This window comes from Microcaecilia unicolor, chromosome 12, assembly GCF_901765095.1.
Source record: "Microcaecilia unicolor chromosome 12, aMicUni1.1, whole genome shotgun sequence".
In the NCBI taxonomy this organism is placed as follows: domain Eukaryota; kingdom Metazoa; phylum Chordata; class Amphibia; order Gymnophiona; family Siphonopidae; genus Microcaecilia; species Microcaecilia unicolor.
The window spans coordinates 33,030,006-33,151,901 of record NC_044042.1 but is presented as its reverse complement, the minus strand read 5'-3'; the positions used below and the strand labels follow the sequence as shown (position 1 = coordinate 33,151,901).

The following is a 121,896-nucleotide window of genomic DNA, read 5'->3' as shown; positions in this document are numbered from 1 at the left end:
CTTGTTATAGTCAGTGACGCCCACTGGTTTAAATGCTGAACTGGAATGGGCGTCACTTATGTAGTAATGAACAGCTGGGGCCAACCAGGACTTGGGACGTAGGTAGGGGGCATCACCCATAGTATACTATTAAAGATAGCTAGAAACACGCCATGGCCATCTTTACGAGGGAATAACCCTTAAATCAGTTGCTTATTTAAGTAGAGCTGGCGCTAAGACGGCAAAAGGTAAGAAAGTGGGGAATTGTTTAATGGAGGGTCTGTATGAGGGAATAAATAACAACTCTATAGACGTTTCATTTAATGCAGGGAGGTATTTTTACATATTTCTATTTTTTGTAGGGGTCAGTCCGTGAGACAGTCCTGGGGAAGGGCGAAACGTGCATGTTGGACGTTAACAACAACCCCTGGGTCCGATTTTTTGAAATGAGTATTCAAGTATAGAGTTAAAAGAATTTATATAAAAGAAGAAAAATATATATAAAAAGTGGCATCATGGTGAGCCGATGAAGAGTTGTGTGCAAGTTCTATTGCCATAAAGTTGAGTTGGCAATATGCACAGCTGAGGTTCCTAAGCTATCAAACATATAAATGGCAAGAGGCGTACTCACTCGCAAATGCGCAGTAGAGACCCTCTCTGTCCCGCCCCCGCGTCAATATGTGATGACGGGGGCGTGACAGAGAGGGAACCTGCGCACCTGCGAGTGAGGGAACCACCGTCGCCACCGCTCCCCCCCCCAGGGTTGCCACTACCGCTCCCCCCACCCACCCGGAGTCGCCGCCGCCACCCACCCTCCACCCGGCCCGGGTACCTGACTTCACTATTCAAACCACCGGAACGCAGCACACAGCTCATCTGAGCTGCCGTTGGCCTTCCTTACCTGCCTGTGTCCCGCCCTCGCCGATGTTACGTCACACGAGGGTGGAACACACGCAGAGAAGAAGGAAGGCCGACGGCGGCTCAGATGAGCTGTGTGCTGCGTTCCGGCAGTTTGAATAGTGAAGCCAGGTACCCGGCCCGGGTGGAGGGGTGGCGGAGGGGACTCCGGGGGGGAAGGGCGGCGGCGACCTATACGGGGGGGGGGGGGGCTTTCAAACCCCCCCATCCTTTACTAGCCCGTTTTTACGTGCTCAACAGCTAGTTACAAGAATATTCTAACGATTGGATGAGTGAATGTGGTGGATAGATGAACAGAGGAGAGGGAGTCATTGATAATATGTAAGGATATACTTAGTTCTCAGCATGCAGCATCATTAAGGACAGACTTTAGCTGCCCAGCTGGGTGTATATGGTAATATCATCTTTGTTAAATGTTTCAGACATATGCATCTACTTGCTCCCATGATGTGATGTTACTAAATTTTATTATTTTGTCTCACTGTATTTTCAAATGTAAGCCACATTGAACCCAAGTTTGTTTGGGATAATGTGGGATATAAATGTCAATTAAAAAAGAAATCCTTTATCCTTCACCTGGACTGCATTAGGGGCTTATAGCCCATCTAGTTATGTTTCAACAAATGAGAGATCTGCATGAAACCAAGGACCCTGTTTACTAAGCTGCACTAAAAACACTAGTGCACCTTAATAAACAGGGCCCCAAATATTTATTTTTATTATTTTGACTTATAAAACCACTTGTCCCTGGAACATGCTTGCAACAGAGTAATTCCATGCATGTATCTAAAATTTAAACTTCTACAAAAGTCAGGAGATGAAGATGTGATTCCATGTACCCCAATGAAAGGAGAGTTTAATTTTATTTCCATTTAATTTCAATATATTCCATCGTTATAGCACCAGGCTTCCCAAGGCAGATTACAACAACAGTTAAGATGAACTCATCAGGAAACAGGGTATCTTCACTGAGATTTAGCCATGTATTATTGTATTGGATAGAACAGAGTAGGAAAATGAGCACAAAATACAGAGTTTATTACCGCTGTTTCTATCAGCTACAATAATATTTTAAAGCTGTTTTAATGATATTCAATTTTATTTCATGATATTTATATCTAGATATGGGAATCTTTCAAATAAATAAATAAATAAGCTTTCAAATTAAAAAAAAGATCCCTTATCTTCCACTTTTTAAGGAATAAAATGGTCCCTGCTGCAGATAACTCTAATCTTTAGTAAAAGACCCTCTAGGTTACTCATGGTCTTTGTCACAATGCAGGCAGTTTGAATATTCTCCCATATTGACTAGTACATTTCAAGCCAAGCAGATGTTGCTAAGTATGTCATACAGTGGTGTTCAGATGTAGAATATGATTTTTATAGCATTCTTAGACCTATTATAGTCCAGTCTTCTTGTCTACATTAGTATACAACTGTTCACATTTAGGGCCTGAGAAACTAATACCGATCTCCATTTCTGGGTACAATTTTCAAAGCAGCCCATCCAGGTGCAAAGTCTGTGGGTACTTTGTACAGATTTTCAGGGGAAAAGTGTGTGCATACATTTTGAAAATTGCTTTTTCTACAGGTTTTCTTCTGCCATTGGAAATTGTGCTTTCAACTCTACATGTTGCTGTCTACAATCATTGCTTTCTTCTCTCAACCTAAACAGACCCCTGGGAATGTTTTCTAATGTGGGAGACACTGCCTGCACTTTTAGCTGGGTTAAGGAAGTGCGATTTTTAGACAGCCTTGTTACTGTAGATGACTTTTGAAAATTGAAATCTGTCTGTGAGGAAAAATCTAGAGTGAATCAGACCTTTATTCATTTTACTAATTAAGTCTTGAAAAACTACATTCAAATCAAATCTTTTATTTAATCTTACAGTTTATGTGGGCATTGTTTTAGTCTTGGCTTTTCAAAACAATTCATTTTGGTCTGATAGATCCACCAATGTCTCTTCATCCTTACAGAAATCTCTCACCTAGCTTTATACATCTCTGAAGTACTACAGCGATGTTAGTTATGAAAATCCTTCTCATGAGTGACAAATACTCATTATGTGTGCTTTTGGTGTGGGAGGGGGGATTATTTTCCCCTCATTTATTTTCTTGATAGAATGCTCTGATGGCTTAGGTGCCCACTGCACTGTGGGGACTGGAAGGGTGGCACCCTCTAAGGCACACAATTGATGCTGCTCACTGGCTGGTAGCTAGCACATACCTGCAGAGGTTCCTGTCTTCCCTTTCTCTCTCCTGGGTCAGACATACTTCCCCATGGTGTGCCCAGGTCTGACTAGCCCTGACATGGAGAATCCAATCCCAGATCTCCTGCATCACAGCTGTCAGAGCAGATTTGGGATGTCATGGATCGCTCTGACAACAGCTGCTGAAAGTCACATCTTATTAGTAAGAAGTGATTTTTTTTGGAGTTATTATACTTACAAAGTAGTAATTAGAAGTTATGAAGATTGCAGAGAAATATATTTAATGCTCCTTGGAAGTTAATAAATAAAACATTAAGGGACTCCTTAACCCGACTTCTGTAAAAAGTGTCCTTAGCACCCCCTTACATGGGTCTTTCCTGCACACTAAGGCCATTTTTATCACAGCAGTAAAATGGCCACATTTCCTATTTTTTGTATTAATGGTCACACGTTAATATTCCCATTAGCGTGTGGCCATTAAAAAAGATTATGGCTAATCAGTTAGCATTCGGTAATGTAGCTGCGCTAGCTGATTAGTGCAGACTGACCCACTCTCTGCCCCAGACACTCCCCCTCCATAAATATATTTAAAAATATTTTAGCGTGCTGTTTCCACATGGATATTCAAAAATTACCACGGGATGCGTCTGTGCTTACCACAGCTTAGTAAAAGGATCCCTAAGGCATCCATTAAACTATTGAGCCACATTGAGATTACGTGGAGGGGCATAATTGAATGAAAACGTCTATCTCCATGGGCGTTTCTCTCCGAGAACGGGCCCGTGAAGGGGCGGACCGAACCGTATTTTGGAAAAAAATAGACGTCCATGTTTTATTTGACAATTTGTGAGCTGGGTGTTTTTGTTTTTCAGCGATAATGGAAAATGAAAGCGCCCAGCTCAAAAACGAATAAATCCAAGGCATTTGTTCGTGGGAGGGGCCAGGATTCGTAGTGCACTGTCCCCCCTCACATGCCAGGACATCAACCAGGCACCCTAGGGGGCACTTTTACAAAAAAAAAAAAAAAAAAAAGTAAAACAGCTCCCAGGTGCATAACACCCTTCCCTTGTGTGTTGAGCCCCCCCAAATCCCCCTCAAAACCCACTGCCTACAAGTCTACACCATTACTATAGCCCTACGGGGTGAAGGGGGGCACCTACATGTGGGTACAGTGGGTTTGGGGGGTTGGACGACTAATAAGCATTAAGCAGCACAATTGTAACAGATAGGGGAGGGATGGGCCTGGGTCCACCTGCCTGAAGTCCACTGCACCCCCTAATTACTGCTCCAGTGACCTGCATACTGCTGCCAGGGAGGTGGGTATGACATTTGAGGGTGAAAATAAACAGTTGTGAAACGGCATATTTTGTGGTGGGAGGGGGTTTGTGACCACTGGGGGAGTCAGGGGAGGTCATCCCCGATTCCCTCCAGTGGTTATCTGGTCATTTAGGGCACTTTTTGGGGCCTTATTCGTGGACAAACAGGGTCCAGGAAAAGTGCCCTAAATTCTCGCTAAAAACGCATATTTTTTTCCATTATCGGCGAAAGGCGCCCATCTCTGATTGGCCGATAACCACGCCCCAGTTCTGCCTTCACCACGCCTTTGACACGCCCCCATCAACTTTGTACGCTTCCGCGATGGAGTGCAGTTGAAAACGTCCAAGTTCAGCTTTCGATTTTACCTTGTTATTCGTTTTAGGGAGATAAACGCCTATCTCTCGATTTAGGTCGCAATATAGGCGTTTTTGTCTTTCGATTATAAGCGTAATAGTGAAAGACCAGTTGGTCCATTCTGTCTGCTCAGCTATTATTACACTCTGCCGTACTAAGGATATATTCCAACTGCCACCTGGAAGCGTGATTGATAGTAGGATGTGGTTCCTCACCTTGCTTGTTGGTTCTCTACCATTCTAGATAGATGGGCATTCAGTAGGTATCCTCAACTCAGTTTTGGAGACGCATGAAGGTCTATCAGGTTTTCAAGGTATCCACAATGAATATGTATGCTCTGAAGCCAAACATTTTATTTTTCTATTGCTTTTCAGCACCCTGAGCTATAATAGATTCAACTGGTTGCATCTCTGTAGCACTGAGAGCTGTTGAACCTCCCTCTTGATTTACCCTTACCTACCTTTCCTGAGATATTATTGTAATCCAGGGGTCCTCAAATTCAGTCCTCGAGGTCCACTACTCAGCCTGGTTTTCAGGATTTCCACAATGAATATGCATGAGATCTATTTGCATGCAACGGAAGACGTGAATGCAAATAGATCTCATACATATTCATAGTCCTCAAGGTCCACAACCAAGTCTGGTTTTCAGGATTTCCACAATGAATATGCATGAGATCTATTTGCATGCAATGGAAGAAGTGAATGCAAATAGATCTCACACATATTCATTGTGAAAATCCCGAAAACCAGGCTGGGTTGTGGACCTCGAGGACTGGATTTGAGGATCCCTGTTGTAATACATCCCCTTTTCCTCTGTGTATGTCTGTGTTAAGTACATAAGCACATAAGTATTGACATACCGGGACTGACTGAAGGTTCATCAAGCCCAGCATCTTGTTTCCAACAATGGCCAATCCAGGTCACAAGTATCTGGTAAGATCCCAGAACAGTACAATACATTTTATGCTGCTTATTCTAGAAATAAGCAGTGGATTTTCCCCAAGTCCATTTTAATAATGGTCTATGGACTTTTCTTTTAGGAATCCATCCAAACCTTTTTTAAACCCCGCTAAGCTAACCGCTTTTACTACATTCTTTGGCAACAAATTCCAGAGTTTAATTACACGTTGAGTGAAGAAATATTTTGTACTAGTTCTAGTTTTTTTTGTAGATGTTTGTACTTGTGTATGAACACCCTACCCTTTATTTTATTAGACTACCTTGGATAGAGAGGCAGTATACCAAATTAAACTTGAATATGGGATAAATTTGCATGCTCTGCCTCCATTGTCTGCAAATCTATCTCATGCATATTCATTGTGTGTATCTTGAAAATCTCATTGCTTGGCCATGCCCTGAAGACTGGGCTAAGAACCCCTGGCACACAAATTCCCATAATTCACCCAGTAACTGGCTTCCCTGTGTTTTACCACCAACTCCACTGGCTCCCAATGAAGGAAAGCATCACGTTCAAGATTTGCACAATTGTACACAAAATCATTCACGGAGACGCCCTGGCCTACATGCTAGATCTTGTAGACCTGCCCCCCAGAAATGCGAAAAGATCATCCCGCCAATTTCTGAACCTATACTTCCCCAGCTGTAAGGGACTAAGATACAAGCTAACTCATGCGACTACCTTCTCTTACATGAGCACGCAAATGTGGAACGCCCTACCAATGGACCTGAAAACGAATAACGGAATATCAAACTTCCGTAAATCTCTGAAGACGTATCTCTTCAACAAGGCTTACAAAGAGATCCCATAGCCTAACAATACCACCTTATCAAACTACCCTGCTCTGAAAGTCATCCTTTGATAACTATCTACTTAGATCTCTTTTCCTAACTTTATTCTTTTTGCATTACCAATTGTATTTGATATCCTGGAATGGTGTCACCATAACAGGTCTCTGTAAACCACATTGAGCCTGCAAATAGGTGGGATAATGTGGGATACAAATGCAACAAATAAATAAATAAACTTTGGTAATAATAATAATATCAATGAAAACTAATGAGACCTGTTGCTGAAATACCTGGCTGCATAGGTTTCTGTGGCCTGCTAGATGGTACACAACCAACCTGGTTGCGTTCTGAGGAGCTGTAGTCTGCTAGTTCCACCCGAGTTATTCTGCGGTTTCTTTAGATGTCCTTTTTTTTATCTTCCTCTTTTATTTACTTCTTCAATTTTATGTTTAGGTCTCTATTATACAGAGCAATGAGATATAGGCAGGAGGTAGCTACCTGAAATGAGGTTTGCATTGGGCCTTACATTTTTGAGATATTCTTTTAAAGAAACATTCATTTTAATGAAATGTGATTGATGATCAGTCATCACAAAACAACATAAATGCTGTGATAATTCAACTTTACAACCAACATAATGGGCTTTGAAATGTAAGCCCTAAGTTTATTCAAGAAAAGGAACTTTAAATGAAAATTTTTTTTAATAATAGGATGATCATAAAATCTGTACAGGGCAAACAGGGATGAACCAGGTAATAAAATACTGTTCTTTAAATAATTCACTGGAGACAAAATAATTGTAAATATACAATGATATATCATATTCGATGTTGACAGATAAGGATTAATAGACCTATCCAGTCTGCCTGGTTGTCCTCATCTATACTGTGCTAGCTAAAGTTATCTCTTAGCTGTCAACTTTCAGGCCTGACCATATACCCTGTTCCAGCTCTGGTCATCCACCATTCTTATTATTTCACAGTGTACTAAGGATACTTTCCAGGTGTCAGCAGTACAAGCTTGACTGCCTACTGGATATCTCTCCTTCCTCGTCAGTTTAGGTCCATTGCAAATGCTGGGCGGATGAGCCTACTACAAGATTTATATATAAACAAATACTTATCTTCCCCCTCCATTTCTTTTACCCAACCAGGGATGTAGCCAGACACTCGATTTTGGGTGGGCCTGGGCCCAAGATGGGTGGGTAGAACTCCACCCTGTCCCACAAGTGTTTTCGTCTCTCCCTCTTTTGCCTGCATGCCATATGGTCTCTCAAACATCCCCCTCCCCCGCATACCTTTTAAATAGCCTATTTTCACCAGCAGCGAGCAGCAGTGGCATTCCTAGGGGGGCTGACACCCGGGGTGGATCGCCGATGCGCCCCACCCCCCGGGTGCAGTGCCCCCCCCGGAACAGCGCGACGCCCCCCCCCCACCGGCGAAACCTCCCCAATCCCCCGGCGAAAGAACCCCCCCGGGTGCACGCCACTTGGGGGGGGGGGGTGCCGCAAGCCTGCCGGCTCTTTGTTTTCATGCTCCCTCTGCCCTGGAACAGGAAGTAACCTGTTCTGGGGCAAAGGGAGCATGAAAACGAAGAGTCGACAGGTGCGCGGCACCCCCCCCAGCGGCGTGCACCCGGGGTGGACCGCCCCCACCGCCCCTCCTTGGTACGCCACTGGCGAGCAGCAACTAGTACACACTGTTCAAGTTGGTCCCACAGACTTCCCTCTGATGCAACTTCCTGTTTCCGCATAAGCAGGAATAGATCAGATGATTTCTTCAAGAGAGGGAGGATCATTGCATGCTTCTAGCAGGAGGGAACAATGCCTTGAAAGAGGCTAGCTACAATGATGGGCAGGAGATGAGGAATAAGGGAGGTGGAGGGACACTTGATAAGGAAATCTGGCCAAGGGTCAAGGACAGAAGAGGGGTGAAGTGAGGCAATAATCTGAGAAAAGGAGGACACAGTAAGAAGTCTGAAGGAAAATCAAGAAGCCAAAGGGAAGGAAAAGGAGGGAGGAGAGACATCAGATACCTACTAGCCTCTCAGTAAAGGAATCTCTCCTAGTTCATCCGTTTTCCTCTTTTCCTCCAGCTTCGATCATAAACCCTTGAGCTTGAGTTTTTAAACATGTACAACTGCACCTTCTTGTACTTTATTGAAAAGTGTTCTATGTATCTATCTTATGCTAAGAAATGCCAATTCCATGTTTATCTTTTCTTTTACTATTCAAATGTACATTTTCATCTTCAGTCTTCTTGAATGTCTAGATTAGTTTTGGTTTGTACTAACTGATTGAATATCCAGATGTTCTTCAGTAATTGTGCCCATGTTGTCATTTGGACTATACAACACAAAAATGGATGGAATTATAGCCATTTATTTTGATTTAGACAACCTTTAATTTTCTGTGTACTTGAAATGTTGAATGAATTAGAATGTATTGTAGTTTTTCATCATTGGCTATTATCACCATTTTGGATTTTGATAAAACTGCAGAAGATTTCAATGATTGTTTTCTCAAAATTCACTGAAAAAAATACAAAATGAACTGTGGCAAACAGATGAAAATCTTGTACTCATTATGGATTTGTGCCTGATTCATAAATAAAAACCAAGAGCAATATTTGGTTTAGAATTAACAGAACCATCCAGACTTGAGATTCACTTGAAGAACTAGACACTGTGAAGAAAAAAAGAAAAGTAAATGCATTATTCTTTTGTATAGACACCTCTGCATATATATTTTGCAATCCAACTCTCTTGTCCTTTGTATCTTTCCTTCCTTACCAAGCCCCTTGTGTCTCACATACTGTAAGTTCCTTTCTGCCTATCTTCTATTTGTTTCTAATTTTCCTCATTTTCTGGGACCATCTGCCATTGTTCTTTCTGCTCCTTCTTCACACTCTTTCAAATTGATGGTACTGTCCACCTTAGCTTCTTCATTTTATTTCTGTGCTTTTCTGCTGTCCATCAAGTTTGAAACCATCATTATTTACTGTCTTTTTAAATCAAGTCATTGTTGTCTTCAGCACCTTTGAAAATATAGAAGAATAAGAAGGGAAGGTACATGCCCAAAAAGGATGTTGAGGTATCAGTATGAGGGTGATCTAAAAGATTTGAGAGCAGCAGGGCACCCAAAAACATTTGAGGGCAGGAGTATGTCCAAGAGACTTGAATGAGGAATGTATCTGAAAGGACTTGGAAAGGGGCCCCTCCCCAAATTTATTTGGGAGTAACAGCATGTCTGAGAAGGCCAAGGGACTGGCATAGAGCATAGTTTTACATGTATGTCACCCATTTACATAGGATATCCAGGTCAAGGCATGTTCAATTCTTCCTATATTTTACAAAAGACTCTGCCTAGAAGGACATGCATGAGTGCACATTCATTGGCCGGCAAATCCAGTGAGAACTGATTTTAAAAATGGAGATGCTCAAGATGAGAGCCTCCATTTCACAATTTTGGGTTGCTGCAGCCTGGAACATTGTCAGTTCCTGACTACATTAACCCAGATAACAGCCTCTAAATCAGGCCCACTATCTGGGAAAATGACCTGTGTGGGATCAAGGTACCCCCGTCCCCCACAACATCATCAGACCCACTGGCTTTTACAAGGGACTGGGCCTGCTAGGCTAGCAGAGAGTAGGAGTGATTCTCAGTTGCTGCTACTCTGTTGAACACCCCCATGTTCAAAATGGCACCTCTGACCCCTAGTGGGATTTGGCAAAGGATAGGGGTTCTATCAGAATTTGCACTTGCTCCTTCAAGCTAGCAAATGTACACGTGCATCAGGGCCCATGCAAAGCCACCTGGGATTTTTATTGTAGACATGTCTTCCCTTTGTAAAATAGGAACTGCACATCTGTATGTTAGACATGCCATCTGTGCAACCTGGGGTCCCTACAAGTGCAAATAGTGGTTTTCCAAAATCACTGTTTCCATGTGTATTCAATCCAATGTGTAAGTGGTGCCTTTTCCACATCTAGATGCTTTTACAATAAGGTCTTAATTACAGTGATGTGAAAAAAGTTTTTCTCCCTCCTGACTGCCCCTATTATTGCATATATGCCACACTGAATGGTTTCTGATCTTTAAACAAAATGTAATATTAGACAAAGGGAACCTGAGTAAACACACAATTTTGAAAATTATTACCTCATTTATCAAAGAAACAAAGTTATCCAACACCCATATCACCCATGTGAAAAAGTAACTGCCCGTTTGTTACTCAATCAACTAACTGACCAAATGTAAATGATGATTGGATTCAGCTGATTGAACACAGCCAGACTTGATTACAGCCAGCCCTGTTGAATCTAAACCTATTGACCCTTACCATGAAAGAAACATAGCCATCACATCATTTCTACAAGAATGGTATGTTATGATCAAAGGAAACTCCAGAAGAGATGAGAAAAACAAATTGTTGAAATATATCAGTCTGGAAAAAGTTACAAACCCATTTCTAAAGCTGTGTGACTCCATTGAACCACAGTGAGAGCTATTGGTACCCATTTTCAAAGCACATGGACTTATAAAGTTACATACCATAACATATGTAACTTCTTTGAAAATGAGCCTCATTATGTCCAAATGGAAAAGACTTACTGTAAGAATAGTGATGAATCTTCCCAGGAGTGGCTGGCCTGCCAAAGTTACTCCAGGATTGCAGTGACAACTCATCCAGGAAGTCACAAAACATCCCAGAAGAACATCCAAAGAATTTCAGGCCGCTCTAGCCTCAGGTAAGGTCAGTGTTCATGACTCCACAATAAGAGAGATGTAAGGCATCAGAAACAGCTGATCACAGCAGGAACTTCCTTGAACGAAGGCGCTACTCCAGCGCTGAACTAAAGAAGACGCTTTTCGGCTGCAGCAAACGAGGTATCTGATGTGGCGGCAGCGGGGCAGGGTTGGTGGCGGGAGGGAGGTTCAAAGGGATCATCGCCGGGGGACCAGGGCCAAATCTACAGGGGCCCAGGCCCCCTCAGGCCCCACGTAGCTACGCCACTGCTTGTGCCATGGCAATTATAATAGCACTAAAAAAATTAATGGATATGGTTGATAGCATTGAAATCCCCATAAGTGCTGAAAGGGGAAGTTAACAACATGGGTTACTGTTAAGTTGGGTTATTTTAACACAGGGGACGGGAGGAGGTGGAGGAGATTTCTTGTGGGAACGGGTAAAGATGGAGAAGATTACTTCCAGGGACGGGGGATAGGTCAATTCCTGTGAGAAATTGGAGAAAGGCCACACAAGGGTGGAGGTGCACTTGATCCCCACGAAAAAAACAGTCCAATGTAGAGCAGAGAAGGAGTAGGGAAGATAGGCTCTTTCCAATCAGTAAGAGAGACGTATAGATGATAAAGACTTTATTGCATAACATCAAAAATGACTCAACACAGCTGCTGTGTTTCGGCGCCGAGGCACCTTCCTCAGGAGTTTACAAAAATAAATATAAATAACAATAAAAATAAATAAAAACCATAAACTAAACACACATAAAAGTGGTGAATCAATAAAAAACTATATATATATATAATAAAATATCATATGAAAAAACAGATCTAAATATACATATTTACATGATAAAACTTCATGTGGATAAAATGCATATTTGTATTTTAAGAGAAAATTCGTATATTTGTATTTATATTTATTTTTGTAGACTCCTGAGGAAGGTGCCTCGGTGCCGAAACACAGCAACTGTGTAGAGACATTTTTGATGCTATCCAATAAAGTCTTTATCATCTATACGTCTCTCTCACTGATTTGAAAGAGCCTATCTTCCCTACTCCTTCTCTGCTCTTAATTCCTGTGAGGATAGGCAGAGACAGGTGAAATTTCTGTCCCCATGCAATTCGCTAGTGCTAACACTTACTGCAGCTTAGTAAAAGGATCCCTATATTCGTTAAATTAAGTAATAATTTAATACTGTGGAATGTGTTTACTTTTGGGTAATATTACATTTGAGAAACCATTCAGTGTGACATACATGCAATAATAGGGAAATTCAGGAGGCAGGAAAACCTTTCACTTCAGTGTAAGAAAGGGGGGGGGGGATTCATTAAGCTGCGTTATGACCTTAACGTACATTTACGGAATTAGCGTGCACTAAATGCTAAAAGTGCATGCTATACCTATGACCTTTTAGTATTTAGTGCATGCTAATTCCCTTAACGTGCATTAAGGCCATAATGCTGCTTGATGAATTCTCCCCTAAATGTCCCCACCTGAGAGGGGGGAAGCGGTTTCTTCTTCATAACTGCAAAGGTCTGAAATACAAACTAACACGCCTCAAACTTCACCTACTTGAGCACACAGATATGGAACGCATTGCTGCGTAACTTAAAAACGACTTATGAATTAATGAACTTCTGCAAACTACTGAAGACCCATCTCTTCAACAAGGCATACCACAAAGATCTACCAATGTGACTATACATAACTCCTCCACATATATTCAGAACTATCTCATAATATCTGCTTGTTCTCTACTATTGTGCTTTATCTTTTTCATGTTCCCAAGATCCTTCTGTAACACTAATTGTATATTTTCTAATATATGTCCACTATTCATAACTATTGTAAGCCACATTGAGCCTGCAAAGAGGTGGTAAAATGTGGGATACAAATGCAATAAATAAATAAATACTTCTTCAGGCTTTCATCTCAGTAAGAACTGACTTCTATTGGGATATGATGCATGAGCTTTATACCTATCTATCAAAAGTGTTTCCCATTTTACAAGTTCCAATATCCTTTCCCCCATTAAGCTCAGCTATCAAAGTGATATTCTTGATCAAGGACCACAGATTCTTTTTCAGGAATCTGAACTCTGAATTTTGCCACTGGGTGTCACCATTGTGCTGAGATTCCTTCCTTCCTGTGACTATGAATGCTGCCTCTACATGTCCTGTGATCTAGCCACCATAAATAGCAGAAACCAGGTTCTGGAATCAAATTCATGTTTTCTACATGGAAGGTAAGGCATTCAAAATGTGCCTTCTCACATGCAAGAAATGTCAAACGCACAGTTTAATTTGAAATCACGCACAAAATAAGATAGGAACTCATAACTAAAACAATTTGTTTTTGCTGAAACAATTCAAAATCACATCGCAAAATAAAAAACTGAAGCATTGCAGATTTGGCCCTGTTCTGCTGGATTCAGTGTAATTGGAATTTACTAAGTATGACTATATAGGTAAAAAATAAAGTCACACAATTGTTTTCCACTGTACAATATTTTAATATAATAAAAGGCAACCAGTAGCGATGACCAAAATTATAAATTATTCTCCATGTCTAACAATAGCAGGACCTGTTGAAACTCAGTGGAGGGGCCTATTCAGAAGTCTTGGCATTGAGACATCACTACACTCTATTTTGAATTAAATGCCAAACAGTGCAAATACCTTGTCCCCCTATCTCTCATCTCCAACCCCCAGCATTATATCCTCTGCCTCTCCTTCTTCATCTCAGTTTTTTGCTATTCTTGCCCAGCTTGATTTTAGCATCCTTGCTTCGTCTTCCCAATCTCATATTCCCAGCCTGTCCCCAGCCTTCTCCCTCATCAACATAGCTGGATTTTATCTCTGCAGCAGGGTGATTTGGCTGTGATTATAGGAGCTGGTAAAAGCCGGGTTGGGACTGATTTTAGCTGTGCATGAACTTGGAAGCATTTATTTATTTAGATTTTGCTCACACCTTTTTCAGTAGTAGCTCAATGCATTGCCTGCAGACCAAGGAAGAGATGGAGAGATGAGAAAAGTGGGTCTGGGAAGTAAGTGGAGTATGCAACTAAGGCCTGAGAAGATGACCTGGGACCAGTGGTGTAACCACAGGGAGGCCTTGGGGGCCTGGGTCCCCCAAATTGGATTCGGGGGCCCCCTAAGGTCAAGCCCTGCCAGCAAAAGCCTTCGTCCAACGCTGTTCGCCACTGTGCTACCTGCCCTGCTTCCCTACTCCCCCACGCACATGCTCTGCTTTAGTCAAATTGAGCATGTGCGAGGCTTCGCACATGCTCAAGTTCATTAAAACTGAGCATGTGTGTCACGGGGAGAAACAGGGTAAGAAGCAGCATGGCAGCAAACAGTGCTTGAGGAAGGCTTCTGCTGGTGGGGCTTGGTGACCCCCGCCAGCCATACCAGCAAATCTAGGGGAGAGGCTTGAATCCAATTTGAGGGACCCAGGCCTCCAAGGCCTCCCAGTGGCTATGTCACTGGTCACAGGTCATCTTCTCAGGCCTCTAATAGCTTCCTTCACCTCACTTTTTAACCAGCTGTTGTTTGGCCCTTCCTTCCTTCTTTTTTAATACATGGAGTATGTCTGATCTGGTCTTCCAGGATGGTATTTTTGAACAGCACTCTAAATTCCAATACATAATAATGCTCCTAAAATTGAGAAAACAAGCACTATAAAGGAGTTTCTAAATTTGAAATAACTTGAGCCTCAGCTGCCTGGGATAAGTCTTAGGCTTTTACTGCACACAACCCCATAGGGCTCCTTCTCATTGGCTGAAATGGTAAACCGAAAAACTATAGTGGGAAACAACTCCTATAATTAGGAGAAAAAACCACTACAGAAAAAACAGATGCCAATGATAAACTCCAAAACCAAGTGCTGATTTTTACTCAGTTTTACTCAAAATGTATTTGAATTAAAAATATATGTTTCTAGGGCTAGAGCTCTACCAAAACAAAATCTATTGCTTATCTGAAGAACTTCTCATTGGTGCACTTTTACTTCCTTGATGCACATCCATAAGAACCAGACCATCACAGTGGCAGCCTGCTCAAAGACCCAAACCTCAACAAAAGCCCCCTTGTTTCGCAAAGCTGTGTCAGGAGGAAAAACGTTCCACAAAATGATGTAAATTTTTGACCTTTACAGCTGTTCCTCTTAATTTATTTTTGACTGTTCTTCTCATTTTATTATAGTCTCCTTTCTGAAAGTTAATGCTAATGTATTGGATTTTTTTTGTGAGTACTTACTCCAGAGCTGATATCAAATCCAATCATATTCGGCCCCAGCACCATTATCTCCTGCACCAGATCATGTACTTCACTAAGGACTAGGTCTAGAATTTTTTCTCTCTCTTGTTGGTTCCTGAACCAGCTGCTCCATTTACCTCCCTAGCATGCACTGATGTTACATTTACCCAGTCAATATCAGGGTAATTGTTAGCCTCCCTAATGTCTGATAACATTTCTACATCAGTCTGTTCATCCTGGCCAGGTGGATGGTAGTGCACTCCTATCACTATCCTTTTCCCTTTTACACATGGTCTATCTATCAATAGAGTTTCTAAGATGTGTTTTGTATCCTGCAGAATTTTTAGTCTACTTGATTCAAGGTCATCCTTAACATACAATGCTACCCCCCTCCACCAGTTCAATCCACCGATCACTGCAATATAATTTGTACCCTGGTATGACAGTGTCCCACTGGTTATCTTCCTTCAACCAAGTCTCAGAGATGCCTATTATATCTATATTTTCATTTAGTGCAATATATTTTAACTCTCCCATCTTATTTCTTAGGTTCTGGCATTTGCATATAAACATTTCAAACAACGTTTGTTGGTCCTATTCACAACTTGCTCATCAGTTGACAGTGTTAATTTTCAATCTTGAAAATCTGTCTGTTCTTTATTTAAAGACACCTGATCTACTATGGTTTCTATTGCAACCTCGCTATCGGGATGCCCTACCTTCCCTGTTTTGATGATATCTTTAAAGATACCTTGTTCCAAACCATGCATTTTTGAGTGACTGTTGGCCTTCCCCCAATTTCTAGTTTAAAAGCTGCTCTATCTCCTTTTGTTGATGCCAGCAGCCTGGTTCCATCCCGGTCAAGGTGGAGCCCATCTTTTCGGAACAGGCTCCCCCTTTCTCAGAATGTTGCCCAGTTCCTAACAAATCTAAATCCCTAATCCCTGCACCATCATCTCAACCACGCATTGATAATTCTGAGCTCTGCCTGCCTCTTGGGTCCTGTGCATTGAATTGGAAGCATTTCTGAAAATGCTACCCTGGAGGATCTGGATTTCAGCTTTCTACCTAGGAGCCTAAATTTGGCTTCCAGAACTTCCCTACCACATTTTCCTGTGTTATTGGTACCCACATGTACCAAGACAGCTGACTCCTCCCCAGCACTATCTAAAATCCTATCTAGGTGATGCATAAAGTCTGCCATCTTTGCACCAGGCAGTCAAGTAACCAGGCGATTCTCACATTCACCAGCCACCAAGTTAGCTTAGCAAGGTTTAAAAAAGGTTTGGATAATGTTCTAAAAGAAAAAGTCCATAAGCCATTATTAGGATGGACTTGGGTAAGCAGCATAAAATCTGTTTTGCTGTTCTGGGATCTTGCCAGGTACTTTTGACCTGGATTGGTCACTGTTGGAAACAGGATTCTGGGCTTGATTGACCTTTGGTCTGTCCCAGTATGCCAAAGCTTATGTTCTTATTTATAATTACTTCTGCACTGTGATTCCAATTCACATTTGATTCTTTTATGCTTCTCTTTTACAAAAATCATTTGGCTGTATTCCCTATGTAAACTCCGCTTACCTGTACAGCTCCTTCCATCATCCTGTAGGGTTCCTGTTACACAGCTGCACAAAGGGCCATCGATTCTGCTTGTACAGATCTGCTCACAGCCTCCATTGTCCTCACACCAGTCTAACCCTATAGATAAACATTCAAGATTTATGTAACTTTAAAGGCGATAAGCACATTAACATACAAGATTGGGGGATTTCTAAAAAATATATTTTATTGCAAGTTGTGTGCTATTGTCATTAGTGTGCGGTTGTTACTGCTTCCTATTTAGGAGGTGTTAAGTGCTCCCATGTTAACTCTGCACTAGTCAGAGCATGCTATGTATAACACGCTGGTTAACGCTTCCACACCCACTCTCCACCCATGAGACGTCCTCTCCCAAAAATATTGTAAAAAAATTAGCAATGGGCGGGTTAGCCTGTGCAAATAGGCAAAATAATACAAAGCACTGTAATGCATTTCTGTGGTAGCCTATTTGCATGCGCTAACCGTGTATTAAGAGTGTAGGGTTAGATTCTATATACGGTGCCTGAAAATTCCGCATGAAAAAAATATGCCTAGGCATATTCTCCAAAGTACACCTATATTTTATAGAATAGGCTTAAATTTCTGCACAGTATATAGAATACACTGAGCACCTTGCTGTGTGACCAAATTTAGTCGTGGCCATTTATGCCCATGTTTTCCTTGGCGTAAATCCCGACACCTAAATTAGGCACAGAGTGGGTGTATTCTATAACAACAACGTGCATAGATTTTAGAAATGCACATGCCCTGCCTATGGCCACACCCCTTTCAACTATGCAACTTAGAATTTAAGTGCACCGTGTTACAGAATACGCTTTAGTGAGTTGTATGTGTAAATCTTGAAACCAATTAGTACTGATAATGCTTGTTGACTTCTAATTGACAGCGCTGATTAGCTAGTTAACCAATTAAGTTACGCACATTGTTATAGAATGCGCTTCAATTTCCGCATGATATATAGAATCTCAATCTCGGGACTAATGTCCTTTAGGGATCCTTTTACTAAGCTGCAGTAAGCACTACTGCATGCTTAATACAGCTTAAAAGGGGCTTTACTGTGATATGTGCTGAGGCGCTCTGTGGTAAATCCCAATGAGCATATGCAATCCATGCGCTAAAAGAATCCAGACTTTTTCCTCAAAGGGGACATGTATGGGGGGGGGGGGGGGGGCAGAGAGTGGGAGTGACAGCATGAATCAGTGCAGCCACATTACCATGTGCTGATTAGCATAGGATTAGCAGGTGAGCCCTTACTGCCTATGAAATGGGTAGTGGTAAGGGCTCACATGCTAATTTTTGTTAAATGATCATGAGCTAATGGCAATATTAGCACATAGCCATTTTCTGGCTATGGTAAAAATGGCCATAGCATACGGGAAAGACCCGCGTAAGGGCATGGTAAGGCTACATTTTACTGCTACTTAGTAAAAGGACACTTTACTAAAAAGACCCCTTAGCAAATCAAGCAAATAAAAATAATTACATCAGAAACTGCTTTTAACTAGTCCCATTATATCCATGTGAAAATAAATGATCAACTTCACTTTATAGGTTCAGTTTTGGGAAGAAAAACGTTTATGGATCTCTGACTCGAGTGGCGATTAGGAGCCTATATAAGGTGTTAAAATATAAATTTGTGAGAAATTAATTTCCAATGGATGAACATTTATACTTGTTTGTATGTTTTTCATTTGATGCTTGTAATCAGAAGATTGTTTTATGGAGTTTAGGATTTCTTTTGAATAGAAACTTTAGGATATTTGTCTTATTTCATTAGTATCAGATTTTGTGTGTGTGTGGGAGGGAGGGATAGCCATTTTAGGGAGGAGTGGTTATTAATTATATTTGTATTTTGAGTTTTTACAGTTTTTTTTATGCCTTAATTGTTATACATCACATTGAGTTGCTTTTAATGTATGCAATTCATAAATGGAATAAATGAAATGATATGCTAAGTCACTTTTCTGATGTCATCAACATCTGGAACAGGGCAGAGGAACTTTTACAGTGCGTGCTCAAGCTGATTTCAGAGCAAAAATAAAGGCAAGAGATTAAAAATGTTTGCTCATACTTCAGTCATAAAACTGCCTTATTTAAATACAGTTGACCCTTTGATTCAATGGACCCCAATTTAACAGATTTCAGAAACATTGGCCCAAAAATTAGTGGAACCCAAAATATGTGTCACGGTTCTGAGAAGGGTTAGTGCTGTCTTGATGTGTGGCTGTTTTCACCAGTTTTTAACCAGTTTCTGTCATTTATTACCAGCATGAGTCACAGCATCCCTCCCTGCTCTGTACCCATCTTCCTCTTCCCCCAAGTCTTGCCCTTGCTGTCACTGGACTTGCAAGTACGCTCCGTTCTTCAATGGTATCTGTGCATTCATTTTTATTTCCCAATAAGTCTCATGCACATGAATGCATTGATACTCTCATCACTTACATTGATGTATCTGAGAATTGTGAGGCTAAGCTTTATTATGAACATTTGAGAGGGCGACAAGAAATTGTGATCTAGGAGCAGTGTAAGAACAGGAAGCAGCTCAAGCTTGACACGTTCTTTCATTCTGTAATGTCTGCTCCTCTTCCTGTGTAAGCACAGTTAAGTGAGCCTAAGGAGCTGAACAGCTCTTCTAGCTCAGAATAATTAATTAATTAATTATTCTGTCCTGTTGTATGATCACAACAGTACGCTCTCTTCGCTCCATCATTCAAAGTAAATACAGCATTTTAACATTTATTTTAAAGTTTTAGATAATGTACACACAGTAATTTTATCATTTCTATACTTATTTATTGTTTTGTCTTGTTATTTTTTGTATTAATATTATTTAGCATCCCTCGGAAACTATGGACAATCAACAATCACAGATATCCTCTCCCCCCACCCTATTGGTCCATTGTATCTAGGGTCGACTGTAAGTTCAAACACTTATTTACTCTTCTTCTATTAGAAACAATGTCTAACTAATAGACATTGAAAGGAATAGGTAAAGATTCTTTGGCCTGGTCCTTGGTCCTTAGGTGTTGTTACTGTCAGAGGGAGGGGTGAAGAATTGGCAGAGCCCAGTGGGCAGAGATGGCATGGCCCAGGGAGAGAAGTGTGATGACCCTCCTCCGTTTGGGACTAAAGTGCTGCCAGAGCACTTTGCCTGACTTCTCTGCCACATGGACTCTTTGACCCCCATCCCCTGGTGACATCAGTGCTGGGGCATGAAGAACCAGTAGAGTATTACAGATGGGTTACCCTGGGAAGCATGCCCCTTTGGGCAGGGGGTAAAAGAGGAGTCACACAGGCTCTGTGTTTGGCACAGGCCTGAATTTTGGCATAAGCAATTGCCAGCAGGTCTGCATTGCCCATGCCTGTATGTGGGTCTGCTGGTGCTCACAGCAGCACAAACCTCAAGAAAAATCACTTTGGGGTCTTTGAGAAGGCTTAGTCCTTGCATAGGTTTCCTTGGAATCATGCTGGAGAAGGGCGTGGGAGAGCTAGAGGCTGAGCACAAACCTGCCGAATCACAGGCCCTGTAGTGTCTTTCCCTGGAATTGCTACTGTCCTTGCCTGAGGACCATCTCAGGAAACAGTCAGGGTAGGGGCAATGGCAATGTTCACACGCTGCTGCTGTTTTCTGGCGGTATAGGTGATGACTCCTCTCACCACTGCCCCTAACTCCCCAGTGACTATGGACATGCAGTTATCAAATCCAGACCTGGAGTGGGAGGGAGTTTATTTTTGTTTAGCAGCCTGCTGCTTTCCCTAGTGATAGTAACTTGAGGTTAGGTTGTCTGTATTTATTTGATGTGGTTTGGTTTTTTTTTATGCTGTAAACCATTTTGGTATTGTATTCTATTATATAAACGTCTCTGGGTCCCTTTTGGGAAAAGGGTGGTGGAGGAGCAGCTTAATGGTTGGCGCAGTAACCTGAGAACCTGGAGAACTGGGTTCAATTCCCGTTACAGCTCCTTGTGACTCTAGGCAAGTCACTTAATTCTCCATTGCCCCAGGTACAAATAAATACCTGCATATAATATGTAAACCGCCTTCATTGTAAAGACAGTACATCAAATTCCATCCCCTATAAGTGTAAATACAAAAATGTCTGGATAATCAACTTCACAAGAAGGTTATATATAAAAATCTGGGACAGGCGCATATATAACATCATCATTTGCTCTGTCAATTTCAACCTCTCACTTTGTCCTCATTGCTGCTAAGTCATATTTGAAGCAGGGGAAAGGACAAGAACTAACATATTTTTCGGACTATAAGACGCACTTTTTTCCCCCCAAATTTGGGAGGAAAATGGGGGTGCGTCTTATAGTCCGAAGGTAGACTTCTTCCTACTCACGCGATCTGCCCTGGTGGTCTAGTGACGTCGGGGCAGGAAAGAGCCCCCTCTTTCCTGCCCAGCGCGCTGCTCTCCATCCTCCTGTAATGCATGCTGCCTGACGGTCTTGGCGGCCATTTTGAATCTCGCCGAGACCGTCAGGCAGCATGCATTACAGGAGGATGGAGAGCAGCGCGCTGGGCAGGAAAGAGGGGGCTCTTTCCTGCCCCGACGTCACTAGACCACCAGGGAAGATCGCGTGAGTAGGAAGAAGTGCTGACAGGGCCGGGGGGAGGGCGGGATTCGGACAAGACGCACCGGAGCACCTAGGTTTAGAGTTGGGAAAAATGGAAATTTTTTTTTCCTATTTCCCTCCTGTAAAACCTAGGTGCGTCTTATGGTCCGGTGCGTCTTATAGTCCGAAAAATACGGTAATCATGCCACTGGCTATCCTCTGCCAATTACACAAATCTCAGCCAGCATACAAGACATTAAAGGCACAGGGGCCCAGTAGTCTGCACACGTTCAAAATGCAAACCAGCTGGACAGAAAGCAGTTGGTGGTCCAAACACACCTCAGATGGAACATATATAGCAGCCCTGTGGTAATAAGGATTTTGTCTGTTTTATGCTTTGCAGGAGATTGAGGTGTTTCAATGTGTGATTCCCTTTTTTGGTTACAGACCAGAGTTTTAGGGTAACATTTTAAAAAATACTTTATATCAGTTGCACTCATCTTACTTTTTTGTTGTTGTTGTTGTTAACAGTTTCCGCCTCCCGTCAATCATACTGTTTACTTACAGAGAACCACGGAAAAGTTAAGATGATTATTTTGTGATGGGTTAAACACTTGTTGGATAACAATATTGTATGTTCTTTTTCAGTTACACAACAGTATGCATTTGCTACATTCCTGGAGGAGGGGAAAGTGGCCATGTTAATTTGTATTTTTTAATTAAAAAGAACAAAACGTTGATTTCATTTAGTTTGAACTCTGGCGTCTCATTTCATGCATGAACTGTTCTGTACATGTCGTGTAAATGCTAGCTAAGATATGAGTGAGCAGCTGTGATGGAGATGTACCTATACATAGATATGAAAGACAGAGAGGGAGATAAAGAACAACTAGAAGTGAAAAATCACGTATTACAGCCTATAACACTGGCCCATGAGAAGACAGTCCGACCATCACCCCGCAAAGTATTCCTGTAATATTGAGTTAGACTCAGTTGAGATGGTGTCCAGACTCTCTCAGGAGAAGCTGGCCAGCTTAAGGGGCTAGTTGCAGTCCTGATATAAAAATCTAAATTTTGCATGCAGGGTTATAGTGATGGGGAGGGCGTTTATTCACAGGCTGGCCGCCGCTACGGCAGGCATTAAGAGGCCATCCTATTTCATAAGAATCACACAGACAATCCACAGGACCTGTGCTATGGGACTCCTTTCTGGGCTCATGGTCTAGTGCTTCTTCAGGGTCAGGAAAGAATCCACGCTTTCTTGCCCGGTGCCAGCTACTCTGCCTGGTGCCGCTGTGTTTTCAAAATGGCTGCCAGACTTCTCATGGTAGTCTCGCGAGTCTCGGCAGCCGTTTTGTAAACTTGGTGGCGCCAGGAAGAGTAGTGACAGTGGGCAGGAAAAAGGGGATTCTTTCCTGCCCCCGCAAAGGCCACTAGACCACCAGGGTCTCCACAAGGTGAGACCGAGGAGGGACTACTGAAGCTTGGGGGGGGAGGGGGGGGGGGGGGAAGAGCATCTGGGCCCTCAGACACTGCCCGGTTGCCCGAAGGATCAGTCCACCCATGCTTCTGACACTCAGGACCTTTGCAGCAATTATTTTAAAAATTGTCAAGAGATGAGGATATGGGAACTGACATGTATTCAATCATTAGATTAAAAAACTGTGAACTTGACTAATACATTGAATTCAGAAACACATTTCCCTGAATTCTATAACTTGGACAGAATTTTGTGACTAGTGCTCAAATTACACAAGCAAATTGTAGAATAGCGCCTAACTTAATTGCTTAAGTGGGTGTTAATTGGTTTTAACTGCCAATAATGACCCTTAATTGGCACCAATCTGCAGTTGCACTAAGGCACTATTCTAGAGACTTCAGGGCCCAATTTTCAGACCGCAGGAGGCAGCCCACATAAGTGCCTTGATTGCGCTGACCCTAGATATTCAATGCTGGGTTGTTTCCAGTGACCGGCGTTGAATATCCATTTTTTCTTGGCTGGCTCAAACTTAACCGACTATGTCAATATTCAGCACTGGCTGGTTAAGTTTATAGTGGCCAAAGGTAGGACTTGCTATTCAGGAGGTCCGATTTGGCTGCTAAAACTTATCCGGCTAGCGCTCGAATATTCGCGATATAGCTGTTAGTCGCTATGAGCTAACCGTGAATATTCAGCACAGATAACCAGCTTTCTCTTGCTGAATATTAGCGGTTAGCTGACAATATGCTATTTAACTGGCCAGGAGCCGTTCCTCATTGGTTAAATACTGCGGAATATCGGCTGGTTAGAGCCTAAGTTCTATAGTGCGTAACTGAAAAAGGGGCACTAACATGGGGAGGCATGGGGGGCAGGGTGCGGTCAGAGACATGTCAGGCAGTTATACACTAATCTCATAGAATATTGTCAATTATGTGCACAAGATTTGGTGTAAATCAGTGTTTCCCAAGTCCAGTCATGGAATACCCCTTGCCAGTCAGGTTTTCAGGATATCCACAATGAATATGCATGAAAGAGATTTGTATATATTGGAGGTAGTGCATGCAAATAAAGTCCATGCATATTCATTGTGGATATACTGAAAACCAGGGCCGGACTTAGGAAACACTGCTGTAAATACTCGCATTTATAGTTAGGCGCTCAAATACTGACTTACGCTAGTATACCATAACGGCTTCAGCACCCAAATTTGCCACCCTAGAATACTTGCTTAGCATTCAATTTTTTTTGCACCTAACTTCTGGTGTCCTTTCTTGAATCTACCCCACTGTGGACATCTTTAATACCTCCTGCTCTTAGTTCAGACGAGTAGCTTCTTTAACGCCTTTTTTTACAATACGGTTCCTATTACATTGCCACTGAGCAGCAGGAGTTAACCAGGGGGTCCTTTTACTAAGGTGTGCTGAAAAATGGCCTGCAGTAGTGTAGATGCATGTTTTGGGCGTGCACAGAATTATTTTTTAGCGCACCTACAAAAAAAATGCCTTTTAAAACTTTTTGCCGAAAACGGACGTGCAACAAAATGAAAATTGCCACACATCCATTTAGGGTCTGAGACCCTTACCGCAAGTCATTGACCTAGCGGTAAGGTCTCATGCGGTAACCGGGCAATAATGGTCTACGCGCGCCAGAAAATAAAAAATATTTTTCAGATGCATGCAGTGGACGCGTGCCAAAATTGAAATTACCCCACAAGGGCCACGCAGTAACCAGGTGGTAACTCCAATTTGGTGTGCATTGGGCGCACGTAGGCGCCTACGCGGCTTAGTAAAAGTGCCCCCAGGTAATTTTCAACCACAACTGGCAGTTGTAGCTGAAAATGCTCCTTACTTTGTTGACCATCATGATGAAATGATGATTCAACCTGCAATGGGCTTAAGTAAAAATCCACATATGCTTCATCCTTCTCCTTCATCACCTCACAATTATGGAACTCCTTACCAAAAGCTATAAAAACAATTCACAATCACCTAAATTTCAGGAATCTCTTAAGACTTTGCTTATTTGGAAAAGCCTACCCAAGACTCAGCATGTGTCTCCACCTCTTGATTCACATCAGTATAATGACAATTTTGGACTCATCCACCCTTCCCTTCTCTCCCCTGGTTTCCTGTTCCTTTCTTTCCTTCTCCATCCTCTCCTTTATTTCTTATGCAGGTTTAATGATGTATTAGCTTAATTTACTGTATTGGTGGCTGCCTTTGCGGTGCAATGTAAGCCACATTGGGCCTGACACAGTTGGGAAAATGTGGGGTGTAAATGAGATAATAAATAAATAAAGAAATAAATCAGCCATACAAGCAGGTGATGTCATTTTTTCACAAAGTTTTGCCGAAAGTGGTTTCAGTTTTTAGATACGGTTCTTCTTTTCCCCAAAGCCTCATGCACACGAAGGCGAGCAAGGTGTACACACGCTGGATGATAGCCTACTACAGTAAAAGAACAGAGCCCACTGCCCAGTCAGGGGCGTATCTGGACTCCGGCGGTAGAGGGAGGCCAGAGCCAGAGGGAGGGAGGGGCACATTTTAGCCCCCCCCAACGACCCCTCCCCCCCCGCCGCTGCCGCCATTGCCAGATCCCCCCCCCCACCGATTCTCCCCCCTCCCCCCCCGCTGTCAACCCTCCCCCGCTGCCTTTGCTTACCTTTGCTGGTGGGGGACCCCAACCCCCTGCCAGCCGAGGTCCGCTTGCCGCCTTTAAAGATATTCCTTCAGCTGGCGGGGAACCCCAACCCCCGCCAGCCGACCCGACGTCTTTAAAGTTCTTCTTCAGCCTCCGTGGCCCTTGCTGTAGTTGATAGCTGTTCAATCCAGTTCGGAGTTTGACGTCCCAGCACGTTGTCCTGCACGTACAATGTGCTGGGACGGCAGACTCCGAACTCCGAACTGCGCACGCCCAAAACAAGTAGTACTGTAACATCTTTTTAACCATTAGTCAACTTTCTTGATGGTCAAGTCTTTTGGGTTACCTAACATGTCTGAAATACTACCAGAGATAATTATAGCAATCCTTAGTTTGAGATTCTTCACTTGTGTGTCAATTCACTCTGATTGTTGACAGAGAAATCAATAGTTTGCCTGTAATGGAAGTTCCCCACAGGGAGCAGGATAAATCAACACATGCCTTCCTGTTCCCTGAGGAGTTGGTATCTAAGGGGACGTGTAAGCTAATGGCTGCAAGGGAACCACCTATTTATTTAGATTTGCTCACACCCTTTTTTCAGTAGTAGCTCAAGTGCGTTACATTCAGGTACTCTGGATATTTCTGCCCCATGAGGGCTCACAATCTAAGTTTGTACCTGAAGCAATGGAGGGTTAAGCAGTGGCGTAGCAGGGGGGCTGCCACCCGGGGCGGGGCGGTTCGCCGTTGCACCCCCCCCGGGTGCAGCACGATGACATCCCCCCCTCGGCGCATCGACACCCTCCCGACCAGCTCCTGCACCCTACCTTTAAAAGAATGTCGGAATACGAGGCGAGGCGCAGCCCCTTGCGCCTGCCCTGCACGTAAAAGAAATGTGGACCGTTGGGCCTTCTCTCGCTGTCTGTCCTGCCCTTGCGGAAATAGGAAGTTGCGTCAGCGGAGGGCGGGACAGATAGAGCGAGGGAAGAGACCCAACGGTCCACATTTCTTTTACGTGCAGGGCAGGCGCGAGGTGCTGTGCCTTGCCTCGGATTCCGATATTCTTTTTAAAGGTAGGGTGCGGGAGCTGGTCGGGGAGTGTCGTGCCGAGGGGGGGGGAGGAGCTGGCAGGGAGCACCCCCCCCCCTGAGCTGACACCCGGGGTGAACCGCCCCCCCCCTTGCTACGCCACTGGGGTTAAGTGATTTGCCCAAGATCACAAGGAGCAGCAGAGGGATTTGAAGCGGCCACCTCTGGATTGCAAGACCAGTGCTCTAACCACTAGGCCACTCCTCAGCTTTTATGAGTTCTGAGACAGATGTTTTTGTGTCCATATTGTCAGCTATTTGTTTTACTTATCCTCTTTATAAAGAAACCCTACTGCACTATCATCTAGCCAGCCAAATTATGGTCAGCTAGGCTTAAGCCTGCTGTTTGGAAAGCCAAACCTAGCTGGCTATCCCTGAATGTTACACTACTTGATTAAAATGTAATTTTAGCCCTAGCTAGGTTCTGACCCAGCCCCTCTTTCTCCAGGTAAATTTTGTCTGCACAGTGAGTTTGTAAAGACAAAAGTTAATGGAACAGGGAACATATTTTTAAACAGGAACCTTTCTTTATTCTGTCTACATTCCTAGGTGGTTACAAGTTAAATCTGATTTTAACCAGAGCAATATTTTGACACTGAACCCCAATTCTAAGATTCTAGTGGCTAAGCTTTTGGATAAGTGATAGCTGATGATGCCATTTTTGCTGATCCTTGTAAGTTATAGGAAGTTACATCCAGGTACTGCAGGGTGAAAGGTTAGATTCTTAAACAATGGGAAAATAGGTCCTGTTCCTATATTTTGGTGCAAGAAAAACATACTTTTCCTTCTAATTGGTCCCACTGAAATTATCTGCTCCTTGGTTTCTTGGAAATAATCTGAAGCAATCCTGGAATTCTGGGGGCAGGTCTTAAAAAAAAGAAAAGAAAAAGAAAGGACTCTTACACATGTTACTAAAACACTTAAGAAATGCTACTTTTATCATGAATAATATTTTTCACACAGGATGAGGGGGTAGTTATTAAAGTGTGTTAAGGTAATGGCCACCTTATTTGCATGTTAAACATCAATCATATGTATTATATTACTGTAACACATGTTAGTTTAGGTTGCCATGAGAAACATGAGATGCAAATACATGCACACAACTTCATTATTATGTAAATTGACTAACACTTGCATCAAAGCTAGTGTTATTTTTCCTGCCCAGGAGTACTGGGTCACTAAATGGTGACCCAATGATCCCGGGTGGTATCTTAAAGAAGTTGAGAAGGTCTACTCCCCCTCACCCCCCGAACACATCTCCCCTTGAAGTGCCCCTGAACACCACCCCCACAAAGAGCCCTCCTCCCCATTGATTCACCCTCCCGAAGACCCCCAAACTCCTATAGATTCCTCCCCCAACCTACCATTCCTAGCGGTTTCCGGGGGAGGAGCGATCCCCAGACACACCTGCCTCTGCTGGTGCAAGGTTCAAAATGTTGCTGGGAACCCTTAGTGGTAGTCTTGTGGTACTACTACTAAGGGTGAAGCTGCCAGATAAGAGCAAAAGACCCTTATATGGTAGCTTGCGTCCTATCAGTAGTACAGAGAGACTACTGCAAGGGGTCGTATCATTTTGAATGTGGTGTTGGCAGAGGCAGGAATGACTGGGGATCTCTTCTGCCCTGGAATCCCCTAGTCACCTGGGATTAGGAGAGGTAAGTATGGGGGAGGGGCTATAGGAGGGTGAGTGTGTTCAGGAGGCACTATTAGGAGCGGGGCTTATTGGCCAGGATTGTGTTCTGGGGTGGGGTGTATTTAGGGATCGGATGGAAATATATCTTTTCATCCCCTTCAAGATACTGCCTGGGAGCATGGGGTAATGGCCCGTGGCTGTCAGGCAGGATAAATAATGCAGCTTACAAGGTTGATCACAAGTTGTGTTATTCATGCATTGTGGGAATCACTAACCTACAGTACTGAGACATTGCATGCTAATGATTCCCATGGTAAACTAAGGTGTGGTAAAAGGCCAACTTTTATCATACTAGTAAGTACCCTTCTAAATGATCATACCAGCACATGTCTTACATCAGAAGCCAACCAGGGAGGGATCATCTGTGTTGAGTTTAGCACTCCCTAATCATTTTGAAAATTTGTTCCTGTGCACGGAAGCCATGAATATTTCTTTTTAGCAACCAGCAGTGGTATGGGCACTGTTTATAAGCATTTTCTCTCATTGTGTACTTATGGAGAAAATCTAATAAGGTAGCCTCTCTGTATTTATATTCCTGTAGGAAGTGGTTTTGTTTTTTAAAAGTACTTACTATTTTGCAGGAGTATCTTTCTGAATCACACAGTGAGACTGCACAGTGAAGATGTACCTCATCATAATCACCAATAAACTTAAACACTGTGACATGGAAGCGACAAGTCAGGGATATTCCATTCTCTTCAATTCCAATAGTGTTATCTTTAATATTTGGGCATCTGGAAGAGAAAGAAAAATCAAATCCATGAATCATTCTACTATTCTCCTTATATTGATAGACATTATGGAAGTTAAAAGTTGGAGAACAGCATGGCTGACCATCTACTGAAGACTTGGGGTTGGGGTTACAACCTGAGTTGGATTGAGGGTGAAGTTAAGTTCCAATTCAGTTGACAAACTTTTCATCCTTCCATACATAAATTCAAAATGCAAACCAAAGAAAAGAGTCTTCGTCGTGCTACTAACCCGCCTTCAATGATGAAGTATCTGAGTTTATCATTGCTGTCTCGAGATGGCGTTGCGTAGCATTTGTTCAGAATTAAAATCAAATGTGTTGAATCTGCACCTACAACAAAGACCCCAACAAAAAGTACATCCCGTGTGGTCAGTACAACCTCCCCCTGACGATAAGGGTGCTTATAGGATGAATTCTTGTACAATGCCATCTTGGTAGTGAAACTGCCACCTTGTGTTGGAACCGTCAAGTTAATTACACTATAAAGAGGAGAAAAAGCAGTGATTAACATAAATCGGATCATTAATTAACTACTAAAGAAAGCACACCCATTATTCTGCAGCTGAATACGGGAGATTTACATTCCAATTTTCAATTCAGTGGGTCAGAGCAGGGGTGGACTGACAGTGCTCTGGGTCCCCGGGCAATAAGGGTCATGGGCTCCTCACCACCTCTCACAAGTGATTAAACCAGTGGCATAGCCAGACCTAGTATTCTGGATGGGCCCAGACTTAACTTGAATGAACTCTTCCATGTCCCTCCCAATCTTCCTACAGATATTTAAAAAAATTACATATATATATATATTCTTTTACCTACCCCACATCCAACATTTCTCCCCTCTCTCCTCTGTGGTGTCCTGGCATCTGCCCTCCTGCCTCTGAACCCTGTCCCTCTCCCCAGTGTACCTTACAAGGTGTCCCTGGTGCCTCCAGCAATTCATTTGCTCCGGACCCGCAGGCTTCCATGTGCTGCGTTCTGCCCTTGCTGATGTCATTGCCTGTTTCCTGTCTAGTAGGATACAGCAGATGGAAGCCTGTGGTGCCAGCAAAAGCAGCAAAAATGAATCGCTGCAGGCGCCGGAGACGCCTGTAGGGGGACACCTGTACAGATACACCGGGAAGGGATGGAGTTCAGAGACAGGAGGGCAAATAACAGGATGCCACAGGGAAAGCAGTGTGGTGCCAAGCTGGGTGGACCTGAGCCAAGAATGGGTAGACCTTTGCCCACCCAGGCCCACCCAAACTACAGCATTGGATTAAACTAAATGGAAGTTAGGGGAGGGTGGGTCCTCTACTGCTGTGGGCCCTCAGGCAGTACCCTATTGCCCCAATGGTCAGTCCACCCCTGGATCAAAGATACTATGAAAACTACTAGTTGGGTCTAAAGAGGAGGACAAATGTCTTTGTCCTAGACACATATCTCCAACTGATACCATAGGACATTTGTAGAGGCCAGGATTAAGTTTGTTTTCTTGCTTAATTTACAAGATTTTAAATGGGGAATGTCCTTGATATATGCTATCTCATTTTAAATTTCAGTCAAATAATTAAGTCAGAAGATCTTGTTGTAATTCACTTTTTGTTTCACCTTCCATTAAGGGTATAAAAAGATTCCGAGTATTCAACACTTGTTTGGCCATGCAAGCACCAAAATTATAGGAGGAGTTGCATCCTTACGTTAACTTTTTATTGGATTTTCATCTTTTAAAGAAAAATCTAAAAACTATTTTTTAGTAAATTTGTCCCAAGCTTCTTATGAATATGTTTTAGTCTGTTTGATGTAAACCGCTGTGGTATAGAAGTACAGGGTGTAATGTAGTATAATTGAAAAAGACTGCTTTTACGGCCGTCTACAGATACAACATAAGGAAGCACTCACAGAGTTATCACTGGCTGTTAGAGGCCAAACAACATAAACCTTTACCTTAACACCCTGATGCAGCCTTGCCTTGTACCTCCCATCTCCAAATGTTGATCTACTTACTTTGCTGTGTCATGGGGTCTTTCTAAAGGAAGGAGAGTTTCCATAGAGATGAGTAGCAGAGGTTATATAAGGTTGAGAATATTGCATGAAGCAGATGCAAAAAAAACCCCAAAATTTTTAAAAAGAAAGTTGATTAGATGTAAATGCTATGGGGTCCTTTTTTTTTTTTAAAGTGCATTAGATTTTGCAGTTACTGCACCTTAATGCAATAAATTAATGCGTGGTAAGTGCAAAATTAACGTGGCAACTAACTGACAGCATTAGGCGTGAGCATTTACACCAGCTATTGAGCTAGCCTAAGTGCTCGCAGCTAAAGTTAGGCGTGTAACTGCAGACTTAAACTATAATTCTATAACAGCAATTACGCACGCAATTATTATTACAGAATCCACGCTTAGAATATATACTTTAGAGGCTGAATTCTATATAAGGCATAGCGAGTAGCGCATGTTAAATGGTGCGTGCAGACAATTTATGCATGCTGCTCAATTGAGTAATGAGCCAATTAGTCATGATAATTGGCTGAAAGCAGTGGCATACCAAGGGCGGGGCGGTGGGGGCGGTCCGCCCCGGGTGCACGCTGCTGGAGGGGTGCAGAGAGCAGCCGCGCGCCTGTCGGCTCCGCTGGGTCCCAGTTCCCTCTGCCCTGGAACAGGTTACTTCCTGTTCCGGGGCAGAGGGAGCCAGCGGAGCTGACAGCCGCGCAGCTGCTCCCAACACCCCTCCAGCAGCGTGTGTTGATGCAGGGTATGTTGATGCGCCGGGGGGGGGGGGTGTCGTGCTGCACCTGGGGGTGTGTGTGCAGCGGCGATCCGCCCAGGGTGGCAGTCGTCCTAGGAATGCCACTGGTCAATAGCAATCACTTATCATCACTAATTAGCAATAATTAGAATTTATGTGTGCTTCTTTTTAGGTGTATTCTAAAAAGAGGCATGTGTAAATTCCAATGCGTGTAGCTGAAAATGGGGCGCAGCCATGGGAGGAGTGTAGGCGTGAAGGGGGTGTCAATCAGATTTACGCACATTATAGAATTCGGGGGAATGCATGTATACCAGTGGCGTAAATGGCCACTCCTCAATGTACGTGGAGTCCCTCCAGCCTACGTGCTATTCTATACACTGCACCTTACTGTAGATGAGGTTTATAGAACAGCACTACGTGAATCATTCCGACGCGTCTACATTTAAAACGCCTCACTTTAGGAAAACCTTTTGAGAATTACCCTCTTAGTGCTTTCTGTGTCAGTGGGCGTAGTTTGGCAGTTAACACGTGGCACTTACTGTATGCTGACTAATGTGGAGTTAACGCGGGACCAGGTACTGCTTCCTAAAAAGGAGGTGGTAAGTGCTTCCACGTTAACCAGGACAAGGTGCCGGGAGATACATGAATATTAATGCAACACCTGCAATAGAAAATACTGGGAATGTCTCCAATAGGTGCCACTTTAAATGTGCAGCTACTGGTTAGTAAGGTCCAGCATTAAGCTGTGGTAACTGCAAATTGTACCACAGTGTAGTAAAAGGGCCACTTAAATTGTACGTCCTCTAAGGAACAAGGAAATACCTGCTACATCTGAGTGAACGACAGCAGAAAGATTGGGAAAAATAAATGAGGCACAGGTTCAGGAGCTGCACCCAGCAAGACCATAAACGTGATACAAGCAATTTTCAAAATTACACGATTCTTCAAGAGGAAGCCAGTGCAATTTCCGCAAATGGCTGGTAACACTATCAAACTCACTAATTCAAAAAAATCAGCCGAACGGCTGTATTCTGGATTAATTGCATCCGGTGTAATGCACACTTACCTGAGCATTGGCTTTATAACAGAATCTAAAGAAATCTTAATGTCCAGTTCATATGCACAGGAAAATTCCACATTAATGGTTCTGTCTCGGGTGATAATGTTTCCTGTGTTGTTTGCACTCTCGATCCATACCGTGTTTTTGTACATAATGTGAGTGCCATTGGACTGTGGAGTAAAGTAACAAGATAATCACATTTTATTGGGCAAGGTATAAGGCAGGAGTGTCCAGCATTGGCCTTCGCCAGGTCAGGTTTTCAGCATTTCCACAATGAATATGCATGAGTTCTATTTACATACAATGGAGGCAGTTCATGTAAATAGATCTCATGCATATTCATTGGGGAAATCCTGAAAACGCAACTGGATTGCAGCCCTTGAGGAATGAGGATGAAACACCCCTGGTATAAGGTTTTTATTGAAATATATATAGGCAACATTATCAAAATGCATCTGATAGAAACAAGGAAAACCACAACAGAGTATATACCTGGCAAACAGGAGAGTCACAAGGCACAAACGCATCCTGTGGGACACAACTGCAAGTACCCCTGTTGCACTCCTGACCCACCCACTTTTGAGACATCAGCAAGGAAAGCCAATGGATGGGGTGCAATTTTGGTGCCACGGCTTCTCTTGCACCCTTGTGTGGTTGCAGCAGATGCACATAGCTAGCTATGGCCCTGCTGGCAAAGTTCACCTAGCATAAAGGCAGTCCTGGGGTACCTCCTAGCCAATTTGGTTTCCAGGATAACCACTATGAATACAGTGGGGAAACAGCCTAGTGGTTAGAGAACCAGGCTGATAGCCAGCAAAGCCAGGTTCAAACCCCACTGCTGCTCCTTGTGATCTTAGACAAGTCACTCAACCCTCAATTGTTTTAGAGCCCAACTTAGATTATAAGCCCTCTAGAGACAGTGAAATACTTATTGTACCTGAATGTAACTTACCTTGAGCTACTGCTTCTGAAAACGTGCAAGCTAAATAAAAACGTGCATGAGATAGACGTGAAGGTAGTGCATGTAAATCTATCTGATGCGTATTCATTGTGGGTAGTTAGGTTATAAAATTACTGCCATAATATGGAAAAATGAATCACGTTGCAATGTCTCCCATCTCCTCCACTCCCAACCCGTCCTTGGCACGATTTTGCATCTTTCACCCACCCACAATTCAACAAAACCCCGACCCAGTCTATCTTAAAGGGGATCTTTTGTTCATCCCTGGCAGTGGCAGCATTGCACATACATTGCCTGCGGCCTGGTCCAAAGCTTTTCCTCTGACCTGTCCTCCCATGCAGAAACAGGAAGTGATGTCAGAGGAGGCAGGACAGACCAAAGGAAAAGCTTTGGATCAGACCGCAGGCAGTGTACATGCAATGAAGCCACTGCTGGGAACCAACAGAAGATCACCTTTAAAGTAGATTGGCAGTGGAGGATGGGATCAAGGGGGGGGGGGCAGATGCTGAACCCTGGGTAGGGAGAGGGGAGTAAGCTGCAAACCTAGAAGCAGAATGGAGGGGCCACTGATGGAAGCTATGGCTGAGGCGGTGAGCTCCAGCAGCCATGAGAAGAGCTTGGTGCTTGTAATGGAAGATTTTAAAGATTGTTTTTCAGGTCTGCCTTGACCGACAGTGCACTTGGGGTCTGTATTTTTGATCAGAAGTAATTCTGTTTGTGTGAAATGTGGAAGAAGATAGGACACAGCTCTAATTAATTTGGTATGTGAAGGGAGAGGTGGAGCCTGTTCCGAATTCAGACTGGTCACCTGGACTGGGAAACATGTGACCACATTCCCACATGTCTCAAGCATTCTGTAATTTTCCTTAGGTCTGAACATGAGTTCTAAGCCTAATAAAAGGGGAATTTCTGTCAGTGAAGTTGGGAGCTCATCTGTGAGTAATGTATGTACTGTGCAGAGAACTATATTTCCTGGTTAAAGAAACTCCTGGCTTTTGCTGTGAACAGGGCCCCCCCCAGCTGATAAGAGCCTGGATGTAGAGATTAAGGACCAGTGATGTATGTATAGTTATGATGTATGTATAGTGTATTATTGCTTCTTTTCCTGGTCTAGAAACTCCTAGCTTTGCTTGGATGTAGTGACTAGTGATGTAATGATTGTTTCTTTTTAACTATAGATAGGTATTGTTTCCTTTCAGTTATATAGCTTAATCATTGTGTATATATCTTAATCATTGTGTATCTTAGACAATAATGCACCTCTAATAAAAGTCTCATCTACCTAATACGAATCCAAAAGAATCCACAGTAATTACTGAGTAGTCTGTGTCAGTGAGGAAGGCTGTAAAACCAAGTCAGAACAGTGCTGCTCACCACCAAGGATGTGATGTTGCTCATGGGGGTGGAGGGGAGGGAGGGAGAGGTGCTGGACAATAGAAGGAAGGGAGGAAGGATTATATTTATGCTTATATTTGGCCATTTTATTGTTGTTATGCTGTTAAAAAATTGTAAGTTTTATGTCAAGCTGTACCTGCTGTATACTGCCTTAGGTGAATTTCTTCTTAAAGGTGGTTAATAAATTCCAATAAATAAATGAATAAATATTTTAGTCTGTATCAGTACAGCTTTAGAGCTGCATATGGTACTCAAACTTACTCATGTCAATGCCAGACATGGAGGGGCATAATCGAACGGGGTGCCCAAGTTTTCATGAGGGCGTCCTCGCAGGACGGCCCCGTAAAGGGGCAGGACAACCCATATTATTGAAACAAGATGGGCGTCCACCTTTCGTTTCGATAATACGGTCAGGAATGCCCAAATCATGAAATTTAGGTTGACCTTAGAGATGGTCGTCCTTAGGTCGTTTTTGAGATGGTCGTCCCCGGTTTTCTGTGATAATGGAAACCAAGGATGCCCATCTCAAAAGCAACCAAATCCAGGCCATTTGGTCATGGGAGGAGCCAGCATTCATAGTGCACTGGTCTCCCTCACATGCCAGGATACCAACCGGGCACCCTAGGGGCACTGCAGTGGACTTCAGAAAAGGTCCCAGGTGCATAGCTCCCTTACCTTGGGTGCTGAGCCCCCCAACCCCCCCCCCCAAAACCCACTACTCACAACTGTACACCACTACCATAGCCCTTAGGGATGAAGGGGGGCACCTACATGTGGGTACAGTGGGCTTCTGGTGGGTTTTGGAGGCCTCACATTTACCACCACAAGTGTAACAGGTGGGGGGGGGATGGGCCTGGGTCCGCCTTCCTGAAATACACTGCACCCACTACAACTGCTCCAGGTACCTGCATACTGCTGCGATGGACTTGAGTATGGCATTTAAGGCTGGCATAGAGGCCGACAAAAAAGTATTTGCAAACTTTTTTTTATGGTGGGAGGGGGTTAGTGACCACTGGGGGAGTAAGGGGAGGTGATCCCCGATTCCTTCCGGTGGTCATCTGGTCAGTTCGGGCACCTTTTTGATGCTTGGTTGTGAAAAAAAATGGACCAAGTAAAGTCGCCCAAGTGTTCGTCAGAGACACCCTTCTTTTTTCCATTATTGGCTGAGGACGCCCATCTCCTAAGCACGCCCCAGTCCCGCCTTTGCTACACTGCCGACACGCCCCCGTGAACTTTGGTCGTCTCCGCGACAGAAAGCAGTTGAGGGCACCCAAAATTGGCTTTCGATTATGCTGATTCGGCCGACCTTGCGAGAAGGATGCCCATCTCCCGATCTGTGTCGGAAGATGGGCGCCCTTCTCTTTCGAAAATTCACCTGATACTCTCCCCAATATTCAGCTGGTATCGGACTGCACAGTGACTGCTCAATGCTGACGGTCAGACCGGATAGTCAATGCCATGCTGTATCCAGCAACTGGCATTAAATATCTGTTTTCATTTTTGACCACGGCAATGTAACCATTTAAGTCAATATTCAGTGCTAACTGGTTAAATGCTTAGTGGTTAAAGATAGGCCTGATATTTGTGCGGCTTATTTTAACTGCTAAACATAACTGGTTTGGCACTGAATATCTGTGTCTAACTGGCTATGTCACGTGATATAACCAATTAGAGGCTAGCCACTAACCGCAAATATTCAATGGAGATAACCAGATATCTCCCACTGAATATCCACAGTTACTACTACTACTACTACTTATCATTTCTATAGTACTACTAGATATACATGGCACTATACACTGGACATGAAGAGACAGTCCCTGCTCAACAGAGCTTACAATCTAATTAGGACAGACAAACAGGACAAATAAGGGATACGGGAATTCTTAAGGTGGGAATGATAAAACATGGGTACTGAACAAGTGAGTAAGGGTTAGACATTAAAAGCAGCATTAAAAAGGTGGGCTTTTGGCCTGATTTAAAGACAGCCAGAGATGGAGCTTGATGTATCGGCTCAGGAAGTCTATTCCAGGCTATGGTACAGCAAGATAAAAGGAATGGAGTCTGGAGTTAGCGGTGGAGGAGAAGGGTACAGATAAGAGAGATTTACCCAGTGAACAGAGTTCCCAGAGAGGAGTGTAGGGAAAGATACGAGTGGAGAGGCAATATTTAACCTGTTCCTGGCCGGTTAAATAGTTTTGAATATTGGCCAGACTGTGTTGTAGTCTGGACCAAAAGAACAGGACCTCTTTGATGGCATTTTTAGACATTTCATCAGCTTTCAGTGAACTTGATCATAAAATATTGGTGCACAAAGGCTGATTATAGGTTTGGACCCATCAGTTCTTGTTCGGTTCAGTTTGATAGGAGAGTGGGTCTCCATATGGCTGAGGGATACCAGTTCTGCTTTTCCAGCCATCTTAATATAACATCTATCTATTTCCACTGTGTTCCATTTTGCAGTGGCATGCATCTGAATGTAGGATTTATGTATACAATACTCTGATTTTTAGCTCATCGAATGACAACCTGTTTGATCAGACTACAATCCTTGTTGACTATATAAATAATCTTTCTAGTTGGATGTCTGCAAATTGGCTAATGTTTAATTTACAAAAAAACAGAGGCATTGCTAATTAGCCTCTTGAAGACCTTGAGATTCCAGACAGCTTATATGTTAACACTTGCTGAATCTCAATTTGTAGAGAGATTCAATACATGTGAAATCATTGGCTCATAATTGACTGTGAAACCCAGATTCAGAGAGTGCCAGGCTGCTGTTTAAGCTTCATGTGGTGCATAGGCTAAAGCCTCATAAGGTGCTACAGGCATTATGTTTAACTGCCATCGATTACTGCAGTGCTTGTTACTCTGACCTGCTCATATCTTCAGAGTGTCTCTGTCTATCCAGAATGCAGCAGCCCATATATTAACCAGTTGAGCAAATTTTGAGCACATTGCACCAAGCCTTTATATGTTGGACTAGTTCTCTGTGTCCAGGGCCGCTGAGAGACTGAGCCAGGCCTGGGGCAGCACCGACATTGCCGTCGCCCCCCAGGACACTGCTGCAGCTGCTGATGCCTCCCCCTGGACGCCATGTGGCCAGGCCAGATTAGGCGACTGGAGCCCAAAGTGTGTGTGTGTGTGAGGGGGGGACGATGACAACATTTTGCCTCATTTCCCTGCCCCCTGTTGTAACTCCACATACCTTGGCTGCAAGGGGTCCTCAAGCCTCACCAGCAGAAGCCTTCCCTCCAGCACTGTTCTCCACCCCATTGCCTGCCTAGTGTGTCTGTTTCTCCTCACATCGCAACCGAACACGTATGACATGAGCGGAAGCAGGGCAGGCAATGCGGCGCAGAACAGCGCTGGAGGGAAGGTTTCTGCTGGCGGGGCTTGGGGACCCCCGCCAACCAAACCAGGGGCCCCGAGTCCAAGTGTGTTTGCTCCTGCCTGGCCTCTAAGGGGGGCCCGGCGCTGTGGTCTGTCTCTCCTGCTCCTGTCAGGACCTGGGTGATTGTGTTAACATGATCACCCGGGTCCTGTCAGGAGCAGGCGAGGGACAGACCCCGGTGCTGGGCCCCCATTGGAGGCCGGGTCCTAGGGAATTTTGCCCCCCCCCCCCCTTGGCGGCCCAGTCTGTGTCTACCTGCATTTTCCAGCTATTCATAGCATGTCAGAGCACTGCACCATTTTATCTGCAATTGGCAATAGGCTAACTCACGATTATTGTGTTCTTCATAAGTACATAAGTATTGCCATACTGAGAAAGACCAAAGGTCCATCGAGACCAGCATCCTTTTTCCAACTGTGGCCAATCCAGGTCACAGATACCCAGCAAGATCCCAAAAAAGTACAAAACATTTTATACTGCTTATCCCAGAAATAGTGGATTTTCCCCAAGTCCGTTTAATAACGGTCTATGGACTTTTCCTTTAGGAAGCCGTCCAAACCTTTTTAAAACTCCACTAAGCTAACCGCCTTTGCCACATTCTCTGGCAACGAATTCCAGAGTTTAATTACATGTTGAGTGAAGAAACATTTTCTCCGAACCTTCACACTAAGGTTTCTGAAATCCAGTGGACTGCAGGACAAAGGCAACATGGTTCTACTAGAGGTAGGTCTTGTCAGATTAATTTCTTTGACTGGTTGACCAGACAGTTGGACTGAGGGAGAGCTTTAGATGTAGTGTACTTAGATTTTAACAAAGCCTTTGACATGGTTCTGTGTAGGAGACTCATAAATAAACTGAGTGTCCTCAATATGGGCCCTAAACTTATTGACTGTATTATAAACTGGTTGAGTGGAAGGCGACAAAAAGTAGTGATAAATGGAGTGCACTCTGAGGAAAGAGATGCTACCAGTGATGTGCTGCAAGGTTTGGTTCCTAGTCCGGCTCTTTTTAACATTTTTGTGAGTGATACTGCAGAAGGGCTGTCTGGCAATGTTTGACTCTTTGTGGATGATACCAAAATCCGTAATAGAGTAGACACACCTAATGATGTGGATAACATGAGGAGGGATTTAGCGAATCTTGAAGATGGGTCTGAAATTTGGCAGCTTAGATTCAATGCTAAAAAAAAATGTATTCATTTATTTATTTATTGCATTTGTATCCCACCTTTTCCCACCTCTTTGCAGGCTCAATGTGGCTTACAATACATCATGAATAGTGGAAATAAGTAGAAATTAGGCATTTGGTATTACAGAAGGATCTTGGGTAACATGATAATGGTAGAACATGATAGTAAAATAACAAGTAAACATTGTAAGACAGTTCTTGATACATGTGGAGAAGTTCACATGTGTTGGTCATTGTGGTAGGTCTTGTTAAAGAGATGGGTCTTCAGAAGTTTCCAGAAGTTAGTTAGTTCATAGATCGTTTTTAGGTTGCGCGGCAGCGCATTCCAGAATTGCGTGCTTATGTAGGAAAAGGTTGACGCATGCAATAGTTTGTATTTTAGCCCTCTGCAGTTGGGGAAGTGAAGATTAAGGCACGTGCGGGATGATTTTTTAGCATTCCTGGGTGAGAAGTTTATTAGGTCTGACATGTAAGCTGGGGCTTCGCCATGAATGATTTAGAGGGGCATAATTGAACGAAAACGTCTATCTCCATGGGCATTTATCTCTGAGAACGGGTCCGTCAAGGGGCGGACCGAACCGTATTTTCGAAAAAAATAGACGTCCATGTTTTATTCGACAATTTGTGAGCTGGGCGTTTTTGTTTTTCAGTAATAATGGAAAATGAAAGTGCCCAGCTCAAAAACGAATAAATCCAAGGCATTTGTTCGTGGGAGGGGTCAGGAGTCGTAGTGCACTGGTCCCCCTCACATGCCAGGACACCAACCGGGCACCCTAGGGGGCACTTTTACAAAAACAAAAAAAAAGGTAAAAGAGCTCCCAGGTGCATAGCACCCTTCCCTTGTGTGTTGAGCCCCCCAAATTCCCCTCAAAACCCACTGCCCACAAGTCTACACCATTACTATAGCCCTAAGGGGTGAAGGGGGGCACCTACATGTGGGTACAGTGGGTTTGGGGGGGTTGGACGACTAAGCATTAAGAAGCACAATTGTAACAGGTAGGGGGGGATGGGCCTGGGTCCACCTGCCTGAAGTCCACTGCACCCCCTAACAACTGCTCCAGGGACCTGCATACTGCTGCCAGGGAGGTGGGTATGACATTTGAGGGTGAAAATAAAAAGTTGTGAAACATCATTTTTTGTGGTGGGAGGGGGTTAGTGACCACTGGGGGAGTCAGGGGAGGTCATCCCCGATTCCCTCTGGGGGTAATCTGGTCATTTAGGGCACTTTTTGGGGCCTTATTCATGGAAAAAACAGGGTCCAGGAAAAGTGCCCTAAATTCTAGCTACAAACGCATACTTTTTTTCCATTATCGGCGAAAGGCGTCCATCTCTCCTCGGCCGATAACCACGCCCCAGTTCCACCTTTGACACACTTCTGACACGCCCCCGTCAACTTTGTACGCTTCCGCGATGGAGTGCAGTTGAAAACGTCCAAAATTGGCTTTCCATTATACCGATTTATTTGTTTTTGTGAGATAAACGTCTATCTCCCGATTTGGGTCGAAATCTAGGCGTTTTTCTCTTTCAATTATAAGGTGGTTAGTGAACTAGGGTACATATTTTGAACGTGATGCGTTGAGTGGGAGCCAGTGCAGTTTTTCTCGTAGGGGTTTAGCATTTTCGTATTTGTTTTTCTGAATATGAGTCTAGCTGCAGTGTTCTGTGCTGTCTGAAGTTTCTTGATTATTTGCTCTTTGCAACCAGCGTAGAGTGCGTTGCAGTAGGGTCATACAGCATAAGTGTAGTACTTCTGTGCACAAAAGAGGAGCGGGACTTGGGTGTGATCGTATCTGATGATCTTATGGTGGACAAACAGGTAGAAAAAGCACAGTGAATGCTAGAATGATGCTTGGAGTGGCCATCAGGAAAAGGGAGGGGATAGTGCCTCTGTACAACTCTCTGGCGAGACCTCATTTAGAGTACTGTGTACAATTCTGGAGACCACACCTTCAAAAAGATATAAGCAAGATGGAGCTGGTCCAGAGAGCAGCTACTATAATGGTCAGTGGTCTTTGTTATAAAACATTTGGGGACACACTTAAAGATCTCAATATGTATACCCTGGAAGAAAGGCAGGAGAGGGGAGATATGATAAAGACATTTAAATACCTACATGGCATAAATGCACAGGAGGAAAGTCTCTTTCAAATGAAAGGAAGATCTGGAATGATGGGGCAAAGGATGAAGGTGAAAGGTGATAAACTCATGGGTAACCTGAAGAAACACTTCCTTACAGAAAAAGTGGTGGAAGCATGGAACGGTGGAGATGGTAGAGACAAAGACTGTTTCTGAATTCAAGAGGGCATGGGAAAGGCATATGGGAGCTCTGAGAGAGCAAAAGGGATAGCAGATGGTGTAGCTGGGCAGACTGGATGGGCAGTGCGGTTGTTATCTGCTGTCATTTTCAGCAAGGCCTTTTAGAGTTTCTGTTTGTAAAGGTGATGTACAAGGCCTTTATCAGAGTTTGTGCATATTGGGTTGCTGGTCCATCTATGTGGAATACAAGTTCACTTTAGCTTTTCTCAGATCTCTTAAAATTTTGAAAAGGAGTGAGAGTACAATATCTGAACTGTGATGTGTTCTGTTTTGTTGTACAGTAATATACTATTGTCTAATGTTTGTCTGATCCTCCCCTAGAATGGTACAATTTATAACTTTTGAACAACTACATAAATAAATAAATAAAATGAATTGTGGTGCATGAATATAACTTAGTATTTGCAACTGATCCGTTGATGCCTTGAAAATGACCATGAATATACACAACAAAAGGAATGGAGATCAACATATATAAAATTATACTCCCTTTCTAAACAGGACCACTCTAAGGAGAACCTTCAGCTATGTGTTTCATCCTCCCCTTCCTCACCAAGAGCCCAGCATCTCCCCTTTTCTTCTCTCACTCCTCTGTCCAGCATCTCCTCTTCTCTGCCATGTCCAGCATCTCTCCTTCTCTTTCCTCACCCCTGTGCCCAGAGTCTCCCCTTCTCTTTCCTTCCCCAGATTAGCATCTCTTCTTCCCTACTGTCCTCTGTTGTGTCCATCCTCTACCTCCCTTCCCTCCTCCTTGCTGCTGCCACAATTCAGACTCTATCCTTGCCTGGCCCTGAATCAGTTGGAAACTCAGTACAGTGCAAGGCCTTAAGCGCCCAATGCAAACTTCCTGTTAGAGGAAGTGGGACCCAGCAGAGCTTGAGCACATATGGGGTGCTCAAAGTCCCGCTGCTGTGCTGACAGCAACTTTCAAGTGGTGCTTCTAGTTACACAAACACTATGCTGCTGCAACCCCCTCCTCCCAAACAATTTTGCTGCCCTAGGCATGCACCTAGGCAGCCTACTAATAAGGCCGGGCTTGCTTCTCAAGCATAGTATGTCATTTCAGAATATCTATATGTTTGCCTGATCTCTGCAGTATATATAGTAATTTTCTAATCTCTCACCTGCACGAGGTTTCCACAATTCCCCTTTGTATTATTGATCTGAAAGGAAATGAAGTCTTCACCTTCTATACCAGGGCAATGCCTATCATTAATTCGAACACCTTCTCTCTCAAAGCCGAGCTGGAAAAGTTTGCACTTTGAGATAGACACTTCCATTTGTGCTGTTTTACAGGTCACTTCAGCATCAATGATGTCATCAGTACCTATAGGAAAATATGGGTTTCAAAAATTAAGGTGAATGGAGTAAATTAAAGATGACAGAGCAGTGGCTTTCCTAGGGGGGCTGACACCCGGGGCGGATCGCCGATGCGCCCCGCCCCCCGGGTCCAGCGCTCCCCCCCCCGGATACAGCGTGACCCCCCCGGCAAAAGGACACCCCCCGCGAAAGAGCCCCCCCCAGGTGCACTCCGCTGGGGGGGGGGGTGCCGCGCGCACCTGTCCTTCATTCGTTCCATGCTCCCTCTGCCCCGGAACAGGAAGTAACCTGTTCTGGGGCAGAGAGGAAGCATGGAACGAACGAAGGACAGGAACGCGCGGCACCCCCCCCCCCCCAGCGGCGTGCACCCGGGGTGGACCGCACCCACCACCCCCCCCTAGGAACGCCACTGTGACAGAGCTCTGTTAGGAACTGTATTCTCAATGGGGGTGGCAACAGGTTACCCTAGTATCTAGGGAAGAGGCAAAAATATTAGGTTTGTAAGTTAGTTACAGTTAACTCTGCAATTACCGTATTTTTCGGACTATAAGACGCACCGGACCATAAGACGCACCTAGGTTTTAGAGGAGGGAAATTGGAAAAAAATTTTTTTTCCTTTTTCCCTCCTCTAAAACCTAGGTGCTCCGGTGCGTCTTGACCAAGTTCGGGATCGCCCTCCCCTACTCACATCAGCGATGTTCCCTGGTGGTCTAGTGACGTCGGGGCAGGAAAGAGCCCCCTCTTTCCTGCCCAGCGCGCTGCTCTCCGTCCTCCTCCGTCCTCCTGTATGCTGCCTGACGGTCTCGGCGGCCATTTTGAATCTCGCCGAGACCGTCAGGCAGCATACAGGAGGACGGAGGAGGACGGAGAGCAGCGCGCTGGGCAGGAAAGAGGGGGCTCTTTCCTGTCCCGACGTCACTAGACCACCAGGGAACATCGCTGATGTGAGTAGGGGAGGGCGATTCGGGGGGGAAGGCGATTCGGGGGGGAGGGCGATCCGGAATCGCTACCTTCGGACTATAAGACGCACCCCCCATTTTCCTCCCAAATTTTGGGGGAAAAAAGTGCGTCTTATAGTCCGAAAAATACGGTAATGCATCAATTATTTATCATGATTAAAAAAAAATTAATTGTATTTAAAAGAATGAATCACTTTCCAGCATCTCATGTGTCCTCCAGACCTCTCTATTGCTCTCTTCCATTCCCTACTCCTGTCCTCAGATCTGGCATCTTTCACCCCACCTCTAGTGTACCTAGGGTGGGGTGGTGGGGGCGGTCCACCCCAGGTGCAGGCAACATGGGGGTGCGTGGAGTAGGTGTGTGGCTGTTGGCTCTCCCGGTCTCCTGCCCCTCTGACATCAACTTTCTGTTCTGGGGCAGGGGACCAGCAGAGCCGAGGGCTGCTTGCCTGCTCCACATACTCCTTCCTCAGAGGAGGGGGGGGGGTGCTCTGCCTGGGGAGGTGTGCTTCACCCTGGGTGCCATATAAGGTAGGTACGCCATTGCACCCCACCCATGATTCAACATCATCCTCCCCAATGCTGGTCTACCTTAAAGGTGGTCTTCTGTTGGTCTCTGGCAGTGGCAGCATTGCACCTATGCTGCCTGCAGCCTGGTTCAAAGCTGACCCAGAAACAGGAAGTGATGTGTTGGAGGAAGCAGGACGCGCCAGCAGAAAAGCTTTGGAGCAGGCTGCAGGTAGCATATAGGCAATGCTACCACTGCCAGAGACAAACAGATTGCCTTTAAGTTGATTGGTGGTGGGGATGAGATTGAGGGGGAACAGATGCTGAACTCTGGGTGGCGAGAGGGGAATAAGCTGCAGACCCATACATAGAGCTGGAGGAGCCACTGATGGAAGCTATGGCTAAGGCGGTGAGCTCCAGCAGTTCGCAAGAAGTCTTGAGGTGAATTGCAATAATTGGCATTAACAAGCACTAATTGGCTCTAATTTTGTAACACTTTACATTTATATTTTGCACAGTACTAGGGGACATGCTTCACTGTTCCTGTTTCTGGGGTGTTGTATTGTATGCAGAGTCTGGCTTCTTGGGGGTTGTTTAAATTTTGCCTATATATTTCTATTTTTAGTTTGTGGTTACTTATTCTATACTGGGTGAGGATGTATCTGTGTTCTCTGTTTGTGAAAAACCGCATAGGTGCCTACGTACACCCAACGCACATCAATTTGGAGTTACTGCCCGATTACCACGTGGCCCTTGTGGTAATTTCATTTTTGATGTGCGTCTGATAAGCGCGCCGGAAAATGGATGCGCACCAATTTTAATTTTGCCGCACGTCCATTTTCAGGAAAAATTAAAAAATGGCCTTTTTTACAGGCATGCTGAAAAATAGATCTGTGCACACCCAAAACACACCTCTACACTAGCGCAGCCCATTTTTCAGCACACCTTAGTAAAAAGGTCCCATGGTTTTCTATAGGCAGGATCATCTTTACTAATCTGGCTTGTTTAGTTTTACAATAGATGTATTGATGTTCTAGTGCTCACTGCAGTGTTTAAGATGCTGCCTTTTCCTAGGTACACCCTTGCTGTGTGACCCATGAAAAGTTACTGCTATTATGGTGTGCTAGAATTGCTCTGTAGGTCCTGAGTGACATTTGTTGTGTTTGTATTGATTCACTGTCTGCGTTTCTTTTCTATTTGTTTCACGACATGATTATTACTAAAAATAATTTTTTCATATAGAGGAGGGGGTGTTAAAAAATGATCAGCCCCAGGTGTCAAATACGCTAGGTACACCACTGGTTACTACTTATCCCTGGGATCATTAGCATGGAATCTTGCTACTCTTTGGAATTCCGGAATCTTGCTACTATTTGAGATTCTGCAAGGTCCTTGTAATCTGGATTGGCCACTGTTGGAAGCAGGATACTGGGGTAGATGGAAAGGGAAATGGGACTTGATATACCACCTTTCTGAGGGTTTTGCAACTACATTCAAAGCGGTTTACATATATTCAGGTACTTATTTTGTACCAGGGGCAATGGAGGGTTAAGTGACTTGCCCACAGTCACAAGGAGCTGCAGTTGGAATTGAACTCAGTTCCCCAGGATCAAAGTTCACTGCACTAACCACTAGGTTACTCCTCCACTAGCAACATTCCATGTAGAAGCCTGCCCTTGCAGATCAACAATGCGGCCGCGCAGGCTTCTGTTTCTGTGAGTCTGATGTCCTGCACGTACGTGCAGGATGTCAGACTCACAGAAACAGAAGCCTGCGCGGCCGCGTTGCTGATCTGCAAGGGCAGGCTTCTACATGGAATGTTGCTAGTGGAATAGCAACAATCCATGTAGAATCTCAGATAGTAGCAACAGAATCTCAATAGTAGCAACATTCCATCTAGAATCTCCAATAGTAGCAACATTCCATCTAGAATCTCAAATAGGGAAAGGGAAATGGGACTTGATATACTGCCATTCTGAGGTTTTTGCAACTACATTCAAAGCGGTATACATATATTCAGGTACTTATTTTGTACCAGGGGCAATGGAGGGTTAAGTGACTTGCCCAGAGTCACAAGGAGCTGCAGTGGGAATCAAACTCAGTTCCCCAGGATCCACTGCACTAACCACTAGGCTACTCCTCCACTCCACTCCATTGGTTTGCCCCAGTATGGCTATTCTTATGTTCTTTGGGGAGTATTTTCACCTGCTGGAGAATTAGAACATCTGACTTTCCACCTTGCTATACTTTTGTCAATTGTTTTATAGTGTTTGGCTTTTGTCCCATCTGTACATCCTTAGAACATTTGCTTTAATCACCTGTATAATATTTAGGGCTCACTTCCCTGATGAAGCAGCAGTCAAATATTTGACATGTTTACTCACTGTTTCCATAAGCAGGAGGCTCCATGCAACCACATAGCTCCCCTCCATTATCAATGTCACAGGTTCTGTTTGGACAATCTGCCCCAACACAGGGATCTTCAATCACTCCTGCTAAAGAGGAGATTAAATGTAAAATAACATTATTTCATCATAAATGTATAGATAAGCTTCACAGTAGCAACCACATTTACTCTATATAAAAGCTAGGATGTGCAGGGTTTTTTGGTTTTGTTTAGTTTGTGGGTTTTGTTTTATTTCATTTCATTTCATTGATTATTATTTTTATTGCATACTATTTTTTCAGTGACAAGCACTAAGCCTTGCCAACTAAAACTGAAAAAACAGGCCTGATGTCACTCCCCCAGCCACCTCAGCCTCCCCCCCACCTCACAGTTTACCCCACTCCTGGGTCTTCAGGAGCAGAAGTGATCCTCAGCCCCTCCTGCCTGATGGTGCTCTATTTCTAAATTATGTCAACTGACCTGCACAGACTATATTAAGCATCTGTTCCTTAGTATAATCCTGAATGATAAGGGATCCGCTAACTAAACCGTATTAAGCAGTTACCCCCGGATTCTATATATGGTGCTCAAAATTACATGTGCAAATTTGGGTGCATGCCCAATCTGTGCATGCAATTTAATTGAGTAATGAGCCAATTAGCACCAACAATTGGGCGCTAACAATTATTGGCATTAATTGACAACAATTTGGATTTATGCGTCCAACTGAGGCACTAATCTATAAACTCAGGGACCCTTTTACTAAGCCGGGGTAGGGCTAACGCATGGTTAGCATGCGCTAAATCAACACTACTGCTGGGGTAGCGCGGGCAACCTGGTGGTAATTCCAAAGTTGGCGAGAACTGTTTCCCTCAGTAGAAAATAATTTTCTATTTTCTACTGCAGGGGCCCGTTCTCGGCGGTAATTGGCAGTGTGGCAATGGCCGTGCTGCCTGATTACCACACAGGTAGCGCTTGAGCCCTTACTGCCAAGTAAATAGGTGGCGGTAAGGGCTCAGGCAGTAAATAGCCACGTGCTACTTTTCACATTAGCGCATGGCCATTTACTGCCCCCTTAAAAAGGCCTTTTTACCCACCATGGTAAAAAATGGCCCAGAACGCTCTAATTTCACGTGTCCAAACTAGCGCAGGCCATTTTTTACTGCTGCTTAGTTAAAAGGGACCCTTAGCACCTAAATGACATAATACACAACTACAAAAAGGGTGTGCAGACGGGCATGTCAGGGGTGTGTCTTGCAGTTGCATGCGTAAATTATGGAATACTACCGCTTATGCGCCCAACTACCAGCTTTAGGCGCCACCATTTTCACCAGCCTTTGACATGATGTAAGTGTTCACACTTAAAGTTCAGCACACTCATGCCCACTTATGCCCTATTCTATAATGAAAATTTCCTGCGCAATTGCCGTTATGGAATTGGCACTTCGCACTCAAATTTTTCATGCTTAATATTGGGCACACTTTCTTGAATTTGCCTCTATATGTACATATATGCAGATTTAATAAAGTGACCTCACACCAACCCCACTTACACTTAGGTTTGAGAAACTTATGCATATATAGGATGCATGTGTATACATTTCCACACATACACCTAGAGTGATTTATTAATAGCTATTTCTATATATAAAGGCAGTCATTTTATAAAGTCATTTTTGCACATATGTGGCAGAGTTTGGACAGAGCATGGATGGAGTAATTTAGGTGTCTCCTTGAATAACTGGCGTGGACATTTACAGCTGCTTGATATCAGGTGTAAACGTCTGTACCTGCAAGGTAGGTGCGATTTATGCTGCTTATTCTACTTTTTATACACTCATAAGTGCCTAAGTATCTTTATAAAATAGTAGCTAAGTATGCGCCTACATTCCCTCTAAATCTAGGCACCCTTATAAAATTACTCTTCATGTGCTATTTTAAAATTACCCCCAATATGAACAATGAATGTGTAGAGAGGGTGAAATCAGAAGAAAGCACAGCACAGAGAGGAACATGGATGCAGACTCAAAAAAGGAAAATGTAGCACAGAAAAGATTGCATGACATTGTGGAGCAAAAATAGACACAGCTGCAAAGAGAAGATCACAGGAAATCATAAGACCAAAACCAACAGCATTGTAGAAAAAGGACTTGTACTACAAACTTAGGTTGTGAGCCCTCCAGGGACAGGGAAATACCCAGTGTACCTGACTGTAGCTCACCTTTAGCTACTACTGAAAAGGTGTGAGCAAAATCCAAATAAATAAATACATTAATAAATTAATTAAAGGGGAAATCTATTAAAAAGGAGTTTGGTCTTTTAGGTCAGCGGTTCCCAAACCTGTCCTGGGGGTTCCCCAGCTAGTCAGCTTTCCAGGATATCCACAATGAATATTCATGAGAGAGATTTGCATGCAGTGGAATATTTGTTGAGGATATCCTGAAACCTGACTGACTGGGGAGGCAAGCAAGCCAAACCACCACCAGGATGGAGGTACACAAATTCCTACGAAAAGTAGAATCTGAGGAAAGGGGGAGTAGGAGGAGTAGGCTCTTGAACAACACTAGTAGGCGACATAGGTTAGGAACAATCTCTTTATTTAAATATACACTCGACTCGAACCGGTTTGGGAACCACTCTTTTAGGCATTTCCTGTGGGTGCAAACCTCAGCCTCTATATGCGCTGTGTTTAAGAACCTACAAGCACCAACATCTCAAATCTAGCCTAGGTCGAAATCCTGTTCAACACTCTCTTTTGTGTGTTATTGAATACAATCAGAAATCATCACTTAATTCAAGGGCTACTGGCTCTCTTACAGCAATTCTCCTTCTCTATCCATTCTGTGCTGAGGATTCCAAAGGAGCGGCAGGCCTCCCCGTAAGCAGCCAAGGAGCCACAGAGCTGGAACTTTTTCAGGTTGTAACAGCCGTCCAGAAAACACGACTCGTAAAAAGGGAGTGGATCTAGAAGTCCATAACAGGGCTGGAAAAATCCCTTCATGTCAGTGAGCTTTAGACAGTGGCCATCACTCTGCAGTTTCTGAATCTGGACGTTGTCACAAGTGGATGCGTACTGAGAATATTGCAACTCATTACAGCTGGAAAAGAAAGAGTGAGAATTATACAGGCCTTCAAATCAAGTTCTTTTTTTTTTTTTTTTTACTTTTGAGTAACATGTCTTCAGGATAACACATTCAAAGGCACATTTTTCATTTACAATTCAAATGTAAATTCAAATTCTCGACTCAATAAACAGCTATTGCGGTCCCAATACATGCAATAGAGCTAAAATCCAATGAAAGCAGCAACAATAATCAGCCTTGCAGCTTGCAGGGTTGATAGAAACACACAGCAACTGTCTCTCTCATTCAAGATTTTAGCTCTATTGCGTTTTACTGACTGCTGCTGGTGTTATGCCTGGAAATTCAATGCTGGGCCATGTATGGGCTTTGGCATTGAATTTCTGGGTGTACAGATCCGGCCATAGTATAGTCGGTTAACTTAACTACGACATTCAGCACTCAACTGTGTAAAGATACGGCTGACTTTTATGCGGCCCTATTTATGTGATTACCTTGGCCGGTTAAGTGCTGAATATCGGCACTTAACCAGCCAAGTGCTGACTCTGCCCTGGGATGACCCCACAATAGCTGGTTTTCAAATTGGCACTAATTGGACATTTTCAATGGTAGTAACCAGTTAAGTGCTGCTGAAAATGCTCGGTTAGCTCTGAACAGGCAATTTAACCAGGCAGGAGCTGTTTCTATCCGGTTAAATCACTTTGACTGTCAACCCAATAGTGTATATACGGGTATGTGTACATTTTGGATATGTGCCTATGTGCTATTCCAAAACTGCGTGCATATCTCCGATAGCGCATTGTTTGCAGGTAGGCGTACACATGGGTGGGGACTGGGTGGAGCGCAGGCAGGGTATATCTCTGCAACATATGGTTAGTGCAGTGGGCTGAGAACCCGAGGAACCAGGTTCAATTCCCACTGCAGCTCCTTGTGATTCTGGGCGAGTCACTTAACCTTCCATTGCCCCAGGTACAAAAATTAGATTGTGAGCCCATTAGGGACAGAGAAAGTACCTGTATATAATAAATGTAAACCAATCTGGTTGTACCACAGAAAGGCAGTATACCAAAAATCCATATGTGCCCACTTATCTACTCAGTACATTAGTATTCTATAAATGAGCCTACTATTCTTTTCATTATAGATAAGCTGATACACTTAATGCTACCTATGAAGGTGGCGTTGAGTGATTTGTGTTACCTGCTCCAGTAAACTTACCACATGTTAACTTACCCATTCCCTGAACGTGAAGGGTAATTCTATAACTATGCGCATGGAATTACGCATGCCCTTTGCATGCAAGTGCTGAGATAATTGGTGCTTGTGCACATATTATGAGCACTATGGGCTATTATATAAAGTGGTGTGTAAGTGCATTAGTCCAAAAAGTAACCTCTGTTTTACCTTTGATGTCTCCTTTTGGATCTTTGCTCTTGCATTTGTGTGTACGGTTGTCTTTTCCTTTTGTTTGTTTTTTTGTGTGTACATAGCTACAAAGGGGCATACAAGGGCACAGTGAAAGATGGGATATGGGCATATGTACCACATATGTGTGTTTTGTGTATGATCTTTAGTGCTTAGGCACACTCATTTTCACCTGGCATAAGTGAGTGCATCTGACATTGTGCGTACATCTTTGAGTTCCATAACGTAGGAATGGGCAACCTTTATTAGACTGAGGGCCGCATGAAAGTCAGTATTATCCCTAGTGAGCTGCAACATTACATAATGTTAGAATTAGAAGTGGAAATGCACAGCGCTCCATAGACCGTCTGTGATAAATAAATAAATAAGAACACATTTAATTAAAAACAATGGATAAAAATTTGCTAGAATGGTTATTCTGAAAATATTCGCAAAATAGAGTATTTAAAATCAACAAAACTCTGATTAATGATGCTTTCTGTCTATTCTTCCCATAGTCTCATGGGCCACATAAAATTCTATGGTGGGCTGCAGGTTGCTCACCCCTGCTATAAAGGCATATAGATGCCATTATACAATTACCATTTAGCACTTCCTATTGTAGGAAGTAGTAGGGGTCATGGCAGCCATTTTGTTGCTGCCTTGAATGTAGGCGAGTGGGCATTGCTCCTGCCCATTTAGTACTCGACCACATTAGATTCTGCAAGGTAGGCCAGGGAGGGAGGTGGGTGGCAGAGAGGGGACCATGCCTTCCTTGTATCTTTGGGGTGGGGGTGGGATGGGGGATCAGGCCAGGGGTATTGTTGGCATACCAGGTTGAGGGGATTGGGATGGGAGGCAGTTACCCGGAAGGTTACCAGGCACCGGCCGATATTTTATTTTCACAGCATAAAGTTAGGACAGCCTTTTTCTGTCCTAACTTTATGCGGGTTCTTAGCTGGTTAGAAGACTGAATATCACCCCTAACTGGCTAAGTGGCTGCTCTACCCGAACTCTGCCCCCAGCCTGCTCCTAACCTCATTGGTTAGGGGTTGGCCATTAATAGGCAATATTCAGTGACACTGTCCTGTTAATTGTTGCTGAATTAACCCCAGACAGTGATTTAAACAACCAGGATCCTCTCCTGGCCGTTTAAACCCTTTTGAATATCACGCCCTATTTATTTTCATTTTCAGGGTTTCATTTTTGTAAAACAGTAATACAGTAAGTGACTGTCCATCCAGTCTCCTCAACAAAGTGGCCAGAGCTGCATCTGCCTCTCTGTGCAGGTTATAGCCATTCACAATGAAATACCAGTTGGCAATTTGCCATCATGCCAACCACATACCGGTATATGTAGTTAAATATGACGGCCTCTTGGAACAATATATGTTAAAACCAAAAGTATTGCTAACAGCATTTAACTTGCGAATTTCAACATTAAGATGGCTTCCCCTCCCCCTTGACACGCCAGCACCCTCAGTTGTAACTCCTATTACATATACACCAGTCAATAGAAATATGAAGGAGGAGGTGAAAAAGTCCACAATAATAGTCAGCCCAGCTCCAATATATATATTTCTTCAGCAAACACTTTAAATATCAATCATAGAGTTACTATTGGATCTATCAGATACGCATGCTTCAACCATTAGGCTAAATTAATTGAGCCTGGAGTGAGTAAGGATGAGCATGTAATTGTCATCAATTCACAATATATTTTTCTTTTTTCATTTTCTTTACTTTTTCTTCCCAATTTATAATGTATAATATAGTTACTTAGCTCAATTTCTTCTTATTACTTCATTATGGGATGCACATAAAATCATAGTAGGAGACACATCATAACTGACATGAATTCACGTTTCGCCAGTGGCTGTCTCAAAGTCAGTCTCCATGTAGGTTCTCATTCAATGCGGTTTGAGAACCTACATTGAGACTGACCTTGAGACAGCCATCATGCCAACATACTCATGCCAGGCTCAATTAATTTAGCCTAATGGTTGAATCATGCGTATCTGATAGATCCAATAGTAACTCTATGATTGGTATTTAAAATGTTTGCTGAAGAAATAAATATATTGGAGTTGGGCTGGCTATTATTGAGCACCCTCACTCGTAGCTTAGGGTATTAAAGTAATATCCAAAAACTATCAACAATAGGAGGACAATATTTCAAACAGTATCAATAAACACTTGGATAAAACTGTTAATTCAGAAGTATATCTACAATATCCGAGAATAACAAAAACAAAGTGATAAGTGCTCAGAAACAAATCAGTGCCCCAATGCAATTTTGAATTTCCATCCAGGCACCCTTATCTCAATCATTGCACATTAATCCAGCATTACATAAATGTATACTGCACCTGGTCTAGATATGCTTATATGCTTGGAGTGGAGGAGTGGTCTAGTGGTTAGTGCACTGGTCTTGCAATCCAGAGGTGGCCGGTTCAAATCCCACTGCTGTTCCTTGTGATCTTGGGCAAGTCACTTAACCCTCCATTGCCTCAGGTACAAACTTAGATTGTGAGCTCTCCTGGGACAGAGATATATCCGGTATACCTGAATATAACTCACCTTGACCTACTACTGAAAAAGGTGTGAGCAAAATCTAAATAAATATATATATATCTAGACCAGGTGCAGTATACACAAGATAAACTCATTTCATATGGTATGAGATACTTTATATGTATACCAGAGCTTGATTTGTCCTTGCCATTCTCAGGGCACAGACCATAGAAGTTTGCCCAGCACTCTTCTTGTACTAAAAGTTATGAAGCTAACATCAAAGCCCCTTAAAATTTACATTCCAGCCCATCCATATCTATTCAGTCATGATCAGGGCGTAGACCATAGAAATCTGCCCAGCACTGGTTTTGCTTCTCAATTACAGGTGTTGCCACCCAATCTCCGCTAAGTTTCTGTGGATCCATTCCTTCTAAACAGGATTCCTTTTGTGTTTATCCCACACACGTTTGAATTCCATTACCGTTTTCATCTCCACCACCTCCCGCAGGAGGGCATTCCATGTATCCACCACCCACTTCATGAAAAAATACTTCCTGACATTACTCCTGAGCCTGCCCCCCTTCAACCTCAATTCCTGTCTCCGAAAAAGGTTTGTTTGCAGATTAATACCACTATTCATACCACTATTCAAGCATACTATTAATATAGTGCGGTTTTGGAAGTTATGACAGCAGCACCTTGTGTTTTGGATTATGTTAGTAGTATTTTATGTTATATTTCTATTAATTGAAAATGTTTTGTTTTACATTGGTATGTATGTTTTTATGGAAACCGCCTAGTTTATAGGCAGGTTAGAAGTGTTTTATTATTACATTTGTTTATTAATTTTAAACATTACAACAAGAAAATACTTGTTACTGAAATACAGCCATGATTCATAAGAGGAAATTAAACAACATTTAAGGAAATATCGTACAATTATACAGATATACAAATCGTATTCTATCAAATTCCTATAACATAAATTTTTTTGCTTCATTAGACCACATTAAGGTGAGAGAGGGGTCGGTGGAATTTAGAGAGGATTTAAAACAAGTATTTATTAACAAAATTAGGAAAAAATAAAAAAGATAGTGGCTTAACATTCCCACGTTATATTTATATCGTTACTGCTGCCTCGAATCAAGAAATGATTTAAGGTGTTCAGGTGAATAAAAGGTATATTTAATCTGACCCAATTTAACAATGCATTTACAATGAAATGCCAAGAAGAAGTTCCCTCCTATATCAGATGTTTTTGATTTTAACGCAAGGAAAGCTTTCCTTCTTTGTTGGGTAGATTTTGCTACATCAGTTAGAAGTGTTTTAAATAAATAAATAAAAATACTAGGATCTCTATGGATAGGCCATATGGTCTTTATCTGCTTTCATTTCTCTATGTTTTTATGTTTCTAAATTCCAGTTAATGGCTTCTTCTGTGGTGACTGCCCAGAAATGTGGTTAAAATATTGCCATCTACAATATTTATAAAAATCCCTGTGGATACCATATCTTTACGGAAATAGCCACTGATGAGGCAGAATGTTCCTAGTGATGCCGCATCACTGTAGAGAAAGGCACAGATATAAATGGAGTCTTATTAATGTGTCAAAACCAGAACAGTAAAAGACTGGCAACATATCAGCACAGATGTTCATAGTGATATAGTGTCACTATGTAGAGAGATAATTATTGCTGGTGATGTTCTAAGTGGTACAGTATGGCTAGAAAGAAAATTACTGAGATCAATAAAAACCTATTTATACCTCCAGGTCAGAGCCTTAGCAGTTTGTCAGTTCACTGGAAACAGATACAAGCTATGTCAGTATTCATTATCAGGGTGATTGTATTAAAGTGACAGACCAGACACTAGTTATTAGAGGTGATGTTCCTAGCTATAACCATGGAGACAGATATCACCATCTGTATGCAGAGCTGCCAAGGGGGCCAAATCCACTCAGCGGGAGATTTGGGGTCCACCCCCAGCCTAGGGTTACCATATAGCTCCAGAAAAAGGAGGCTAGATTAAGCCAGTCCGGGTTTTACTTCCATTGCTTTCAATGGAAGTAAAATCCGGACTGGCTCAATCTATCCTCTTCTTTTCTGGATCCATATCACCCCAGCTCCACCCTCCCCACCCATTGTTCCACCCAACTCCACCCATTTCTCCACCTCAGTACAGCTGATTTGCGGCCAGCGGCTACAGGAGTGGTCTCCCTGTCCAGCAGCAGCAAGAAACACCTTCATAAAACATCATCTCCGGCTGCTTTGGGGCATGGGATCAACAGTAGAAGGAGGCGGTGCTTTATAAAGGTGCTTCCTGCTGTCACTGGATGGGAGGCCACTCAGCAGGAGATCCCGATTTCTTGGCGGGAAATGACCCGCGAAAGCGGGAGACTTGGCAGGTATGAGTATGGTCTCAATAAGGCCCAAGGATAAAGACACTGATAGGCATTAACTTTCTTAATCAACATGTTCATAGGAATGGAAGCAACTACAATCTTCAAAATCAATGAACCATCAATTAAGTAGAACTTATGCCAATGGTATGAATTTGCACGATATGCTTTTCTTACACAATTTGCAGGAACCAAATACTGATCTCTAAAGAGTTGTTACTCAAAATTATGGTTCTTTAAAAAAAAATAGGGAGAAAAAGACCTCATAACGACACAAACTCACACAATTTGCTGATTCAAAATCTAGCATTCACTAAGTGTGGTTGGTCCATCCGTAATCATGGGTCCAAAAATTCCCTCAGAAAATAAACGTTCTTAGTGGATCTAAAACAATTTAAAATTTTATTATACTATTCACATCCACTAAAACGAGCAAAAAATAGTTGGTAACAGTTTAATTTGCACTGTACAGCTGATTTTCATATGACCGAGGTCCCGACGGGGACCCGTTTTGTGGCAGCTTCCTCTGGAGACTCAGCCAAAAACGTCTGAAGCTGTGCATTCTTGTTCTGACTTGCAGCCATGATTACATAGGAATGGAAGACCTTAAGGTGCACATCATCCCAACCTTTGGCACCATTTGCATATGTACAAAGGTAGATTTACATGTGTTAATCATCATAAATGCATAAGTATCAATCTTAGAAAAGGTGCTGCTTACAGGTCTATGTGGCAGCATGCAGAGATTTAAAGGAGGCATGTCCTGGGTGTGGTTTGGACGGTTCTTCAAAGTAGATGTGTATTCTGTATTTTAGAATGGCGATGGAGGGTCATGCATTTGGGCTGCAAAAACTCGAGCGAGTTTAGGGGGCGAAGAACTTTTGTGCATGAAAGAGGAGTGGGGCTTGGGTATGATCATATGTCATGATCTTAAGGTGGCCAAACAGGTAGAAAAGGCGACAGTGAAAACTAGAAGGATGCTTGGGTGCATAGGGAGAGGAATGGCCAGCAGGGAAAAAGGAGGCGATAATGCCTCTGTGAGACAGGATGGAGTTGGTCCAGAAGGTGGCTACTAAAATGGTCAGTGGTCTTCATCATAAAGCATATGGGGACAGAATTAAAAATCTCAATATGTATACTTTGGAAGAAAGATGGGAGAAGGGAGGTATGATAGAGATATTTAAATACCTACACGGCTTAAATGCACAGGAAGTGTCAATTGAAAGGAAGCTCTGGATGAGGGGGCATAGATGAAAGGGATTAGACTCAGGAGTATCCTGCTGTGCAGGAAGTTGGGGAAGTCTCGCTGGATTTGAAACCGCGAGACTTCTCCAAATTACTGCACCACATGGCTCAAGTATCTGCAGAACCTGGCCATGCAGGGAAGACAAAGAACTCTGATGCTGCACTGAGGAAGGAGAAAAAAGCCAGAGCCTGAAGAGGTAAATGAGGGGAGTGGGGAGGGAAAGAGAAACTGGGCGATACTAGGAATAGGGGGCACACAATGAAGCTACAAAGTAGTGAATTTAAAATGAATTGGAGAAAATATTTCTTCACTCAATGTGTAATTAAACTCCGGAATTTGTCATCAAAGAATGTAGTAAAAGCAGCTAGCTTAGCGGGGTTTAAAAAAGGGTTGGATGGCTTCCTAAAGGAAAAGTCCATAGACCAGTATTAAAATGGGGAAAATCCACTGCTTATTTCTAGGATAAGCAGCATAAAATGTATTGTACTTTTCTGGGATCGTGCCAGGTACTTGTGACCTGGATTGCCCACTGTTGGAAACAGGATGCTGAGCTTAATGGACCTTCGATCTGTCCTAGTATGGCAATGCTTATGTACTTATGTAAAGATGAGGAAGGGGGCATGAGAGAAAGTAGGTGAAGGCTGTGGAAGGGGGCATATTGTCCTCATAAAGTGTTCCCCAACACAATTCGGCTTATACTCAAATAGGCTTATATTTGAGTTTATATGGTATACATGTGGGAAAAATGAACGTCATGGACCCAGCATCTTCCATGTGGAGGTGTTGGCATTTATAGGTAGAAGTGGCAATTTGGCACCTTCCTCATGTAAGTGCTGATGCTTTCAAGTGTAGCTGCCCCATTTTACAAACCCATATGTGTACAATGATGTCAATTAAGTAGTGAAGCCACAATGTTAATGTGGTTTCATTTTGGAGGTGGAGAAAAATTACATGAGATTAAGAAACATTTTACATACATATACTGATATGAGTATGAAAAAGTCTTTATAAAATTATCCCCATAATGCATGGATAGTATATGTTAAACAGTGGTCAGTAAACAAATACATCTATTTGAATATCAGCCAGTAAGTTTCTTCATTTCACATAATTGTCGGATTAGGTCACAGAGACCCATTTGTGATAACATTTGTGATACAACAACAGGGCTAGATTCAGTAAATGGTGCTAAAAAATGGGCGTGGGAAAAGATCGGCGCTAAGTGTGATTCTGTAAAGGACGTGTGCCCTGTATGGAATCACACTTAAGCACTGATCTTGCGCCTAACTTTGAGTGCCAGACGTAAATTACACCTGCTGAAAGCAGGTGCCAATGCTGGTGCACAAGTTAGGTGTGCTGCGGCAGTATTTTGTAAATACGCACATAACGTTTTGGAACACCCCTGACATGCCACTGGCCACAACACCTTTTTAGATACACACCATAAGGTTTAGGTGCCATGCCCTATAGAATAACATGCAGCCAGATGCAACGCAAATTCTGATTGATGCCAATTAACTGCAATAATTGGTTGTTAGCACCCAATTATTGCTAGCTAAGGGCTCATTAATCAATTAGCTTGCGTGCGCACATTAAAACACCATATATAGAATCCAGGGATTAAATGCCTACAGCTGAGTTTCTGCTTATATTATGATTCTTATTGAATAGAATCTTGATATATCATCGTCCCTGAACGCAGGCATCCATTTACCTTTTTTGCATACCATTCGTTTTCCAGCTCTGCGCCAGCACTACACTGCTTACAACTGGCTTTCCCCTCAGTGTCACGTAATCATCTGTTAAATCACCATTAAAGTTTCCGCACAAGCCACAGACTTTGTTCTGGAGTCGTTCACTGATGCTGATCTTGATGACATTGAAACCATTATAGTGAATTTGAATATCTGGACTTGTATCTATTACCAAAAATCCTTCCATGCTGTAGATTTTTGTTGACAATCCAGTTATAAATGGAATAGTTACTTGTGTCCCATTAACCTGAATTAAAAAAGAAAAGAAAAATGTCACTCTCAGGTCAAAGCAGTAGATAAAGCTTACAGTTCAAACTCCTCTTATTGACCTATAAGTACATTCACTCTGCAGCTCCTCAGTACCTCTCCACTCTCATCTCTCCCTACATTCCTCCCCGGGAACTCAGTTCACTGGGTAAATCTCTCTTATCTGTACCCTTCTCCTGCACTGCTAACTCCAGACTCCATTCCTTTTATCTTGCTGCACCATATGCCTGGAATAGACTTCCTGAGCCGGTACGTCAAGCTCCATCTCTGACCATCTTCAAATCTAAGCTAAAAGCCCACCTTTTTAATGCTGCTTTTAACTCCTAACCCTTATTCACTTGTTCAGAACCCTTATTTTATCATCCTCACTTTAATATTCCCTTATCTCTTATTTGTCCTGTTTGTCTGTCCTAATTAGATTGTAAGCTCTATCGAGCAGGGACTGTCTCTTCATCTTCAAGTGTACAGCGCTGCGTACATCTAGTAGCGCTATAGAAATGATAAGTAGTAGTAGTAGTATAAAGCCAGGCATCTCAAATCCCTTAAGATTTCACTCTTTCTATTCTTATGCTTGAAAAGTCCTTACAAGTATCATGTAGTTGGTTAGGTTGAAAATATCTCAGAAGTTCATCAAGTCCAGTCTTCCTCCAGTTGCCTAACAGTTCTTTCTCTATTTATTTGGATTTTGCTCATAGCTTTTTCATTAGTAGTAGCTCAAGGTGAGTTACATTCAGATACAGTACATATTTTCCTGTCACTATGAGGCTCATTTTCAAAAGCGAAAAAGGTCCAAATTGGTATTTTCAAAACCAATTTTTAGACCTTTTTCTATGAGGTCTGTCAGAAGTGTGTTCAAATCACAAGGGGGCATGTCAGGGGCGTCTCAAGGGCGGGATCTGGGCATTCCTAACACAGATGTTTTTCAGCCATAATTGAACAAAACCAAACCATCCTGGACTAAAACTAAGACGTCTTCAGCTAGACCTGTTTTTATAACAAATATGGCACAAAAATGTGCCCTAAATGACCACTGGAGAGAATCATGGATGACCTCCCCTTACTCTCCCAGTGGTCAGTAACCCCCTCCCACCCCCAAACATGTGATTAAAAACATTACTTGCCAACCTCTATGCCTGCCTCAGATGTTATACTCGGGTTCATTAGAACAGCATGCAGGTCCCTGGAGTAGTCTAGTGGTGAGTGCAGTGCACAGCAGACAGATGGACCCAGGCCCATACCTCCCCCTACCTTTTACATTTGTGGTGGAAACTGTGAGCCCTCCAAAACTCACCAGAAACCCACTGTACCCACATATATGTGCACCCATAAGGGCTATTGTAGTGGTATACAGTTGGGGGTAATGGGTTTTGAGTGGGTTTTGGGGGGCTCAGCAGACAAGGGAGCAACAGTGAGATGTGTACCTGGGAGCATTTATTTGAAGTCCACTGCAGTGCCCCCTAGGGTGCCCCATTGCTCTTCTGGGATGTCTGTGTGGCCAGTCTACGAAGAATGCTGGCTCCTCCTACATCCCAATGGCTTGAATTTGTGTGTTTTTCACTTTGACATTTTTTTGTTTTGAAAATGGACCAAAAAAATAAATGCCCAGAGCACGAAAACATCTAGCAAATAGCCATGAAAAAAAAGTCGTTTTTCTGTTTTTAAAATGCCTATATTCCCCACTTGAATTTTGGACGTTTTTAGCAAAATGCCCCTCTAAGTAACTTTGTAAGTGTAGCTTCTTTGTCGCCTTGCATCTGTTGTGAACCATGGTATCGGCACTGAATATATAGATATGTGCGGCTAGCCAGCACTTATTCAGAAAAAGGTTGAGATTCAGCCCTCATTGACCAACCAACCAGAAACACATCAAGATCAACACGAACATACCTAAATCTCCATCACCCAAGCTGCAAAGGACTCAAATACAAATCAACCTATGCATCCAGCTTCTCCTATATAAGCACGCAACTATGGAACGCATTACCAAACGCCGTGAAAACAACGTATGGCCTATTAAACTTCCGGAAATCACTAAAAATTAACTTGTTCAAAAGGGCATACCCTAACGATTCAACTTAAATGCCTTAACCCAACAACACAACAAAACCAAAGCTCATACTGGACATAACTCCTCCTCTTATGATTCCCCAATGTGTCTGTCACACATGAACTTTACCACAACCTCACTTTGTATTTGTTATAACCAGTATTGGCGAACGCCTCTATGGTACTATGTAAGCCACATTGAGCCTGCAAATAGGTGGCAAAATGTGGGATAAAAATGTAATAAATAAATAAATAAATAAATAAAGTTAAACTGGACAAAGATAAGACTGCTTTTTATGTGATCCTATTTGTCTGGTTAACTTCTCCAGTTAAGGGCTGAATATTGGCACTTGACCTGGATAAGTGTTGACTCTGCCCTCAGACCCCCTCCCAAAATAGCGGTTTCCATTTTCACAGAGGGTATATCAGCAGCCCTATCCGGGTAAGTGTCACTGAATATCCCCTGGTAGGAAACTGAGCACCATTTAACCGGTTAGTAGCCTCTTCTACCGGTTAAATGGTTTTGAATATCAGCCCCTTAAAGTTTTGATTATGGTGCTTATAATGTTATGGTGCTTAGCCCCAAGTTATTTTCTGGATGTTATACATATCTATATTCCTAATCTGTTTCTGAGATCTGCACAGGATAATTTAGTGGAAAGTCCCTCTCTTTAACTATGTAGATTATCATCAAGTAGGAAAAGTAGGTTTTGACCTCCAAATATGGAATTGGCTTCCAGTGGAAATATGGTTAGATAGAATTAGATAAGTAGAGGAGTGTGGTAGCCGTGTTAGTCCACTCTTAAGGTTATCAATAGAAATCAAACAAAATAAAACATGGAAAAGAAAATAAGATGATACCTTTTTTATTGGACATAACTTAATACATTTCTTGATTAGCTTTCGAAGGTTGCCCTTCTTCGTCAGATCGGAAATAAGCAAATGTGCTAGCTGACAGTGTATATAAGTGAAAACATTCAAGCATTACTATGACAGTCTGACAGGGTGGGAGGATGGGGGTGGGTCGGAGGTATGCATGGGGACATCAAAGCATATCATTGATATTCTAACAGGATGGGTGTGGATAGGTGAGGGGTATGTCTCTGTTGATCACCCCACTCCTCACCTATCCACACCCATCCTGTTAGAATATCAATGATATGCTTTGATGTCCCCATGCATACCTCCGACCCACCCCCATCCTCCCACCCTGTCAGACTGTCATAGTAATGCTTGAATGTTTTCACTTATATACACTGTCAATAGAATTAGATGAAATTCCATAGATTGTAAAAACGTGGTTATTTCAACAATGGTTACTTTTCATTGATTTATAAGGGCTATGCTAACAGCATTTGATTTGGTAGGCAGGAGCTTTTGAGGTTCATTTTTGATATGATGTCCAAAAATCCAGTGCCAAACATGGTCATTTTCGAACCAAGAAAGGTCTATTTTTTTGGTTCAAAAATCACTCTGTTTTTGACACTTACGTACTAAGTGTGCCTTTCTTTAAGGGCCATTTTGAAATAAAAAAAAAATATCCAAGGGAAAAATGTAGAAAAGCAAGCCATTGGGATGTCTGGAGGCCAGCAGTCTTACTAGACTGGCTACACAGACATCCTAACAGAGCAGTGGGGAAGCCTAGGGGGCACTGCAGTGAAATTCATATAAAAGGTCCCAGGTGCACATCACATTATAACCCCCTTATATTGTGAGCCCACCAGGAATAGCAAGAAATGTACTGTACCCAACTGTATACCACTATAATAGTCCTTATGCCTGCAGGTGTCACCTATATATGGGTTCAGTAGGTATTTTGTGTTTTTTTGGGGGGGCTCATATTTTCCACCACAAGTGTACCAGTTAGAGTGGGATATGGGCTTGGGTCTTCTTCTCTACATTCCACTGCACCAACCACTAGGCTACTCTAGGGACCTGCTTGCTGATCTAAGAGGGATGGTCATTAGATTTGCAGCTGCCACAGAGCCTGGTAAGTACTGTCACTCCCGGGGGGGGGGGGGAGGGGTCAGTGACCACTGGGGAATGAGGGAGGGGGGAGTCATGCCTTAATTCTTCCAGTGGTCATTTAGGGTACCTTTTTGTGACTTAGGCATGATTGAAACAGGTCTAGATCAAAATGTCAAACTTTTAGCCCTGGACTTTTAGCCCAAGCGATTTAATCGGTCAGCAGCCGGCTAAATTGCTTTGAATATTGGGCTGTAAATAAATATATTAGAAAGAACTGTAAATGGTTATATTTTGAGAATGCACTCAATAGTTTGCCTATGTAGAGCTGAAATTATAATCAGTATATAAGGCTCACAAAATCTCCACAGGGAAGCTTGTCAGTGAAAAATATTGGATTATGCTTTTGTATAGTCTATGATCAATGTACTGGCAAGTCTACCTGACTATACCACACACGAGGATAAGCTCAGAGTTTTCTCCTACTTAACATTTCAATAAATTCTAGCTCATATTCTGTATATTTCTATAGGTTTTCTGACATCTTTCACTTTGCTTAAAAATAACTGTTTGTTGAATAGGTACCTTGACGGTGTTGCGATCATTGATGAGAATCTGCTCTTCATTAATATAAAAGTAAACTGGAGAAATCACAGTAAGATTTGGGAATGACCATTTATCAAAATTGATAATCAACTGGAAAGATATGTCTGGCAGTTTCTGACAGATGGTAGACAGAACAAAAGCACAGTTGGCCGGAAACCTCAGGAAGGCTCCATCGAAGGTACGGAAAACCCCTCCTCCTGCTGCAATGCAGTAAGAGCTCTTCTTGCTGAAGCAGCCCCGCACCCCATTCCTTAGTGCACACTCCTCATCTGATTTGCAGTGACGTGGATCACACTGAATAAGGTTCCTCCCAAAACAACGACAGCGTCGGGTACAGTCACTGTTCCAGAACAACTGCTTGGGCTAAAGGTCAAGACAGCAGAATTAAAATACGTTTTATGAAAATATTTAAGTTGATATTTCAGAAGTTCTGTTCTTGCTAAAGGGGTTAGGGCTCTTCAGCTTGGAAAAGAGATGGCTGAGGAGGGATATGATTGAGATCTATAAAACCCTGAGTGGTGTAGAATGGGTAAAAGTGAATCGATTTTTCACTCTTTCAAAAACTACAAAGACCAGGGGATGCTCGATGAAGTTACGTGGAAATATTTTTAAAACAAATAGGAGGAAATATTTTTTCACTCAAACAATAGTTAAGCTCTGGAACTCACTGCCGGAGGATGTGGTAACAGCAGTTAGTGTATCTAGGTTTAAAAAGGTTTGGACAATAATAGGCTATGGAGGAAAGGTCCATAGCCTATTATTGAGATGGACATGGGAAAAGATACTGCTTGCCCTGGGATTAATAGCATGGAATGTTGCTAATAACTGGGTTTCTGCCCAGGTACTTGTGACTTGGATTGGCCACTGTTAAAAGCAGGATACTGGGCTAGATGGACCATTGGTCTGACTCAGTATGGCGGTTCTTATGTTATGTTATGTTATGCTTTGGATATCTGAAAACTGGCATTTAGATGTCTATATTGCATGAACATCCAAATCTCAATTATAAAACGCCAGGATATGGACATCTAACACTGCAGTACATGCATATGTCAAGGGGGTGTGGTCTGGGCATGTTTTAGGTGGGACTAGGGAGGGGCCAAAATATGGACATCCAACTCTGATCACAGAAGGGGAAGGAACGTCCATGTCTAAAAAGAAGATGGAAATTGTTATTTAGATCTGGTACTTGGCACATCCAGGTTACAGAAAGGTGCTCTGATGCTGTCCACTGGAGGGATTAAGACACTACACCTCCTTAATCCCCCAGCAGTTGCTATCCTTCCTTTCCTCTGAATGTGAAGCCAGCAAGGGATACTAGGTGCTATGACAGCTTCAGGTACAATAGACATTATTAACAGAGCAGCATATAGATCTGAGGAGTAACCTAACGGTTAGCACAGTGGACTGAGAAGCAAGAGATCCAGGTTCAAATTCTATTTCAGTTTTTTTTTAAACTTATGTGCCCTCCAGGGACAGAAAAGTATCTACTGTACCTGAATATATAAGACACCTGTAAGTCTGAAGGCTATTGAAATAGTGTACATTCAGGTACAGTACATATTTTCTGTTCCTGGAGGGTTCACAATTAAAAAAAAAAATCACAAATATCGAAAGTGGGATTTGAACCTGGTACCCCTGATGCTCAGCCCACTGCTCTAACCATTAGGCTACCCCTCTGATCTACATAGACATCTGTGTGGCCATTTTATAAGATGGACGTCTGTGTGGCAGCATAGGAACATCAACCCCCCCCCCCCCCCCCCCCCCCCCGGCTCATAATTTGGACATTTCAGTGTGTAAAATGGATGTTCATGCTGGATGTTTCCAGTATATGGATTTCCATCACACAGGTTGTGTGATCCTGCTCTAAAATACATGCGAGATGGACATCCATTTGTGATGCACTGACTGGGTTGTCCACATTCTGAGTGATCTTCCTTTCTACAATGCTGCTCCGCATATTTTAGAAGAGTTTGCAAAGTTTTGTAAAACAGTGTCCAGATTTTTTAAAATACTCCCACAACCTACAAATCATTCATTTGACCGTCTCTGGGAAAACATGACTACTGTCACGAGAAACAAAAAAATGAGGTTTTAATGAAAATTTTGTAACGTAACAGTCCAAACCCCATCTTTCTATGTGAAAAAAAAAATTAAAAAGTTACAGAACTTCAAACATGCATCTGTTCCTGGACCCATGATGTGATAATCAGCTATTCTCAACATTCTGGATTAACTACTTTGGTCATGTCTTCCCAGAGACGGTTATATTTTTTCCCAGAACTGATGTAACTATCAGAACCTTGCAACAACAAAAAGAACTTAAACAGAAAAGAGGCTGTAATATAAAGGGCAGGCAGGTTAGCTTACCTCATAATATTTTCCATCTGCGTAACAACCACAGTTATGGGGGAGGATGCAGCTCTTTCCATTTAAAACAAACCCATGGTCACACTGACAGCCTTCCACACAATAATGGTTGCAGTCACTTTTTAGTCGGATGGCGGCACAACGAGGTTGGCAAACGCTAACACAACTCTCATAGTGGCTGCTGGGAGGACAGGTGACATCTAGCAGATACACAAAGAAAATGTTATTGATTAAAATCTCTAGAGTGCAAATGAAGACAGAATTAGTACACAGAAGTGGTCCTCCATTGAGGTATGACAATAGGAATAAGAAAATACACAAAAAAGGATGAATTTCAACCTTTGAGAAACAGGACTAGATAAAGAAACCGAAAACAATAGAAAGCTGAGATACTGTGTAATATGTATTCTGTCCCATAATGCAGAGCACTTTTGGAAAATTTAATTTTCACACAGTATTCATCACATATTAGTAAGTACATACGTACTTATATTATTTAAAACATAAATTGCACATTTAACATCAGTACCAGTGCCTCCCATACATGCATGATACACATTACACTGTACAACAGTACAATAGAAGAGGCATTTATACAGTATATTAAATATTCTGAACCTAATATTTTATTTTGGCAACTGTCTACTATATATCTTTCACCAATAAGGACTCCGTGTTGAATTTACAGTGCCCAAAGATTAAACCTGGATATTCCACCCAAATTCTATCTAATGTGAACAGAGCAGCATGAATTAAGGGTTGAATGAAGATCACAGATATCAGGCAGAGAGGTAGCTGGTAGTGGCAAGAGGAGTTGCTACCCAGGGCACAAAACCCTTTGAGGGCAGGAAAATGACTGAAATGCAAATGTAAGCCAGTTCAGGATGAAAAGGCAGGTAGAAATGTGCCACTGTCTTATCTTCTGAGTGAAGGGGAAAAAGGGGACAGAGCGAGAAAGGTGTAGGATCAAAGTGGATCAAAGGGATCAGGATGGTGGTAGGGCACTGTAAACACCATTGCTGGCTCAGGCGCTGGTGTCAGGAGTACAAATAGAAAAAATTAGGGGGTAATACTACATTCACAGCCCTCAGCATTTTTGTAAACACTGGTCACTGTGGGTTTTCTGTGCAGATATTTAGCACCAGGCAGTACCCAGATACAGGTGCTGAATATCTGGCTAATCTGCGGACTCCAGAAGATATCTAGGTACTGTCAATATTCAGCACTGGTACCCAGATAACTATCTGGACAAGTTAGAACAGCTAATCCTCAGATAGCTATCCGAGAACTGACACTGAATATCAGGGGTACCTGGATAATGTCCAGCTCCACCATAACACTACCCAGATAGTGTGGCGGTGAATACTACCTGAATAACTGTACAGCTGCTTTATATTTTGGCTCATTAAAATAATGGTGGAACTCTTGCACTTTTTCATATTTTTCCTTTCCCCATTTCTTCTTCTCCTGCTCTGCACCTCCCTCTTAAACTGAAAAAAACTCCTTTCCCATCTCTTCAGAATTACTGCAACTTCATTTCATATCAATTTGCATTTAATAATTCAGGAGCAAACTTTGCGCATTGTGTGGTAACTTTGTTCCACACTGACTCCGGTATCTTCTGGAAGGTGATCTACTTTTGTGGGCCTTGTCCCCTTGGACAACTAGTTTTATGTTTTAGCATTTTTATTGATGATTCAACATATTAAACATAGCCAACAAGCTTAGCATATAACAATTCAAATATCAAAACACACCGGCAGTTATGAAAGCGCTGACATTCTTCATCAAAAGTTTCCAATTTTCTCCCATCCCCACCCTAATCATTGCCTCCCCCCCTCAAGTTGTATTGCCCCCCCCCCCCCCCCCCCCGGTTGTTAACAATCCAGCATGTTAGACAGTGCCAACCAGCACATCAACGAACTCTTAAGGTAAATTAAATAATAAAGTCATGCTGCTCCTAATTAGCAAGATTAACAATGCCTTCCTCCTCACCCAACTTCCCTCCCCCCCCACCCCAGGAAGGAGTAGACACCTGTTATCCATAACTTCTTAATGTCAAGAGCCAACCAACCTGGCACATCGCCCAAAAGACACTTAGATCAATAAACCTTCTAACTAAACTACAAGAGACTATTGAGACTCTCTCAACCTGGACAACTAGTTTTAAATATTGACCCCTTAGACTCCAGGCCTTTTACAGAAGAGACAGCAGAGAACTAAGAAAACTGAAAATCGACAAGACGGTGAGGTCAGATAGAATACGTCCTGTGATATTCAGGATTCTAAGAGCACACAGGCAGCTTCATGGACAATTCTGTTCAGTCGTTAAAGATTAGACTCAGTAAATGGCATCCAAATTTGGGCACCGAAAAAGCGCTATTCTGTAAATGGTGCTCTGGGTTGGGAACTGTTTATAGAATGGCACGTAGCGCTGGGATCCGCACCCAACTTTGGGCATGAGGATTTACACCAACTGAAACCTGGTGTACACTCTTACGTGTAAATTAAGCACTGATCACCGAATTCTCTAATAGCTCATGCATCTTTAGTGAATGCCCCTGACCTGCCCATGCCCCAATTTTCAGGTACATGCTAAAAGATTTACACATGCATATTTATAGAATAGCATCTAGCAAGATGCTAATTGTTGTCCATTAGTGCCAATAATTGATTAGCATCCAATTATTGGTGCTAATTGATTCACTAATCCATTAAATTGTGCGTGCAACTTTGAGGGCCATATATAGAATTCCCCTGCAATTGTTCAGACTTTCTTTGGAAATAGGAATGGACTATGGGCTATAGACAGACAAATACACTGCCTTGGGTGAATCTCTTCATAAAGATGGTTAATAAATCCCAATAAATAAATAAACAGAATTGCTGTTCACAATTGAGAGAGCGATAACCAAAGACTAAACTGAATTTATCTATGTGGTGAGGAAATGAATGGAACCCAGTGCTATAGAAAAGGATGTGAACTAGCTTGAATTCAGCAGAATATACCATCTAAGGTGGAACAGAGGGAAGCAATTCAAACTGAATTTGTTTTTCACTGCGTAACCAAGGGATTAGACCAGGGGACAGCACTTGATGTGGTATACTTGAATGATTATTATTAAAATTTATATGCCACCTTTCAAGAAATGAAAGCAGCTTACATGATTAAACAGTAACAATACAACAGTTTTACACCAATAATGCCTTTGATGCTGATGGAGAAAGATCGTTAATAGACAGAGAGGCGTATTTTCAAAGCACTTAAAGTTACAAAGGGCCCTGTTTACTAAGCCGTGCTGTAGGCGCACTAACGTTTTTAGTGTGTGCTAAAAATTAGCACGTGCTAACACTAGAGACACTCATAGGAATACATGGGTGTCTCTAGCATTAGCGTGTGCTAAAAACGATAACGCATCTCAGTAAACAGGGCCCATAGTAACCTATGGAACTTTGTAAGTCTAAGTGCTTTGAAAATGAGCCCCAGAGTAGCTTGGATGAGTCCTAAAGTGTGAATCTGGATTAGAAACTGGTTGAGTATCTCAGGGATCCAGTGTTGGTCAAACTACTTAAGTAAAAGTAAAAATAAATGTATATTTTAATACTTAAGTAAAAGTAAAGTGAAGAACACGTTAAAAAATTACTTAAGTAAAAGTAAAAAAGTTATTGCCTAATATTATACTTTTTGAGTAAAAAAGTAAAAGTACCGTTAACTACAGTGAATGCAACTGTTGTTAACATTTTTATCCCAACAGTTTTATTGCTCTACAATACAATCTACTTTACTTTTAGTAAAACTAAATTTTGAAAATGACTGTCACTCATGTGAGTGCACTTGTGAGTCTTTAATCCGCCACAGCTAAAAAGGTGTTCAACAGCTGCACTATCAGGAAGTGGATTGTTCAGTCTGATAAAACGTTCCATCAAATCAGGCCAGGCCACATTATTATTGATGCCTTTTAACTGGGTCTCAGGTATTGATCAAAGAAATCTCTGTCTGAAACACTTGACTTCCTTATAGCAAAGAATGCTTTATCATCATCTGCATTAGTAGTAGTACTAATTCATCACTTGCATCTTCGTCTTCATCTTTGTTATCATTGTCATGCTGTTCAATTACAGAGAAGGCTTTCAAAAGTTGAAATCAATGTCTTTTGTTGTCTTAACTGTTTTATGTCTGATGGCAAAATCTGAATATTTTCAAGAACTGATGCAAGAATGTCATATGTACGGAAACTCTTCAGTCTTAAGGCCAGAAAAGCAGACTATGGGATGTCCAGCAGTCTGTTGTGATAGAGTCATATGTCCGTTCACCAAGAATTGCAACCGGCTTTCAGCCTCACCTCCGCTTTAAAGTGATCAAACTCATCACTATTTGTGTGACAGGTTTAAAGGTATGGTAGCCGTGTTAGTCCACTCTTAAAGGTTATCAGTAGAAATCAAACAAAATATCAATGAAATGAAATGTTTTGATGTACCCATGCATACCTCCTACCCACCCCCACCTTGCTAGACTGTCATTGAAATGCTTTGATGCTTCACTTATATATACTATCAACTAACACATTTGCTTATTTCCGATCTGACGAAGAAGGGCAACCTTCGAAAGCTAATCAAGAAATGTATTAAGTTATGTCCAATAAAAAAGGTATCATCTTATTTTCTTTTCCATGTTTTATTTTGTTTGATTTCTATTGATAACCTGTGACAAGTTTGCAATTGCAAAATCCTGTTCCAGGTTTTGCTGTTTCATTTGGTTTACTAAGGAAGCATCATTTAGGTCTCTCTGCCACTTTACTTTTAACAGAAGTAACTAGGTAAAAGTAGTAACAATTTGTAAAATTATTACTTTGGTAAAAGTAAAAGTAACAATTTTTTTCTTGTATTTCTTTACAAGTAAAAGTAACAAAACTTTCACTGAAGTACAGTAACTAGTTACATTTACTTAGTTACTATACAATACTGCAGGGATCAGCCCTGCATCCAGCACCATTCAAGATTTTTCTAGACTAGACTATTGTGCAATCAGATTCCCTGAACCAAGGCTCAGCCTACCAAGGCCTTGCTAGAGAAGAGTTAAAACCAGCATAAACATAAAAACTATTCAAGCAACAGAATTGGCGAGTGGTGTTCCTAATGTAGAAAGCATTTTCATAAATTATAACGCAGCGGGGTTACTCAGGAAGATTTTGCTATGAGATTTGCCATAAGATGGAGTGGAAATAATTAGGAGCAATCTGAGAATAAAAGGATTTCTTTACTACTTACAGCAGGAGGTATGGTTTCGCCAGCCAGTCACTGCTATCCCCTGCGTCTGACAGGTGCTGGCATAGTTCTGTAACCAGCTGCATGCTGTCTGCGTGGCCCCACCATCAATACAAGAGTCAAACAAGCAGTTCTTGAAGAAGACGCTGGGATTCACTTTACTGTGGCACTTGGCAAAAACGCTGTTTCGGTTTGGGATGAAGCTGCAGAGTTGCTGGGCTTTCCAGAATCCGTCTATTTTACCACAGGAAGGACATCGATCTCCACAGCCTACTTGGCAAAATGTATCCCTCTTTACCCAGCTATGACCAAACTCATTAACGTTTAATGCGATGAAGCCATTAGACATTTGCAAGTCATCTTCCTGGTTACCATTGTAGCGTCCACACAGTCCGTATGTGCCATTCTGCATGTGCCGAGGGATAGTCACAGACAAAAAAGTCTTCCAGTCATACACCACCTTTAATCCAAATTCAGTTTCTACAACAATATGGAAGCCAAAGGCAAAGATGTTAACTTTTCCATGTGCAAGCTTCAGGGGAAGATACAAGCGCTCATTATTAACCTGTAAGAAAATAAAGGAAATGATCAAATGTGGAATGCTGTTTTCATATACCGTCTTAGAAACAATTACTCTAATCCTGAATCAAGCCACTACTATTCCTTTCTTGGCCTATATGTAATGTCCATATACCATCCTGTAATTCAGAGACATATTAACAAATATTTTGGCCTATTCATGCCTTATTTTGATGGAATCCTGTCCTGTCCCATAATAGTATGAACTAGTCTACATAATATTTATTTATTTGTTGCATTTGTATCCCACATTTTTGCAGGCTCAGTGTGGCTTACATTATGCCGCAATGGCGAGCGCCATTTCCAGAATGAGAAATACAAGTGGTTTTGCATTAAAGTTCATAAATGATAGAGTAATATAAAACCCTATGCTGTAATTTTGCCTAGCTATCTTACATATAGTCATATCCGGTTTTGAAATCAACCAGTCTTTCATCTATTTAATTCTGCACTGGTCTCATATCGACCAACCTACCTTACGTACAGACTTGTTTTGCTATTTTACGGACTAGTCTAGCTCACACGCACAGGCAGCAGTTCAACCCAACAGGAAAGATCTCTTACCAGGACTGTATGTTTGTAAGCCCGATGGATAACAATGTTATAATTGAAAACTTCTATTTCAACTTGCTTTACCCATAGTGCCTGTGATGGGTCTCTGTCTTCATTTTTGGCTATGATAGTAAATTTGGGGAAAATGTCTGCTCTTTCATTGAAGACTGTTGTGCAAAGAATAAGTGAACAGCTACTCTGAAAATCAAATGGAAAGCCATCGAAGGTGAGGTAATGACCATAACCAGACACAATGCAAGAAGCGTCTGTGCGAACTTGGCAGCGGTACAGACCATTATCCTCCAGGCAATATTGATCCTCCTTACAGGCACTGCTTTCACAGTAAATACTATTGTCAGACCCGTTGCAGTAACAGAAGGACTGACAGTCAAGATCAGCCCAAAAGGTTTTGTTACTAGAAACCTGACGACCCTCGAAATTGCAGCCACATTCACTTCTTGTGACACATTGAGTGCTCCGGAGTGCAAAGCCTTCATCACACTGGCAGCCCTCTGTACAGCTGTCCACACACAGAGGACCCATTGCCAAAGTTTCACAGGTCTCAGAGCAGGTAATGCACTCCTCAAAGTGGCTGTTTTCTGGGCATTCAAGAGCTGAAAGTGAAACATGGATATAAAATGTTAGTTTCAAAAATGCATTTCCCTGTTGGTTCAGGTTGTTTAGCAACTGCAGTGAATAAAAAGAACCTTCCCTCCTCACATCCATGGAAGCATTGTAGTCCTGTCTGTGTGTTGCTAATTTTTATTAAATTTGACTTAAATGCTCTTGTTTACCATACAAAAATGCTTTTGTCTCACGATATGCTTATAACCTGGCAATGCAGTTGTTTTCCCCCTTCCCCAATTTCAGCTGAATAGTACAGATACCCTTATAAAAAGACCACCTTGTCTAACGTTTTTCATTGTAGAGGTATCTGGAAAATTCAGACTGGCAGTATCCTTAACGATGAAGTTAAATGAATACGATTGAAAGTTTTTAAATATAATAGCTGCTCAGAAATTAGCATTTCTGGAGGTTTGGTAAGGTTACGGAGCGGCAAATGTGCACATTTTCAAATATACACACTTAGGAGGAAATTCAGTAAATGGCACCCAAAGTTAGGTGCCTGGATGATCCGTGCTAAGCTAGTATTCAGTGAAGGGCGCTTTGCGTGGAATAATCTTTACAGAATACTAGCTTACTGTGCATTTTCCTCCGGATTCTATATAGCGCGATTTAAGTTGCACACGCAAATCTGGCCATATTGTGGATTTGCGTGCGCAACTTAATTAGTTAACAAGCCAATCGGCGCTGATAACTGTCAATTATAAAGCAATTATTGACACTGATTGGCATTAATTAGAATTTACATGCACTATTGCCTAAGCATATTGTGCAATGTGATACACATACAATACATAGTAACATAGTAGATGACGGCAGAAAAAGACCTGCACGGTCCATCCAGTCTGCCCAACAAGACAACCCACATGCGCTACTTTTTGTGTATACCCTACCCTGATTTGTACCTGTGCTCTCCAGGGCACAGATCGTATAAGTCTGCCCAGCACTATCCCCGCCTCCCAACCACCAGCCCCGCCTCCCAACCACCGGCTCTGGCACAGACCGTATAAGTCTGCCCATTAGTATTTTGCTCCTCAATAATCAATTAGTAGTTTTATTATTGTATATGCTTTCTTGATTTAATGTGTGTAATTTTAGTTATACCACTTCATTTATATTATTTATTATATATTTATCATTATTTTATTACCTGCATAGCCATGTTGCTGTTTTCTTATTGTTGCTTTATATATTTTATCTTATGTATGTTATTTTGCTCTTGCAGAACAAATTGACTACTGAAGCAGGCACAAGTGGTGCCGAAACACAGGACTGTGTAGACTCGAGTTTCAGTTGTCATCCTTCAATTTAAACCTATAGTTTTAGAACCACAATACAATAGCTGGATATTAATTGACTATTCAGGGATATTCAGGGATATCGCACGATATAGCTGGTTATCTCCTAGGTGCTAACCGTAGATATTCAGGGGATAACCGGCAATCCCCTGTTGAATATTGCCGGATAGCCGGTTAAATGTCATTTAACCGGCCAGGTGCCATTCTTGGCCAGTTCAATGGTTTTAAATATTGGGGGGGGGGGGGGGGGGATTATATATTACTAAATGGAGGTTTTTAAGGATATTGGCACCTCGTTAAAGTGACACTTTTAAAACATTATAAGTGTCAATAAGGTGGCTGAGCTCCTTCTCCTCCAAGGATGAAGTCTTATGGTATATATTTGCAAAACATAGTTGTGGTTGATACATTCTCAAAAGTCACTGAAATTTAAGTGCTGGGATGGTACATGCTAAGCACAACTGCCTTTAAAGAATACTAAGATAAGTGGACATTTATGTCTCTAAATTTAAGCGTAAGCACTTATGGCTGTTTTAAATGCTTGCACCTAACCATAGGCAGTTAGGCATATAAATGATATTTAAATGCACAAGTTCTAGAGTGATGTCTTCCACGCTCATGCTCCCCCCTTGCAATTGTGCACTCTGGAATATGAGTGCACAAATTATAGAATAATGACTAAGGGCAGTAATGAATGCAACTGCTAATTAGAGTCAATTAAGGCCAATTTTGGCCAGTAATTGGCTGTTAACTCCAATTAAGAGCCAATTATTGTATTAAGAATTAGGGGGTATGGTCCTAGGTCACTTTTCCCTTAGTGAAAAGAAAGCTGAGAGACCTTTTTACGTTACAAAACGCTTTCTGGTGGTATTACTAGCTACAGTGCTCCGATATCACTCTGTCTCTCTCAGTTCTCCTGCCTCCTCCTTTTGCCTGATTCTAAGTCCTCCTTTTACATTTTTACATATTTTAAAAATAAAAGCAATGATGGAAATTCTGTAAATTGGCATCTCCTTTTGGGTACCCAGATGCAGCACAGGGAATGCCAATTCTATAGCGGAATCAGGACGCTACAAAATACTAGTGCAAACCCACATTGGTGCGCCCAAAAGGAAGGTGCATTCGTTTGCACAAAGTCAATGGCAGGCATAAATGGAACTTAGGTGGGTACCTCCTTGCACCGAAATGTGCCAGCCCATGCTGGCATCTAATAGTATCCTATAAGATGCGTGCATTGATGGTGGACACACCCATGGCCTGCCCACACCCCACCCACGTGCATGCCCCTTTGCAGGTGTGTGCTAAAGTACTTATGCAGCCCTTACAGAATAGTGCGTAGTGCATTAATGCACATCATTGCCAATATAGTGCATACCTGCTGGACATCATTTCTAGAATTGTCTTATATGTCATTTTAATTATGGACATGCTTTCTGGGACCAATATTCAGACTGCGGGAGTTAGCTCAGCTAACCCCCACTACACCCAGATATTCAATGCCGGGTCGTCTCCGGTGACTGGCATTGAATATCCGCTTTATTTTTGGGCGGTTAGAAGATAACTGGCTATGTTGATATTCAGACTTAGCCGGGTGTCTTTAAACTGGCCAAAGACATATAAGTTCACACGGCCAAATATGACCACTAACCCGGCTTTAAAAATAGACAGACAGCCGGTTATTGCAGGCGACGTAACCGGATATCTCCTAGCCGCTAACCAGGGATTTTCAGCGGGGGATAGCCGGTTAAGCACTATTTAACCGGTCAGTAGCCGTTCTGATCAGTTAAATAGCGTCAAATATCGGGGGGGGGGGGGGGGGGGAATCTGTTATTAGAAATCTGGTCTGAATATTCTCTTCAGCTGCTCATTCTAAAGTGATTATATCAATATGATGCCTGCAGAGGCCTAATGAGGATCAGCACAGTTCCACCCAAGTTTATAACGTGAGAGCCAGTACTCTATTCTTAGCAATGAAATAAAAATCAGAACAAAACGGAGAACCTGTATGATTTTGCTTTTTTGAAGAGGGTTCAAATTTTTGTGAGAGAGGGAAAGGTTCAAAGCCACATGACCTATCAAGATAGTAATTGGATGATGATTTAATAATGGGGTGGATTACTTGTTACTTTTATTGCTGGACTTCATATGTAAGTTTATTGCTCTATGCAATAAAAATGTAATCAACTTTAAATTACAAAACAATTGCATAGCTAAGGCCTTCTTTTACTAAGCCATGCTAGTCATTCCCAAACAGCAAATGAGAGGAAGCCCATAGGAACTGAATGGGCTTCTTCTCATTTACTGCACCTGGAATTGCTAGTGTAGCTTAGTCAAGAGGTCCTAAAATAGCTCAAATCTATTTCTAGTATTGCTGTGTTAAAGGGTCATTTTAAAATTAAAATAATTATTCCATCTTCGTGGAGTGAGCAGATATATTTTTTTAAAGTAGACCCTATTGTTCTCCTTTGGGTAACTGAACGATAGGAATTCAGAACATACGGCAAAAGTTGCTTCTTCTCCACTGCCCAACCTCCACTTGGGCATTCTTGCAGGCGCTGGCATAACGAGTCACTGAATCGCAAAGCTCCGAGTCATTCCCTCCACTCTGGCATAGACGAAAGAGGCAGGTTCTATAATAAGCTGACACATTGACGACAGCATGACAATCTAAAAAGGAGCTGTTTGTGGGATCGTTGATAATGCCGCATTTGGACCTGCTCCTGTAGTACTTCAGTAATTCGGAATCATTATTACAAGCTTTGAGCAAGTCGCCGCATTCCCCATTGCAGATTTCATCAAACGTCGTCCAGCTTTCCAAGAATATCTCCAAATTATCTGTACACTTGCCATTTGGGAAACAGAACTCGTCATTGCTATCTCCATTAAAGTAACCACACAGCCCTCCGGTACAGTTGTAGTAGTAGGTAGAGAGGCTGATGCGAAGCAGCCCTTGGTCTGAGTAGTGGATTTTAACAAACCCGTTTGATTCGATGACCGTCCCGTTCCTGCTACGGTAAATCTCTAGTTTGCCAGTGGGGTGGAAATATGGCAATTGCACCTCAAATCCATTTACCTGCAAGAAACAAAAGACTAAGAATGAATTCTACGCAACCATAATGGGCTGTTCAGAATGTTTCTCAGCTCAGGACATATTTCCAGGGTGAGGATGAGAGTTGGTGCTGTAATAAATAAGGGAAAAGAATCAAGTAGTTAAGGGGTCCTTTTACAAAGCTGCGTTAGAAAATGGCGCTATGTGGGTCTTTCCTGTGCACTAAGGCCATTTCTACTACACCTGGAAAACAGCTGATTTTCCATTTTCTGAATTAATGGCCATGTACTAATGTTACCACTTCAACATTCAAGGACTTATTCACAGAATATTCAGAACACCTAATTAACAAATACTGTGAAATAAATATCTTGCTCAGCACTGCTCACCAAAAAGTGAAATATGGAGGAAAAAGGCCTCAAAAGTCTGTCATGCTCAGTGTCAAATGTCAAAGTAGCTCTAGCACTACCACAGACTATCCATCATTGGCCTGAAAAAAAACCCTCCAAAACACTATTTTCTTTTTTTTTTTTGCTTTTTCTACTGCTTTTCTCTTATCTTTTATAATTATATATTTTCAATGTTTTTCCAAAATTGCTTATAGTCATAATAACATAATAAAGTTGCAATTCTTGAAGCATTTGATGTTTCTTCCTGTTTCCTCAGAGCCGGGACGCAGTAGCGAAGAAGCTGGTGCAGGTGGCAGGGCAACCTATGGGAATCGCTGCCACTGCTACATTTTGGGAAAAAAAAAAGGTAAATGTGGGGAAGGGGGGAGATGCTAGACCAGGCACGGGTGGGTGGCATCTCATCCCTGCCTCGGGTGGCAGATTGTCTTGGGTCATTGGCTCTTTCATCTGTGCTCCAGGAAGGAATGATGGATAGAGAAAGGGAGGAGGTCTACTGGACGTCTCCCTTCAGCTTTACCCCAGGTAACTTCACGTCAGTTAGCCTACTGGGTTCAAGACTTTCTGTGGCCACCAAAGAGTTAACAGTTAATACAAGGCAGGTATTAACTTTTTGGTAAATAGTGGCTGGATGTCAACATATCATGAACTACTGTGAGCCCAGTAAAGTTTCATTTGCATATAATTCCTGACTTTCATGTATGCACTATGTTTAGCATATATAAATTAATGTTTAGGGGACCTGCCATATAACATGCACAGTTGTAGGTGGACAAGATTAGCCTTAGATATTCAATGCCAGGCCATGGCTGGGCACTGGCATTGAACATCTGGTGCCATGCTGTCATGTGCTGGCCACTGGAGCTTATGTAGGTCCTGCATAAGACACTTATGAAAGCCCCATATAAGCTGATCCAGGTCCCTTCACCTCTTCCGATTTCCCATCACCCCATGATCCGGATCCCCCTCCCTCCCACTCCAAACAGAAAGCTCTGGACAGGGCCTCCCCACCTCTTCACCCCTGTCAGCTAGAGGTTGGGGAGGCCATTTTGAGAAAGGAGACAAGACAGGCTGGAGCGAATGGGCATTGCTCCTTGCCTGTAGAATCCCTCTAGACCACCAGGGATAAACAAGGTAGACCTTTTGGGGGGGCATATAAGGGTGGGCTGATGGGTAGGGTTACCGTATGGCTCCAGAAAAAGGAGGACAGATTGAGCCAGTCTGGGTTTTACTTCTATTGCTTTCAATGGAAGCAAAACCCGGACTGGATCAATGTGTCCTCCTTTTTCTAGAGCCATATGGTAACCCTACCGATGGGGGGGGGGGGGGGGGGGGGGGGTGGCTGGGCTAGAGCTTTGTGTTATCAGGGTTGGGAAGGAGGGGGGATCTGGATCACGGATGAAGGAGGGGACACCAGAAACCCAGCTGCTGCAACCTGGAAACTAACTGGGCAACAATATTCAGATTGGTGCCTGGCTAGCTCAGCAGCTAAACATAGGATGACCTTTTAGCTGTTCTAAATTTAGCTGCTTACCTAAAACTGCTTAGTGGTGTGAATATTGCCCCTAACTGGTTAAGAACTGGTACCGTTCAGGTTCCATCCAAGCTCCACCCATGGACTACCCTGGAACTAATCAGACAGCGAGGAAAGGTTAGATCTGATATTCAACAGCATTGTTTGGTTCAGTGCAGCTGAATATCAGTGATAGGCAGTCACAGGTGATTTAACTGGGCAGGAGGCTATCCTGCCCATTTACATCACTTTGAATACTGGGCCGAGATTTTATAACAGGGAACATAGGCACAAATGTACCTACATTGCTTTTATAAAATAGTCACTTTCTAATCTTCTGCACAATTACTCCTGGTCTGAGACAGGAGTAACTTTGTGCATGCATATGCCAGTAACAATCCGTGCATATGCACATATTTTATTACAAATTTATTTATTTATCGAGTTTTAGTAACCGGCCTTATGAAGAGATTCACCCAAGATTCACATATGCACATAAGTGGCAATCCCACCCCCAGACAACTAATTCTCCATCCCAGAAACATGCAAATTATGCAAATAAATGATATTTTAAGCACGTTCCCCTTCCTAAACCTTGCTGCACTTTATAAAAAACTAGTAAAAAAGGCCCGTTTCTGACACAAATGAAACGGGCGCTAGCAAGGTTTTCCTCGGAGTGTGTATGTTTGGGAGAGTGTATGTGAGAGTGACTGTTTGAGAGTCAGAGTGAAAGTGTGAGTCCAATCCATGCTCCTCTGTCACCTGGCCCCTCCATTCATCCCTATCCAGCAATTCCCCTCTCTGCCTGAGGCCTGCCCTGCAATCCATATCCATCCATGCCCATCTGTCCCCTCCATTCATCCCTATCCAGCAATTCCCCTCTCCCTGAGTCCTGCCCTTCCAATCCATGCCCATCCATGCTCCTCTGTCACCTGGTCCCTCCATTTTTCCCTATCCAGCATTTCCCCTCTCTGCCTGAGGCCTGCCCTGCAATCCATATCCATCCATGCCCATCTGTCCCCTCCATTCATCCCTATCCAGCAATTCCCCTCTCCCTGAGTCCTGCCCTTCCAATCCATGCCCATCCATGCTCATCTGTCACCTGGCCCCTCCATTTTTCCCTATCCAGCAATCAGCTGTTTTGACGTCAGTGACGTCAGTGCGTGTCTGCCTCACAGACCACCTCCAGCCAAGGAGCCACGGTCCCAAGCACAGAACGTTGGAGGTGAGAATTATTATATAGGATGTGACAAGATACTTCTTCAGTTCCTTTGGGTGAACAAGACCCTGATGGTCAATAAGGCCTCGATGCCTTGTTTTCTTGGGCTTGTGTGGTTAGGTTATTATGGACACTGCAGAATCAGCATAGGTTCAATTTGTGTCAATTTCTGTTTTAGATATGCCATAGAGCAGTGAGCAGTCCTGGATTACTATTGATTCCCTTATTTGTTGAAATGATCTGTGCTGACATATATTTGAGTTTGTGCTTCGTTTATTGTTCAGAAAATCAATAAAGATATTGAACTGAAAAAGACATGACAGTGTTATAATTAAATGTTAGTAGTTATCTTCCTTCACCTTAGCCAGCTATTTAACTCAGTAGATTCAGCACTTTTCCCTAAAATCTAATTAGCATCACTAAGCTTTCAGTAAACTTGCAAGGCACTTTGGTTTGCGAGGGAGCGGATATAGCCAACAAGATCTGTGCATTGATCTCACAGGCATTAATTTTTAGCACATGGAAATTCCTAGAGATATTTTAGAAGATTAGTGGTAATTAACATTCTGGTGGGGTATTATGAGAAATCATCAAATTATAGATACAAATATACAACCACCAGCATTTGTTATACCAGCAAATTCTGACTCATAGTCTGAAGTAATGAAAAAACATGAACCACTCCACAAGCACTAAATGCTACAAACACAACTCCCATCTCACACACACATATGTGTGTGTGTGTGTATACACATTGGTCCTGGATACTCAATGTTCTGGGCCTAATCTATCTATCTATCTATCTATCTATCTATCTATCTATCTATCTATCTATCTATCTATCTATCTAGTGATGATCTCAGGCCGTCCTGGTCCCGGATACTCAATGTTCTGGGCCTAAAAATTGAATGCTAGCTACACCCCTGCCTCAAAGAAAGTCAACTAAACTGGTTTCATTGCCACTCCTACCTTTAGCTCCGTTGTGCTGCTGCTTCCAATCTTTATTTCTTGGTTAGCCACTTGAAACCGCAAGGCACGCAGTCCACTGGAACCCGCATCCAACTTCTTTTTACTGATATCAACTGCCAGAAACTCAGGTTTTTCAGGACAGGTTTTCAGTAGCGTATAGGAGTTTTCCAGTGGGTAACTGAATGTCACCGAGTCAAATGTTTGCAGCACTTGATTCTGATTTACCAAACACACACTTTCACGTTTGGGATAACAGCCTTGGTACCCACTCTCCACAGAGCACATCTCCCCCTCCCGGCAGCTGGTGTTAAAACATGTGATTTCGCCATCCTCCTCACACCAGCAGTGTATGGTGCAGTCCACAGAAGCCCAAAAGGAATCCCCTATGGAGTAGTATCTGCCGTTCAGGTCACAGCCACACTGGTGCAGAGGGACACAGAGATCTGCACTAAGGACATAACCTTCGTTACACTCACAGCCTTCGGTACAAGGGGACGTACAGGTTAAGGGAGCTGTGAGGTCTGAGCAGGTAGCAGGACAGCTGCTGGTACAAATCGAGTAATGACTATGGTCAGGGCAGTGCACAGCTGCAGCTATGAGAGAGAAAACACCATTAAATTCAGTCACATACACAGCATAAGAACTACTGTTAATATCAGTAACTCATCTCTCTCTTGTGTCTATAAGAACCTGCATGAACTAGGCCCGCCCATAGCATCAATTTCTATAAATAATTTAACATAAAATTCAGTAAGCAGTAAACATAGACATTAAAACTTGATTTATTAGAAATCTTTGGGGCCAAACCTCTTCTATTTTCAGTATATCCATAAAGGACATTGATGAGATAGTTCTGTATGCATTTACGGGTCTATCCACTACTCAGAGATGTGTTATCAAAAGTACTGTGTGTGATAAAATGGCATTTAATAGGCAATGCACTAAAATGTTTAGTGTACAACAGTGGTGAGCCAAATGTCAATTTTGAGTGGGCTTGATCCCTAAGTAGCCCTCCCCCTCTCCAACTCCCAACTCAAAATATAAATACCTCAGCTGGCAGGAATTTCCAGGCCCTAAAATCTGAAGATCTCCTCCTCCAGTGATAAGACCATCTCTTAAGCATGCCGCCCCCCCCCCCCCCCCACACACACTCAGTTTTTACAGGGGCTGGTGTGCGTGTTGGCCCAGCGATGCTGCCACTGACTGCTGAGCTTGAGACACAGTCTGACCACTGCAGGAGGAGGTCTTCAGCTGGCGGGGCTTCCTGTTACCCGTAGTTAGTAGTGATGAGGTCTCGATACATAAAATGGGACTTACAAATCATTCAAAGGAGGAAGGAAGTATATCAATATATATTAATTAAAAACACTTCACTTGTTCTGTGTTCAACATCACCCATATAGCAAAAAATGGAAGGCAAGGCCTCCGAAAATGCAGGTTTTAAACTTTTGAAACCTGTCAGCATCAATCATAGGCAAAACCCTTCCTTCCTTCATTTATTCTATCAACTCTTTTATTATTTTTTAATTTTTTCAAATAATATTTTCTTATAGTAATCAAATCAGAAAAGAACTGAAGACCTACCTTTTCAAAAAATTCTATAGTTAACTATGTAAGTTACCTATGTTCCATACCACCTTGTAACTGTAATACATTACTGTAACTTCACCTAACTGTAAAACCCCCAAAATGCAAAAACCCTGGTGGTCTAGTGGGTCTGCTAGCTTCCCCTTCCCACCTCTCCACATAAACTAAAATGCCCTAGTGGTCCAGTGGGACCAGTAGCTTTATTCCCTCCTTCCCACCTCCCCACCCACCTACATGAACTAAAATGCCCTGGTGGTCCAGTGGACCCCTATCCCCCATCCTGACGCCCCCCCACCCGCAGCTTACCTCATTGTAGTAGATGGAGGAGGAAGGGACTAGCACTCCCTCCCTCCTCTTTGGGCACCTCCTCAAAATAACAGCACCCTGCCCTGGGTGGGGCTTAACCTTTAGATGGAAGTTAAGCCCCGTCCAGCATCTCAAAGGATGGGCTGGGCAGGGCAGGGTGCCGCCAGTTTGAGGAGATGCCCAAAGAGGAGGGAGGGAGTGCTAGTCCATCCCTCCTCCAACTACTACAACGAGGTATGCCACGGGTGGGGGGGATAGCAATCCACTGGACCAGGGCATTTTAGTTTATGTTGGTGGATGGGGGGGGTGCGGAGGGGTGAAGCTAGTGGTCCAACTAGACCACCAGGGTTTTTGCATTTTGGGGGTGGGGGGCCTGGAGGTCCACCGGACATTGAGGCCTTATGTTGGGGGGCAGGCTTAGGTTTGACAGGTCTAGGAGAAAATTCTGGACCTGTCGAACAACTTTTGCGGGAGGATTGTGACTTGGGCACATGCCCAGGCACAATCCTCATGCAGAATTACCCCTATGATCAGAGCTAATAGCATTCAAATTTAAGATCGCTATTAGCTCTGATTATAGGGGTGTTAAAGCCCCGCGCTGATCCGGCACTAATTTTAGAGCGCTGTTTGGAACAGCACGGGGCTTCTGATCATCGACCCCTTAAGTGCAATATTTGGCACTTAACTGCTATGAAGAACCACATAAACAGATGACTGCTTTTTATGTGGTTATCTTTAACCGGTTAAGTGCTGACCCTGCCCCCGCAACACCTCCAAAATAGCCAGTTTTGTCTTGGGTCAGCAGCACTATCTGGTTAAGCACTGCTGAAAAGTCCCGGTTAGCCCCTGGCCGTATAAATCATTTTGAATATCAGGTTCTATACCTGAGTGGAGGAGAAGCCTAATGGTTAGTGAAGCAGGCTTTGATCCTGGCAACCTGGGTTTGGTTCGCACTGCAGCTCCTTGTGAACTTGGGTAAGTCACTTAACCCTCCATTACCACAGGTACAAAAAACTTAGATTGTAAGCCCCTTGGGACAGAAGAAAGTACCTGTATATAATGTGTACAGCACTGCGAATGTCTAGTAGTGCTATTGAAATGATTAGTAGAAGTTGGCTGTCATATTTTATTTATTTATTTATAATAGTATTTATATCCCATGGTTTTCCAAACTGAATTGGTTCAATGTGGCTTACAAAGTTACAGTGATAACATTTTTATTATCAGAAGTGTTGTGTCAGTTTGGGTAGATGTACATCGAGGGTAGGAATTGGATTTCTATTGGTTCAGTTGGGTGTTGAAATTCAGGAAAAATCATAGGTTTAAAATTATGTATTTATCTGCTAAATTTCTCCACTAAATATGTATATTTTCATCTGCTTTCATTCTACTCTAACCCACTCCCTTATCTAAGGGAGTAATATTCATCTGGCAGTGTCCAGTGTACTGAACTGAACTTGGATATTCAGTGCCAGCAACTATTCAGGTACCACTGATATTCAACAGCGGTACCCAGATAAACACCCAGTTACCTTACAACAGTCTTTCTGCTTTTCAAAGTTAACCAGATACTTATGTGGTGCCCAGGTAATTGCTAGCTCTGACCCCCAACCACCCCTTGGTAAACAGATAATGCCATGGTGGTCTCCCCAGATTTTCAACGGCATTATACTGATATGTGCCACTGAAAATCCAGAATGTTACCCAGTCAGAGGGAGATAACCAGGTAGGAGAATCTTCTACCTGGTTATCTCCCGCTGAATATCAGCCCTTAAGGGGGCAATTCTATAACTGGGTACCTCCAATTAACTACTCAGAGGGCACAGAGTATGAGTGTATTCTATAATAGAATCTAGGCATCTAGGTTTTGACATAAAATACTCATATAACTGGCTATCAACACACCTATCATTTAGGTGCTCATACTTATGCCAGTCATGCCTAGAGTATTCTGTAAGTTACACGTGTTAAAGGGGAAAGTTATCAACGTGGGCTATTTTACCTCAAGTTTTGCTCTTTTAGCACAGGGTCCCATTTTATGCAATCAGACTCTGTGCTAAATAGCACACCCGACTTAATGGCAACCCACCTTGATAACTTCCCCCTAAGTGGGATCCCTGCCTATGTCCTGCCCATGCTCTGCCCCTATGTATGCTCACCTTGCAAGTATGCGCTAAGTAAGTGAAGCGAGTATTTGCAGATTTGCACTTAGGTGTCATATTATACCCTACGCTATTTATTAAAATGTTCTATTACGTATTGTGTTGACATTGTAAGTAGTATACTATGCCATACTTTGTATTGTTATTTGAATATTTTTACTGCTGTAATTGTTGCTTATATTTGATTTATTCTTACTGTACACCACCTTCAGTGAATTATTTCAAAAAGGTGGTAAATGAATCCTAAATAAATAAATAAATAAATATTATCTAATCTAATCCTGTGGTTTATATACTGCCAAATTCAGTACGTGTGTATATACGAACATAACTGCTAGTGTTCTAACCATTTACATACATAACAAGCTTGTAAACGTGAAAGCCTAGACTAGAATTTCCCTTCATGTGTATTACTTTGGCTGTTTTCTGAGTAAGATGGCCAGCTATAAGTAGCCTTTATGTTTTACAAAAAAGCAAGGGAGCATCTGCTAACTACATAAGTGCTTTTAAATATCTACCTGATACAGTGGCATAGGGAGAAGTTTTTAACACGCCCCCGGTACCTTAAAATCACCTGTTCCATTCCAGTCTTCGCCTGGGTAGCGGCACTCATAGGCTGCCTGCGGCCTGCACTGAGACTTTCTCTGTGAACCATCCCACCCCTTCTGACACAACTTCCTGTTTTGTGAAGGGCGGGAAGGTTCACAGAGAAAGTCTCAGTGCAGGCCGCAGGCAGCCTATGTGTGCTGCTGCCTCTGCCCAGGCAAAGACTGGAGGGAGATGATTTTAAGGCATGGGTGGGGGGAGGGGGGGAGAGGTAGTCTGACAGGGGGTGCGTACGCAACACACGCACCTGGAATAAATACGCCATTGACCTGATACATTTGATAATATTAATCCATTTTTTTAACTTATGCTCTATTGTGCGACTTACTGCAGCCAGTCTGAGTTCGCCAGTCTCCAACTGGAATTCCAAGGGCTTGGCATACAAGAGCATATGCCTGGACGGCTTGGCAGAAACTGGTGCCATTATCTTTAGTGCCACATAGGTCATAAACACAGCTGTGAACAAAGGCTGTTGGATCCACTACTGTGCCACATTCCCAGAGTGGGCCATTAGTCCTGTTGATGAAGCCACAATAATCAGTGGAAAAATAAAGGGTTTCTGTGGCCACATCACAGAAGCTACAGTTGTCTAAACAGCCCGAAGAGCACTTCCAGTCAGGGTGATACACCCGCCAACTTTCCCCCAAGTCTAGCACAGATTCAGCAGGTCTGCCATCAGAACGAAGAGTGTCATCCTGAGGATTTTTATTGTAATTACCACACAGTCCACAGGTGGCATTGATGTAGGTGCCTGGAACAGAGATAGAGGCATAATGTTGGCCATCATAGGTCACCAGAAGACCAAAGTCTGTTTCCACGGCTGTTGACAAACCACTTTGGTAGATTTTTATGGCTCCCAGGTCCAAGTTGACAGGCAGAGAAGTCACCAAGTCGTTTACCTACAGAACAGAGAAAAAGACCTGTAAAAATGAATTCCCATTCTTATTTCACTGAAAGACATGGTGGAGACTCAGGGGCCCTTTTATTAAGCCATGTAGGTGCCTATGCACGCCCAACGCACACCAATTCGGAACTATCTCCCAGCTACCGTGTGGCCTGGGTGGTAATTTCATTTTTTATGCGTGTCCACTATTTTCCGGCTCACGGTGCCAACCGGGTGGTAATCGGCATTGTACACATTCTGACAATTACCGCCTGGTTGACGCATGAGACCTTACCTCTAAGTGAACGGGTAAGGTCTCAGGCCCAAAATGGATGCACGCCAATTTTCATTTTGCCGCACATCCATTTTCAGCCCAAAAGAGGCCTTTTTTTACAGGCGCGCTGAAAAACGAATCTGCGCGCATCCAAAACACACGCTTACACTAGCGAAGGCCATTTTTCTGTGCACCTTAGTAAGAGGACCCCTCAGTGAAAATGTGCAAACGGATAATTCCAACAACACTGATGGAAGAAAATAGTGATGCATTCAAGTATCCTGAGATTCAATCAAATAGAGACAGTCCTTCATCATGAAACTAACAGGTAGAAGATTCAAAACAAACTGGACAATGAGGTTCATGCATAGATGTGCAGTTTATAGAATAGCACTACATGCGTCATTCCGACGTGTAGCGCTATTCTATAAACTGTATCTACAGCAAGGTATGGTTTACAAAATTTGGCCCAATATGGGGGAAAAAAAGCCTTTTTAAATCATGCCTTTCAAGGGCTGTGCAAACAAATGAAAACTAAACTGGAAGTCCCTGTTTGTGGAGTCTAATGCCTTCTGTTTATTCAGGGCCATGATTTCCTCTCATGAGCTTTGTCTCACAGTGAATCTTTTAGAGTGAATCACTTTCTGATTATCAGAAAGCAACAGTGTACTGTCTGTGTCTTTATAATTTAAACCAAAGCCAGCTCCTTTAATTCCACCTGCATATTTGAGTCTCTTCTGTCTCTTTTCTGCCTTCTGGGGCACTTCAGTACCTAAAGAAACACAATCTCTTTTTGAAAGAGGATGGAATAGGACAATGGAGCCAGACACAGTGACCATTATGAATGAATATAAATCAATTTACTGCTTACAGCTCAAACTTCCAGGCTTGGGGCTTCCTGATGTTACTAAAATAGAGTTCTCACACGTTTTTGCAGAAGGTGTGGGAATAAGTTTTACACCCAGCAATTTAGGCAAATGCAAATTGATATTCAAAATCCGGATTTGTATTTAGCTTTAATTATTCACCTTTTCCAAATCCAAGCTCAAGGTGAGTTACATTTAGGTAACACAAGTTATTTCATTGAAATTAATCAGCCAGTATTAAATGCTAACCGCATAAAGGGCTAGATTCTATTTATGTGACTGAAAAATCTGCACAGAAAAGAAATACGCCTAGGCGTATTCTCTAAAGTACGCCTAAATTTTATAGAATCGACTTAAAGTTCCACGCGGTGTATATAGAATACGCCGAGCAGCTCTCCACACAACCAAATTTAGTCATGTCCATTTAGGCCACATTTTACTTGGCGTAAATCCCGATGTCTAAATTAGGCGCAGAGCAGGTATATTCGTAATAATTACTACTATAAATCATTTTTATAGCGCTACCAGACATACGCAACGTTTCACAATTGAACATGAAGAAAAGACAGTCCCTGTTCAAAAGAGCTTACAATCTAAATCAGGACAGACAGACAGGACCAATAAGGGATAAGGGTAAGACAGACAGAAGGACACATAGGGAAAGGGACTATTGAAGAGAAGAAGACAAGATAAAGGTTACGAGCAAGTGACAAGTTAGGAGTCAAAAGCAGCATCAAACAGGTAGGTCTTTAGCCGGGATTTGACGGCGGCCAGGGATGGAGCTAGTTGTAACAGCTTAGGAAGCCCATTCCAGGCATAAGGTGCGGCGAGACAAAAGGAACAGAGTCTGGAGTTAGCGATGGAGGAGAAGGGTGCAATTAGGAGAGATTTGCCTAGTGAACGGAGTTCCTGGGAAGGAGTGTAGGGAGAGATGAGGGTGGAGATGTAGTGAGGGGCTGCAGAGTGAATGCACTTATAAGTCAATAAGAGGAGCTTCAATTTTATACAGAAACGGATAGGGAGCCAGTGAAGTGACTTCAGGAGAGGGCTGATATGGGCAAAGCGACTTTGGCGAAATATTAGTCGTGCAGCAGAATTTTGAATAGATTGAAGAGGAGAGAGGTGGCTGAGTGGAAGACCTGTGAGAAGCAAGTTGCAGTAATCTAAGCGCGAGGTGATGAGAGTGTGGATGAGGGTTCTGATAGCGTGTTCAGAATGGAAAGGCGAATTTTGGCGATATTATAAAGGAAGAAATGACGGGTTTTAGCAATCTATTGAATATGTGCAGAGAAGGAGAGGGAGGAGTATATAATGTGCGTATATTGTAGAAAAGCCCACATCCCACCCATGGCCACACCCCCTTTTAAACTATGTGACTTAGAATTTAGGTGCACCACGTTACAGAATGCACTTAGCAAGTTGTGCGTGTAAATCTCAATTAATGCCAATTAGTGCGGATAATTGCTTAACATCCAATTAACAGTGCCGATTAGCTTGTTAACTAATTAAGTTACATGTATTGTTACTGCAGCTGCCACTGCCACTTTTTGGAAAGGAAAAAAAAGAAGGTAAACGGAGGGAAGAGGAGAGATGCCGCTCCATGGAAAGTGCTGCCTGAGTTGGCCTAATGGTAGGGCCGCCACTGACTAGTAGAAGCTTACGATATTTACAGGATAATAGACTGATTATGCCAAATTTGAAAAGAGCTAGATGGATGTCTGCTCAACCTAAGGCTTTTTTCTATGCAGCACCTTCTTTGTGGAATAATCTTCCACATTCTGTATGGGCAGAAGCAAATTTTAATAATTTAAAACTTATGCTAAAAACCTTATTTTTTAAACAGGCTTTTGATGTTGAATTAGAATCTGTTAATAGGATAATTTAATGGGACATATTAATTTTCTGCAGGACACAAGATTTAGGAGGAAGGATATGTATTCTTTGTTGAGAACGGTTCTTTGTATGGATGTTTTATTTTTCTCTTTTTCAGACTTTCCTATTATATTAACGGAGTTCTTGTCTTCTGTTTTTTTCTTTCTGCTTTTCTTTTGTTTTTTATTTTTAAATTGTAAACCACTTTGTTTCGCGAAAGTTAAGCAGTATACTAAGTTTTAATAAACATGTGTATATTTATAGACCCCCAAATTCTATAAATGGAACCTTAAGTTGTGCATGACTTAATTGATTAACAAGCCAATCAGCTCTGATAATTGGTACTTAACCAATTAGCAGCACTAATTGGTTTTAATTAGAATTTAAGCTCACAACATTCTAGGGGGTATGTTTACTAAGGTGCGTTAGCATTTTTAATGCACCTTTAAAATTAAGGTGCATTAAACGCTAATGCGCCTATACATTTCTATGGGAGGCGTTAGCGTTTAACGCATGTTAACCACACTAACACGCCTATAGCACACCTTAGTAAACATAGGGCCCCTTTTACTAAGCTGTGTAGGTGCCTACACATGCCCAATGTGCGCCAAAATGGAGTTACCTCCCGACTAACATTGGGTTCTTACAGTAATTTCATTTTTGGCATGTGTCCACTATGTGCATCTGAAAAATATTTTTTATTTTCTGGCTCATGTAGTGGACGCGCGCCAAGTGGCATCTGATGCACATAGGTCATTACCACCCAAATTCTTTACTGCTAGGTCTATGGCTGGCGGTAAGGTCTCAGACCCAAAATGGATGCGTGGCAATTTTGATTTTGCCGCACATCCATTTTATTGGGGGGAAAAAAGGCCTTTTTTACAGGTGCGCTGAAAAATGATTTTGCGCGTGCCCAAAACCTACACTAACACAGGCCATTTTTTTAGTGCGCCTTTGTAAAAGGACCCCATAATCTTAGGCGTATTCTATAACATGGTGCATGTAAACTCTAATGCATGCAGCTGAAAGGGGGCGTGGCCATGGGCATGGAATGGGTGGGTCATGGGCATTTCAAAAAACTATGTGCACTGTTATGGAATACACCCGATGTGCGCCTTAGTTAGGCGCAGGTATTTAGGCCTGGTTTTAAGTGGCCTAAATGAATGCACCTAAACCTTAGTCACAAGAACGGTACATGTGCATGTTCTATAAAGCAGGCCTAACTTTAGGCATAGTTTATAATCGTGCTAAGCGCATGTTTTTATAGCATGGATTTTTCAGATGCCATTTATAGAATTTGGTCCATAGCACTTAGGCAGAATTTTTCCATGTATGTGCATATATGCCACTAATCTAATAAAATACGTATGTAATTGAGTGTGTACTTTAGAGAATTACCCTGTTAGGGGTACTGTCTAAATAACAACCCTAAATTAAATAGATAAGTTATCTATTTATAATACACATCACATATTCAGCAATCCTGCTTAAATGGATAGGGCTGCTAAATATGCACACAGATAAATAAACCATTTCTTTATGAACGGGCCCCCACAGTATTTAAGAAAAAAATAATTTAAATCTCCCACAATTAAAACATAACAAGAATATAATGAAATAAAATTCAAATAGCACAATTGAACTTCTCGGCACCCTGTCAAAAGAAACCAGACAAAAAAGTTTCAAACAAAAAAAGTTCCCGACATAAAAGTCCCTGACAAAATAGACTCCCGACAAAAGGGTCTGATGAAATAGATTTACTGAGAAAGTCCACGGCATGTCACTTGAAAGTCCTGGCACCTGCCTACGGCTTGACTTCACTATCCACACTTGGTATCTAGTGAGAATCATAAATCTGCTTGACAAGATAATCCAGCTTGATTAAGGAGGTTTCCCTGCCCTCTTTTGTGTATAGTCTATTTTGTCTTGGGTTTTTTTGGGGAGTTTTTTTTTTGTCATGGTCTGTTCTGGTTTTAGTCTGTTTTGTTGGGGTTTTTTTTGTCTGTTTTTTTTGTCATGGTCTATTATGTCGGGGTGCTGAACTTCTCTGTTAATAAATGTCTTTCTAGTACCAAACTGTCTCCCATTTTAAAAATTTTTCTCACCTTAACTTTACCCAAACTGGCTTTGGATATGACAATGCTGTGGGAATAAACCTCCAGAGAGATCTCTTTAAGCCAGGAGACAGAGGAACCCCCTCGATTTTCATTTTTGGCTTCCACACTAAAAAAGGGAAGGTGAGTCCCTTGCCAGCATTGTCTAGCAAGAAGATATGAACAAGATCCCTGGAAATGAAAGAGAAGTCCATCAAAGGTGTGATAGTGGGGGTCCCCAAACACCACACATGTGCTGCTTTCTAGCGGCAAACACTGGAAGAACTTCTCCTTGGGCTCACAGACTTCATAAGGGCCACAGACTGCCTCCTGGCAGAAAACTTCATTATTAAAATCCAGGCATCGACACTTCGTAGAACAATTTGCATTTTCCCAGAACACTTCCCCTTGTCGTAGAAACTGCCCTAAACAAAAAACAAAAAAGTGATGTTAAATTAAGATTTTGACCTTTAGGAGTGAGGAACAGCCCTTTGAATGACAGTGTTACTACAATGCTGTGAGATCAAGTTTCAAAATACACACAATTGCCTAAATTAAGGACCCCCTTTACCAAACCGCGTTAGTGGTTCCTGGCACGGCAATGCCAACAAAGCCCATTCAATTTGCATGTCCTTTATTCATTTCTTTGGCCACCCAGTCAAAGAAGTCAATCAGATTTTTTGGCAGGGTTTTCTTTTGGTAAAGCCATGTTGCCTCAGATCCTGTAACCCTTTGACTTATAGAAAGTCACCTATCTTTTCCTTCAGCAGTGGCTGCATTATTTTTCCAACCTACCACTGACGTGAGGCTCACTGGCCTGTAGTTTCCCACTTCTTCCTTGTCTCCGCTTTTGTGAAGAGGGACCACATCAGCTCATCTCCAATCCTGCGGAATCACTCCCATCTCTGAAGATCTATTAAATATATCAAGAGGTTCCCACCAGGACTTCTCTGAGCTCCCTCAGTATCCTTGGATGTACCCTATCTGGTCCTATAGCGCTGTCCACTTTCAGAATGATTCTCAAGCTGTTTATAAATGCTTTCTTTTGCGAACAGCACAATATCTACTCCGTTCCCGGATATACCCTTGGCAGCCAACTGTGGTCCTTCTCCAGGGTTTTCTTCCGTGAACACCAATTTGTTAGCACATTCGCTTTATCCGCATCACTCTCCACATTCTCAGCATCTTTTCAGTCTAGCAATTACATTCCTATCTTTTCTCTTTTCCCCAATATATCTGAAAAAGGTCTTGTCACCTCTCTTTACATCTTTAGCCTTTTTTTATCTTCCGTCTTTGCTTTCACTATAGCTGTATTTCCCTCTTTGCTTCTTTGAGTTTAATCATAGTAACATATAACATAGTAGATGACAGCAGAAAAAGGCCTGCACGGTCCATTCAGTAACCTTTTCCACGATCCTCTTGTTGCATTCTTCTGTATTTCTTGAACACAGCCTATTTTGCCCTAAATGTGGTGGAGACACCCCATAACTCACAATATTCTGTAAGATATGTGTGTAATTGGGACCCCATCCATGCTCTCCTCATGTGTACACCCCATGTATTCACGTGCAATGTAAGTTAGGCCTGATGTTACAGAATCATTTAGGAGCGAGTCCTGCTGGCACTTTCACCCCCCCCCCCCCCCACACACACACTATAAAACCGAATCTGCAAATGCTGAAGTGAAAAACAGTTCAGGGAAGAATCCAAAGATGGAAGGCGGATGCTGCTGTTTGATAGAATGAGAGATTTTTGCAATATTAAAAAAACCTGCAAGTTGCCTTTACCTTTCAGGCTACAGCCATTAGCTGGGTCAATTTCTTTCCCATCGACTTTAAATACCCATCGACCAGGAACATTCACATTAGTCGTATCTTCAATGTTGACTATATCATGTGATCTGGACCCAGGAATGCTAAAATAATTGGTACTGTTTCCACCATTAAAACCTGCCTGAAAAAACAGAAATGTGAATGTTTGTTGTTTATTTCCTCATCTGTAACACTTCAAAGAAAATATATGACTACCAAATCAGATCATATCAAGTCATTTGTCAGATAAGACACAGAGGGGTAGATATTCAAAGGAGGTTTAAGCACTTACACTCCAATCAGCAGGCCAGGAAGGGATATTCAGCAGCACTTAACCAGGCAGTGCCACTGAATATCTCCTCTGACTGTTGTGGCAGTATCTGGTTAGTCTGGGGTGGAGTCTGGTACAGCTGGCAGATATGTGGGCATTGGCTATATTCAGTGCCGGTGCTGGCATATCTAACTGGGCAGATAGGATCGCAGAAAAGCAGCCCTAGATTTGCTAAGGTGCTGGCATTGAATATTAGCCTAACTCAGTGTTGTAAGTTAATGAGGACCATCAGAGGTGGACTTCCTTGACAGAATCTTCATTGGTCCCAGTGTTTAATAAGATTTTTATTTTTTTGTTTATTATGGTTTATATTTTATGTTTTCTATACTTTGTTCTTTACTCTTAAACTCTTAAACGAAATGTTGTACTTACCTTAGGCAGTGGAGATTCTGTGCACTGTGTTGCTTGGTCTCCTATTCTGTCATTGCAGGGGAGATTATTGTGCTGACTTGACATCCTGCTACTGCTGTAGTGAAGTAAGGGGAAGCCTTGATACAGCTTGGCAAAACACGTGTTGGCACAATAATCTCCCCTACATTGACAGAATAGGAGACTGAGCAACTCAGTGCACAGAATCTCCACAGCCTAAGATAAGTACAACATTTTGTTTAAGAGTAAAGAACAAAATATAGAAAACATAACAAAATATAAAACACAATAAAAAAACAAAAAAAGAAAATCTTATTAAACACTGGGACCAATGAAGAACTAGGTATGAAACCTACTTTCCACTCATGAGAGAAGATTCTCTCAAGGAAGTCCACCTCTGATGGTCCTCATTAACTTACAAAACTGAGTTAAGTAGAAGTAACTGCAGATATATATGTGGAATTGAATTGACAAACTTAGAACTGTAGTTATAGAGTATATACATAGGAGTATTGGCTTGATAGTGGACACTTATTGAATATTAGCCGGCACCTGCATAACTTACAAGTCTACCACTGACCCCAGATATTCAATGCAGGTGCCTGGACTTGTCCTGGCATTGAATCTCCAGGTCTAATTTGGTTTTTATTAGACCTTTTATTTTGTAACTTTCCTTTCCTTCCATTTATATTTCTGGGCTATGCTAGAAGTAACCAACCTACCATAATCCCAGTTTAAAATAAAACCAGTCAAAGCAGTTGATTTCATGCCCTCAGAAACGCAAGCATTCAAGATTTGGATCTTCAAGGACTCTCTTTCCATGTGGATTCCTCTTTCCACTTTGAATGTTGCCAAGGTCCTTTTGAGACTCCAGCATTGCACATTCTCAACCAACAACACAGCCCATCTCCAGGGCTGAGGCAAAGGTTTTAGGCACCCTAGGAAACAGCAGCCTTGTTCTTGCCCTGCTCCATCTTGTCTGTGTTACATGTGGCTTCCCAGTGCTCTCCTCCGCCTCCTCCTTGAGCACCGTCAAAACATGTGGTTGAAAGGCCAGTACTTCCTAATACTGATCTCACAGTGCACAAGATCACCATCAGCAAGTGCTGGCACCCCCCCCCCCCCCATGCTTATAGTGCCAGCCTTAAGGAGGAAGAAGAAGAGCACTGGGAACTATGGCATAGGCTCCCACCTCCATGCCCATTCTAATCTGGCTTGCCAGTCATGACACTCCATTGTGATGCCCCCTGCCCCCCAAATCTTGGTGTCCTAGGCAACTGTCTAGCTCAGTGGTTCTCAAACCTGTCCAGGGGTACACCAGCTAGTCAGGTTTTTAGGCTATCCCTAATGAATATTCGTGAGAGAGATTTGCATATAATGGAGGTGACTTTCTGGTGGTCCCTCAGGACAGGTTTGAAAACCACTGGTCTAACTCACTTGGTGGTAAGATTGGCCCTGTCCATCTGTCTTAAGGCAGGTAGGCATGCTACTTCTGCAGCACTCACACTCAAGCAATCAGAGACCTAAGGTTGCTTCCAAATCTGGATTTTCAGCTTTGAAATGTAGGGCCCTACTTACTAAGCATTTTCCCCATAGACACAGAGTGGGAGAAAAACCTTACTAAATCAGGCCCTTATAATGCTATTCATGTGGCTATTGGGAGAGGCCTAAAAACTAATGACATACATTCAAAACTAATTTGAATGAGAGTGTACCTGTGCCATTACACCACCAAGTCCAGTTAAGGGGTCTCCCCCACTTGCTGTTCCTGTGGTCCAGTTGATTTCAGCATAATTAAACATGGCAAAGGTAGAGGAGCCATCCGAGATCAGAAGAGCCTGAAAGGTATTCACCTAACAAAAAGAGTTTCCCCAGTCAAAGTTCTCAAAATTCTTTGCTTCTTTCCATCTGCCGGTATAGCCCAGTTCCAAACATGCAAAGCAAACATGAATTTTGTTAGCATAGACCAAACCTTAATCATAACCGGGTGCCTCCGTTTAGGTGCCTAGGTTCTGTTATAGAATACTTGCATAACCCAGTATTGATGTGCCCAACCTTTTGGCGCTTGCACTTACACTACTCATAGAGAGATGGCGTAAAGTGTGGGCATCTAAATGCAGCAGGGTACAATTACATACATCAGTAGGAACCCCGCCAACGTCTCACTCTTGCTCTGCCTCTGTGTACACCCTCCCTTGCAAATACATGCTACGGGGCCTTTTAACTAAGTTGCATCAAAAAGTGGCTTGTGGCAGTGCAAGTGTGTCTTTTGGGCATGCACCGGGCCAGTTTTTACAGCGTCCTGGAAAAAGGACCCTTTTTTAAGGGGTCAGAAATGGACGTGCGGCAAAATAAAAAACAGTGTGCGTCCATTTTTGGCCTCCTGAGACCTTACCGTCACCCATTGGCTTAGTGATAAGGTCTCATGCGCTACCCTGGCAGTAGGCATGCAGCGCACGCCCACTGCCATTTACCGCTGGGTAAGCGCCACATGGTAGAAAATAGAAAATATTTTTCTACCGTGTGTTTTTGGCGCATGCCAAATTCAGAATTACTGCCCAGGGCACGTGGTAGCTGGGTGGTAATGCTGATTTGGCGCGTGCTTGGTGCACGTAGGCCCTTACGCGTCTTTGTAAAAGGGACGCTCTGTAAGTTATGAAGGTATTTGCAGAATAGCGCTTAGAAAGCTTACTGACATATAAAAATGTAAGTGTGCACATACCCATGTATATGCTAGTATTCTAAACTTTATGCGCATAGGGTCAGATTCTAGATAACGTGCCTAAAAAATCCGTGTGGTAAAAATTTCCACCTAAGTGTATTCTATAAGCGGCACCTAGATTTAGGCACAGTATATAGAATACGCTTAGTTGATATCCCAGCATCTAAAACTACACGCCTCCATTTACAACAATTGTAAATCCTTGGCACATACATTTACGTGCACTGGGCCATATTCTATAACTAAGCATGTAAATTTTGGAATGCCCATGAATCACCCATTTTCCCACCTATAGCCACACCCCTTTTTGAACTGCATGCATTACAATTTAGGCACAGTTCATCACAGAATACGTGTAGCGAGTTGTGCATGTAAATTCTAATTATTACCAATTAGTGCTCATTATTGCTTGTTAAGTGCTGTTATCAATACTGATTAGCTTGTTAAGCCAATTAAGTGCATTGTTATAGAATCTGCCTGGATTTAGGCGCGGAACTCTAAGTGCGCTATATAGAATCCAGAGGATAATGGCTGCAGAAATGTTAGTGCCTAATTTATAGAATTCCCTTCTAATGATCAAACTTAAAGTTTTGACAAAAAATAGAGCAGATAAAGTGTTTGTGTGTCCAATTCTGAAATAGCACCTTTTGTCAGATTTTATTGCTTATAATTCGTAGGAGGGAAAAATTTCACTGGAATAAAACCTGTGCAAGCAGCAATCTAGGAAAAAAAATCACAGTGACTCTATCCTTCTAATTCTATAAAAGTTGCCAAAAATTGTGCTCGCCCCAATTGCGCATGCAATTTAATTGAATAACAAGCTAATTAGAGTCAATAATTGCCTTTTTAACAAGTAATTATTGGCACTAATTAGATTTACTTGCCATTTATGTGTAATCTGGAAAAGGGGGTGCAGGAATAGGAGGGTCATGGGCATAACGGGGGCGTTCCTGAAATTAACGCACATTGTTCTAGAATAACGGGGATATGTGTGTTCGTTTGTACTACATTTCAGTTGGTGCAAATGGCCGTGCGATTCCCAGGTGTACACATTATTCTATATACTGCGCCTAATTTTTAAGTGCAACTTATAGAATAGCGCTTTTTTGCTGCTGATTTTTTGGACGCCATATATAGAATCTAGCCCTTTATGCATTAAGGGCCCCGTTTACTAAGCCGCACTGTAGGTGCACTAATGTTGTTAGCGTGCACTAAAAATTAGCACGCGCTAACACTAGAGACACCCATAGGAATATGTGGGTGTCTCTAGCGTTAGTGTGTGCTAAAAATGCTACCACACCTTGGTAAATAGGGCCCTAAGAGTTTTCTTTTTAAAAAATGAACAGGTTGGGGCTTGTAGTAGCTTCCACCTTCCAGTCCAGGTGTAATGGGGAGAAGGATGACCGAGAATTTGAACAAGAACATGAGTATGAATCTTATTATGGACATAGATATGTTTATGGCTAAGATGATGAACGATATTGGAGACTCAGTGGATTAGAGTTGGGCGGACTAGTTTGTCATGAGTAGTGGTGTTCTTCTATGTGAAGATTCGTTTTACGATATGTTTTTATTGATATAGTTTAGATTTTGTAAATTTAAAATTTTATGTGCAAAGATTTCAAAATGTCAGCTCTGCACCTTCCCTTTTCCCAGGCTCAGCTCTTTGTGGGAAGCATCATGGAACGGATACTTTTACCCACAGAAATGGAAGGCAGTCTTTAGCCCCCAATTTTAACCAGAATAAAATCTTTAAAAATTGCCTTCCCCCATAAGCAGTTTCTTCAAATCAAGCACATTTTATGAAATGGCTATCCATACTTTCCTCTGGAAATAATGTCAAACAAACAATGATCATTTTTGCATTAATCATTACTGGAGTGGTGCTGCTGCCTCCATAGAAGGTAACTTCATCCCACGTGGACACAAAAACCCAGGTAGCTGAGAAAGACTTTAGATGTTTAAAGTATTTCTTCACATCACTGGAGACTTTTCTCAGGATCATTGGATCAGTGGTTTCTCTGTAGTAGATCTCTCCTCTGATTCCATTATGAACGTCAGCCCAAAAAGGTGCAATAAAAGCCCTGCCGTCTGCCAGTGGAAAGGCCTCGGGTGTAAATTGACTCACCAAGGCATTGAATGAAATTACACCATTGTTGTTCACCTAAGATGACAAAAGTTTATAATCAAAAATATATAAATAGGAAGTTCGTGACTATAAACACATACCCCTTATTTCAAAGTGTATTATTATAAGGTATAAAAACCACTGAAAAAATTGTACAAAATGTATTTAAATGTACTCTAAAGATCAGTTTGAAAAGTGCTCAGTTCACACGTCAGTCATTGTAAACATGACTGGCTGAGTAAGAGAACCATCATCAGACCTTAGTGTTCTCAAATATTCGAGTCCAATCATGATAGACCCCTTGATGTCAAACAGCAGAAAGACTTCAATTAATGACTGCAAACGCTGTGCTATTGATTGTGTAAATGTTTACAACAAAAGTTACTTTTACTAGATAGAAATATACTTGTGTTAGATGTGTTTCATGCTATATTGCCTGGAACATTATCCTAAATGAATGATAGAGCAGCACATATATATATATATACAGTCAACATAATATGTCCACTAATAAAGTAACGCCCTCTTATATAAAAGTGTAGGAATTGCGCAGCGGATCCGCTATATATAAGTGCTTATCTGCAGACTCTTTCAATGCTGTAGTGAACGCCAATATCACGAGGTTGGATTCGTGCCCAGTCTAGGAAGTGCTCCCCCAAAATTAAATTCAGCAAAATGATGCTCTGGCAGTTGCTACTTGAATCTTTGGGGCCCTTTTACTAAGGTGCTCTGAAATCTGGGCTTAGTGCGGTTCTAACAAGGAACTTTTCGGGCACGAAGCCCACATTTACCATGGTCTATTTTTAAAGCTTTTTCTTTTTTTTTTTTTTTGCAGGTCATGTGCTAATGTTCACGTTTACACATGGTGCCTGCAAAAAAATTAACATGGGAACACAGCCCTCCTATTTAGGAGGCATTAAGAGTTCCCATATTAAATCTGCATTACCTACTTAGCAAGTGATAATCAGAATGCACTACCTAAATAATGCTTCCACTGCTGGAAACAGGATGCTGGCCTTGATGGACCTTTGGTCTATCCCAGTGTGGCAATACTTATGTACTTATGTTCATTCTCTGCTCATGCCACATCCTCTGAAAATATATTTAAAAAGTAGCTAACATGCAGTTTAGCAAGTGCTAACAAGCAAAATACTGCAAAACACTTTAATGCATTTTGCATTAAGTCGGTTTTCACAGGCTAAGCATGCGTTAGGGCTTAATGCCCTTTAGTAAAAGGGTGTCTTTATGGCCAAAGCAATATTTTCATTTGTTAAAGCAGCAAATTTTATGCCATCTGAAATTGTGTATACAGAGCCTTCTGTTTCATTACGCAAACTAAGGGGCCCTTTTTACTAAGATGCGTAGGCACCTACGCATGGCCTGATGTTCACCAATTCGGAGCTACCGCTTGGCCCATGCGGTAATTTCATTTTTTATGCGCATCCGCTACGCAAGCCAGAAAAAATATTTTATTTTCTGGCGTGTGGCGAAAATCGGGCGGGAACTCCTACTTGACGCCCATAGGCAATTACCATCAATGGCTGGCGGTAAGGTCTTAGACCCAAAATGGATGTGCGCCAATGTTTATTTTACCACACGTCCATTTTTGGCAAAAATTTAAAAAAAGGCATTTTTTGCAGGTGTGTTGAAAAATGGATCTGTGCACGCCCAAAGCCCACACCTATACTAATGCAGGCCATTTTTCAGCACACCTTAGTAAAAGGACCCCTAGGTAATTAGCTAGATTGCAAGAATTTTGGAGATAGTAGGAGCAACTGGAAATAGCAGCTCTGTTTATTGTTCCATCTCCATCCTAGGCCTCAGCCCCTCCACTCCTGGGCAGCATACAGAAATCAAAAGGGGAGAAGTGAAGCTAGAGTGAGCCTGTAGAGCACAGAAGAACAGAGCAAAGAGTAACTATGAGCTTCCTGATCAAGCCAAACCCACTCTTATTATTCCTCCTGCTCCTCCTGTCTTCAGGGAACAGGAGAGGATGGGATGAGGCTGGGATGGATGACAGAGCAAAAATGACTTTTAGGTCTTATCTGCATATTTCTGTTTCTAATTACTTTGTGGTCATTTCCTCTGTATTTGGTGACTGAGGTGACTTCTCTCTGGAGATCTGTAGAAGTCCATTTTTTTGTGTGTTTTCCCAGTAGGAGATGTATTGGAATTCTAGAGTCCAGAGTAATATTTGCAGTGTTGCCTACAACACAATTGCTGTTTGAGTTCTGGGAGTTATAGCTTTTGTCAGACTTCACCCATTACAAATTCATGCTATCCTCCTTCCAGTCCTCCCTATTCCTTGCCAAACAGGAATATTATTCTCAATTAACTAATTCTCTTGGCTCCAACCCTCGTCGCCTCTTCGCCACCCTCAACTCCCTACTTAAAGTGCCCTCCGCTCCCACCCCTCCCCCTCACTCTCTCCTCAAACACTAGCTGACTACTTTCGCGATAAGGTGCAGAAGATAAACCTTGAATTCACTTCCAAGCCTTCTCCTCCCTGTGACTTCTTAACCCACTCCCTCAACCAACCTAGCCTGGCCTCCTCCTCCTTCTCCTCCTTCCCTGAGATCACCGAAGAGGAAACTGCTTGCCTTCTCTCTTCCTCTAAGTGCACCACCTGTTCCTCTGATCCCATTCTCACCAATCTGCTTAACAACATCTCTCCTACAGTCAACCCCTCAATCTGTCACATCCTCAACCTCTCTCTCTCCACTGCTACTGTCCCTGACACCTTCAAGCATGCTGTAGTCACATCACTTCTCAAAAAACCATCACTAGACCCCACCTGTCCCTCCAACTACCGTCCCATCTCTCTTCTACCCTTCCTCTCCAAATTACTTGAACGCGCTGTCCACAGCCGCTGCCTTGATTTCCTCTCCTTTCAGGCCGTCCTCGATCCGCTCCAATCCGGCTTTCGCCCACTACACTCGACAGAAACAGCACTCTCTAAAGTCTGTAATGACTTGTTCCTTGCCAAATCCAAAGGTCACTATTCCATCCTTATCCTCCTCGACCTATCTGCCGCCTTTGACACTGTCAATCATAATTTACTTCTTGACACACTGTCCTCATTCGGGTTCCAGGGCTCCATCCTCTCCTGGTTCTCTTCGTATCTTTCCCAACGCACCTTCAGAGTATATTCTAATGGCTCTTCTTCCACCCCCATCCTGCTCTCTGTTGGGGTTCCTCAAGGTTCTGTCCTTGAACCGCTTCTTTTCTTGATCTACACCTCTTCCCTGGGCTCGCTGATCTCATCAAATGGTTTCCAGTACCATCTCTATGCTGATGACACCTAGCTTTATCTCTCCACTCCCGACATCACGGTCGAAACCCAGGCCAAGGTTTTGGCCTGCCTTTCAGACATCGCTGCCTGGATGTCCAACCGGCATCTGAAACTGAACATGGCAAAGACTGAGCTCCTTGTCTTTCCACCCAAACCCTCTTCTCCTCTTCCCCCACTTTCCGACTCTGTTGACAACGCCCTCATCCTCCCCGTTGCTTCAGCCCGCAATCTCGGAGTCATCTTCAACTCCTCCCTCTCCTTCTCTGCCCATATCCAGCAGACAGCTAAGACCTGTCGCTTCTTCCTTTATAATATTAGCAAAATTTGCCCATTCCTCTCTGAACAGACCACCCGAACCCTCGTCCACTCACTCGTCACCTCTCGTCTTGACTATTGCAACCTTCTCACTGGCCTCCCGCTTAACCATCTATCCCCCCTTCAATCTGTCCAAAATTCTGCCACACGTCTTATCTACTGCGTGAACTGATACTCTCATACACCCCTCTCCTCAAGTCACTTCACTGGCTCCCGATCCGCTACCGTATACAGTTCAAGCTTCTCCTTTTAACCTTCAAATGCACTCAATCTGCAACCCCCCAGTACCTCTCTACACTCCTCTCCCCGTATGTTCCCACCCGTAACCTCCGCTCTCAGGACAAATCACTCCTATCTGTACCCTTCTCCACCACCGCTAACTCCAGACTCCGCCCCTTCTGCCTCGCATCACCATATGCCTGGAACAGCCTTCCCGAGCCCATACGTCATGTGCCCTCCCTGCCCATCTTCAAGTCCTTACTCAAAGCCCATCTCTTCTCCCTTGCTTTTGGCGCATAACCACCTTCCCCACTCATGATACCTACACTGACTACATAGTTTGTAACCTTTAGATTGTAAGCTCTTTTGAGCAGGGACGGTCCTTCCCCATGTTAAACTTGTACAGCGCTGCGTAACCCTGGCAGCGCTATAGAAATGCTAAGTAGTAGTAGTAGTTTTGGGTGTTGCCTCACAAGGTGCCTGACAGTGGAGGGATTTTGTTTCATTGCAACTGAGGTGACAACAGAGTCTGAATTTTTTTTTCTTTTATTTTATGATGAGTAGTAAGGAGAAAACATCCTAGTTCAAACTAGCCAATTTCTTACTCATTTTAGTTCACAAAAGTCTTCAATCGGGTCACCTCCAGTATCTATCACAACATTTAATCACTTACTGCTCCTTGCAAACTCATTTCTTACAAGTACCTCCCCTTGCATTCTGTTTGCCTCCCTTGCGGTCTGTTCGTCTCTCCACTATTCGTTCCAGGATATTTACTGTGATGGGCCCTTCCCTTTGGAATTCTCTTTCTCTGGCTCTATGGCTAGAAACTTCCCTGCCCATTTTCAAATCCCAGCTTAAAGCACATTTATTCACACTCACTTTTGATCCCAGTCAGCCTTCACCGACGTGGCTCGGACAACATAATTGCATCCTTCCTGTACCGGTCTACTCTATGTGCTTATCTTTCTGCCCATTCCCTCTTAACTCTTGATAGCATCTTTGTCTCTGCTTTCCTGTTTTTATTGTAGTTTTTGGAATTGTGAACCGCCTTGATGGCTGTCCTCCAGGGGGTATATCAAACATTAATAAACTTGCTGGCCAATATTCAAAGCAAATTCTCTGGGGCCGATATTCAGACCGTGAGAGTTAGCCAAGCTAACTTCTACGGTCACCGCTAAACCTGAATATTCTCAATGCCGGGCCATTTCTGGTGACCGACATTAAATATCCGGCTTATTTATGGCCGGTTAGAAGATAACCGGCTATGTTGATATTCAGACTCAGCCAGTTATCCTATAACTGACCAAAGATATCCCACATAATTATGCGGCCAAATATAGCCGTTAACATAGGGCTAAAAAAGAGCGGATAACCGGTTATGTTGGCAGATATGACCGGCTATCTGCTATCCACTATCCAGTGATATTCAGTGGGAGATAGCTGGCTACTCCCCCCCATTGGATATTGTTATGGGGCATTTAATCAGTCAGGTGCCGATCCTGGCTGGTTAAATGCTTGAACTTGGCAAGTCTCCATAATAGAAGAAAAATAATAGACCAACATTTAATACAATTAAATTAAACCATTCTTCTATGTACCTTCTCTAAAAAGATAAGTCTTAAGAGCCTTACAAAAAGTAAAATAGGACTCAATTTGCCGAATACTCAGAGGCAACAAGTTCTGAACTTTTACTGCTTGATACAAATACAATGACTCCAGAATCAACTTTACATTGCACACCCTTTGCAGCTTCCGACACTGTTCTTTTCGTGCTGAACAAAAGGCAGGTGAAAAATCCAAGTACTTAACTAAATGACTAAAACTATCCTCGTATAAAGATTTAAAAATAAGACAAGCTCATTTCAACCTGATTTTCATATCAATAGGAAGCCAATGCAACATTTGCAAAAGTGGTGTAGCTCTCTCAAACCTACTCTGGCTGAAAAGCAATCGAGCTGCTGTATTTTGCAAAAACTGCAGCTTACCAATCAATCAATCAATCAATCAATCAATCAATCAATCAATCAATCATTGTAGCTGACTGCCCTGTGTTATCTGCAATGTAGTTAATGAATGGTAACCAAAGTATCTTAACATTAACTGAATGGGAACCTGCTCAGAGCACTTCAAACAATTAATGTTCAAGTTGTGCCATTACCGTGCAGTAATTTTGGCAACGGCACACTGCAAATTCTTACCACATTTTAGTAAATAGGCCCCTTTCAAAGCTATTTGTCTGAGAACAGAATACAATATACTTATTTTTCCATTTTCAGCATTAGACCCTCTACTTTTAAAATGGCATGTTAGGGACACTCTGTATGTTTCATTAAGTCAGTTCTAAATGGTTTTATTCCTGGAATGATTGAATCTATTAAAATTACCTCAATCACTTAGATCCTGAGATTCACACGTTTCCAGTGGCATAACAGAAATGTTTGTGGGACAAATGAAAGTGGCACTTAAAAGATTTCATGATCAAAATGCTAAGTGAAGCTGACTTAATTCAGCTTCTTCTAAACAACAGGGAAGCAAAAGGACTTGACAATCTCTATCTACATTTTCATAGAAAACTAATTAAAAGAAAACATTTGTGCACAGTTGGCAGGGATTTCACCACATTCTAGACGCTATCTTCCTCTCTATCATTATTGTTCTTAATAAAATATTAAATTTGATCTTAACCAAAGGAAATTACTTACACAAAGGAAATTACTTATATTTCTAAAAAAAATGGATAAATTGCTAATACAATTTTTTTTATCAGTATCTCAAGTTTTTATTACACTTATGTAATGAACTATTCAACAACAGCAGCTATTGCATTTAAATCATAGGTCCTCTATTGTTCCTGTTTTTTACAAAAAAACAATAAAAGCCATAATTAAAATCTTAAATTGTGTCTGGCTTCTCCTCTGTTGGTTTATTGGCTTCAATCTGTAATCTGAATACATCGGGCCCTGTCATCACATGCGACCTGCTAGCATTGAGCATTCAGATTTCAGACTGAAGTGGGCAGAGACGAGTCAGAGTCTCTACAGAGTGGAGGAGTGGCCTAATGGTTAGTGCAGAGCAGGGGCGTAGCCAGACTTCGGCGGGAGGGGGGTCCAGAGCACATTTTATCCCCCCCCCCGGTGCCGCCGACCCCCTCCCGCCATCGCCGCCACCACCAACTTTGACCCCCCCCTGCCGATGACCCTCTCGACCCCCCTCCCACCGCCAACCCTCCCCCACCGTCACCTACCTTTGCTGGCGGGGGACCCCAACCCCTGCCAGCCGAGGTCCTCTTCTTCCTTCGCTCTGAGTCTGACGTCAGACTCAGAAACAGAATGAAGGAAGAAGAGGATCTCGGCTGGCGGGGGTTGGGGTCCCCCGCCAGCAAAGGTAGCAGACGGTGACTGCAGGTTTGCGGCGGGAGGGGGGTCGAGAGGGTCATCGGCAGGAGGGTCCAGGTCCAAATCTATGGGGGCCCAGGCCCCCGTGGCCCCACTTAGCTACGCCCCTGGTGCAACCTGGGTTCAATTCCCACTGCAGTTCCTTGTAACCTTGGGTGAGTTACTTAACCCTCCACTGCCCCAGGTACAAAAACTTAGGGGCCCTTTTACTAAGCCGCGTAGGCACTTACGCACACCCAACACGTGTCAATTTGGAGTTACCGCCTGGCTACCGCATGGCTCTTGTGGTAATTTCATTTCTGATGCACATTTGCTACGCGAGCCGGAAAATAATTTTTATTTTCTGGTGTGTGGCAGAAACCGGGCGGCAATCGTCATTCTACGTGTGTAAACGATTACCGCACTGTTAACGCGTGAGACCTTACCGCTAAGTCAATGGCCGGTGGTAGACTCAAAATGGACGTGCGCCAATTTTTATTTTGCTGCACGTCCATTTTTGGCAAAAAAAGAAAAAAAAGGCCTTTTTTACAGGCGCGCTGAAAAATGGATCTGCGCACACCCAAAACATGCGCCTACACTAGCACAGCCTATTTTTCGGTGCACCTTAGTAAAAGGGCTCCTTAAATTGTGCGCCCTCTAGGGACAGAGAAAGTACCTGCATAAAATGTGTACAGCAATGTGTACATCTAGTAGCACTATAGAAATGATTAGTAGTACTACTACTACTACTACTATTATTTAGCATTTCTATAGCGCTACAAGGCATACGCAGCGCTGCACAAACATAGAAGAAAGACAGTCCCTGCTCAAAGAGCTTACAATCTAATAGACAAAAAATAAATAAAGTAAGCAAATCAAATCAATTAATGTGAACGGGAAGGAGGAGAGGAGGGTAGGTGGAGGCAAGTGGTTACAAGTGGTTACGAGTCAAAAGCAATGTTAAAGAGGTGGGCTTTCAGTCTAGATTTAAAGGTGGCCAAGGATGGGGCAAGACGTAGGGGCTCAGGAAGATTATTCCAGGCGTAGGGTGCAGCGAGACAGAAGGCGCGAAGTCTGGAGTTGGCAGTAGTGGAGAAGGGAACAGATAAGAAGGATTTATCCATGGAGCGGAGTGCACGGGAAGGGGTGTAGGGAAGGACGAGTGTGGAGAGATACTGGGGAGCAGCAGAGTGAATACATTTATAGGTTAGTAGAAGAAGTTTGAACAGGATGCGAAAACGGATAGGGAGCCAGTGAAGGGTCTTGAGGAGAGGGGTAGTATGAGTAAAGCGACCCTGGCGGAAGATGAGACGGGCAGCAGAGTTTTGAACCGACTGGAGAGAGGAGAGGTGACTAAGTGGGAGACCAGCAAGAAGCAGATTGCAGTAGTCTAAACGAGAGGTGACAAGGGTGTGGATGAGGGTTTTGGTAGAGTGCTCGGAAAGAAAGGGGCGGATTTTACGGATGTTGTAAAGAAAGAAACGACAGGTCTTGGTGGTCTGCTGGATATGAGCAGAGAAGGAGAGAGAAGAGTCAAAGATGACCCCAAGGTTTCGAGCTGAGGAGACAGGTAGAATGAGAAAGCCATCAACAGAAATAGAAAACGGGGGGAGCGGGGAGGTGGGTTTGGGGGGGAAAATGAGAAGCTCGGTTTTGGTCATATTTAATTTAAGGTGGCGTTGAGACATCCAGGCAGCAATGTCAGACAAGCATGCTGAAACTTTGGTTTGGATGCAAGGTGAGATATCAGGGGTAGAAAGGTAGATTTGGGAGTCATCAGCATAGAGATGGTAGGAAAAGCCATGGGATGAGATTAATGAACCAAGGGAAGAAGTGTAGATAGAAAAGAGGAGGGGACCAAGAACAGAACCCTGAGGTACGCCGACAGGCAGAGGGATAGAAGTAGAAGAGGATCCACCAGTAGTACATAAACAGTGCCGTTTTCCTCCTGGTGGCAGGGAAGAGATCAAGCAGGGGGTGGTGCAGCCAGGAGGGTGGGGGTAGCAAATCTAATACCAGCTTGTGGGGAGCAGAGGAGAGTAATGCTTGAGTAGGTGTGGGTCAGGCTCCTCATACAGGATGTGTCATTCCTGGGGACCTGATAAAACTTTTAGACCCAAAATGGCAGGAAAGGATACCCTTATTTCACAAAATCTCTCATTTCTCTTTTACTAAGCTACGTTAGCCTCTACACGCACCCAACGTACACCAAAATGAACTTACCTCCCGACTACCGCGTGCTTCTTGCAATAATTTAATTTTTGGCGCGCATCCGCTACGCGCGTCTGGAAAATATTTTTTTTATTTTCGGACTTACGTAGAGGACACGCACCAAGTGGCATCTGATGTGCGTAGGTCCTTACCGCGCAGATTCCTTACCGCTAGGACTATGGCTGGCAGTAAGGTCAGACACCCAAAATGGACACATGGCAATTTTGATTTTGACGCACATGCTTTTTCGGCAAAATTTTTAAAAAGGCTTTTTTTGTATGTGCGCTGAAAAATATTTCTGCTTGCGCCCAAAACCAGCGTCTACACTATCACAAGCCACTTTTTACCGCGGCTTAGGAGAAGGACCCCTTAGACTGTGAGCCCACTAAGGACAGAGAAAGTACCTGAATATAATAAATGTAAACTGCATTGGTTGTACTACAGGAAGGCAGAACATCAAATCCAAATGGAACCTGGTGTAAATCCATATCTTTAGTGAACTTCCCTGACCTGCCCATGGCCACACTCCCTTTTGACTTGCACACTATAAGATGTGTGCGCAAATGTTTATGGAATAGCGCCAATGATTGATTGTTAGCGCCCAATTATTGGCATTAATTGGCTCATTAGCTAACTTAGATGCAAGCACATCTCAGGATAGCGCGAAACATTGTGTATATAAATTTGCGCATTTATAGAATTCAGGGGGATCCAGGCAGAAAAGTATTGGAACATGGAACACATCTTGACATCAGAGCTTACAGGACTTACATAAAGTGTCCGATATGGAACTCCAAAGAAGACTACAGGAATCGATAACTTAATCTCTGAGGAACTCCCATCATCCACTTTAGGGGTTTTCGTATCATTCTGCCAAAATGGATATAGCACCTCCCTAGACTGAGCTGTAACCAGAAAAACAAGGTTTCAAGGTAACCACCAATTATAGACAGGAGCTACTTTAATGCATTCATTTGTGAATACAACCAATTATGAATTTCCTAGGAGTCTAACAATCACATTTCTTAAAATATGGAGGATTAGAGTACGTTTGTGGAAACTAAGGGCAAGGTATATTGGGGAATGGACACTAGGTGGGAAAGAGGACTGTGCAGATAATTCCATCCCAACCATTAGGCAAACTAAACATCTGCCTAGACCAGTGGCAAGAAAATGGCAGAGCAAATTGAAAGTCACCGCCAGTGTGGTGTGAGCACTTGAGCATCCCTTCCGCTCCAAAATGAAATTGGCATCAGAGGAGGAAGGATGCTGCAAGTCTTGAGCACCCACAGATGCATAGAAGCTATGTGCGCTGTGTTTTCTACAGGCTCAGGTTTGAGTGGAGGAAGGAGGTAGGTGGTTGCGGTTGCAGTTGTACACTCTTTTTAATTAGTGTAGTTGAATGCAGGCTTGCATCTGTTTTCTGTATGCTATGCGTATTGTATGATGATGTGGCTTTACACAATATTTGAACATACAATTATTACAATTAATTAATTAATACAATCATACTAAACAATACCTAAATAGTCATCTCTTGCAAGGCATAAAACCAGCAACATTTTTAAATAGTCTAATTTCTAGCTCTGAACAGTGTTAAATATATGTTTGAGACACACATATTTTTATAAAATCAGGAACACTGACCTTTACTATGTAATAATATGAAGACAAAAGACACCTGAATTCCAAGCAGTGAAGAATAAATCATCCTGTAGACACAAGAAATCAGCATCATTAGCCCTCAAGCATCCTGGAGTACATCCATTGAGCAGCCATACTGGTCTTGGCGAATACTGGAGGCTTTGTAGGTTGTCATATTTTTCATTTGACCATGATAAGAATAAAAAGACAATGTATTGCATGAGTTTTTAACCAACATCTCCTGATGGAAAGTCAAGATCTTAGTCGCGTGTGATGAAGGGGTCTACATGGTCTTGAGAGTTTATGTACTAGAATCTCTTTTTATTCTTATATTAGTCTAATAAAAGATGTCTCTGTCTACAGCAGACCACTCCAGACCTATTGTGCAATCCCAAAACCAGGAAAGTATTTAGGATATCCATCTTCATTAATATGCATGCAATCAATTTACTCCTACCAAGGGCAAGAGTATGTCTATCAGGCTTCTGTTATGATATCTAACTAACACTCATAGGAGGTCATTTACTGTGGGTCCTGACAGATAAAGGGAGATTCTATAACAGGTCACGCACATTTATCTACCACTTGGGTGCAAAAGTCTACAGAACACCAGCACATTTACGGGTATGTGTACACTTATTTGCATTAGTGGCAGCAAAACACCTCAGTGCTGTTCTATAAGGGCATACATAAGTGGCATAGCGCATAAATGCAAGGGGGGGCATTACGTGTGCCTTTAACACATTTAGGCACTCACAATTACACCAAGTCTATGCTTGGTGTAACTGCAGGTGCCAACATGTAAGGCGTGCTGATATTGGGTTACACTAGGGTTCTACAATAGAATCTGTGTACCCAGATGCCATTACAGAATAGGCTTTTACCGTATGTCATTGGGGTGCCTAAATGAAGGCACCCACTTACCCCTGGATTCTATAAATGGTGACTAAAGTTCCGTGTAACTGATTTGTGCATGCAACTTAATTGCTTAACTAGCCAATCAGTGCCAATAATAGACTGCTAACAACCAATCATTGGTGTTACTTGCCCTTAATGGGAAAGGGAATGGGACTTGATATACCACCTTTCTGTGGTTTTTGCAACTACATTCAGAGTGGTTTATATAGTATATACAGGTACTTATTTGTACCTGGGGCAATGGAGAGTTAAGTGACTTGCCCAGAGTCACAAGGAGCTGCAGTGGGAATCAAACCCTGTTCCCCAGGATCAAAGTCCGCTGCACTAACCACTAGGCTACTCCTCCACTAGCAACATTCTGTGTAGAATCTCAAATAGTAGCAACATTCCATGTAGAATCTATTTGAGATTCTGGAATCTTGCTATTCTTTGGGGTTCTACATGGAATGTTGCTACTTTTTGAGATTGTGCATGGAATCTTGTTAATGGGACTTGATATACTGCCTTTCTGTGGTTTTTGCAACTACATTCAAAGTGGTTTACATAGTATATACAGGTACTTATTTGTTGTACCAGGGGCAATGGAGGGTTCAGTGACTTGCCCAGAGTCACAAGGAGCTGCAGTGGGAATCAAACCCAGTTCCCTAGGATCAAAGTCCGCTGCACTAGCCACTCAGCTACTCCTCCACTATATACTGTATAATGATCCGAGTGTAAATTTTAACATGCGTAAATTTTGGGGGGCATGGCCAGGGGTGTTCCGGGGGCATTCCAAAATATAGAATTTGGCCAAACCGCACCTAATGTTGATATTGGCATTTAGACCTGCTTTTAGCCCTAAGCACTATTCTACAAAGGACGCATAACCTTTATAGCTCAGTGTGTAAACTTTTTAGGCACCACTTACAGAATTTATCCCATATTGGACCAGATTCTATATATAGCGCCTAAAAATTCTGCACGGTAAAGATTTCCACCTAAGCATATTCTATAAGCGGAGCCTAGATTTAGGCTCGATATATAGAATATGCTTGGGCGGAAATCCTAGCACCTAAAAAACTATGCACGTCCATTTAGGCCAATGAAAACGTGTATGTAGATTTACGCGAACTGCAGAGGCGTAGCTAGGTGGATCGCCAGGGGAGAGGCCGCTCTCCTAAACAGACTTCTGACGGCACGGCACCTATTTTTGATGCAATTTGTCATATTTAAATTAAGCGCCAGTGCCATCTGCAGTCCGCTCTCACTCCTCCTGCGCCCTCAAACCTGGCTACGTTTCTGGCGCACTGGGCCATATTCTATAACTGTGCTCATTTCCCCGCCTATAGCCATGCCCCTTTTGAACTGTGTGCATTAGAATTTAGGTGTACTTCATTACAGAATACGCTTAGCGAATTGTGCATGTTAATTCTAATTATTGCCAATCAGTGCTCATTTTTGCTTGTTAAGTGCTGTTATCAACATTGGTTAGCTTGTTAAGCCAATTAAGTGACACACATTCTTTTAGAATACACCTAGATTTTGGCACGGATCTCTAGGCGTGCTGTGTAGAATCCGAGGGATTGTGCTCTAGCCATTATTTAATGATCCCTGTTGTGTTCTATGGGAGAAAGATTCATCTCACGAATCATTCAGGAATTGTGATGTGTCACCCTTTGTCCTTTTACACTTCGATATAAATGGAATGTGAAAGAGATTCCAGAGGGTCTCATTTCAGAAAACATTCTTCTCTTCATAAGGGTTTTGCAGCCTCTTACCTACGACATATCAAAATTAACCCTCACACTTACCATAGTTGCCTTTCACTTTTTAGTCATATCTCTTGTCATATATACATATAGGGGTCAATTCAATAAAGGGTGCTCGGGCATCTAAAATTAGTGCCTTGTCTTTCTAAGGAAAAGAAATTAATCAAGTTTTAATAAATCAAATATTATAAAGGCAGAAATATGACTGACTTTCTAGAAAGCTCCTCGGAAGTGATAACTGAATGTACCACATTATTGGTGATTTTGCTCAAGAATTGGATAGGAATAATGTTTTTCACTTCTATTTTTGTTATATTAATGCAGTTTTTTGGCATACGCTATCTGTGTGTTAGCTCTACCACTGCTTAGTAAAAGGGCCCCTTAGGGCACCCTATATATAATTATTCCAATAGTACTTGTACCACACTGTTAGCACATGAAGAGAGCATCACTAGTACAAAGAGGAAAGCAATGTTACCTTTATAGAAGTCTCCGATGAGACCCCACTTTGAGTACTGTGTCCTGTTCTGGAGATCACATCTACAAAAGGACATTGACAAGGTAGAAGGATTCAAAGGAGGTTCACCAAAGGGTACTTTGACTGTACTATAAGAGAGACTGAAGGAGCTAAAGATGTACTCTCAGAAAAGAATAATGGAAAGAGAAGATACAACACAAATATTCAAATAACTGGTTTCAATTGAGCACCAGAAAGTAGCATTGTCAAGAGAAAAAAAAGCTCAAAGGACAGGGGGTCATCACATGAAGCTGAAGTGAGGAAAGATCATAAGAAATGTGAGCAAATATTGTGGACACCTGGAACAGATTTCCAGCAGAGGTTATAAGGTACAGTTTAAGCATGCATGGGATAGATACAAAAGGATCATAGTGATAGAGGGAGCAGACCACATATCAGCTAAGACTTTCGAGAGCAAAAGAGGCAGGCAGACTCGGTAGACCAAGAATCATACTTGTACACCTTTAAACCTAACAGAAAAACGATCTAGCTATATATGTTAGTAAGTTGTGTACACACACACACACACACACATATATATATGTATATATATATGTGTATATGTGTGTGTGTGTACACAACTTACTAACAAACATGAAAAGATACATTTTCTGCTTTTCACTGTCCTTTTTGGTGACTCTGGGCAAGTCACTTAACCCTCCATTGCCCCATGTAAGCTGCATTGAGCCTTCCATGAGTGGGAAAGCGCGGGGTACAAATGTAACAAAAAAAAAAACTATACATGAGTTGTTGGATCCTTGTTGGCATTTCATCAGGAGCTGAGGACCACATTTTTCTCCAGGGCATCTTCCCCTGCTCCAACTGGCCTTGGCACTGAAGGAGGGACATGCCAAGGTGGGAATGAAATAAAAAAGGAAACTCAGAAAGGAATCCACATAGATGCATCCAAACCTAGGGATTGCAAAGTAAGACTGCGTGCAGCGCCACACTGCCACTGTCAAAAAATGCTCTGTCTTCTAATCTAGCGTAAACTCCAGAAAATGCATGCATCTACTGGTGGCAAATATGGATTCAAAAACTTAGGCCTTTTTATCTACAAAGAACTGTAAAATTAGCACCGGAACAGCGTGGGGATATAACGCCCCTATGATTAACGCTAATAGCATGCAAATTTTATGCATGCTATTAGCGTTGATTATCAGGGTACTTCTGCGGGAGGATGGTGCCCGGGCATGCACCCAAGGTACAATCCTCCTGCAGAAGTTGTGTGACAGGTCCGGGCTGTCAAAAAAAAAAAAAGCCCCGACCTGTCAAACGTAGCCCGACTGAAGGGCATGGAGGCCCGATGGATCTTCAGACTCCCCCCCAGATACAAGGAGCAGGAGGTCTGGTGCATCTCCATACCCCTACCGCCCCCTAGACACTGGGGGCTGGAGATCAGGTGGACTTCCAGACCTCTCTACCACCCTGGACATGGGGCTGGAGCTGGGCCTGCCAACCCCCACCCAAAAGTCCTCTCAGCAATAAAGAGAATACCTGGTGGTCCAATGGGATCCTACTAGCCACCCTCCACCCACCCTGATGGGTTAGTGCCCCCCAATCTCTGTACCTGGAAGAAGGAGGGAGTAGCACTCCCACTGCTTGTGAGCGCCACCTCAAAATGGCAGTACCCTGCTTGGTGCATCCTGGGATACACTGGGCAGTGCTACACTACCATATGTTTCTCCCTTATATGGTAGTGAAGCCCCACCCTGGGCATCCCAGTATGCACCGCACAGGGCGTCACTATTTTGAGGCGGCGCTCACAGGAGGAGGGAGTGCTACTCCCTCTTCCTACTTCCAGGTATGGGAATGGTGGGATTGGGGGGGGCACTAGGCCACCAGGGTGGGTGGGGGCAACTAGTAAGGTCCCACTGGACCACCAGATATTTTCTTTATTGTTATAAGGGGGGCTTTTGTGTGTGGGGGGTTGGGGGTAAGGAGGTCCACTACTTCCACTGGGAGGGCATTCCAGGCTTCCACCACCCTCTCCATGAAAAAGTATTTCCTGATATGACTCCCAAGTCTGTCACACTGCAACCTCAGTTCGTGCTCACTGGTTCTAATACTTCCCTGTCTCTGAAAAAGATTTGTTTGTATATAAATTCCTTTCAAGTATTTAAATGTCTGCATCGTATCCCCCCTATCCCTCCTTTCCTGAAGAATATACATATTCAGGTTGTCAGATATCTTTTGGCGCAAAGCCCCATACCATTTTTGACACCTTCCTCTGAACTGTTTCCATTCTTTTGATGTCTTTAGTAAGATGCAGCCTCCAAAACTGAACACAGTACTCCAAATGAGGTCTCACCAATGACTAGTAACACCTCCTTTTTTTCTGCTTGTCATGCCGTTCTCCATTCAGGCTAGCATCCTTCTAGCTATGGCCACCGCTGTGTCACGTTGTTTCGCTGCCTTGAGATCTTCAGACACTATCACCTTAAGATCCCTCTCCTGATCCAAGCTTATCAGCCTTTCTCCTCCTATCACAAACAGTTCCTTTAGAATTCTATACCCCCAAATGCATCACTCTACCCTTCTTTGCTTTAAATTTTAACTACCAGACCCTAGACCATTCTAATTTTTGTAGATCTTTTCTCATATTGTCCACTTTTTCTACTACTACTTAACACTTCTATAGCGCTACTGTCCACTCTGTTGCAAATCTTCCTGTCATCTGCAAACAGGCAAAATGTTTCCTTTCAACCCTTCAGCAATGTTACTTACAAATATAGGGCCCCCTTTACTAAGCCATGTAGGCGCCTATGCGTGCCGAATGTGCGCCAAAATGGACTTACCGCCTGACTACCGCATGGCTCTTGCGGTAATTTAATTTTTGGCACGCATCCGCTATGCACATCTGAAAAATATTTTCGGACGCACGCCAAGTGGCATCTGACGCGCGTAGGTCCTTACCGCCCAAATTCTTTACTGCTAGGTCTATGGCTGGCAGTAAGGTCAGAGACCCAAAATGGACGTGTGGCAATTTTGATTTTGTCGCACATCCACTTTCAGGAAAAAAAAGAGGCCTTTTTTACAAGCACGCTGAAAAATGATTCTGCTCGCGCCCAAAACCCACGCCTATACTACTGCAAACCACTTTTCAGCGCACCTTTGTAAAAGGACCCCATATTGAATAGAATGCTCCCAAGTACCAATTCCCGAGGCACTTCACTACTTCCGTTTCTTTCCTCTAAGCAAATTCGGTTTACCGCCATCCTCTGACTTCTGTCAGCTAACCAGCTTCCGATCCAGTTCACCACATTGGGTCCTAATTTCAGCCTACCCATCTTATTCATGAACCGTCTGTGAGTAATCATGGTAAGGCTTTGCTGAACTCCAAATAGACCACATCTAGAGCATGTCCTCAATCCAGTTTTCTGGTCACCCAGTCAAAGAAATGTTCTTAAAACCATGTTGTCTCGGATCTTGTGACCTGTTCGATTCTAGGAAGTTCATTATCCTTTCCTTCAGCAAAGCCTCCAATTTTTTTCCAACCATCAAAGAGAGGCTTGCCGACCTGTAGTTTCCTACTTCTTCTCTGTCCCCATTTTTGTGAAGAGGGACCATATCCGCCCATCTCCAATCCTGTGGAATCTCTCCCATCTCCAAAGATCTATTAAATAAATCTTTAAGGGGACCCATCTGGCCCCATGACTTTGTCCAGTTTCAGTAGATCATAAACTCTTTGTGAATAGTGCAATATCTCCTCTATTTCTCCTAAAGACCTTTGTCAGTCAACCTGTGGTCCTTCTCTTTGATTTTCTTTCATGAACACAGGTATTTGTTTAGCATGTCTGTTTTTATCTCAGTATTCTCCACATAGTGGTTCTCAGCACTTTTCAGTCTAACAATTCCATTTCTAGCTTTTCTCCTTTCCCCAATATATCTGAAAAAATCATGTCTCATGTCTTTAAATCTCTAGCCATTTTTTTCTTTCTCCTGTGCTTTTGTCAGTCATATTTCTCTCTTTGTTTCTTTGAGTTGAATCCAGTATTCTTTTCTGTGTTTCTCTTCTTACATAGTAACATAGTAGATGATGGCAGAAAAAGACCTGCACGGTCCACACAGTCTGCCCAACAAGATAAACTCACATGTGCCATTTTTTGTGTATACCTTACCTTGATTTGTACCTGTCTTTTTCAGGGCACAGACCGTATAAGTCTGCCCAGCACTATCCCCGCCCCCCAACAACCAGCCCCGCCTCCCACCACCGGCTCTGGCACAGACCGTATAAGTTTGCCCAGCACTATCCCCACCTCCCAACCACCAGCCCTGACTCCCACCACCAGCTAAGCTTCTGGGGATCCCTTCCTTCTGAGTAGGATTCCTTTATGTTTATCCCACGCATGTTTGAATTCCGTTACCGTTTTCCTCTCCACCACCTCCCGCGGGAGGGCATTCCAAGCATCCACCACTCTCTCCGTGAAAAAATACTTCCTGACATTTTTCTTGAGTCTGCCCCCCCTCAATCTTATTTCATGTCCTCTCGTTCTACTGCCTTCGCATCTCCGGAAAAGGTTCGTTTGCGGATTAATACCTTTCAAATATTTGAACATCTGTATCATATCACCCCTGTTTCTCCTTTCCTCCAGAGTATACATGTTTAGGTCAGCAAGCCTCTCATACGTCTTGTAACGCAAATCCCATACCATTCTCGTAGCTTTTCTTTGCACCGCTTCAATTCTTTTTACATCCTTAATAAGATACGGCCTCCAAAACTGAACACAGGTGGGGCCTCACCAACCACTTATACAGGGGCATCAACACCCCCTTTCTTCTGCTGGTCACACCTCTCTCTATACAGCCTAACAACCTTCTAGCTATGGCCACCGCCTTGTCACACTGTTTTGTCGCCTTCAAATCCTCAGATACTATCACCCCAAGATCCCTCTCCCTGTCCGTACCTATCAGACTCTCCCCGCCTAACACATATGTCTCCCGTGGATTTCTATTCCCTAAGTGCATCACTTTGCATTTCTTCGCATTGAATTTTAATTGTGTTCTTTTGTATTTCTTGAACACCACCTCTGTTGCTTTTATTTTCTAAGCCACTTGTTCAGAGAACTACATTGTTTCCTCTTTCTGTTGTTGTGGTTTACTTTCCTTATATAAAAATCTGTTGCCATATTTAGCTTTGACCACTGTCCTTCCACTTCCAAGTCCTACTCATCATGTGAGCTTTTCTGTCAGGTACTCCTCCATTTTACTGAAGTGCCAGAACTTTGTGTGTCTGCATTTTGCTGTAACTCTTATATCAACCCATAACCTATGATGATCACCACTGGACCTGGACATTAGACAGACTATCTCCATTTGTGAGGCCTCTATTCCCCTCCTACTCCTCTCCTTTCCTATCACTGATGGTGTTCCTTACCTTTTAGATTTAAATCAATGTTTATTGTATACTAGTAAAAAAGGCCCGTTTCTGTTTGAAAGGAAACGGGCGCTAGCAAGGTTTTCCTCTGAGTGTGTATGTTTGAGAGAGTGACTGTGTGAGAGAGGCTTCTGTTCCTGCTGCTGTGCATTCCCCGTGTTGTGCTGATTCGCTGCTCCCTGTATCGTGGCTCCGCCCCTCTCATTTCTACTGGCCAATCTGGTGTGGGTTCTGTGACATCACTATTATCTACTCCAACATGATCCACGGTTCCAGGCAGCCTCAGAATGTTAGAGGTGAGAATTATTATATAGGATAGCCTTATTATTTTCACAGGAAAGGCAGTATATTAGCTACAATAAACTATAGTAAACCATAAGAGCGAGTAGCAGATGCACTAGTTATGTTATGTCACAGTTAACTACATGTGTGAAGATACAGAGTATTCTTGTAATGAGCTAAGAAAGCAGGAGATGAACTAGGCTTTATGTCTTATAGGTGCATTCAGTGGTGGCCCTACCATTAGGCCACCTGAGGTGGGGGGGGGGGGGGCTCAGATGGCACTTCTGTGAGGCAGCATCATCCCCCTTCCTTCCCTCCCCAACCCCCTTTCCCAAAATTACCTTTTTCTATTCTTTGCTTGTTTTTCAAAAGAAGGGGGTGGCAATGATTCCGATAGGTTGCCCTGCTGCTGGTCCTGGTTCCTTCACTCTACTGCAGGCAGCCTGTCTTTCTGATGTAATATCCTGTTTCCTTGGAGGCGGGCCAGGACCGGTTACAGGGCAGCCTATGGGAGTCGCTGCCGCTGTCTTCTTTTAGTTAAGAAGGCATTTTCTACATGTGTCTTGGCCTTTTTCCACATTATATCTTATGGAACCAGGCTCTATAAGTGTTTGAGAAGATAGCAGTGATGTGATTGAAGGCAGGGCTGCTGAGAAACAAAGCTGAGCCCAGGGCAAACAATCTTCAGGGCCACACCACTGCTCCCTTCCCTCTGCTGTTCCCCCCGATGCTCCCCCCTGCACCACTGCCGCCATTTCCTGCAGCAGCGAACGAGAGTGCTCTGCTGGCTATAGGGCCTTCTTCCTGCCATGTCCCGCCTCCTCTGAAGTAACTTCCTGTTTCCACATAGGCAGGACGCGGCAGGAAGAAGGACCTGTGGCCAGCAAAGCACTCTCTTTTGATTGCTGGCACTGGGCTGTTCCTTGGAGGCTGGGCTTGGGGAATCTTGCTCCTCCTTTTGGCAGCCCTGATTGAAGGGCTAGCAATTATTTTGTGCTTCTTGTCCAATGCCCATACTTTGCACTGACACTGCCCCTTGATCATGCACCATCCATTTTTGTCAAAGTCCAGCTGCTGCTGACATCATTAAAATGACTTGAGCCTTATCCATATTTTAATGAGGCAAAGAGAAGGGCTTACACCTTTAGATTGTAAGCTCTTCCGAGCAGGGACCGTCCTTAATTGTTAATTTGTACAGCGCTGCGTAACCCTAGTAGCGCTCTAGAAATGTTAAGTAGTAGTAGTAGTTACACAAAATCCCCCTCTCTCCTCAGATTATTAATCAATCAATCAATTAATTAATTT

General features: G+C 42.8%; 1 protein-coding gene across 1 annotated transcript; it reads right to left on the bottom strand.

Annotated features, from left to right (window-relative positions):
• Positions 1-9,111: 9,111 nt before the first annotated feature.
• On the bottom strand, positions 9,112-111,816 carry TECTA (tectorin alpha). Its single transcript, XM_030221689.1, has 23 exons — positions 111,753-111,816; positions 110,877-111,010; positions 100,443-100,730; positions 97,560-97,697; positions 95,121-95,286; positions 93,346-93,758; positions 87,674-88,244; positions 82,685-83,277; positions 78,027-78,600; positions 73,618-74,219; positions 72,478-73,039; positions 67,210-67,409; positions 64,816-65,199; positions 59,913-60,199; positions 50,373-50,653; positions 47,554-47,664; positions 43,508-43,710; positions 33,136-33,299; positions 29,573-29,821; positions 29,163-29,325; positions 27,675-27,762; positions 17,111-17,227; positions 9,112-9,212 (listed from the first exon to the last, which is right to left on the bottom strand). The coding sequence occupies exons 1-23, from the start codon at positions 111,814-111,816 to the stop codon at positions 9,112-9,114; spliced, it is 6,453 nt and encodes a 2,150-aa protein (XP_030077549.1).
• Positions 111,817-121,896: the final 10,080 nt, after the last annotated feature.

Bases quoted from the DNA above. Each gene is read 5' to 3' on its own strand.
- TECTA (XM_030221689.1), bottom strand. From the start codon at position 111,816: ATGATTTATTCTTCACTGCTTGGAATTCAGGTGTCTTTTGTCTTCATA. The intron at 78,601-82,684 runs GTAGGAGTGGCA...TGTTTCTTGCAG, and splicing joins GCAGCACAACGGAGCTAAAG to GTAAATGGATTTGAGGTGCA. The intron at 47,665-50,372 runs GTAAGAGAGCCA...TCTCCTCTTTAG, and splicing joins GATAGAGAAGGAGAATTGCT to CAGGAGTGATTGAAGATCCC.